This window comes from Porites lutea, chromosome 13 (assembly GCF_958299795.1).
Source record: "Porites lutea chromosome 13, jaPorLute2.1, whole genome shotgun sequence".
In the NCBI taxonomy this organism is placed as follows: Eukaryota; Metazoa; Cnidaria; class Anthozoa; order Scleractinia; family Poritidae; genus Porites; species Porites lutea.
In genome coordinates, this window is record NC_133213.1 from 1,951,173 (window position 1) to 2,055,032 (window position 103,860).

The window sequence follows — 103,860 nt, forward strand, 5'->3', positions numbered from 1 at the left end:
ATTAGGGAAATAATCAAAACATCTACAAAGAAATATTTTGAAACTATTAAATAAACTAGTAATAACGTGTATTTCGGCAGCTACCCGGCAATCGTGATCAGTTTCAAACCTCTAGCTAAAACACCTGCTTATTTATTAAATTTGAAGTCGTGTAGATGAATAACACAAATTAATTTTCTATAGCTATGCTACTTTAATTCACACTTTTATCCGAATTAGTTGAACAAGCTTGGATAATTTCCACAAAGATCCTTGTTATTGACTTTAATCATATCAGTATTCCCCATGCCCTAAAAAATATTAGCAAAGCCGTTGCAAAATAGCATCATTAAAGCGTTCCTTTAATTAAACAGAACAATTTATCACTAACAGTTACTTTACTGTAGCACTTAATGCATGTACCTGCCAGTACGCAAGCAATTCAATTTGGAATTTCTTCGCGCTTTTTGCCTAATCCCGCTTTCTTTCTGAAGCCGTTCTCAAGGTAAATTTTCATTGCCAATCCATTGCATGTGACCATACAGTCACACTGCATACTTTCTTTTAAAAAATTGTCTTGCCATGTAATTATAACAGCAATTGCGCGAACTGAATGTCAATTGTTTTTGTGAGTAACACCTTTCTGTTTATCGCTGTTTCGTTTGAGACATAAAAGCATCGGCTAATCAAGGTCGGTTCGATTTATCTCTTTTATTTTTTTTTTCCATTTTCCTTTAATATTTTATGCGCAAAGCCGAAAGGCGGGCTATAAAAGAGCTGCTAAAAAGCCCACGTCTTTATTGAGGCAATATCTCATTGCCTGTCAAAAACACGGCCAGAAGATGGTTTCTCAGAAGATTCCACAAATTGTCTTTATTCTCTGGGTTCTGATATTGGTTATGCAGAGCCAGTTCACTGCAGCAGGGCTGAGCTATTCTAACAAACAACAGGGTAGGAATTTCCATGTCTTTTTGCCTTGAAAAAAGTGCGCATTAAGTATCCTTTAATCCGGACTATTGTACTGCATGAACAGGGGTGCCATTTTCGCTGTTTTATCCGATACGCTGTTGATTCAATACCAAAATCTTTTTCAGAAAGTTATTCCTAACAAAATTCTAATTGTTTGAAAACAGAAAAAAGGCGCGGACTCGTTGACCGCAAAATAATTTGCTCGCGAGCGAGGCAGTTTTAACGAAGAAAAAAACGCACTTCGAGGGAAAATAAAAACAACTTTAAATTATTGAACAATTAAGAAAAATCTTTGTCGTGTTTTCTGAGAGTATACAACTGAAATGACTCGACTACAAATTAAAGAAACGCTGCTTGATAAGACTGCAGTGAAGTTTTGAATTTCTTAATTCTCTGACGTCATTTTTCATTCCATTTCATGGCAAATTTCTTCATTTTTTTGTCTTGTTAGATAACAGAAAACGTTCCAGTTACAATGGGTATTTTTCCTTCCGCGAGTGCTTTAGCGATTATGAATGTGACTATGGCAGGGAATGTGATTCTGATGGATTCTGTATACCCGTAGTAGGTAAGCGCAGTTTGACGCTTTGAGGCCTGTCTTTTAGCACGCAGGTGCGAGAACAAGAGAACAAGCCCCAAGCGCGATAAAAAAAAGGAAAGCAAACACCCTATTCCCTTACCATTGGGGGCAATAAACCCTCCTCGGTTTTTATTTTCATACCCGCGCTCCACGATTTCTAAAGAGAAGAAATAGAGGGTCTGTAAACAGGCTACCGAAATACAGCTATTTTTTGCTGCCCGATTTGCGTAACTTGTTCGATAGTCAAAATTCGCGCGAAAATCGATCTCAAAATAACGGATCCATTAAAACGCCGTTGCATGGGCACAACAGAGTTGCTCACTCCGGGTTATAGTCTCCTGCTCGTACCTAGTTGTGTATTCAAAGAGGACAGACGGCAAATTGTTGTTGTTCGAAATATCTAAAAGTCGTAACTGTTCATCAGTAGGATGCCTAAAATCTGTGCAATTCCACAATTGGTTTCGGCTCCATGAAATCCTTAATCAATTGTAGAACATTTTAGGAGGAGCCACCCACAAATGTGAGCACAGTTACTGAAAAGGTGAGTGAGTGAGAAAACAGCTAAGAAAAATGTTATGTGTCAATCACACGTCAATTAGGGCCTGTTTACATGGAGGTGGAGGACCCCAGGTAGGTGAGGTAACCCGCTTAGGTGGGATAACCCGACTGTCCATATAATCTCTCATTTTAATGTGATCACGTTTACATGTTAGGTGGGGTGACCCGCCACATGTTACCTGGGGTCCCCACCTTCATGCAAACAGGCCCTTAGATAAGTAAATAAAGCATGGATGGCGGGAAAGCTTTGGAATGAAGCACGCAAGGCAACTTGGAAGGAGCAAAGAGACAGGGTTGTCCCCTGAATCTTTTTATTATGCTCTAGCTGCTAGCCTGCTTTGCAGACGTAATTTAACCCCGCCTAGTAACGTCTGCTAAGCAGCGTCGATATTCTCGTTCTGGGCCCACAACGGACTCAACGAATTACCGGAAATGCGTTTAAATTTCCCTTCAACTTGATTGACAAATTGACAATAGCATTTTTAACAGGCCAATCATGGTGCGTACTCAAATCCTGGTACACAGGTGGGGGCCCAGAACTGTGATTTCGGCGCTGTTTCAGCGCAGAGGGGCTTAACCAGAAGTTAATTTCCGTGTGTGGCGAAGGCTATCAGGCTTCTTGTCCGTTCCCTGTCACCGAATTTGGTTAATAAATGTGGTTTTCTGGACAAAGAAACCTTTTGTAGGCAAGGCAACTTTTTCTTTTTGTAACTGAAAATTTGTTTCTGAAGAAATCAATAACTTTTTCTTGCGTGCGTTGCCCCATATTTAGTAATTGGTTTCTTTGCCGGTTGCGTGGCTATACTGGAAAATGGCTGGCAAACTTTTACCCACACCACTTGATGAGGACTCAAACTCTTTTGATCTGTTCAGTAAAACCTTATAACTCTAGTATATGAATATCGTAGGAACTGTGTTAAGAATACTCTCACACAGATTTCACTTTTGTGTGCCACGTCTCCCCGAAAACTGGTCTTCAATTAACATGAGATTCTCCCCACAACAGCTTCTTTGATGCACTATATACAATGCTACATGTACAGTTATGTGATTAAACTTTTTAAACTCGCACTGAGTAAAATCGTTTTCCTTTTTCGTTTCACTTACAGGTTCAGAGGGATGATGAAGCTCCTAAGGATCTGTGTTCCACTGTGACCATGCCTGATCCATGTTACTCTCTCAGTTTGTTTTATAATGGAACGGCAAATTGATAATGTGACCCATGCATTTTTTTTCATGGCTTTTCATTCCAAGGAACCTTCTTTTCGTTTAAGCTATTTTGTTTATTATCGACCGAGTTGATCATATTGGACCTCAAATATCACGGTGATTCTGAACGGACCGTTTATTGAAGACGCATTCATCAGTCGTCAAATGCCTGTCATTTAGAAAAATCTTCTTGTGTCAAATATCTAGGTGTGTATATTGATTGTCACCTTAACTGGCATGACCATATTGACTACATAGGTAGCAAATTAAAATAAGCAAAAATCTAGCAGTTGAGGCTCATAATTCATATCCGTTATGCCTTTTCTGATCAAATAGCTTTACCTTTATTTCGAACCGGAACTTAAGGAGATTTTGTCCTAGTCGGTTATTGGGAGATTTTTTTTGGAATGGTATTCCGCAACCGGTCAGAGTTAAACCAACTACAAAAACGTTTAAAAAGCCAGTTTTGCATTGGTATCTCGCTCAGTACTAGTGAAACATCTATTTTTTTCATTTATTGATATATTTCCACTTTTTCCTATGTCGTTTTTTAACTTAAATCACTATTTATTAAGTTATTTTAGGGGTGCAATATTAGTTGACCTAGATGTGTTCTTCTCCTTTCCATTCTTAATTCTTTCTTCTTTTTGTGGCAAACTTATCTAAATGTAATGATCTTAAATGCACTTTATCACGTTTTGCAAACTTTCTAAGACTCGAGCCCTAACGTTTGCCACGGTCTGTGATTTATCTACATTGTAGCACTATATTTATGATGAAATGGAAAAAATAAAATGAAAAGAAATGAAATTCATCAGCCGGCCATCTCTTAGCCACTAGATTAAATTGGTCAGAGGACATTTTGCGTCAGTTATTAAGAAATAAGGTAACACGATCTTGAACCCTGTTTTTATGTGTTTTACTCAAGTTCATGTGCTTTACTTAAATAAAAATTTACACATAAAGTAAGTTTCGCCTGCTTTGCATTAAATTAATTTTATTGTCTACATTTTTTCTAGTGAATTAATTTCCTTCACTGTTGTCTCTTAAAAGAGATTCTTCTACCTCATCCGGGTCTGGAGTAATGTAAACGCAACGCCTTTTGCGCGTTGAACATGTCAACCCTACTCGACAAGGGCAAATCTTGGAACCAGGCTGTGGAAAGAATAATAAAGAAATTGACAAGTATTTAGTTTACGCATTACAAGGGAATATAGCTCTGCGCGCTCCCTGATTGCCTATTTCTTATTTAAAGGCATTTATTAGTAGCCCCAAAGCAATCGCTGCCCGTTATTTGATCGAAGCCTCATTATTTTTACGACGGCAATTCCTTCACGTCTAACCCGGCCGCTCTTTCCAGAAACGCCTGGTTTAATACAAGAAGTCATGAAACGTCCTAACCCTTTCACTGCCGGAGTACTTGGTGGAGTTTTGTAAGGTGACTCTAACTTTTGAGTCTGCGGACGAAATCCTATGATGTGACCATTCAAATGAAAGCTCTCTGCCTGTACTTTCACATGATACTATTTATTTCTCAAAATTTTAGAGCATGAAATTTGGAAATTTGGTCAAAATTTGCCTTTGGCCATGTTTGGCAGTGAAAGGGTTCAGGCAAATTGTAGTTTTAATTCTCGACCATGTATGTAAATCAAGAGACTATAAAGGGGACAGAGAGGGCATCCCCCATATACACCCTATTCCATAGGTAATTCGTCTCGAGTTATTTTTAGAATCGGGATAAAGTTACCTCGCGCGAGGCGTGGATGTTTCGTGAAGGTTTCGCATGACCAAACGCCGTGCAAAACATGTCGGGCGAGAGGCAATGAAAGCGTAAAAAGATCGAGAGCATTCCTGAATATTGAAGCGAAATGAGTCGGCGCTCACCTGGGAAAAAGGAATCGCTGGACTCCTTGACAACCCGTGAAATCAGTTTAACTCGAAGTTGTCGTAACCTCAGTGCTTTAATAAAATGAGAAATTTCGCCGGTCTATTGAAATCGGTCCTTTGTACAATTTAGGGAGTTTAAGATCTAACGACGCGGACGACAACTAGAACGTCAAAAAAACAATAGGTTTAATTAGTTAAACAACAACTTCGCACGTGCAACACACTTTTTTGTTCATTTCTTTCCCGTTTTTGCACGACTACGACGTGAAAATGCCTAATTTCGCGTTTTATGGAGGACGTAAATAAGCAACGACGAAATTTTATTTCTCTTTCTATGCTTGAATATGGTCCCTTGAAATTCAGCTTTAGGAGGGTTCGCCTACAATTGACAAAGTAAGTGGGTAGGAATAATCGCTATAAAGACTGAAAAAAATAAACATCAAACCAGAAATTGCTCTCTTCAAACTGTAAATTATAAATGATCCTGAGAGAATATTCAGGGTGTTAAGAATTTCCCTGCTCTACTGTTAGCTCTATACAAGAGAGGAAACGCGATTCTTTTTTAATTTCGGTTTCGCTGACACAGCTTTCGCAAAAATCTCGCTGTAGTCGTTTTTGTCGACAAAAGGAATAGCAAAATCGCTCTCCGCGTCTTCCCCCATTTTGTTCTGCGTCATTTCGTGAAGGACACGTGGCTCTCAGCGTGGGTCATCCACGCGGAACACATTCGCGCTATGTGATTGGCTGTTGTCTAATCCCCCTTGAGATCTGTGGTGTTAAAAATAACTCGAGACAAATTACCTATGGAATAGGGTATATATGGGGGATGCCCTCTCTATCCCCTTTATAGTCTCTTGATGTAAATGGCTCAAAGGAAATACAAGAGAGTATAAGTCATTTTTACTTGTATGCGGGGATTGCAGACTTCATACAGCTGTGGTTGATGAACGCAGGCTCCCAATGTATCTGGGTCCACTCCTGCGCAGCACTCCTTTGGACTGCAATCACTATGATTCCAGCATTTTCCAAATTTCTGAAAAAATGCAATAATTTACAAATTGAATTGAGTAATTTTAGCTGCAAAAACTGCAATTTCCCCATTTTTTTTTTGGCATTTTTTGGAGAAATTGCAGAAATCGCAGTTATGACTGGGCACCCTTCCACCTTCTTTAGTCTTTACCACGTAAACTTAGTAATATTAGGAAAAACTGCGATTTCTCCAGTTTTTCGTAATTTTTGCTACTGCTTGCAGACTTGGATATATCTCAAAAAGGGGAACTATAGTAATGAAGATAATGTATTGCCGCAAAGATTTCTCTTCGATGACCTCAACTACAGTCTTAGACAAATTTATACCCTCTCCCCACCCCCTTTCCCCTCCAAACCAAGGACGGGAAAATGGCGCGTTTTGGCTTTTGCTCGGCTTCATCTTTGATTTGGGGAGAGGGGATGGAAGTTTGCCGTTCCATTTTATTCTGTCCAAGATTGTAGCCCCCTCAGCAGCAGGCATCACTGTCTTGTTTTTGAGAACAGTTGGGAGAACGGGGCAGAGAACGAGCATGATTTTTATCCCCTAAAAATTTTTCATCTGTTCGGGTTTCCTAGCTGAAAGTCCGAGTTGTGATCCGAAAATTATAGGGATCAAAACTTACCTTTTCAAAAATTTCAGCCAGAAAAAAGGCTCCCGAAAATTCTAGGTGACCTTTTTGGGGTGAAAATCATTAAAAAATGGGCAATTATACTACATTTTAGATGTTCGAAAATGTTAAGAGAAGCAGGCAAGCAAGAAATTTAACAACAAATGTTCCGAAAATTCGAGATCTCAAATCGTCTTCCGAACAGATATTTTCCGAAAATTGACGATGGGTGCCCCTGATTAAGGTATCCATTCTGGTCTTTCACTTTTTTCGTTCTCAGACTCTTTACAGTCAGTGTAACAGTTACGAAAGGAGATGCCAGCGGAGAATTAAGGCAAGGCCGCAGCATGGTATCTGTTATGCAAACACATCTGTTAAAGAGCAGCATTAACTGACATGGCTCCATGATTATCTTGTAAAAGTAACCAACAAAGCACAATGTATGTAAACAAATTGGTGAAAACGTTAATGTTATCTATTTTGTGAAATGCAGACAGCTGGCCTTAAAGCATATCCATCAAAACTGAATTGTTTTCTCTAAAAAGGTACAACTGTAAAATGTATTTATATTTTTCAAAATATTTCCTGGCGAATAGGATGTAATGGGTCACGTAGAAGGAAAAAAGGATTATCAAACTTAGCTAAAATAGAGATCGAAAGTTCTAGATAGTAATCGATCACTGACCTATAAGCTATGAACTAAACTCTAAAGAGGTCATTTAGCTAGCCAACGCATTCAACTACAAATTCAAATATAACCACGGAAATAAATCCGCAGCCAGATGACACCGACGTAAATTAAGTTACATCCGAACTTGCACAATTTAAAGGCAAGTACTTAAGGAAAAATTGCCAGAGACTTCTCTTCCAATTGAGTTGCTGACATGAACATTTAAAATAAAATGTAACGGATGTATCGTTCGGCGAATATGTTGCCTCTTTTGGTTGCAAATTAATGTTTTTCTCCAAAATAGTCAGGAAGCGCTAATTTAATTATTTTGTTAGACCACAAACTCAAAACAAACCTAAAAACGGCACACCGGTTGATCAAAGAGTCACTTAAAAATACACTAGAATTGCAAATTATTAAGGTATATTTTCATTTTTGAAGCAAAACCAACCATTAAATAAGAGAAAGAATTTGTTTTTCAGGGTGTTAGCAAACCGTAGTTAATGGTTTTTAGTGTTTTCAATAACACTGTCAAAATCGTCCAAACGTTTTCAAGGTTAACTTTAGAACATTTCTTTCCTACCCATTGAAACACTTTTTGGTAGTTTAATTTAAGGTATTCTAGCTTACTTCTGTTATTTTTGCTAAATCTTCTCAGACACTGCCCCTTTTTTTAGTGTGAACGCACTGGATATGTTCATAATAAAACAGGTTTACCTGCAATAGCTGGGGAAGTTCTAATGTATCCAAGGCTGGACGATCATCAGAAGCTTTCGCAAGAACACGTCGCATTCTAGCAGGATAATCAATTGAAGTTATCTAGCAAGAAAAGGGGAAAACTCACAGTCAACATGTATTTTAATCTAGGCATGAAATACAAATGGGGGAGAAAGTCATTGCTAAATTAGCTTTCACGGAAAACTAGGTGATTCCAGATGCTAGAGGTTTTTTGGAAAAAAATATATTTTAAAAAAATCGAAATTTGACAAAGGTTGTATTGCTTGCTAGAGTTTTTACCATTTATTGTAAATACTGCAGTCCTAAAAACGCCACGTGTATAGGCGGTAAATCGGTATGTCAAGCAGAAAACAATGTCACGAGTAATTCGCCTATAAAGTCCTTTACATCTGTAATAAGCAGCATCTATGATTGGTTATTAGTTGCCACTAGATACTGGCGACCAATCAGAAATACGCTGGTTTTCCAAACGATGCCAGAGAACGTTAAGTGCCCGAAGCTGGTTTCCAGGCCACCGACTGAAATTATATCAAAGTGATGAACGCGGAAAACAATTAAAATAGTCTCCTATTTTTGTTTTATAAATAGAAGAAGTAAAAACAGCTGATTTCTTCAACGCAGAGTTAAAAAATGTGAATGTAATTTTTTTTACCTAGGGATCGCGTGCATCCAAGCCAAAAAAAATTAAAATTGAAAATGTTGCTTTTGAGGAGGGGCCGGAAAAATTAGAGTTCCCGGAGAAAAAAAAAAGAGACACGGATTGTAGTTTTTTTATGTCATTAGCAATATTCTTATTGAACAGATTTATTCTTATTTAATCAGGAATCAGGGCTTCCGGTATAAATAACATTTTAGAACGAAACTCTACCCCGGACCCAAAAGAAGTTGTTCTGTACATTTTCTCTGTTTACACATATCAGATTTGTAATTCGATAGAAACTTTTTTTCTCCCCATATGTTCATTGCTTCGATGCAAAATAGGTGAAGAAAATGGAAGTGATAAGCTTGGGTCATTCTTCAGAGTGGCATTCAAATTTTATTCAATGTCATCTTAACTAAAAGTTTTGTATACTGAAAAAGAGTGTAAAATGTCCCATTCAGAAAACAATAGTCCTTGTATCACACTGCATTTGGGCTATTGTTTCCAACGTCTTTAGCTTATATGTTAAAAAGAATAAAACGTTTTATTTTTAACATGAAAGTACTGAGTGAATTAGCGTCGCTTATTTGTAATTTCCTAAAATACAACGCGGTTAGAGTTTATTGATAATCTTAGTTCCTGCACGAAACAATGAACTAGAAAAATACCGTTAGGCATGCTTTTGTTCAGTTGTGATCAATCAGAAAGCTTGATTTAAAAATATTATTTTGTGATATTGTTTAAAATTTTCAGTTATGTAAGGTCATTTTAATTTCCCGTGTTGTAAGCACCTGCACAGTACGTGTCATGTTAAAAAAAACTGTTCTATGAACACATCCCACGCAGAGCAAGCATAGGAAACGACTTTAAATGAAACAATTGTGTGAAAGTAAACTTGCGGTGCACAAAGACGTTTGCCTTAAGTTTTAAGAAAAACAGTCATTGTGAAAGCTAAGTGGTACATGAATATTTTTTACAAACTTTCACTTCCTATTCTTAAATTCTGATACCAAAGGACCTCAGTTTAACCTGCATATAGGAGATTTGACGTTCTTTTGTTGTAGAATTTCCTCATAAAGGTCTATTAGCTGGAGCTAGTTTTTAGCGAAATACGACATGAATTAGGTCAAGTAAACAGCATTGATTGACTTATTTATATAGAAAGATAATAGAGTAAAATTTACTTAGGAGAAAATTCAGAAAGATATTCATTTTCGATTAAGGTGTGATTTATATCACAAGAGCCCCGACATCGCGACGAACAATGAATTACCGCGATAACAAAGTAGATAGCTGTAGATTGAGAAACAATCTTAACTTTTCTTCTTTAATTTCTTTCTGTTCAAAATATCTTTTACTTGCCCACATCAGTTACATCCCGTAGAGAAGCAAATGTACAACCTCCAAAAATTAAAATCAAGTATCAAATTTGTTAAACTTCCTGTTTTTTCTTTCTTTTTTTTTTTCAGTTCCTGGATACACAGCTTAGAAATCTCGCGGTGGGCAAGTCTTTCTACAGTCTCTCTCAAACATACATTATCTTGTCATCGCCTTAAGGTTTCCTAAATTAAAATTTCCTCTATGAAGTTTCAATGAAATTGCAGCTGTCAAACTGGACATTTTTTGATCCGTTTAATAGTTTCCCTTAATTTGGATTTGCCCTCAGCCTTATCAAATGTCCATCCTGGCTAAACACATACTATACAATAATTTTTCTCCCTCAGACCATACAAAATTTAAGTCAGTGATGGGACTTCTGACGACAAAAAAGGTTTACTTAAAAAGTTTTACTTTGATGGTTACAATTTAAAACGCATTGATAACAGCCATGAATCGAAATAAATTTAAACCGCAATTCAAAACCACATATTCAAAAATATACCTTAATTTATCTCTCAGTGCATACGCCTTGTCTGTAGTTTCAACAAAGCACACGTTATCAGTCACTGGTAGCGCCTGTTTTGGTAATTTTTGATTTCATTTTCAATGATTACATATCAGAACACCAAAGCATTCCTAGGAACGTTTCAAATTTTTATCATATAGTTTATAAATATCGTAATTCGTTCTTGCTGTGGGCAGATCAGTCGAAGCATGAAAAGAGGCCCGATACTAAAGTTATTTTTTCCCTGCGTATTTCCTATAATAGTCTGTAGTAACAGTTGAGGCTAATTCATTGAACTCTTTTTTATATATCTCAATTCCCTCCTTACATGACGACCAGAGTGGAAGTTATATTACAGTACGATTCAACGCCCAAAAAAGCATTTGGTTATACTGGAGGACTTTGAAATGAATAAAACTATCTTTGGCATCATCGACAACTACAAGGCGTACATTGACTTAAGAAAACAAGAACGGAGAACAGAAAAAATGCATAGATTCGCAAGTGTGGAAAAAAAAAATCACTATAAAAACAAATCATCTTAACTTACCTCCGCTAAACTTACAGCCAGTAGAAACGAAAAAAGGCCTATCCCAGAGAAAATAGATTTCATTTTCACGCGAGTTTTGTGTTAGATTCTTACTGGACTTCGAAGAACAGTGCTCCTCTTCAAATGTAATCGGCTGAATTTATAATTATTTAGTCCAGACTTAATAGACGCCCCCGCAGCTCTTCACTATTAAAGCCAAACCTCTCACTGCTAGGCCGGGGCGTGTTTTTGACTGCTTGTTTTTTGCTTAACGCCGGATAGTAATATATCAAGGCAGATCAACAAACACGGGTGATTTTCGTTGAACTTGGCCGGGATCACGGGTGTACAACAAACGCAGTGAATTTTCAGCTGACGCGTGGCAGCTGGTTTCAGTGTTTGATGGGCAATTCATTTGTTTCTTGTTCAATCTGTTTATCCTGTTTTTTCTTTGTTCACAAGGGTACTCAGTCGGAAATACATGAGGCCCATTTATTAGAAGATGTTATCGATAGATTTCAAGTATCTATCTATAAATAAATGTCACCTATGTTACAAGCTGGTTGTCTTTTCATTGATGAAATAGATTTCTGAGATTAAAATAATCGTAAAACCTAAATAAATTCAGTATTTAACTACGATACAAAGGAGGTGGGATCCTAAAAAACGACAAGTAATTATAGCTTTTTCGGAGTCGAAATACAACTTTCCAACCGGCCGTAACCAGAAAAGCAAATTTTTGTCGCTAGGTGTGGACAGATTAGTGCAACCCTTCTTTTAACACGCATGAAAACGCTAAAAAAGGTACTTGAATGTACAGTTTAACGTTGATAATGCTTCTCCAACTACGTATCAAGCAACCTCCTTGCTTTGAAGTTGTTAAGTTTCTGTTTTTACCATAAAACATGGACAAGAGCCATTATGGCTCTTGACCTGGATAAAAACTGGAACTTGGAGATGGAACAGCCGCAATAATTTATTATTTTTGAAAAACCTAGTCTGTAAACACTGGAAGACGTTTTTCACAGATCTAAATAATAACTTCAGGAAATAGCATAAAATCTTTAAGTCCATAAGCTGTCGTGTTATCTTGATGCATCCCGCTGAATTCATCATCTAAAACAGTGAACAAACCAAATATGATATTTTTTGTTACTAATGGGGTTTTTCGGCCTGTGTCTTTGGTTATTCAGTTCCGTGTTGGTGTTCAGTGATATCGCACGATTCAGAGAGAAAATATCGAATGTCAACTATTGGTTTGTCTAAAGTTTTGGGAGGATGTTTTTGCACTTAATTTTGTACGCGTCGATCTGAACAGACATCTCGGCATGACCGTTTTACTAAGCTCTTTTAAGTTTTGGAGAAATTTAAAAATTAATGAGTTAAAACTGGTTTAAAATATTTTATCCTTTTAAATCTTATTCACAGTCTTTTTCATGAAATGTTACTATTAAAATCAGTTAATGGTAAATTCAAGGATGTTCTGACGCTGAATTCATTTCAGTTTTCTATACATCTATTAAACTCTCATTCAACACAATTGATTGAAAAACATAAAATATCATTATTATATCTTTTTATTTGCGACTTTTAATTTGGGTTTGGTTTCAATATTTAATTTGGGAGTTCAAATTGTAACTGATATAATTTAAAAGTTCGGTTTTTTTGCGTAAACACTTGAATCTGCAGGGCATAATTGTAGCTGTAGCAATGTCGAGATCTTTACCGTAAACCCATATCCGGGCTCAGTGCCTCAGGAGGATTATATCCGCAAATACATTTGTTATCAATTGCCTCTCGAGAACAGCAGTTTAATTCTGAAACAAGGAAAGTAAAATTCCTGATATTCTGGTCTGAAATAGAAGGAGAGAATCGCACATTTTGGCTTTTGTTTGATCTTAAATAGGGCAGGAAAAATAACATATTTAGGTCTGAAATGGGGAAGAGAAAATCACGACATATTTTGGCCTAAAAAGGCCGGAATCATGTCGCACACCTCCACACAATTTTCTCGGAGTACCGGCGCTTTATTCCGGGTTCCGAAAGTAATGGGGTAGTCAGTTTTACCCGGCACGTTTAACACCCGGTGCTGTCCGTTTTAATTTGATGAGTTTTGACTGTATTCGCACTCTAGCAAATGATTCTGAGTGAGCGTTTAACTGAGGTAGCGAGGGTTGAGTGACAAAGACTGAAAAACGACCACAAACTCATAAAATAGTCAAATCAGATCTTGTCAAAGCCTTCAGCCTAAATGAAGAATTCGAAATGTTTCCTCTGAATTAACAGCTGTATAACGATAAATGGTAAAAACAATAGTAATTACGTTTTCTTTGTAACTAAAGGCAGTAGCACGATCCGACCCCAGGCGTCAATTTAATTTCGCGATTAGCTACCTGCACACATTGCAGTTCCTCTTAAAAAAGAGAAGTAATTGCAATGAGATGAGATAAACAAATGTTCAACACGGATAAGAATTGCAGAAGTACTCCTTCAATAAAAGCAGTCGGCAGTATGTGTAGGGAGACTCGTTTCAATTTGAAAATGAAGATGAATGTCAATTCCGCCGGTGGAGGTGAGCAATAACTCAGATGTTTGCCATCCGGGTGATAATAGCAATATGACGGAAGTAGGCTAATTTTCAAACAAAAGATTTTCTTTTTCAATTGAATCTGAAAGTGTCTTTTAAACGATCGGCTTCTTTAGAGCCGTAAACGACGAGGCAATTTTAAATTTTTTTCTTTGTTCCTTTAGGAGCAGGTGTTCGATATCGTAAGAGCACTTTGTCAAAAATAATGGTACTTTTTTCAGCACTTTTCGTGCAAAATTCACGAAGAACTTTCCTCAGAAGCAAAGTAAAGTACACGCCTACAAGTCACTAGTGTTTTATCTAACTAAGGAAACTGTTTCTTTTTTTATTGACATACATTTCTCAGATTTAGATTTTCTTCTTTTCAAAAAAATACGCCTTGTAAACACGACACTCAGACGGTCGTTCGTTTTTCCAGCCTCGTTTAGGACATGACAATTTATAAGAAAAAGGAAAATCATACAGACGGAATTAATAAATTGTAGGTGATGTATACAAAAAAAGATTTATGAAGACTGTGACTTGAATTATTTTGACTCGAATTTGATTTTAAGGCCAAGGTCTTCAGTTTGGCCCCCCGGGGGGGGAACTCCCTATAATGGCCTTCAAGGGGAGGGTCCGCCCGACAGGGGTACCTTTTGGAGGCCTCAGGTATATGAAAGGGGAGTGATTTTACCAGTTGAAGCTAGTGTATGAAAGGGTAGTGAAATCTGTCATTTCGGTTTAGAGAAAGGTCCTAAAGGCCTAATACATGCATTTTATGGTTGTGAAAAAATCGAAAAAACGTTCTGGTTTTGTGATTTATCCATGTTTTAAAGACACTGCGTTTACAGCAGTTTAAAGGGATGCAAAGCTATAATCTAGGTATGTGAAAGGGCTACCATTTGTCAATAGAGGGTAGACGAAAGAGATACCTTTCCTGTCAAAAATGGTATATCAAAGAATAAGGGGTTTGACCGCGGGGTGGAGCCTCCCCGTTTTAAATTCTGTTGAGTACCCCCCTGCATTTTGCCTCTTTTGGAAAGATCTTTTTTTCGAGGCGTTGGCTCTTAAAAAGTTGGTGCACTCAGGCTAAAATGAATGAATTAGCCTGCTCTCTTTCTGAACCAGAGACAAATAGCATTCAACAGCCATTATAATTCGCAGTTTTGTACCTAATTGTGTTGAACGATATTGTCCTACTTCTACGACGATGAAATTCCGCAAAATGCACTTAAATCTTACTACGTAACAAACGCGTCAACGTGATCAACTTAGGTCATGTCAAGTTATCGCGGACACAGTCACTTGTTTCTTCAGTTGTTAAATTTCAGGGGCGTTTTTTGGCTCCTTATTTGTTTCAAGTTTTAACGTTTAGGAAAAGCCTCAACTATTACACCAACATTTCTTCTATAATTTACAGAAACTAATCCTTGTCTGGACTCTTATCACTTAAAAACTGATTGTTTTTATACCATTTTCCGCTTCCATATTGCTTAACGATGTGAAACTGATTCTTAGGTCTTTATCAGGGCGCCAGAGGTCTGCTCGATCTCAGAGGGAATATACACAGAGGGAAGTTCCTAAATTTTCATGCGTCATCTTTCAGACCAAACAGCGTTAAGCAGCGCCCAAACAACCATTTGCAACACTCTTAGCTCAAGCACCCCTATTGTAATTTAAGGATCTGTTTTAGATCTGTACGTTGAAAAAGAGCGCAGAAGGGGTTAAATTTCCACTACATTAGTTAAAAACAATTCCTTCCTCATGCATCTTTTCTATGAAGCTTATAAGTTAAGTTGCAATAGAAGTTTAAGTGTCTCGAGGGTTTGTTGTGGCTGGCCACGTAATTCCTCACAATCGTCCCATTTTGTCTTCAAATTTAACATGACATTGAAGATTCCTCTGAAAGAGGGTTCTTGAGCGTTCTGTTAAGCCATTCCAGCTTGCACATCTCAAGAGTACAGGATGCGATTCTTTTTATTACCAAATTAAAGGAGAAACAGCGATGTAATAGGAAAACTAGCAGTTATTTCCATAATTTAATTCAGCTCACAAACTCATACTAATTCAAAACAAAAACGAATGAATGTTTAAAGAATTTTTCAAATGTGTAAAAAAATAACACAATCTAGACCTTTAGGGCCAGAATCTGCCTCGTGCCCAGGCGTATCTCTCACCAGTTACTCGTGTTTCTCGCTCGTGTGCGAAAAACGAAGCGCCTGAGGAAGTGGCAGGGTTAAAATAATACAAAACCCGAGGGGGAGATGGAGGGGCAGGGTGGAAGTAGATAAGAAGGGAATATTGAGGACGGCGATTTTTCCGTGAAATACGGTATCTGTCGCTTTAACGCTCAGTTACTGACTAGTTAAAACGTGCAATAATGTTTCATATCAATCAAAAGAACTGAACTACCTACATGGAAGTATGTTTAAATTGCTTTATATACATATAAGCGATTTACTAGAACAAAACATTTCAGGAAGATATTTTGCGAAGCTATCATATATTTTGCTAGAGTATTTTCTCTTCAGAGAACTGTAACAAAATCCTCTCAGCAAAAATAACAGTCCCAAATTTATGTTTCATTCAGTATATGTACGTAGAAAACGACAATCTATTTCTTATTAAACCTCTATGGTAAAAGAAAAATACAAGTATTGTTGTTCTGGTTCCTTTTTTAGGCGAATCATTCCGCACTAGCCCCCGCCCCTGAAGAATTATGGAGCCTCCTAGGTCCTCGACTCCCAGCTGGCTTTGGGGGCTTGGCAAACTTCTGCCTAATGAGATCCCTTCGGGGGTGGACTTGGTCTTGTAGATACTCTTCATTCAACTCATGAGGGTCTGAAGTTTCAATCTAAAATCAATCAATCAATCAATCAATCAATCAATCAATCAATCAATCACTGACTCAATCATTCAAAACGTAGTATCAAGTGTAGTAAAAACACAAAGAGTCGAGAGCATCTTTAGCCTGGGTGACAAGCTTTTCTGTGCGATGCAAGCTCACTGCAAAAGCAAAAGTTTAAGCGAGAGCAAAAACGCGACGAGGAAGGGGTGGAAAAGCGGAGCCCCCCCCCCCCCCCCCCTCACGGCTCGTACCTTCCTTGCTTCAGTGGAATGAGAGATGTCTGGTTGCAAGCCCACTGAACAGGGATTCAAGCAAAAGCAGGGAAAACGAACGAAGGTGAGGATTGGAACCCAAACATGGCCCAGTCATGGCCACCGTCGTTTCACCCGTGAATCTTACTAATGAGTTGTTTTTTGGGAGTCAGTAACAAAGTTTACGTCGGTAACTCGTAACTAAATTGACAAACCTGAGGCCGACGGTGCACTCATTTTACCACCCCCCCCCCCCCCCCCCCCCGCCCCCGCTCTCTCCATCACTGCTACGTTCTACGGGTAGTAAACGCTACTTAAAGCTACACGGAAAGGAAAGAAATCAGAACATAGATTTGAGGTCCTTTTCATCGTGAAACTAGGATCGAAGAAACCTTAATATTTACCTTTCTTGCGATTTCTAGCCCAAGTCTGTCAGTAGCCACATCCAGTAACGGTCCTTTGCATGTGGAATATAACATACGATCTTTAATGGAACACTTGTATCCAGGCATTGAGTATACGAACACTGCAAGACAACACAATCATGTCGATGACGGAGCAGCTTGTGGTCAGCGGTAAGAGATGGCAGCAGGTTAAACACTTCGAATCGACTCGAATCGCTCGAAACGAATCAACTCATTTCAACTCTTCTTTCATCGGTCTTCTTCATTCTACCAACTCTTCTTTTGATATAGAGTAGTGAAATTTTTTCCTTTTTCTTGTAACAAATTTTATTTGTAGCATTTGCATTTAGTATAACTTGGTTTGTTGTAAACACTCCTCGACTTCGCAGCTGCACGGGCCGGAGTCACGCAAGCCGGCGGGCGCATTGGGTGACTCCGGCCCAAACGCACGGCTGCCAAGGAGACTATAAACGACTCGATTAGCTCTCGCTATATGCGGTTACAGTGTTCATTTTCATTTATGTATGTTTGAATTTATGAATAAAATGAATAAATGTAATGAATGAAGATCATTAATGGTGGTATTTTACTAATTTATGCCACCATTTAAATAATAGTAAAAACACCAAAAATAACGGTTCGTTCAAGTCGCTTCTTTAGAAACGAGAGGGAAAACTGGGGGCGAAATACGCTCCTTTTTCCTTTTTTTTAGTAGCAATCTCAGAAGTCTTCACGTTTCTAACGTGGTGAATTTGAAGAAGTGTACCGACAATAATTTTGCCCAACTTCTATATCTCATTTCATTCTCAAGAGACAAGTTATTAGAACACTGCTAAAACGTAGTCTCTTCGTGTGCGCTACTAATACTATTTGCTCTGTTCAACCAATTGTTGTTACTTATTATTTTTAAAGATTTACAACTTGTTTATGATATGAACTGAAAAATTTCCTCATACCTATAGATTCCAGGTAGTCTCCCTCGAAAGTATGCTTAAATAGGTAGAAAATATATCTTCCTTTGTCATCGGGAACATGCTTGGACAAATCACTTGCGGCAACATCCTCCTTTGCGTCCGCCAAAACAATTGTTTCATCTTCTATGTTAAGTTCCTTTATCATGGGAGAGAGTCCATGATTATTCTTAGAACGTGATATACCGTAAATCCTATATTAAGCCCCCCCCCCCCCCCCCCCCCCCAGGGTGGGGAGTCTTATTTATTTCAAGCCCTTTGAGGGGGGGCGGGGGGGGGCTTAAAAGAGACGGGGGGCTTCTTTAATTATTTAGAAACGCCGATGGTATCAGTTCTTCATAAAGAACTAGAATACAACGTGGAAAAGCTCAGGTACAAGAAGTTTCAGGTAAAGCAGCCGAGGACCAGAGTCAAAGCCAAACTAAACCATCCCGGATCAGTCCACACGAAGTTTTGCGGTCGTGATTGATTAATACAGTCTATCATTTATTAGTGAAGAATAATTAGGGGGAGGGAGGAGGCTTAAAAGAGAGGGGGGCTTATTCACTTTCTCCCCCTGAATAGGGGGGGGGGGGCTAATTAGAGGGAGGGGGGCTTATAAGAGAGGGGGGACTTAATAGAGGATTTACGGTAACGATGCACAGCGTATAGTCTATCATGAACTCTCGCGGGCGGAATTTTAACTCTATGAGGGTCTCATAAAAGTTAGATGTTCCAGATTCTTTTACAACTTCTAACTTGTCTGATTTCAAGTGCAAGATTCTACAGTATGTAATGGTATAAAATTTTGGAATCTTGTAATTTCAAAATTTTAGCAGTATTTAGAACTATACTTGTAACTCGCTATCTTTAGCTACTCTAAATTCGAGGTTAAATAACTGCAATGTATGTATGTGTGTACAGTGTAATAGGGTTCTTTAATCTCATCATCCCAACGAGAAATTTTTTGGGGGGCTAGTAGAAATGACTCTTGGGCTAGTACGTGCTAGCTACAGCTTGTAGTGGTTTTTCAATTTTCACTTTTTTTTCATTTTATGGGGTGCACTTTGTAAATTTATGACAGTATAATTATACTTACTAATTGAACCAGGCTTAATTTATGTTCCTTGAGATCTGCCAGTTTGGCCAGACCTTCATCAGACACGGGGAAATGAACACCAGTCATGTGACTCTGCTTGCTGTCAACACTAATGTCTGTTCGCATCTGGGAAACAAAATGTAAATCAAGTCTTCATCACAGGAAGAAAACAACGCGGGACCGAGGACTAAAACGGATGTCAGAGTTAGAAAACCCTATTTTTTCTGGGTACTTTTCGACATGGTGAATTAATAGTATTAAGAGAAAAAATATTGCTTCTGATTTACATATACAGCTGTTATGCAATACAGTTTAGGCAGTATAAAAAACATTTAACCCGTTTGAGTCCCCAATTTTTCCCTTTATATCAGTGCTTTATAAAACAAGGGTGGTCACGAGAATTAAGGACATGATCCTCACTCAACAGAGTACTTCTAAAAGTGCCTTTGGCTAACAGTGGGTAGGAGTGAATTGCTATTTGTGGAATGGAAAAAGTGCTCAAATACTATGATTATCTTTCACTAAAGCCTTAGATGGATATTAACTGCCATTTTTGCACAATCTATGATAACAATAATAAAATTATTTCACTGTAGTTTACATGACAGGGTGGGAAAATAAACACATTAAATGATATGATTGCTCTGGAACTTTAACCTTTTCTGGGCTCACAAAAAATTTGGGACAGGCAGATATTTTTACTGAGCAATGAAATGCAGGAGGTGACCCCAAAAGGGATAGCCGCTTGTAGTCCAAGGAGTAAGCTAAAATTCAAGTAAGTTTTTTCAGTCCTGCTTTTTAAACAATACATTGTAACAGCTTTAAGTAAAAATGATATCCTCTTTCTAACCTCCTGTTGTTTGACCAATTCTAATTCCAGTTCCTGATCTGTGAGTGGTGGAGGGGCGCTTTCATGATCTTTGTGCTTCTTATAACCACTTAACAAAACATCACCCTAAATATCATACAAACATGTTCACATTATTGAACAGCATGAAGTACATGTACCAGTAAAACAACTGTAGTTAGCTATACAAATTAATAGCCTGCATACAGACATCTCCTATTTCCTTATAGTTTCACTCTGGCTTCAGGCAAAGGAAATACGAGGTGACTGCTCTTGAGTGTCACAAGTTTTAAAAAAGGTCACTAAGCACAGTACATACCGGAAGAGTACCAAACATCTCATCTTTTATATGTCCTCCACCAAACTCCTTCTTAAGTGTTGCTTTTGTGCCAGCAAACAACATCTTTCGCTGAGGCTGAAGAGTACAAAACACTATAACTTGTAACAACCCTGACTATGTAAATAACTTTTACAAGTACAACATTTTTTCAACTTTAGGCTACTGCATGAACTTAATGTGACATGGTGGATGAATTTCTAGTTACTGGGGGGTGATGCACTATAATTTGTACATTGAAAAGGCGCTAAAATAAAGTTCTATACCAAAAATAAACCCTTCTATTAAGCCTCCTCTGAAAATTTAAGCCCTGCAAAAAGGGCTAAAAAATCTTTATAAGAATGCTAGCCCCAAGCCTTACAACCAGATTTTTTAGGTTCCTATATGAATGTTGAGGTTCAAATTTTTCTTTGATTTGAAGATTTTCAAGCTAATAAAAATATTGTTAGTATTTATCATTTATTACATTTCTTTGTCTGAGGTACATTATGTACATTGTACCATAATCTGCGACCATGGCAAGCAAAAATCAGACTGCTCTGAAAATGTTTTAACCAGAGGGAAATGTGAACCACAGCATATTAAAGTGGGTGCCTTGGAAAATGGGAGAGAAATGCATTAAATGTCATCCAAGGGAAAAATGAAGGACAGTGGGGTACAGCACAGTCCAATATCTTCACCAAAGTGTTATTTGGATCTAACAAACTACCCCCTGAAATATCACTTTCATACGTGTACACATAACATACCTTGGCAAAATCAGGGGAATAAGAAATAAACAACCATTCATATCCCTGGTTGTTTTTGGAATCCAATCGATAAAACAAGTAACAAGGTTCTTCCTTTTTCAAAAACGGCTGAATGGCGTCATCATAATGTGAAAACAGTCAAGGTTCAGATCAGATTTATCCAAGTTCGAACTAGCGACAGAGGGTAAGAACAGCATTATCACTCAACTAGATTTTGGTGTTCTTTTTAGCTATCAAAAGCGACCACTCAGAGTCTTATTCATACAAATTAATTAAGTCGTTAGTTGTAAAAACTGCACATTGGACGTAAAGTTTAGCTGTGTCTATAACTGGATATAAAGACACTCATTAAACATTAATTTCTCATGTTTTTTCTTTATGAATCATTAATGAATTTTTTAATCTCTTGTAAGCGACCACCCTCTATTGTTTTACCATGCAGATGCTTACAAGAGCCCATTCTTGTAAGCGACCAGCTCTAGTTATGACCACTTTTTCGATTTTCCGAGGTGGTCGCTCACGAGAGCTTTGACTGTAGTACAGTGTATAGTGTATGTGGGTCTAGCTGGCTCATGGCAGCTTTGATCTCTACTCAACTACTAAAAAAATCAATGACCGCTATCAAAGGATATCATTTTCCCAGTCTTCTACTGGTTCCTTGGTGTCAAGGCATGTCAGTTCCTCTGAAGAAGCAAAGAATAAAATGTTATCATTACATTCTCAATTTTTTCTTAAGTTATTTTTAGAAATTGATAAGGAAGTCAGTTCCTTTGCCTGTATTTCAATGTTATCTCAATTTATTGATACACTGCCATAACTTTTTTATCTAAAAGATACAGTACTTAAATCCCTATAGCAAGGCCCTGTTAGGGTAAAATTTCAACAAGTGACATGGCCTTGCAACAGCAACCAAAGACAGATGAATGACATGAAGATGGGTTGAAACCACAACAGTGACAGGGAAAATCACAAATACAAGTACAACAACGACAGTGAAATGACCTCCTCTTCAATACACGAAACAACTGCTTTTGAAATTCACACTAGGGACATCCGTATCCTCCCCCCCCCCCCCCCCGGCTCAATAACATACCTTCCTGAATATCAACTGCAATAAGTCGTATGTTTCCCTCCTTTGCTTCAGCAAACACAGCCTTAAGTTGGTCATTAGCTGAAAAAAGATAAGGTCAGTTACTAAAGTCGAGACATCTTTCTTTCTTCCAGTTAACGCGACAAGTGTCTACTTTTCATTCGACATAAAACTGCCTATGTTTCTTACCCTCCCACCCTTAAACCCACATCGCTTCTTCCGGAAAAGGCCAAATGTCACTAAAAATCAGACAATCAGAAAGCAATTATAACAACTAAATCCATTTCTCTCCGTTTTGAAAGCACACGGCAAGCTCAAACAATTTGATCAGTAAATTATCCGCCAAAGAAAGCCTGGCAACTGCCATTCATAAATATTGTACAAGCAATTAGGCATGGTCAAAAGGGAACTCAACCATAGATAGAATTCATTTCAGTTTAATATAATTTTGTGTTCATGTTTTGGAAACTTACCTTGCTACCTATCGTTGATGTTTGTTTGTTTTTCAGTGGAACAAAATCAAAACGAAGAAGTTTCTAAGGGATCTACTGAATTCCCCCTGATTTTAAGACAGAAACATCAAGTCGCCAGCAACATATTTCAGCTGATTTCCGTCAGCAGAAGGTGGCCGAATCAAAGCAAACTTCCAGAAAAATGTTTACAAGCAAAAACCTGCATTCAGCTTAGCATCGGAACATAAAACGTAAATTATAAGCTAACCTTGTATTCCAGTTTGATGAGACATTATTTCCCAGAAAAAGAATACAATAAAGTTGAACAGACCCTCCTCCAACTCAAAACAACGCACAGTACCAGAACTTCAAGGGACCGGCCATTAACGTGACGTCACGGCAAGGAGAACTGACGTAACTTCCGCTGGAATGGGAAGTGAGTTTCTTCCAAAAAAGGAAGCGCTAAAATTATTGCGTTAATTTTAAACTTCTGAAGTGAGCTACTTTTTGGTACATATATTTTTTAAATTCGAGATCAATAGAAAAGAATGTAATGCCTGTAAAAGTGTAAAGGGGATATCTTTACCAAAAAAATATTTTCAAAAAAGGATTTGCTACATGTACGTGGTTCAAGTTAATCGAGGATACAGGTCTGTTAATTTGCTCTAAAGAATTAATAGAATTTGAATCGTGGAGAAGATTTTTCTCAGTGTTTGCCCATTGCCCAGGAAACTCTGTCACACTGTCACAGACGCGTAGAAACGTATGACTTTGTCAGCGGTTTATTAGGTTAACTATCACTCTCAATAGAGAATTTGAGGGAAGAATCACAAAAGTAAGGGAGTTAAAATTTGAAAAAGAAAAATTCTTATGAAATAAAAATGTCAATTTATAAAAGCAGGTACTGAAACGTTATTCAAAGTCATCCTAAGGAGGACTTTTGCCAAAACTTTGACCTTTTTTACTGTCAAACGTGCATAATGTTCTCGCGAGAAACCTGATCAAAAGATATTTTCCTCGCAACGATGCCACAGGACACGTTGCAATGTGCAAAACTGAGTGAAGTCTGGATGTATCCTTGTCTTTTACGCTTTTGGTAGAGAATTTTCCAGGTTTTTCGTCCCCTAGAAATCCAGATCGACAAAATGAAAGCTCTAATACTTGTAGGAGGCTATGGAACAAGGCTACGTCCGCTAACTTTATCGAAACCGAAGCCTCTTGTTGAATTCTGCAACAAACCTATGGTAATGCACCAGATAGAAGCCTTGGTACAGGTAAGCTTTGAACTTTTATCGCTGATCACCAGATAATCAGCTGAATCTCGTTGAGGAGTCAGCATAATGAAGTTCTCCATATTAGCTTTTAATTTACGTAAAGAGTGTTGGAATCTTGATTCGAATTTAATGCTAACGAATACATGTTTTGTCAGCTGTTTTGTCCTTGATCTACATTAGTTCTGATGACAACTAGCATGATCTTTTATGTTCTAACCTTTCATTCCAGCTTTTCTACTATAAAACTATTTTCCAGGATTGTCTTTTACATGTACTTGTTAATAACACTTTAAGTTATTGACAGCTGTGTATGATACTTTTCTGGATCTGCTTCTTTTTGCATAAATTCAAGTCGTTTCATTCTTAACAATAGGCAATGTAAATAAACTCACAAAAATCCAAAATTCCTTTTTGTATATTCTTGGGAAATAAATAACATCACGTGGAAGTTTTGTCAGAGAGTTTTTATTTGAATGGTAACCCCACAGAATTACATCCATAGATTTAAAAGTTAGGACTACATACTAAATATTCATGTAAAGAACTGCTGGAGAGGTTTCATTTGAATTGTAACATCATAGGATTTTGTCCACAGATTTAAAGGTTAGAGTCAACAAATAATCGTGCCATACTTTAGTCTTGGAGTAAAAATGTTGCGCAAAGTTTGTTAGTCAACATGACTTTTTGTCTAAATTTATTTCTCCTTTAAGGCTGGTGTAAAACATATTATCCTTGCCGTCAGTTATCGTGCAGAGATGTTAGAAAAAGAAATGAAACAACAACAGGATAGGGTGAGTTTATGAAAATTTTAGCCCTCTTAACTCTGTTGTTGTGTTGTTATAGAAATGTGTTGGTATTGCTGACAGTAGGCAATAGGCTAGTTCTGATCAACTCCTTGATTCTCCTTTCAAGTTTCTTGTTGAATAAGAAGAGAAATCAACACAAAATCAAACTGCGTTTACACACAACAATCTTTTTTTTTTTCATGAATCCTTTGAGTGAGTAGCTCTCTAGCCATGGTTTATATTTCCTAGGCTAGCAGTGTTATTTTTAACATTGGATTTTACCAAAACGTCTTGTAATTTCCACAATTTGTATGGCTTACCAATATATTTGTTTGCTTTTCACAGTTAGGAATTACAATCACAATCTCACAAGAAAAAGAGCCTCTGGGCACAGGTAAGTTAATATGTTGCATCTCCATAAGAAAAGTACTAACTGGAAAGAAGTTTGATGCAAACTAGAAGCTACATCATGTGCTACTCTTTATGACCACTTTCTACAAGACAGAAAATTCTCAGATGTTCCTGTTTGTTCAGAAAATGGATAATACAGTCCACTGGATAAATCACTGTCCAGCGGATAAGAGTTAGGAAAACAATAATTGCATTACCCAGTGGATAAAGAATGTTTGATCAGTGAACGGCGGCATCTGTCTTTTCATCAACTTGGGCCTGGTCACCCAGCCAGTCTCTCTAATAAGCCCACCGAGTAGGGCCTACATAAGGTGACCCAATACCCCACCCCCCGCCTCTTCCCCAACCAAGATCCACCAAGGGTTTACGCAACACATGAGTACCGATAGTAGATTCTGCTACTCTTATGTTTACAGCTTGATCTTTTTTATATTTTCAGCGGGTCCTCTGGCTTTAGCAAGAGATCACTTGACAGTAGACGATGAGCCTTTCTTTGTCTTAAATAGTGATGTAGTGTGTGATTTCCCTTTCAAGCAAATGGCAGAATTCCACAAGAATCATGGAAAGGAAGGCACTATTGTTGTGAGCATACACAGTTTTGCTAATTATTGTTCCTGCATTAACACAAACTATATTTTACAGTTAGATGCTGCGCATGCCAATGGTTAAAGAATTAATGTTAATATTATTGCCAGTTTAGGGTAATGGTTTGAATTGTTACATTTTAAGTGCTCTTCAGGCTGCAGAGAAATTCAGTATTACTACTTGCCATTTGGGTAAGCTGTTGCTAGCATTTACCAGACCAAACATCCTTTTAACTATACAATCGGCGACAAATTTAGTTGCTCAAGACACTTGACCCTAAAGGGGCTTTCCGACATTTTACCGACTTCAAAAGGGGAAAATAAAGCTTTTCCCTCCATACCCTCCATGTAATGTTGTGCCGCTGTTCAAGCTACCTGTAGAAAACAACAAACACCCCAACTTTGAATGGAGGGGAGGGGGGAGGGGTGCGGATTCTTTTGTTCTCTGAAGTTACCCTATTTGAGTACAGTGCTTGGAAAAAATTTTTGATGAGCAGGGATGATGACAGTTCTTCTGTAATTTGAATGCCGACCCCCCAAAAACGTCATTTCTCAATTGGGCAAGTTAAGAACAAAATTCATAGCTCCATGGCAAAATTCACTAGCTGTTGGCTATGGGACACGCCTTTCTTTGCACGCTGGCTTTTCCGATATTAGCATCAGCACAAGTGATCTTTTAATTACAAAATTAATAGTACCCCTTTGTAAACTGTGTTTGGCGCTAAAATCAGAGCATTTTTCTCTTACGTAGCTTGGCTGTTTCTGTTGCTTTGAAACAGGTGACAAAAGTTGAGGAACCGTCCAAGTATGGTGTTGTTGTGTATGATTTAAAAACAGGACGGATTGATAAGTTTGTTGAAAAGCCTCAGGTGTATGTGTCAAACAAGATTAATGCGGGGCTCTACATTTTCAGCCCAAAGATTCTTGATAGAATTGAGGTGGGTTTACTTGTATCTTTAGTTGTACTTATTCACGCGTATCAGTCCAGGACTCAAAATAAAATGGCCAGTCGTGTTGACTGGCCAAAGATATTCTAGTTTGGTCATGTTTTTCTTCTTACTGGTCAAAATGTTATAAATAACATGATAAAAACTTGTACGTACTAGTCTAACAGGCAAACATAAAGTGAAAAAGATGCTTGTCCTCTTAAAATGTCATGAACCCTTATTTATCTGTAGGTCAAAATGACCGACAAACCAACCACTTGTCAGGGCAAATGGTCATCTTACCTAGGCATTGTCAGTTGACTGGCCGTTATTTTGAGTCCTGTATTCAATGGCAAACCTCTCTAAAGAAACTCTGAAACAATGCAACCTTCTCTAGTAAAGAGGAAACTCTTGGTCCTCAAGATACTAATGTACTACCAAATAAAGGAAACCAATATAGTGTCTACAAACACGCTGGTGTGACTTGATGGTGCCTGTATTAACACTAAGCACTCCAAACAAAATACAGTTTTTGTTATATTTCTGAATTGAAGTTCATTTCCATTGTGTCCCTCAACCAACAGTTCAAAACAATTAGATATGGAAGTCAGTTAAATATTATCCAGCTCTTTTGTATTACATAAGTTAAAAATAAATGTTGCATGAATGGGAAAAATAAAGGAAAATGAATTTTTCTCATTTTCCTTATGAACATCAAAGTATGGGATAAACATGGAGGGATTGGTGTATTTGCGATAAGGCTGGACCAATATTGAAATAATGGTGGGCAATATTATTTAGACAGTTGATATGGTGAAGTAAGTATATTATATTTTTCTTGCTGTTTGTTTTGCCACACAGCTGAGACCAACGTCCATAGAAAAGGAGATTTTTCCAAAGATGGCTCAAGATGATAATCTGTTTGCATTTGACCTTTCAGGTAGGTATACTTCAACATAGACTATGTAACTGGTCTATAAATGGAAAGGGATAGTCACATGAGTCCATCGTGTTCTTGTGAGTGTTAGTTGCCCCTTTCCGTCTTTCCCCTTCAAAGCACGTCTAAGTTTGCAGTGGAGGACAGAGGGGTGGGAGCTTGGGAAAATAGGGGAGGGGAAGGGGCGTGGGAGGTAGGGAGGAAAGGGCAGGGGGGAGTTCTGAAAGGGTGAGAAGCAGGAGAAATAGGGAGGGACTTAAACTCGACAATGCTTGATATTTAGCAATCGAAAAAGGTTGAAGGGAGGTAGGCAAGAAAAAAGGGGTACAGGAGGAGGGAGCTTTGGACCCCGCCCTGTCTCCCTGCCCCTCTAGACATGAAGACTAGATACCTTATTCATGTGGTAATAATTATGTTGTTGTTGTTCCTGTTGCAGGGTTTTGGATGGATGTTGGGCAGCCAAAAGACTTCTTAACAGGCATGGTTATGTACCTACGATATTTGAGAGAAAAACATCCAGAACTCCTCCACGAAGGACCTGGGAGTATTGGCAATGTGCTTGTGGTAAGTTGTTAGATGGCCATCTTGAATCCATAAATCCTTCTTTATCAATTTAAATACTCAGGCAGGTAAGGTTTTATTTGTATAACTATTCTAAAAATCTATCGTAATATCTTCCATTTGTAGTCAACAGTTACCAGCACTAGCCTTAAGCAAAACTAACTACAAGAGAATGACTGGACAATTGACAATGTGACTAACAATACACAACTGTTTAACTGTGAGAGTAGATGGATTGAAATGCACCAATGACATTACAAATCTTCATAGCCAATGACATCCCGGCTTAACTGACAGACGACCAATAACGTTGGGAGTTAATTGACTAATCAGGTCATTAACCAGAGTTTAATCAACTGATGGGATACAACTCACTTTGACTTTGAAGATGACTATCACACAGGTTGTCAAAACCTCAGTCATTGTCATCAACAGTCCTATTCAGGACTATGTTCACCCGCACGATCATGCTCAACCTGCATGTTCCTTTTTGCTTATCCAGGATCCTAGTGCTAAAATAGGGGAGAACTGTAGAATAGGACCTAATGTAGTCATTGGCCCAAATGCTGTCATTCAGGATGGTGAGTATTGTTAAAAGTGACCAACATCAATTTTCTCCTAACAGGGTGTGGGAGGGGTTCGCGTGATCCGTGAATTGACCGCGGTAAACAGATTGTGAATCGGGAAAACTCATGAAATACAGCCGTGATTCGTGAATTATATATTCACTGTGACGCGTGATCCTCTAACATTGTAGTCCATGAATCGAGATTTCTACCGATATTAAAACAGATGTAAGTGTCGTCATGAAGGTTCGAAGTTAAACCATGTAAAAGTAAAAAAATTGTAGAGCTTTGATTTTATAGCAATAAATTCATTGCCAGTCAACTTTGTAGTGGTCAAACAAAAAGGGGTGAATCGCCAGTTTGATCCGCACCATACTTTATGTTTCCTTCCCAACACGGGGTCATTTAAGACCAACTCTTGCCTTAATGGTAGTCCTGTTTGGACAATTCTTTGGGTAAAGCGTTTTAAATGCGTTGGCTAAAATTACCTTTTTTATTTTACATTCTGGGGACCAAAGTACATTTTGTAAAATATTCCAAATGAGTCACGGTAGTTGATGCACTTGAAGTTAATTTGCCCAGACTTGGTCTAACATTGACTCTGATCTCTGCTGGTAGCAAAAGGATTGTGAACAATTCAACAAGGGCATGAAATCAGAACACTTTGTCACATCAACTACTTTCTGTAGTAGACAGAAGTCACTATTCCTGAACATACAAATGTCTTATTAAGACCTTTTTGCTTTGTCGATTGCACCGTTTTCTTGCTGATTTTTTCATCAGGGGTATGTCTTTCACGCTGTACAATAATGCAAGAGTCAGTCATAAGATCTCATTCATGGATTCATTCTGCAATTATTGGTTGGAAGTCAGTTGTTGGACAATGGGTAGGTTATTTATTTGTGTTTCATGTACACAGCAATAAATTGAATTAATTAAAAATAGATTAATTTAAAATAAAAAGTTTTAAAATCATCATCATTCCTATCATCATCATCATCATCATCATCATCATCATCATCATCATCATTAATATTGTTACCATCATCATCTCCCTCAGCGCCATTCACCGTTGTGATTAACATTGCTATCGTCCTTACCTGATTTCACTTCTTCTTTATCTTCCGACACTCTTATGTTATACGGGACGATTTCAGTGCAACAGAGCGTTGCAACTTTCACTTGTTACGACGTTGATTTGAATTGTGACTCCATTGTTCCAACATTGTTGCCCTAAAAATCTTCGTTGCAAATTGACTCATGTAACAATAAACATCGCCTTCAGGGAATTGGCCGGGCACTACGAATATCTTGCAACCAGATCGACCTTTTGTATTACCATTGATGCTAAAGTATGTTAGGCACCAACCATCTGGTTAAGCTAATTTTACTAGCTTGGAAATATGTAAAAATTGATATTCTTGCAATCTCCACCTAAAATCCTGCTCGGAGATCTCGCTTTCTGTTAGTGAATATTTATCTTTTGTTTCCCTGGAGCACAATCGTTTCTAAAACTTTCTGCCTTTTTTGTCTAGGTTCGAATGGAAGGAGTGTCAGTTCTAGGAGAAGATGTCATAGTAAAAGATGAATTATATATCAACGGTGGAAGAATTCTTCCGCATAAATCCATATCGAACTCCTCGCCAGAGCCGCAAATTATCATGTAATATAAAACCAATTGAACACTAGGAAAATAGTCAAGTTTTTTTATAAGATTTCTGGGAAGAGATGTTCATTGGCGAGTCTAAATTGCTACTCAGGGGCTTAAAGTTCTCTACAGATTAAGTCATATACTTAGGAGCGCTCAACATGTCTTCTCGTAATGAGAATAGGGACCTTAAGCAAGGACGACGACGACGGCAGTGGAACAGTCGTTAAAAAAATGAATTTGCGTTCTTTCAAACTTAATCGCGTCTATTTGGACCTGTTCAATAGGTCAAATGCAGGCGACTTTTCCTGGAGTTGAATTCTTAAGGATTCTATTTAGGTTCAAAAAGAGGAAGGAAAATCCGTGGTCGTATGTCCACGTCCTACATAAAACGTCAAATTTGGAGGTTTCACGTCGTAGTCGTGCAGTGGACGTCAAAGAAAATGTTCTAAAAAGCGTGATGCACGTGCGTAGCTGATGTTTTGATCATGAAAACCTATTGTTTTTGTGAAGTAGTTTTGGTCGTCGTTACTTAAGTTCCCTAATATTGCAGACAAGTGGTAAACATTCCAGGGCTCGTTTTCCTCCTTCGCTTCCTGAATTAGCGCCTGCCTCGAAAATAAACTAAGTATTTTACTTTTTTTTTCCTAGATTTATCTATCAGCTTCATTTAGTGCTTTATTCGAAGGAATATTTCCTGTAGCTAGCGACTGAGAAAATGCCTGCCATTTTTATGAATATGGCCGTCCGGGTATAAAAGACATAAATGGAGCGTTTAGATACATTAAAGTGTTGTCTACCATCTGAATATGCACAATATTCTTGTTATAGCAACTCCATAAATGTTCTAATAGACCCACAACGCGTTAATAGAAATTTAGAGGTCCAACTGAGGCAGGCAGGGGCTTTTGACGGCCTGTTTACATGGAGGTGGGGGACCCCAGGTAGGTGAGGTAACATGCGGCGGTCACCTCTCCTATCATGTAAACGTGATCAAATTAAAATGAGAGATTATGTGGACAGGCGGGTTACCCACCAAAGCGGGTTACCTCAGCTACCTGGGGTCCCACACCTCCATGTAAACAGGCCCTAAAATAGATAGGACGCGTTCATTATTAACATCGCCGGTATGGGTGCAATGAGGCGTTAATTTGATTGGGGGTGTCAACTTTAGATCGTAAGCGGTAAAAGTGCACTTTGAGTCTTTGCTCGACAGATATTAATGAGGACGCATACTAACTTTAGTATGGATCTCCTTTACTCAGTTAAAGATCTAAACGTTAACGATGCTCTTCAATTTGGGGCAAAGTTACACGGCGCGACATACGCACTGTTTGCATCGATACCGGCATCTGACTGACGTTTTGCGCTCTTGTGGAAGGGGAAGGGAAGGCAAGGCAATTTTCACGCCCTATTCACCATCATTTTCTAGTGCCTTCCACGCGGGTAAGCATTATACAACGTTAGTTACATAATTTGATATACGTACTGTGTATTTTATTGAATAAGCTGGAATTTATAAATTTATTTCAAGGTTATTATGACAAAATTCAGAGGTAATAAAGAACGAAAACAGTTGTGGAACGAGAGTTTCTTTTTTACCGCATCAAACGTGGAAACGTCTGTGGCTTTTCCCTCATGTGAAAGGTCAATAGCAAAAATAAATGAACCAACGAACGAATGCGGCATTTTAGCCTTTCTCAAGATTTATATATTCCTGTAGACAATATTTGCTAATTCGAACAGTTATTTCACAGGAAAAAATCGTTGGGTGCCCCTGAAATGACGTAGCTACCACATGTTTAGGAAAATTACTTTTAACGCAGACTCATTGAATCGACACATAACTCTCAGCATTTTAATGGGCAGAAATACAACGAAGCACAATACCAGTCCATACCATGGGCTCATTCTGATTGTTTATACTGGTATATAATTGCAACTTTCGGTGGTAACAATTTCTAGGGCACTTTGAGTACTCCATAGTGTCTTTAAAATGTTTTAAAGTAATAATAATAATGATAATAAAGTGTGCGATAGTTCCTTTTCATGCCTCTGTGAAGACCATTGCCGAGCAGCTGTCGGCCTGGGGCGAACCGCCGCTTTGCACTTTTATAAGTCCTTGCAAAATAACATGGAAACCTAACTTAAAGTTACACATGCAAGTAATTAGCGAAGCAGTCATTTAAGGAAAGACAATGATTTCGCCAGTGAAGAAGAACTTTCACACGCAGGCAGGAGAATAATTAAAGTAGAAAAAAAATCTTACGATAAGAGGGCAAGAACTACAGCGACTAGGAATGGTATGTGGAGCGTTAGTCAAGCCCATTTTATATGTTTTAGTTCTTTTAAATTTCGCTTTGCTGTTTTATTACGGAGCTTGGCCTGTAGTATCCAATGAAGTCGTATCAAGAATCAATTCAGGTAAGAGCGTTCCCCTTGTGTTCACGTTTGCGTTTGTGTACATGTTTAAACTATAAGACGAACAAAATTCGAGCTGGTTAAGAACAAAACTAATAAGAACAGCCTAAAGAGACGGGAAAAAATCAAAGAAGGAAGAACAAAGAACGTTAAACGAATTAGTTTTCGAATCCCAGATTACTTTTGAAACATCTCGAAGGAAGTTGAATGTGATGCGGGTCATTAATGCAGGTCTTAAAAGGAAAAAAAAAACAACAACAAGAATAAAATCTTCGAAAATAGAAAAACTGAGAATAAGTAAAAGTCCTCGGGAGTTAAAATGGCTCGGATTCTACTAATTTGACTTCATTGGATTAATTAAATGCATGCACAATTTCCTTATAACACGTATGAAAAAATAATTATACATCATTGGCAAACATGAAAAGTAATTCTCATGTAACTTTTTAGGTAATAGCCCACGTTCGACATATTGAAATTATATCATTCATGACTCCAAGGCTTTATGGGGACAAAATTACAAATTTTTCACGACTCCATTGTCTCGCAATTCCCAGAAGAGACTTGGTTTTAGGAGGGCCAATAAACGAGGGGGCCTGGGCCGAGTGCTAATAACCGGACTAAAGATGGTGTTCCAATACGGGAACCTACAGGTCAAAATTCGTCTCCCAAAACAGGCAAATACAACCTCAAAATCAGGTAGCCATTATGACGTTAGTTGATCTGGTTGCATTGTTAGAGGATCAGTCAGCTATAAGCTGATGTAGCTGTTCTACATGGAATGTTTTCGGCTTTTTGTTGGATATAAATGATTACCCTTGCAATCTACCTAAACTAAATATATGTAGGTTGAGTTTGATCGTCCGGGTGAACGTAGTCCTGAATAGGACTGTTGTTGTTGACAGTCCCTACTTTTGAAATGACTCCTAGGTTCAAACCTTTCACATAAATATATGATTGTGTAAATAAATACAGCACATTCCGGATTTCTTTTTCTTGGTTTAGCTAGTTTTTTAGTCAGGACCCGCTACGTTCGTGGGGACGGTTATAGCTACAGTGGAATTGCCTCGATATAACAAATCTCTAATTAACGATGTCCTCGGTGTAACGAACGGTTTTCTTTACCCCGGTTAGCAGTAATAGTTAAATTTATGAAAAACAACCTCGACATAACGAAACCTAGTTATAGGGAACAAATGTTTACCAGTCTGTTGGCCCATATTGAGGTTCCACTACAGTAATACTTAACCAAAGCTAATATAACGCGCCGCCTTTCAAGGCGGAGGTAACTTTAGTAAGACGTTTACTACAGATGCCACAACGAGGCAGACGGCCAGGGGAAAGATCATGTAGAAACACTGTCTCACAGCTTTTTCTCATACATTCATGCCAGGAACCTACAGTGGATTGCAAGTGAAGATGTTGGACTCTGCCCCTTTTACTCTTCGACCGTGAAAGAATGCATCTTGTTTACCAGATCATTTTCCTCAATAAGATTTTAAGAAATCACCTCCTTTCCGAAAATATGCAATGAAATTATGCATCATCCAATGTTATCCTTAATTTATCTCATGCACGAGATCATGGAATTTTGCGTGACATCTCCTTTGGTGCTCGACAACTGAGAGCAAAAATATTGTCAAAGCCTTGGCAATAAGCCAAACCATTCACACCGTGTGTTGCGAGAACGATTATTTTCCTAAGGGAAAATTTAAATTATTTAATACTTTGTTTCACTCAGTGTGCCTTGTTTTTCCAAAAAGTTTGTTTTCTATTGCCGATTTGTTTGCCGTGCGTTATCTGTTGGTCGTAAGTAACGAAGATAAATGCTGTGTTGTGACACAGCGCGCGGCAGACATTCGCGTCGCTTTGCTTGTTTACGTTCGCACGTATTGCGCGCCTATTGCAACTTTGAATCAAAACAAGCGAATTAGGACGACGCCCAAATAAATACAGTGGAACAACTCTTTACATGATATTGACTTATATCATTTGTTTAAATATTCCCGATCAGCAGGCTATGTGTAGCCAGCTAGAAAATGTGACACGTTAATGAAGTTGTTCAGTTCAGCGGATAATTTGTTGGCCGGAAGAAAGCTTTCGTGTCAGATTTCACATAAAGAATCATATCAGCGCCTTCTTTGCCTTAGTACTCCACAGCAGCTTTTATTTCATATATACTTTTTACAAACACATTATGATTCGGCTGCCAGTTTCGAGAGAAGACGAATGGAGGGATTTAGATTGATACATCAGGCTGGTTTACTGCTTCTTAGCGCCAGCTTCCGTCGAAATATCCTCTATTCCGTTGACTGCACTTTTACAAAAAAAACATTCCTTGTTGTTCATAAGATGTCGAGATATACATGATCTAAAAACCAAAAACAGAGACAATGTCAGACGTGTAGAAGATCCTTTTTTGCTCTATTAAACTGTTACATGGCTATACATTGTTGTTTTATCACTTATACATTTCGTTAGCCTTAAACTCTCTTAGAATATTTAGAATTACTAAAAAAACGCCTCTCATTGATTTTCCGAGCATTCAATGACTTTTTTGAAGATCACCGAGTATTTCAGTGGAAAAAATGGAGCATTAAGGAGGCGCATTTTAGTGGGGAAACAAAAGCATAATGTACAAATAAAGCATATTCAAATTGAACGGACACAGAAATATAAACGAACCAATCATTTTTGTCGCACGTGATACTCACCTGCAAGATGCGTGTGAACAGGGAATGAACCTGACCGATATCTTCACTGCGCAACAGATTGGGCATAAATCATCAACATCCACAGACTCCTGCCAAAAAGGGACCGCATTTGTTGTCACATATTGCTCAAAATAAATACAAGCGAACAAATCAAAGACCAAATTCAGATTTCCACTAAGAGGAGATTGTGTTAGGGCTTGTGTGCGCTAAGGAACGCGGGCGCACAAAACGGCTGAAATTGAGCTAACTGGTCACCATTCTCCCCGAATTTTACTCACGGTAGTGACGTCACGCACCTGTTTATGTAGCAGAGATTGCGAGTCTTGCTCTTCAAGGTAGGTTACCAGGCTCTCCAGTCGCTGTACTTCATCTGCAGTTACGTCCCTGTTTATCACTTCAAAAAGAAATCATCAGCACAGTTTTAGTCTGGGCTATTTTTCAAGTTGTATTAGTTATCCACACCAAATCGTAAAACGTGTAGAAGAGAGGTCAGAAACGTTTTCTTTTTAAACGCTTTTAAAGGTGCAAAACGCTTTGTCGCCTCTTGATACACTTCATCAGAACTAATGATAGGGCAAGTTTAACACGCGAGGGCGGAAAATCCCCTCTCACGCGCATACGACGCGACACGCGAGGAAAAAGAGGCGCGCTCGATTGTTTCTCTTTCTCGCAGAGAAAAAAAGAGACCGATGGTAGTCTAGATCTGCTGCTTTCAGTTACAAAGTTCCCAAAGGTAGCAGTTTACAGCGTGTAAAAACATTTCATCACGAAACATTATTGTCCACAAACTAGTACTAAACTCTTGAAAAAACACCTACAGGATTTGAAAGAAAACTTTGGTTTGGCGCTTTCTGCTCCTGATATTCTCCCTCCAACCAAGAAACAAACCGTGTCCAGACTGTATCCTGGTTCTGCCAACAGGGATGAGGTTGCTCTCTCTTTACTGCGTAAAAAGACCACACAAAGCACTCAGTTATTCAATCTATAGCCTATATAGCTGGTGGGATTAACAGGCGTGTTCTGTAAATTTTTGGCTTGCATCGCGTGGCAGTTACAGGTTAAACACTATGAAGGCTAATCAATCTGTCAGACTGTCAGTCAATCAATCAAGAACTTTTTCGCTTAGTTTTTTCACCTCGTATAAGGTAATCTGGATTCCGGGAAATTTTCACTTGTGGAATCCTCAATTCAGAGCAATGAAACAAGAATCCCACAAACGATTGGAATCAGGAATCCCAATTCCGTTGACAAGGAATCCGAAATCCACAGCTTGAGGACTGTGTCTTGAATTACCTTACAAACGGCGAGGTTTTCATGCATGCCCTGAGGCCTACGAAAGCCAATCTCATTTTTAAATCTTTTTACCTTACATGTAATCAATAGAAGACAAATGTAATCGTCGCCACTCAGCTTAGAGAAGAGTCTTTAGTAAATTTCGATGTATTAAAAGAGAAGTAAAGTAAGAAACCTTTCACTGGTTCCGTCCATCAGCAGCGTTAATAAAATTCCAGTCACAGCGCCGAGAATGGGAAACCTATCCACTGTCTCTAGTCCTTAGAATATAGAAAGAAAAAATATCCGATAAAGAAATGAATAAACTAAATTTTCAAAACTCAGAATTAATGTGTAACAAGTATCTTCAAATCTGACCAAACATGGCTGAGTGTTCATCTTCAACGTTTTTTCGCCTAAAATAACAAATCCCAACGATTTTTCCAAAAATAATAGATATACTTTTGACGTTTATAAAGAAGTTAAAATTGACTGCTTAAATGGACCCCTTCACTTTTCAGGGTGAATGACTGAATCTTGAATGCCTCTAACTTTTGAGTCTGTGGATGAAATCTTATGGTGTGACCATTCAAATGAAATCTCTTCTGCAGTACTTCCACATTAGTGATACTATTTATTTTGTATGTAGCTCTAACTTTTGAGTCTGTGGATGAAATCGCATGGTGTGACCATTCAAATGAAACCTCTTCAGCAGTACTTTCACATGGTACTATTTATTTAGTATGTAGTTCTAACTTTTGAGTCTGTGGATGAAATCCTATCGTGTTACCATTCAAATGAAACCTCTTCAGCAGTACTTTCACATGGTACTATTTATTTAGTATGTAGCTCTAACGTTTGAGTCTGTGGATGAAATCCTTTTGTGTTACCATTCAAATGAAACCTCTGAAGCAGTACTTTCACATGGTACTATTTATTTAGTATGTGGCTCTAACTTTTGAGTCTGTGGATGAAATCTCATGGTGTTGCCATTCAAATGAAAACTCTTTAGACGTCCTTTCGCATGGAACTATTTATTTTTGAGCATTTTATAACACGCTGAAAACTATTTGTTGAACTTTGACTTTGGCTCTTTTTGAGAGTGAAAGGGATAAAATATGCAGCATCTACCTGGTAAGTGAAGCCTTGTTACGTTCTCAAACAAGTTTGAACTGGCAGTTACCCGATTAAGGACCTGAGTCAACAACTAAAGGGAAAAAAGCAGAACCAATTTAAGCTATTAGTTACGATCTTTAAAATATTCAATAATAATTGTCCGACGTACCTTCGGGAGAAGTTTCATAGAACCTCTGAAATTCATGACCATAATTTGAAGGGTTCTAACTATGATCTCCAACTACCACTACCTAAAACAAATTTTCTCAAGCGTTCATTTTCTTATCGGGGTGCAATGGCTTGGAACCAACTGTCAAATGAAACACGTGAGATGGGGGATCTTACTAGCTTTAAACTCGCCATATCTTAGGATATAACTTTTTATTATGTTTTTTATCTTATTTCTTTAACACTCATTTCTTGCTGTTATATTGTATTGTTAGTTGATCACTAGTCTTAATTTTTATAATTTGTAATTATCACACAGCATGTCTGAAAACCAGCTTGCTGAGCCATTTACCGTGTTTAAATAAAGTTGATTGATTGATTGAAGCAATAAAAGAAGAGGGGGCGAGGGGGGGGGGAGGGCGAAATAGGGCGAAATGAGATGAATGAAGATGGGACAGGGGCACAAAAAAAAAAGGAAAGTTAAGATAGTTTTGATCACCTGGAAAAGGCGAGCGATGTGCAGTTCAGCAGATTGTCGTTTCCAGTCTGTGAAAACCTCAGGAGCTACAGTAGCTACCATCTCTAGCACCTAACGAGTAGGGACGCCATAAAATAATATAATATAATATTTAGTTTTGAGTGGATAAGGGTTCTCAGAACAGCCCCAACTAAGTCCGATGTCCACTGCTATCTTACGCGAATAAAGGACTCTTAAGATAAAAACTGTGGCAACGAACAAAGAAAATCACTGGTCAATGTCCACTACGTTAATACCTTTATTCATACAGTTACTCTTTTCGTGGATTGCACAGGGAGTTTGACCGCCTATTTAAGGTGTGTTCAGTGTTGAATTCTGTGGTAGGTTTCTGAGACAAGTGACTTGTCATTAGTCAATTCCCTTTCTTTGCGTAATCAGTTTGAGACTGATCAGTTTGCTACCACATTTTGCTGGCCGTTTCCATGGGAAAACAAGAGAAAAAAGCAAAACAGAACTACGATTGTAGCTTGCCAAGAACTCACCCGCATTAAACCGACTGTTAAGTCAAAGCACACTGCGCATGTTCGTAGTTGGCGCGAGTCCAGCACACTCTCCATGCGATGAGTGGCCTGTTGGATCTAGAATAACAAAAATAAATTAACAGCAAATTAAAACACCGCAATACCCCCCTTAAAAACTTCGTTTCTGGGGAAAAAAATCGCAGATAAGCCTGATAATTTGCAAGGAACTTGTCTACACGAATTATCTGGCTCCAACGAAATTTAAGACGTTTTAGAATCATGTATCGTGGAGAGACAATTTGCAGCAGCGGAATCTTTAACAAATGGTCAAGACAAGACGTGTTAGTATCTAATCGAAACATCTTCGCGTTTACTTCGGAAGTCTTCGGACATCACGGACAACTAAGTGTTTCGAGTAACTTGCTCAATATTTTTAAACCTCCTGTATTACTCTGTTTTCTAGTACAAACAGGTTGAATGTCTCCCCACCTCTTGTAGCATTCCTATGAACTCCGAAAAAGACCAGTTGAGTTGGTTTAACAAGCCGTTGAGGAACTCGTTTGCAAGTTGGTTGTCTTTAACGCACAACTGACCAAACAGTTGCTGGCACTTGCTGGATGGATGAGGAGCTAAAAAATCAAAAATTTAAAATGTCTATATTATTTATCACTTGCAGTGATGCGTTCGACATTACAACTAAGTATTTCAGTCGTACGCTTAGTGATTTTGTTTTAAAGTATATAGGCTTAAAAGGCAAAAAAGAGCTCCGCTATTAGGCTTGGCTAAATTTATATGTCAACTAAGTATTATCTCAGTCGCCTTTTTCTATCCTCGGAACTCAAAAAGAAAGATATCAAACGACTGTATCGAAGGGAAAACAAAGCATGATTGTTTTTGGTTATTTTCGATAACATAGGCGTTAACCCAACGTTCTCAAGTTACAAAACGTTTTCACCCTGGTTGTCGGAAGCCAAAGTCATACACTTATATTTGTGGTATGTATGGAAATAAAACTGTCAGTGAACCGTTACAGGGGCGGATCCAGGATTTTTTTTTAGGAGGGGGTGCACTCGTCTCTTGCTCTACTTCAACACCAATAAACCACATAGTTTTTTTTTTTTGCAGAATACCAGTTGTATTAGAAAACCGCAGGTAATCTCAGGGGAGGGTGCGCACCCCCTGCACCCTCCCCCTAGATCCGCCCCTGCGTTATGTGACTAGGACGAAACGAGTGAGACCCGGTCATATAACACTTACGTTGAAGACTGGCCCGCAGATGACCTACAAGAAAGAAAAACACGAGTAAAATAAATGAAATAAACAAAACACTGACTGGTGCTTTTGGGCATTTAACGACTTTAAGCGCCAGGCATCAAAATATGCTGACATTCATAAACTAAAATTGTTCTAAAGAAAGTCAACCTTGCTCCGGCAGTCCTAGAGTGAGGGCGTCTGGTGAGCTTGTGTAACGAAACGCATAGCCACAGCCCTAAAACAGAGTCAAGAAAACAGCGCATCAGAAGTAAAGACAAAGGTGAATTCAAACAAAATGACGAGACAACACGCACAGGGTTAAATTCCTATTTGCCCCTATCTCAATAAAGAGAATGGTGGAATTCCGAGGAGCCAAGTACTCCTGAAAGTACTGAAGCCTTCGTCGTCGTCGTCGTCGTCGTCGTCGTCATCGTCATTACGTCATCATCGCTCGGCCCCTTTCGTTTGGTCGGGATTCTCTGAACAAGGATCTTATGCCACGCATTCCAATCCGACATCGCGTTCAAATTCAAGGCTTAAATATGCACTGAAGGCAGACTTTTGAACCACTACTCTAGAAGTGCGGACACAGCACGCCGAGTGTAGTTCAAAGCCATATATGAAATTTCTGACAGACTTGCTATAAGTCGACTGCGAACCAGAAACGGGCTTTGAGAAAGTCTAAATTTCTTACAGTGGCAGTACTTAAGAGAAAACTTTCAAGCAGAAGATTTAATTGTTTTTTTCCCCGCCCTTAATAGAATGAAATTCGCTATGCCTTTTTACATATAATTTGACCTTGCTTGCCTTGGAGAAAGAAAGGTGTCCCTAAATCACTTTTGTTTATTCACTTTTGTTTTGTTTTTTTGTTTTTAAATTACTGTTTTTATTTTTTAAAGACACTTACCTTCCAGATTCGCACCAGAATCCAAGTGGTTTGAACCCAGGATCGTTTGTCGTAAGCTGCCATTAGTGAACGAATAGATTTCTCCAACCTAAAATTCAATGCCTCAAATTAAAAATAACTAGGAAGCATATAACGGGTACTTCACTTGATATCATTTTTTTAAAAACTATTTCCAGTTAAATACCGAAACTTTAACATGTCGCAAACTTTTTAGTACTTGTTCCAGGTCTCTCTCTATCCGGCATTAGCTCGGTCATCGCCGGAGAGAGAGGACATTGGGAACGAGTTTATAACTTACAGTGCTTCGGGCATACTTTCCACTGCCGCAAGGCTGTCTGGGTAACAAACAAACGCAGCCAAAGCTTGTATAATAACATCCCGTAAATCTGTAAGTAAGAAATAATACAATTGCCTGTTTTACAAGGAGCTGTATCGATCGGTCCTGATAAATGCTCCCCCTTACTTTACGGCTGTTTAAATTCAATTCAATTCAGTTTTTATTGACACTTTTATAAAATATTTACATTGTATATAGTAAGGTAGGAATACACTAATAAAGGAGAAGAAGGAAGAAAAAAGAAAATTAATGGATTGGATAGAAGTGTACGGTGGTCTGAGGAGCTTAGCTTTCGAGCTAACCACCGCAAGCCATGATGTTCTGCAAAATACACCTGCCGAAATATAAGTCAAAGCAAACATTGTCAACAAGCCAAAATACTTACCTGGGTTTATTATTCTTTGATCGATAAAGTGCGTGCAAAGAAAGACAGCCATTTTGTTGAGAGTGTTCGTAGCATCTGGAAAAAAGTAAAAACAACATTGTTTGTTTCGGTTTGTTTCTTTTCTAACTCTTTCCAGTCGTCTATGGAGATTTTACGCGGACGGCGGTCAACAGAGGCGCAATGAGTGGAGCAGTGGAACAACAGTGGAAACTCCACCGCAGACAAACGGTCTTAGTTACCTGCGGGGGTAACAATTATCAGGGGCTGCTTAACATTTACAGTGAAACCCTGTGAATACGGACACCTTCTATGGTCCCCTCAGTGTCTGTATTAATCCTTTAAGCCCCAATATCCACATACATATGTACAAATTCTCCAAACCGATCTCCATACATTTCCTTTAAGAATTAGTTGAGAGAATTAAGTAAAAGATCAAGGCATTTTCTGTTTGGTGATCATTTTATATCACCTCCTTATCTCTTGACAATGTGTGGATATTATTAGGAGAAAATTGCTGTTGGTCACTATTGGGACTTAAAGGGTAAAGGGGTTTTGACTGTTTATCCAAATTCAGACCTGAACAGACTACAAAGAGTTGAAAACTGAATTGCATCCGGCCTCAAATCATATCTCGTATTTTCTGGAGCTTCCCAATAATGGTAAACACCCAGGATGTTAACCAATCAGAACAGCTGTCAAAGCAAGCTACCTTGACCCAGAGAGTAAGACCCTGTTTACATGGAGTGGGGGACCCCAGTCTAGTGGGGTAAGTTTCTTTTGCTTTGTGTCCCCCAGAGCGTGAAAACAAAAGAAACCAACCCCACTAGACCGGGGTCCCCCACTTTATGTAAACAGGCCCTAAGTGCTACCTACAGTAGAAACATCAGAAGTTTTTGAAACAGCGTTCCTGTCTGGTTGAAATACCCAAAATGAAGAAATATTCATAAAATTTGGGATTCCTCAGGGCTATGTTAGGTTAAAAAAACCATGAAATTACAATGTATAATTTCGACTGCTAACAGCGTTGGCGGGGTCACGTAGATCTGTAAAAGCATTCTATCGTTGTAACTATAAATATAACACCGAAACTGGTGCCAAAAATATATACATAAAATGCAGATTAGTAGGTACAAAACAAGAACAATGCTGAGTTTATCGCTTTTGACGTGCTGGTAATTGTTACTTTTCGCTGGTAACAATTTCTACACTTGAGATCGAAAAGTAAACAATTTCTTTGACAAGTGCTTTAAAAACATTAATTCAGTCCGATTGAATTTGATTGAACGTATAAATACTTTGCGATAATTCCTGGGTTTTCTATGGAGACCATCGGCGAGTAGCAGGTCAAGGACAGACAGGTTGGGCGACAGCCTGCAGCCTGCCAAAAATTCTCCAAGAAAAATCGCTTGAAACGTTAACTTGAAACACACTCAATTACACATTAACATGGAAACCTTACTTCAAGTTAAGCATGCATGCAATTAAAGAGATAAACACTTAAAAGACAATGATTTAGCTAGTGAAGGGGAGTAGCATACTGTACACTTCCACACGAAAGGAAGAAGAATACTTGAAGAAGAAAATCATCCGATAACAAGCAGGGCAAGAACTAAAGCGACTACGAATGGCAATTGAAGCGTTAGTGAGGCGAAACGTCAAACTTCTTTTATATGCTTTTGTTCTTTCAACTCTCGCTTTGCTCCTTATTTATGGAGCTTGGACCGCGATAGTGTCGACTAAAGTAGTAAGAATCAACTTAGGTAAGTGTTTCGTCCTTCGTTTTCTGTTTAAAAAAAGACAAAAAGATTTGAGTTCGAATTGGTTAAAAAGAAGAATTAGAACGGCCTAAAGAGACGGAAAGGAGGTAAAACAAGGTTAGCGAGGTTTTACGTGGTACCAGTCCATGTAAGTCGAATCTATCTGAGACACTATGTTGTTAACTCGACAGTACAAAATTGAGTATGAGGGTTTTAATGTGATGCGGGTCTTAATGCCAGCTTTTAAAACTGAAAATCGAGGAATGAAAAAAAAAAAAGAGAGAGAGAAACAGAGAGAGATAATAAATTGAAAGAATAAGTGAAAGTACTGGACATTTAAATGATTTCAATCTACTAATGTGACTATATTGGATTAATTAAACGTGTTAAAATTTCCTTATGACACATGAAAAAAATAATTATATAATTGGAAAACATGAATAATCATTTTCATTCGATGTTAGGTAAACAGTTGATTGCCACACACACACACACACAAAAGAATTATAAAAAAATCAGTAGTAACAAGTAAAGAATATAAACTCTCGAAAAACCCATGCATTTTTCAATATAGTCCGCGGATCGAAGGTCGACCTCTGGTCATTCGCTTTAATTCTTTTCTTGTAACATTTTCTAGTTGCCATTGGAATATGGGTGATTGAAAACAAGACTAAAATTTTAAATTTATAAGGCTTAAGAAAATCCAGGCATAAGATTTCCTTATGAATTTGCAGACAGCCTACGATTAGTAACCCTTATAAAAAACAACAACGAAAACAACAACAACGTAACCAAGTTGAAAAAAAGAAACAAACTCTCACCTTCAAAACGCCGAGGCTAACTGCAAAACTTTCACTATTAAAACGAGTTTTTTGCATGAGAATTCTACTCATTTTCATATCAATATTTTCGCACTTAGCTTCGCCTTGAAACAGAGGCTAATGGCCTTGCTGCGAGTGGAACTGGGTCAGTGTTGTATCGAATTGCACTGTGGGGGCGGTTTAGGGGACGCGATCGCTTCTTTCATTAGGGACTTTAAGATCCAGCGACGAGAAAGCAACGAGAACATCGCTTTAAAAGTGAATTTGCGTTCTTTCAGTCTTTATCGCGATAATTCCTACTTACTTACTTTCTCAATTGTACGCGAACCCTCCTATATTTGAATCCAAGAGGCCATATTCAAGTTCAGAAAGGGAATTCTCAAACTCATTAATAATTCATTAAGAAAATACAAAGGAAATTAATGTTTAATGAGTGTTTGGAAATCGGATGAAACACTGCTTAGTATTTGCATCTTTAATTTCTCCTTCAAAAATGATTTTGTTTGAGAAGAAATATCAAACATTCGACACAGTGTTTCATCACCAGATGAAACACCTCGAAGTTCGTCAAAAATACTCCGCTGCGCGTCGTATTTTCAACTCTCTTCTCGGTGTTTCATCTGGTGATGAAACACTGCATCTCATGTTTGATATATTACATAAAATTTCGTCGTTGCTTGTTTACGTTCTCCGTAAAACACGAAATTAGGCATTTCCACACCGTAGTCGTGCAAAACAGGGAAAGAAATGTACAAAAAGCGTGAAGCACGTACAAAGTCGTTGTTTAGCTAATTAAACCTATTGTTTTTAAGATGTTCTCGTTGCCGTCGCGTCGTTGAATCTTTAAGTCCCTAATAATTACTGTTCATTATAGCTACACGAAAATCGGTGGATTCACGCCAATTCTATCCATAACAATTGGTTTACGCTGTTTTTATCTGCTCATTTCTCATTTTGAAAATCTCACGTTTGCCGTAAACGCGATGCTTAATCAATCTATTGGCTGTTACGAGGTTCCGCAGCAAACTAGGTCAAAATTCGTCCCCTAAAAGAGTCCCACAGTGCGATTCAATACCAACTAATTCTTAAGCACAACTGCAAACAAGCTACTATAGCGTTAGCTCTGTCAAAGGCTCAGTCGGTTATGACTGAAGCTGTTCTAAAATGTGATGATAACGGCTTTTTGTTGAATGAAATAGATTACCCCTGGGTTCTAGTTACAGGAAAAAATTCCTCTCACTAAAATAGATAAATAAATGAATAAATACATCACATTTCGGCTTTTGGTTTTGAGCAACTACTTTTTCAATGACCCGCGACTTTTGGGGAGAGAGTTCTTTTTGGAATCCTAAGGTAAAAGCCCGGAATGTTTTATGAGAGACGGCAGCTAGTCAGTAATACTTAACTAAGCTAATACAAAGTACGCGCGACCCTTCAAGGCGAAGATAACGTTTTTGACACGTTAATTACAGATGCTACAGCAAGGCAGATGGCCAGGAGAAAGATCATGGAGGAATATTGTCTTACGCATTCATACGAAAAGGAACCTACAGTGAATCGTGATAGTTTAGGCTACATCGTGGTTGATGATGAACACAAGATAATCTACTGTACAATTCCCAAAGTAAGCACGACAACCTGGAAGAACGTGTTGGCAAAACTACGTGGGATCAAGCTGAAAAACGACAAGTCGGTAAGATGACCAAGTTTAGAAAAGCGTGAAAAAGGACGATAGCTTTTCAGTCTTATCGACGACATTAGGTTTTACTTGGCTCGTCTCCTTGTCTTCAAGCCAATGTCGACCCCTTCAAGTGGCCGCTCGAAGCCAGCAATTTGTGGGCACAATCCATTCGGACTTTTCCTTTTTTCTTTATTGAATTCGCCATGGTAACTCAACACGGTGATAGGGGATGAATCAGAACTAACGTCCCAATTGATATCAACCTCTTCATTACCCACCCAGCCCATGAAAGGTTGTACCACACCACCGAGGTCTACGCTGACATGATTTTCTGGAAAGGTTTTCCTAAGACTTCGAGCCAACCATTCAACAGAAAACTCAGGAAATGTTCCTAAAGCAAATCAAATGGAAAGCGCTGAATTTGCGAGGTTGTCCCTTTCAGAAACAAATTTCAGAAACCCTCATCAAAGTATGAAACGGCAGGACTTTCAGATAAGTTTAGCAACTTATTCATTATTAATTAATTCATTTATTTACTGTGTGTTTATTGAGTTTCTTGCATTTTCTAGGTCCACGAGTGGGATTTATGGAATCGCTTGTACCAATACAACGAAGAAGAAAGAGCAATACGCATTAAGACATATTTCAAGTTTCTTTTTGTTCGCGAGCCTCTAAAACGTTTGCTGTCGGCTTACAAGGACAAGTTTATAGGAGGAGACGCGAAATTGAGTAGATTAGATCGGCGATACATCATAAACAAATATCGACCGCAAGATTTGAACAAAAACGAAAATTTCGTTGGCTTTGCAGAATTTATTAAATACTTTTCCGAAGATATCCCACGAAATCAGCATTGGCGGCAATATGAAAAACTCTGCCATCCGTGTCTTGTCAGCTACAATTTCATTGGACACTTGGAGACCATGGCTGAGGACGCTCCCCTCTTATTAAAAATGGCGGGAATTGACGACCGCGTGACTTTTCCGCCAATTCACGCATCGACTAACACAGATGAAGTTCTTGACTACTATTCCCAGGTTCCTACCGAGTATATTAAGCGACTTGGCGAGCTATACCGCAGTGATTTTGAAATGTTTGAATACGAATACCTCGGAGCTGTGAAACCTCTCTTGAGACACAATGCAAGCAAGGAGGACAATTCAAATCGTTGACAGGCAGTGTAACATAATGAAAAACAATATAACAACTCTTTACACGATATTGATTTATATCCTTGTTTTGATATTCCGGATCAGTAGGCTATGAGTACTATTCCCAGCTTCCTGGTGCTTATATTAAGCACCTGGAGAGCTGTACCCCAGTGATTTTGAAATGTTTGCATTCGAATACCTCGAAGCTGTGAAACCTCTCTTGAGACAAGAGGGCAATTCAAATTGTTTGTAGAAAGTCTAACATGATTTAAAACAGTAAAACTGAACGATGCTTTACATGATGCTTATTTACAGTCCACTCTCTCTTAAAGGACGCGTCTAAAAAACGGACACCTAGAGTTGGTCCCTGCCTTTCTTTACTCTCTCAAGTTTATTTGACCCTCTTTAAGACGGACACTTAGTGGCAGTCGCAAAGGTGTCCGTCTTAGAGAGAGGTAACTGTAAAAAAAATAGTACCTGGAATGTCATTGAAGTTTGTCGTTGGATGAAAGTAGTGCCTGAGCCCGTGGAACGCATTGATAGCGGCATCCATATAGAACTCAGGCGTGAATTCAAACAGGGGTCCCTTGGTGGCACCTCGCTCCACAGACGATAAGATACACTGTAACATCCAGTGGACATCGCCTTGTTTTTCCTGCAAAAAAGCGGATGGAGGGGTCGTTGTGAAAATGAACTTGAAAGATGTTGAAGGAGGTGAAGAGTGTTTAAGTCCGCTTTGATTTAGATCTAAAACAAACCTCAGTAAAGATGAGAGTTTGCACCCAAGCCATATGTCTTGCACAATTGGTTGTTTCCTGCATGAAGACGCGTTTTGATCTTTCCAGCTCTGTTAAAATGTCTGTTCTCTAAACAAAGGTAAAAAAAAAAAGTCATTTTCGAGGCGTTCGTGGACCAGACAGTTAGAGGAAAATTGTTGTTCCTGGTAAAAGGCGTTGACTACTTTAGATGCTCACTTTGGCGCAACGAATCTCTCCGACCGAGTTGTTTTTTTTGCTTGTCCACAATCCCAGAAGTCATTGCGCCGACAGCTCGTACCCATTCCCCTGACAGGTGTGTTTTCAAAGGCCAATGAAAATAAAAGTTTCTAAGAGCCTCGTGGCTCAAGTTGCAAATACCGAAGAAGGAACAAAAACAGAAGCAATTAGGATTTTCTGTTTTGTTTTGTATTTTGCTTTCTCCCCCAAATTTTTACATATAGCTACCGGCTACGAGATTTGACAACACTTCAACCACTAGAATCTGCGGAAGAATTAAATGCTAACGTGAAGGAGAATCTACTATCAAGACTATAAGCCCCTTGCAGCTAGCTATTCAGGTGGTACACAAACGCCTTGCTGGAGAGCAACGGACACACTGCAATGGCCGATCCAGACCTTCACCTAAGAGGGGGAGGGGAGGGGGGCGGCCTCAAAAAAATTTTTTGTCGGCCCTTAGTTTCGTCTAAAAATAAGGCTCGGATGGGGGGGGGGGCCTTCCCTGGATCCGCCACTGCACTGGGATAAGACAAACAAAGGAAATTACCATTTCAAATGAAATGAGCTCTGTGTTTGGCTTGTCTCAGTGCGTCTCTTACTCTCCAACAAGGCAGTTTTGTACCACGTGAATGACTAACTGCAAAGGGACTATTTGAGGACCATTTACTTTTGAGCGAAAGAGAATGGTCAGATTTCAATACGGCTAAAACGAGATTGGCTGAAGCGACGAATTGTCCACTCTGTACACAGACCTTCGGACCTTTATTTTATTTTTCACTGCGATAGATTGTTACACGCTTTGATTCGTGTCAAGCGTGCCAATATATAAACACTGTCCCACCAATAGAGTCGTCCCCAACAATGCAGTCGAACAAGTTCAGGCAGATTTTTGATCACTGTTTGGTCTTTAACTACAACATAACAAGAAGAACTTAAGACTTGGCCATGTGACCTCGAAGAACGGGAAAACAAAACAGGGCACCCAACCGCTACATTGGTAATGGACAGATTTGAATTTTTGAATTTGGATAATGGAATCCTGTCTGCTGTACAACTACATTGCAATACCTCTGGTTCACACCGTCTGATCTTGGACATCGTTTCTTCGAGTGCTTTGATGTTTTGTTTCATGTTATCTCGCACGGCTCTTACCTGAAAGAAATAAACTTACTGTCCATAAACGCTACATTATATTGTCAGTATTATGTTTTCATTGGAGACCGTTAGATTCTAAGACTAGCACTATGAGGACGATATGTGGTGTTCGCGTGAGAGCCAGCGTCATTTTGGCGGGAAAACGTGATAGCCGTCGTCATGGGCCTTTTTTAAAATACCTTACCACTCTTCTTTGTCCCTCCAAAAATTTTCAATCAGCAATGTTTTCAGTTTCTCTTGGGGCTTACAAGCGCCTCAAGAGAAACTGAAAACAGTGCTTACGCGGCTTGAGTTAGTGTTAGCGAGGGTCCGTAACAGCGGGAGTTTATGTCAGTCAAACGTCTGTACACAGTACTTTATTTTTGCCTGGGATTTAGTTGCTGTCCGTTAAAGCTGGGTGTCCGCAAGCCGAGAGTCAACTGTATTAGGCATATTGAACTCTTCACATCATAATTTTACAAATACTGATTCTTCGTACTTTCGAAAGCTGTTTGTGTACGGCAATGTGATAAAGCATGATGACGTCATCCAGCATTTCCACCAATGACGTATCTAGGTTGCGGTCCTCGACTGTTTCATCAGTGTCTGTTCGATTAGCTGACTCTTCGATAGCATCTAAGAAACAAAAAAAGTGATAAAACTCTACCACTCGTTAAATCTCAAAGCTGATCTCTATAAAAGGGATTTGCGTTTGACCTTCTTGAAACATTAGTAATTTACACAGAAAATACCAAGGAAACTAAAGTTTAGTGATTGTTTGGAAATCAGATAAAAAACTCGATATCTTTGTATCCGTAACTGCTCCTTCTAAAAATTATTTTTAAAGAAATGGAATAATACAAAATTAGACAGTATTTCATCAAACACAATATAAACCACTTTAAAGTTCGGCAAAAAGAGCCCGCTGCGCGTCAAATTTTCAATTCTTTTCCTATCGTTTGATATTGTAATCAAACATTGTGTTCCATGTTTAATATGAAGGATTCGAAATGATTGCATGATAGCCAGTCATCCCAGTAATCCCTTGTCATCCCCAGTCATCCATAGTCATCTAAGTCATCCCTAGTCATCCCTCGTCATCCCTGGTTATTCCTAGTCATCCCTACTCATCCCCAGTCATCCCTAGTCACTCCTAGTCATCCCTAGTAATCCAGGTCATCACTAGTAATCCTAGTCAACCCTAGTCATCCCTAGTCATCTCTAGTCATCCCTAGTCATCCCTAGTCATGCCACTCATCCCTAGTCATCTCTAGTCATCCCTAGTCATCCCAGTCATCCCTAGGCATCCCTAGTCATCCCTAGTCATCCCAATCATCCCTAGTCATCCCTAATCATCCCAGTCATCCCTAGTCATCCCTAGTCATCCCAGTCATCCCTGGTCATCCCTAGTCATCCCTAGTCATCCCCAGTCACCCCAGTCATCCCTAGTCATCCCAGTCATCAACAGTCATCCCTAGTCATCCCAGTCATCCCTAGTCATCCCTAGTCATCCCTAGTCATCCCTAGTCATCCCAGTCATCCCTGGTAATCCCTAGTCATCCCTACTCATCCCTAGTCATCCCTAGTAATCCCAGTCATCCCTAGTCATCCCTAGTCATCCCTAGTCATTCCTAGTCATCCCTAGTCATCCCAGTCATCCTTAGTCATCCCTAGTCATTCCAGTCATCCCTAGTCATCCCTAGTCATTCCAGTCATCCCTAGTAATCCCTGGCCATCCCTCGTCACCCCTAGTCATCCCTGGTCATCCTTGGTCATCCCAGTCATCCCTAGTCATCCCTAGTCATCCAAGTCATCCCTAGTCATCCCTAGTCATCCCAGATCATCCCTAGTCATCCCTAGTCATCCCAGTCATCCCTAGTCATCCCTAGTCATCCAAGTCATCCCTAGTCATCCCTAGTCATCCCAGTCATCCCTAGTCATCCCTAGTCATCCCAGTCATCCCTAGTCATCCCTGGTCATCCCTGGTCATCCCTAGTCATCCCTGGTCATCCCAGTCTTCCCTAGTCATCCTTAGTCATCCCCAGTCATCCCAGTCATCCTTACTCATCCCTAGTCATCCCTAGTCATCCCAGTCATCCCTAGTCATCCCTAGCCATCCCTAGTCATCCCAGTCATCCCTAGTCATCCATGGTCATCCCTCGTCATCCCTAGTCATCCCTGGTCATCCCAGTCTTCCCTAGACATCCCTAGTCATAACCGTCATCCCTAGTCATCCCAGATCATCCCAGTCATCCCTAGTCATCCCGAGTCATTTCTACTCATCCCTAGTCATCCCAAGTCATCCCAGTCATCCCTAGTCATCCCGAGTAATCCCTGGTCATCCCTAGTCATCCCTTCTCATCCCTAGTCATCCCAGACATCCCTTCTCATCCCTAGTCATCCCAGCCATCCTTAGTCATCCCTAGTCATCCCTAGTCATCCCTAGTCATCCCAGTCATACCTAGTCATCCCTAGTCATCCCTACTCATCCCAGTCATACCTAGTCATCCCGAGTCATTTCTAGTCATCCCTAGTCATCCCAAGTCATCCCAGTCATCCCTAGTCATCCCTGGTAATCCCTAGTCATCCCAAATCATCCCTAGTCATCCAAGTCATCCCTTGTCATCCCTAGTCATCCCAGTCATCCTTAGTCATCCCTAGTCATCCCTAGTCATCCCTAGTCATCCCTAGTCATACCAGTCATCCCTAGTCATTAATGGTCATCCCCCGTCATCCCTGGTCATCCCATGCATCCCTAGTCATCCCTAGTCATCCCAGTCATCCCTAGTCATCCCTAGTCATCCCAGATCATCCCTAGTAATCCCTAGTCATCCCTAGTCATCCCAGTCATCCCTGGTCATCCCTAGTCATCCCAGTCATCCGTAGTCATCCCTAGTCATCCCTAGTCATCGCTAGTCATCCCAGTCATCCCTAGTCATCCCTGGTCATCCCTAGTCATCCCAGTCATCCCAGTCATCCCTACTCATCCCAGGTCATTCCTCGTCATCCCTAGTCATCCCAGTCATCCCTAGTCATGACAGTCGTCCCTAGTCATTCCTAGTCATCCCAGTCATCCCTAGTCATCCCTAGTCATCCCTAGTCATCCCAGTCATCCCTTGTCATCCCTAGTCATCTAAGTCATCCTTAGTCATCCCTAGTCATCCCAGTCGTCCCTAGTCATCCCTAGTCATCCCAGTCATCGCTAAACATCCCTGGTCATCCCTGGTCATCCCTAGTCATCCCTAGTCATCCCTAGTCATCCCCAGTCATCCCAGTCATCCCAAGTCATCCCAGTCATCCCTAGTCATCCCTAGTCATCCCAGTCATCCCTTCTCATCCCTAGTCATCCCAGACATCCCTTCTCATCCCTAGTCATCCCAGCCATCCTTAGTCATCCCTAGTCATCCCTAGTCATCCCTAGTCATCCCAGTCATACCTAGTCATCCCTAGTCATCCCTACTCATCCCAGTCATACCTAGTCATCCCGAGTCATTTCTAGTCATCCCTAGTCATCCCAAGTCATCCCAGTCATCCCTAGTCATCCCTGGTAATCCCTAGTCATCCCAAATCATCCCTAGTCATCCAAGTCATCCCTTGTCATCCCTAGTCATCCCAGTCATCCTTAGTCATCCCTAGTCATCCCTAGTCATCCCTAGTCATCCCAGTCATACCTAGTCATCCCTAGTCATACCAGTCATCCCTAGTCATTAATGGTCATCCCTCATCATCCCTCGTCATCCCTAGTCATCCCTGGTCATCCCATGCATCCCTAGTCATCCCTAGTCATCCCAGTCATCCCTAGTCATCCCTAGTCATCCCAGATCATCCCTAGTAATCCCTAGTCATCCCTAGTCATCCCAGTCATCCCTGGTCATCCATAGTCATCCCAGTCATCCGTAGTCATCCGTAGTCATCCCTAGTCATCGCTAGTCATCCCAGTCATCCCTAGTCATCCCTGGTCATCCCTAGTCATCCCAGTCATCCCTAGTCATCCCCGGTCATTCCTCGTCATCCCTAGTCATCCCAGTCATCCCTAGTCATGACAGTCGTCCCTAGTCATTCCTAGTCATCCCAGTCATCCCTAGTCATCCCTAGTCATCCCTAGTCATCCCAGTCATCCCTTGTCATCCCTAGTCATCTTAGTCATCCTTAGTCATCCCTAGTCATCCCAGTCGTCCCTAGTCATCCCTAGTCATCCCAGTCATCGCTAAACATCCCTGGTCATCCCTGGTCATCCCTAGTCATCCCTAGTCATCCCTAGTCATCCCTAGTCATCCCCAGTCATCCCAGTCATCCCAAGTCATCCCAGTCATCCCTAGTCATCCCTAGTCATCCCAGTCATCCCTAGTCATCCCTTGACATCCCTAGTCATCCCTAGTCATCCCAGTCATCCCTAGTCATCCCTAGTCATCCCAGTCATCCGTAGTCATCCCTAGTCATCCCAGTCATCCCTAGTCATCCCTAGTCATCCCTAGTCATCCCTAGTCATCCCTAGTAATCCCTAGTCATCCCAGTCATCCCTAGTCATCCCTAGTCATCCCAGTCATCCCCAGTCATCCCAATCATCCCTAGTCATCCCTAGTCATCCTTAGTCATCCCAGTCATCCCTAGTCATCCCTTGACATCCCTAGTCATCCCTAGTCATCCCTAGTCATCCCTAGTCATCCCCAGTCATCCCAGTCATCCCAGTCATCCCAAGTCATCCCAGTCATCCCTAGTCATCCCTAGCCATCCCAGTCATCCCTAGTCATCCCTTGACATCCCTAGTCATCCCTAGTCATCCCAGTCATCCTTAGTCATCCCTAGTCATCCCAGTCATCCGTAGTCATCCGTAGTGATCCCAGTCATCCCTAGTCATCCCTAGTCATCCCTAGTCATCCCAGTCATCCCAGTCATCCCTAGTCATCCCTAGTCATCCCAGTCATCCCTAGTCATCCCAGTCATCCCTAGTCATCCCAATCATCCCTAGTCATCCCTAGTCAACCCAGTCATCCCTAGTCGTCCCTAGTCATCCCAGTCATCCCAGTCATCCCTAGTCATCCAAGTCATCCCTAGTCATCCCAGTCATCCCTAGTCATCCCTAGTCATCCCAGTCATCCCTAGTCATCCCTAGTCATCCCAGATCATCCCTAGTCATCCCTAGTCATCCCAGTCATCCCTAGTCATCCCTAGTCATCCAAGTCATCCCTAGTCATCCCTAGTCATCCCTAGTCATCCCTAGTCATCCCAGTCATCCTTAGTCATCCCCAGTCATCTCTACTCATCCCTAGTCATCCTGAGTAATCCCTAGTCAACCCTAGTCATCCCTAGTCATTCCTAGTCATCCCAGTCATCCCTAGTCATCCCAGTCATCCCTAGTCATCCCTAGTCTTCCCTAGTCATCCCTAGTCTTCCGTAGTCATCCCAGTCATCCCAGTCATCCCAATCATCCCAGTCATCTTAGTCATTATAGTCATACCGGTCATCCCAGACAGCAACAAAGGAACAAGGGTGTAAGAATTTAATTGAATTAGCGATTTTTGGTTGGTTTGGGAAGATGCATCATATTTCCAGCTAACAGTAATCTTCGCATAATTTGGAGAAACACACACTAAACAATCCAAAATGACCCTTTACTTTGCAGTTTTCTTTGGTAGCCAAATGACGAGTCCACGTTTTGATCTTTTTAACTATCGCGTGATAAAACAAGTAAAAAATGCTTACAAAAACCACTTTTTAAAGGTAAAACAAAAATCGCCGTATCGCTTTCAGTCTTAAAACCAGCCACCTGTTCTTCATATATTGTGGTTCAATTTATTCGCTATATTTGTATAAAGCGAAGAATTAGCTTCCTATTAATGGACCTACCATTATACGCTTTCTTGAGATGTGACAAGACACCACCCAGTCTATGAAAACAAAACACAAGCGAGCTATTTAGCAATCAAAAAGGACGCGTTTTGATTGCAGTGACTGTACTGTAACTACCCGTGGCGAGCTGTTCAACACCCTGTCAGCTCTGTTCTTAGGTTAAAATGCAAACGGAGCAAACAGGTCTGTTTACATAGGCTACTTGGGAGCAATTTTCTGAGAATAGCAAATCGCCTGTGCAAACTGGCAGGGATATCACGGCGATTTGTTGCTCTGAAATTACCACCATTGCGAGCCTGCGGGAATTTGATGTGTTTTTTCGCTTCTGGGAAACTACCACCTACCTCTCTCCTAAGCTAACATTAATACTTACTTCTCACTCAGGGAAAAATGTTGGCTTAGGGGAGGGGTAGGTGTGCAGTTTCCCAGAAACGTATAATTATCCGATTCAACGATACCATTACCTGGAAAGGTCCCAATAATGAACTCTGTCATCAAGAAAGATATGATTGGGAACATAAGCATCTAAGAACCGAAAATAGTGTTTGAAAATTATAATGAATTAACCAAAGGAACTTAAAGCGAGATAATGAGTTACTCTTTAACTGATGATATTTAAAAACTATCGTACAGATAAGTACCGTGGACTCTTTCGTAACGGACCTCTCTATAAGACAAACCTCTCGGTAAAACGGACATCTACAATTGGTCCTGCCTTTCTTTACTCCTTTTATTTGACCTTCTATGAGACGGACATCACTCTTAGACAATTAGAGAGGGTCCCAAAGGTGTCCCTCTTAAACAGAGTTGAATGTAAATTAAGAATAAAGTCTTAACTTGAAAGATCACCCAAAATGCCTAAAAAATGTACTGTTCTTCATTTCAATCAATGGTCGTATTTACGCTAAAGACGGATTATCCGCCTGAGACGGGTTATCCGACGGATAATTTGCGTCAGACTGATAATGCGTCTTAATTTGAAAAATGAAACGGTCTTAATTTTGGATTGACACCACGCCTGACTTTATCAATCTGTTTTTCCTTCAATTTTGACGGATTTTGAAGATGGATTATGCGTCTCAGGTGGATAATTCGTCTCTACTGTGAAAATGGCCAATCTAACAAGTGCAAACAACATCAAGAAAGTGTTTTTAATTACTGGAAAGTATTGCTCAAAAGTTTTTGCATGGACGGTCTCATTTCAGGACTCCATCCAAACCAAAGGCAAATTAAGAGCACTTATACAGTAAGTGCCATAAACCATGAAAGGAAGCTCCGAAGTTGTTGTATGAAAGGTTAAGCCTACGTATCGTGCACTAGCCATTCGTTAAACGAAACGCTTTACCAAAGGACTAGCGCGCGAAACGTAAGCTTCTTAATCCATTTACCTCAACAAACAATGCTTTAGTTTTTACTCCTCCGCTGTACCCTGGGTAACAAAGGATTTATACTTTTTACGTGCGGCGGGATACTTTGGTGTTGGCCGCCGGCCAACCCAGCACTAGTACAGTATGAAAATGAAGAAATGATCGTCGCAGTGAACGCAATTTATGCAATTGCGTAAAGAAGGCTTCTTTACGCAATTGCATAAATTGCGTTCACTGCGACGATCATTTCTTCATTTTCATTTCATTTCCGCAGTTCATATATGATCTATTTCATATATCATTAACACTGGTACAGTATGTGACATAAACGATGAAAGGAAACTCAGCAGTTGTTGTATGAAAGCCCACAAAACGTGCGCTAGCCATTCGTGAAACGAAACGCTTTATCGAAGGACTAGCGTACGAAACGTGAGCTTCTTAATCCATTTACCTCAACAAACAAACAATGTTTTAGTTTATACTCGTCTGCTGTACCCTGGGTACGAAAGGATTTACTTTTTTTAGCATGCGGCGGGATGCTTCGGAGTTGGCCGCCGGTCAACTTAGGACTTAGAACAGTATCTGCCATGATAAACCATGAAAGGAAGCTCAGCAGTTGTTGTATGAAAGCCCACGTATCGTGCGCTAGCCATTCGTGAAACGAAACAATTTACCGAAAGACTAGCGCGCGAAACGTGAGCTTCTTAATCCATTTACCTCAACAAACAATGTGTTAGTTCTTACTCCTCCGCTGTACCCTGGGTAACAAGGGTTAAGTTTGCGTGCGGCGGAATGCTTCGCTATAGGCCGCCGGCCGACAGATCTTCGGCCGCGGGCTGGATCCACAAGTGGCCACGCTTCTCACGCGGGTCACTAGACTTGACTGAAACCGAAAAACTTGCAAGAAAAGTCTCCGGCACCCAGGGTACCTCCGCTTGAGCTGAGGTAGCACAATCTAGATACATACATAATCCATATACTTCGTTATATGTTCCCCCAAAGGCTTTTAGACATAAATAATTACATTTAACAGATTAAAATCTAAAAACTATACAATAATATCATTGACTATGATAGTTCTGGGAAGCTTTATATAAGAACGAGCTAAATTAATCATATCGTTAATCATGAGTCTAAATTACATTACTATTTCTACACTGTAACCGAATGGCGGTTGATATGTGGGATTCACAGTAACCCACTTGAATGGAAATAAAATTATGAAATGACTCATATTTTGAACTGCGGTTAAAGAAACGAAAGTGGAAAGGATCCTTGCAGTTAAATAAACAACCTAAGTGGTTGAAAAAGAACCCAGTAACCCTGGTTATGAGGTTGATTTTTACTGATTATGTATTGGAGCTTATTATTTTTACGAACATTACTTATTGCACAGGTAAGCGCTGATGTTTGTTCATACATTTGTGTGACATGACTGTATCCGTACATATATCCAGCTGAGGCCGGCAAAGCAGGAAAGAGACGATTTCATTTACAATTACAATCCTCATTCCATAACTAAATGCATAACCTCAAAACAACAACAACAAAACTTATGAACACTATAAGCACAATACAGTTATAGAGCATCGGGAGATTTTCTACACGAAGTAAAAAGATTATTTCTGCCCTCTTTCTAGGCTGTGTGTAGACGTCTCTTACTGCGCGCGTGGCAAAGGCGACAGCAGACGCCAGCACACAGGCCAGTCTGCATCCAACAAACCTTTACTTTTGATTGGGGAATCTTTCTCGCGCGCCCACTGCTCCCAATGCCAGCGGAGTGCCTGTACAAGTCTGTGATAGAAACACGTGATCACTGGCCCCGCGCATGCGCTGGACGGCTGTAACTGTGTAAATAAAGAAAAACGCTGAGATGTAATTCTTCCGACAAAAAATAAAAAATCCAGATGAAAGGTTATCGATGCGATCAGGATCTTGTGAAATAAAATCTCGCGTCAAGCGTCAAAATAAAAGTTCAACTGGACGGAACGTCAGACGCCGGTTGACATGTGCGACATTATTAAGTTTCTTTTTACAGGAAATGACGACAGTGTTTTTTTATACACTGACGGGTATTTTATCCTGCTAAAATATTCGTTATTATCTATTTATTTATTTATTTATTTATTTATTTATTTATTTAATATGCACAACAGTTTCCTGAAGACATTTATACTTAGCTGCGTGTGGCCCGTACCGTGATGGTCATCATGTTCTCTTGGAGAAATTTTCGAAATTTTTCTAAAAACAGGACCCTTGTTGGTTTGGAGTTCTGTGAAGAAAGAAAAGACTAATACGTCAGCAGAGTGTATTTGAAAGATAAACAAGGTTGGATTCTTAAGAAACTGTGGTTTTATATTCATACTGGCTCGCTCACCACACAGAATGTAAATTACATTTCACCCTCATAACGTGATCTAGGGACGCCTATTTTATCACTGTATCACCCACAGTGAATCACCACTGCCTTGTAGGGTCATAGCCGAAATGAGGCAAACCGAGGCATTTACTTTTTGAGGGGGGGTGAAGGGAAAACACTGCTAGCAAATAAATAATTAAAAAAAGAGTAGAAATTAAATACCCAAACACAAAACATCTAGGTAACCTAGAATGTTCACTTAACCATGGATCGGCCGGACATTGCCTCAGTCACAATTTTTTCTAGCTATGGTCCTGCCTTTAACCCACCATTAATGTATCCTTACAGAAACACTTCTTCATTGATTGATCGTTAAACAAATTCTCCTTATCATTACTATAAGAATTTTATGGAGAACAGGTGGAGAATATGATTCTTGATATTAGCGTTTCAAGGGTTAAACTGATTTTGTAAAGTAGAGTGGGCACTTTTAAGAGATTCAAAAGCTGCAGACAACGTGAATCGTTTGGGAATAAAAGGGGGAAAACTACAGTTTCAGCTAAAAAACAGCTTTGACCTTTTTTAACTAATTCCCAGAACAAAACCCGAAAAAAATATCTCCAATTCAACAATTTGCATGATACGGAAGATAAGCCATTACCTGTGTTGGTCGATCATCACCTGTCATTAAAATCTTGCAAATTTCAACCTGGATATTTTCGAGTACTGAAATGAAAAATAATGTATAAAGCTGTTATTTGCACCGTGAGATGTATTTCCTTTGTTAGCAAACCTTATCCGCATTTTAAATCTTTCAATGGATTTGTAGTTCTTTTGGAAATATAGGAGAAAAAATTTTGAACCCACTGATGCCACTGATCGATAAAGGATAAAACACACACGTTTGCTTTTCTGCATTTGGAATCCAAGGGTTTTATTGGGAAAGGATTCTAAAAAACCACCAGTGGAGAATCAGAGAAATTAGTCCAGTACCGACACTGAATCCAAACATTTTACACAAAGCTTTAAACATATTTATGGTCAAAGTTATAAAACCCTGTTGCAGACGCTCAGATAGTAGAGATGACACGTAAGTGAAATACACGCGAAATTATTATCACGTGATCTGGGAAAAGGGGGTGGTGGTGGGAAAGAAGACTCTCCCCAGTTTCCTCCCGATTTATTTCCGTGTTTGCGCTTTCTCAGCTCAATTATGCGGACCCGACTATCTCTGAGCCTGAAACAGCCTAAATTATACGGGCAAGAAAAACCTGTTAATATCTAGACCGTACCTTGAACTTTATTTTTTAGTTTATTGCAGGCTGCCATGTACTCTGTTCTTGATGCTTCACTTGGCTTAGAAGACTCCTAAAACAGAACAATGATTAATTTAATTTGTTCCACACAAGCAGCCTTTAACACTTCTGTTACACCTCTCCTAGGCTCGATTACCAGCCGCTGTTCAGGAAATGAGCTCTCGCTCCTCCCCGAAAAGACTTCTAGGGGAGGAACAAGGCCAGACCAAAGTAAGAGGCGGAAACTCGAGCCTGCACCTTTCCGAGATAACGAGTAGCCCCTTTTTTCTTCCTTTCTGGAGCAGAAAGCGTGAGAGTAGAAAACTGCCACGGGTGACCGGCGAAGTGCGCTCCTTACTACTGGCGTGTTACGCATTCTAACTTTGCAGCTTTGAAGAAGAAAAAAAAGACCCTCCTCTTAGTCTAACTTAAGGTCAATTTGATAAAACTTTTGCCAAGTGTCATTTACAAGTGAAGATAAATTGTTTTGAACACTGAAAAAAACTACAGGGCAAAATTGCACTTTTAAAAGATTTGTTTAATCGACTGATTTCCTCACTAGTACAATAAGGATAGGAACAAATATGCGTGACCCTTCACTTCTTGCAATTCTTAACTGGAGAGCTTGCTCCAGGTTAAAACTACCATTACATCCCCCCTCCCCCCCCCCCTTCCTCAGCTATACTCACATCCTCGCTTTCCCACCAGGTTAAAACAACTATTACATCCCCCCCTCCCCCCCCCCTTCCTCAGCTATACTCACATCCTTGCTTTCCCACCAGGTTAAAACAACTATTACATCCCCCCTCCCCCCCCTTCCTCAGCTATACTCACATCCTCGCTTTCCCACCAGGTTAAAACAACTATTACATCCCCCCCTCCCCCCCCCTTCCTCAGCTATACTCACATCCTCGCTTTCCCACCAGGTTAAAACAACTATTACATCCCCCCCTCCCCCCCCCTTCCTCAGCTATACTCACATCCTCGCTTTCCCACCAGGTTAAAACAACTATTACATCCCCCCCTCCCCCTCCCCTTCCTCAGCTATACTCACATCCTCGCTTTCCCACCAGGTTAAAACAACTATTACATCCCCCCTCCCCCCCCCCTTCCTCAGCTATACGCACATCCTCGCTTCCCCACCAGGTTAAAACAACTATTACATCCCCCCTCCCCCCCCCCCTCCTCAGCCCTATTGAATACTCACATCCTCACTTTCCCACCACACCGAGGGGAACGATGATTGAAGAATGTTATCATCTGGAGGCTTTATATGCATAAAATAACTGAATTTCTGAGGGAAAGTGTAAACAGTCAAGGAAAACAAACTGACTTAAGGCAATCAGGTTGTACTGGTAACACTACAAAGAAGAAAACAAAAAAGGAACTATGGGCTAAGATCTTAATTAGACATTTTGAGGTTGTGTGTGACTGGTTCAGTCACAAAATGGGACTGTTTTGGAGGATGAATACAATGTTCATACTCCTGTTAGCCCATAAAAGAAGCACTAGCATCCCAATACAATCTAGACTGCAAAACAGTCGGTTTTTTTCTCAAAATCAGTAAAGAAATCGGTAAAGCGTGGCATAAGCGTCTCTCCCCAGTCTCGCTCTCTGTTTTCAGACTCATTCCAGACCTTTTGTTTGACTGCTCATGCGTACTTGAATACGCAAAAATATGGACTGTTTTGCAGTCTAAATACAATCCCATAGTTGTACAGCATCCATAGGAACAATACTCATTGCAATAGAGGCTTAAATTAATCCAAAAAACTAGTCTAACTATTATTATTGAGGACTCATAGTCGTACGCATCTTAGAATCTAAAGGTCTCTGATATTGACCCAATAGTCAGCTGCCCATGCCCCGCCCTTCATAAACTCAAAAGGATATGTTTTACAAGTAATCCACATTCTCCGTGTTCTTTCATGTTTGAGTATAGCAAGAGCTAAGGAAAGGCAGTGGACCTAGAAAAAAATAAGACACTTTAAACATAAACTGGGTCTTTTCATAACAAATCCGCAGTTCAAATCATCGTCAATGTTTCATTCCACTCATGGGTTAAGATGAACTCAACAAATTAGCTTGCTCCCAATTAATGTATGGGTCTACATAGCTTAATTTGTAGAGCACTCCAGTGCTAATGCACAGGCCATGGGTTTGAATCCAGTTGAAGTCCCGAAAAATTTTTGTCAGGTTAATTTGCAATTGCTTAAATTGCAATTACCACTGTGATGATCATACCTTCATTTGAAATCCAATACAGTTATTATGGTAATATATAGGACTTGTAAGGGAATTTGCGTCATCAAGACTTTTGTATAAACCCCTAAACATTTATACAGTATAAGGAAGTCCTCTGTATAAGCGACAATATTCTTCGCCAAAGAAATACTAAAATACACTGTATATAGCAAAGAACATTGATACAACAAAACCGCAATTAATTAAGCAAACATATTTTGGCAGTCCCTTAGCCCTTTGTCATGTTGAGGTTCCACTCTAATCATATATAATTTTTGTAACATTGTAAAATATTGTAATTGAAAAAACATTGTAAAAAGCGTTAATTTAACGGTTTTTCTTTCAGTGACGGTAGCTCTTAACTTACTGTGATGAGATAAACAAGCAATCTTATCAAAGACCTGAAATCCACTGTTATTGTCTTAAACAGCCTTTCTCTCAAAAGCAGAAGTCCTAACGTAGAAGAGAATGTCCTTATCTTACCTGAGATCTGAAATCCATTGTTACTGGCTTAAACCAATAGTATTTGATAAGCGCATTCAGTAAATGACCCAAACATGGTTCGAGTTCAAAATCCTACCAAAAGAAAACACAACACAATATTGTAAAACCTGTTCAGGTAAGTAAGCTTTAAAAGTTACTTGCCCAGCAAGAAAATTTACTCGTCCCGGATAACCGGACGGAACTTTTTTGACGGGACCCCTGCTGTTCAGAAGTAAAAAGGGATAAAACATTCAGCAAGTAGATTAGCTCACCTCCATACAGACCCACATTAGATCTAACACTTTCTCAACACCAGGTTGATGCTCCAAAGGACTGGTTTCTGAGCAGGACTTAAGTAAGAAGGGCAAAAGAACTTCTTCAACAACATATCCTCCAGTCTTGAAAAACAAAACAGCAGAGAACTTTACTTAATACAGTGTCCTAAAAACTAAAGTGATTGCCGTGAGGAGACATGATTATTTATCTTCACACCATGGGTCATGTCTCTTCATAGACATAGACACAGACAACAACATAGACACTTTATTTTATATGGTGAAATATGCTTAGGCATACGGCTTGTTTACAGATATCCCACTGGTAAATTATTGCAGAAACTAAAATACAAAAATAATTTTAAAAGTTTGAATATTCATTGCTATGATTATGAAGTAACTATGATAAAATTTAAAATACCTTAACCTGAAATTATGATTTGATGACAACAAAAGTTATAAAAATTCTAACAATCTAAAACTTTAAACCATGAACCCTGTTGCCAAATTCCTTGGTTTCATGCAAAAGAGTACTCTCTCCTCATCTTGCAAGCCGTGTCTACTCAAGAGAAGAAATATCCTGTGTACCCATGCATTCCAATACTGTGACTTATTCCCGAAAAGCATAAAATTTCTTACCAGCAGAGGTCCTAGTTTTTCAAAGACATGTGCAGTGGTGAGAAGAGTCAGCGTGTCAGATCGGCCATGAAGAGATGCTGGCAACCAAGGGATTCTCTCTGGCTAAAAATTTTAAAACAATAATTTATCAGCTTTAACAGTAGCAGGCCTGGGGATGGTTACTAGCTCGAGTCATGTTTCCTTTGAGGTGGGCCATATTCCACAAAAAATTAACCACTTACGCCCTCTACTTGAGGCTTTTGAACCAAAGCCGTTAGAAGTTTGTTTGTTGCTTTCTTGTGCAAATTAAGACTTGACGAATTTAAATAAGAATGCAATTAAAAATGATATGAATCCTGGTAGTGTTGTAGTCTAATGTTGTCATCATGAAGCAGGGTGTTCATTAGGCATCGGAGATCGGAGAATTCTCTGTTTATTACACGATTCTCCAGCAAACGTTCGGTAGCCTATGACTATTTTATATTCAGATGTGGAGCCTCTTTCAAAATATTCTCCTGTAACGTTACACCTTTCTCCTGCTACTAGAATTCTTAACGACAACTCTGATGAAGGTGCCCTATTTATTTCAAACAAAGGGAGACCAGGATCAAAGTTCTCCTAGTAGTCACAAGCAAGCTTGGCACAGAAGGGATTAATGACAGGACTGAAGGTGGTCAAGAAATCTGTAAATCATCTCTAACATGAAAGACAAAGCTTACTTACAGCTGGAAGTAGCCTCTCCAAGCATGAAATAAGTTCTGTTGCTTTGGCAACATCGGATGTTGGAGGATCTTGAAGAGGTTTGTAACCTTCAACAGGAAATCTAAAGTGGTTAAGACATAAATTTAGAGAAAACTACCATATAAAAATTTTTCTCTATTTTTTCTTTACAATGTGCTGAGTGATTTCTCACACGCTGATTGGTCGAGCACTGCATATAAATCCTGTATTTTATCATTGTGTGAATTTACCAAGCATGGCAATCTTCTCGTCAAAAATAAGAACTTGTAAGGAAATTAGCATGGTTATTACTGAAAGAGTGTGCAAAAGAAGAACCTTAGAGTCCAATCCTGCCCTAGTTTTGAAAGCAATCACAAGGCAACTTCTCTATAAGAAGTCATTTAGACTATTTGCTAGGCATCCATTAAAACATACATCACATCTCAAATCAGATATACATTATAATTAAACTATTATCAGAATAAAAATTAACAACAATAAAAACTATACTTGAATGGAGATGCTCCAAAATTCATCTGACATGACTCTCCATAGGATAAGCTGGCTGCAGGAAAATAAGCAAGTCCTGGTCCATACTGAACATTATCAAAAGCAACACCCAAGAAATGTCCATTCCTATAAATAAGAAAGAAAAGAATGGATTCAAATTCCAAGAAATCAGTGGCTAAAAACTGAGAATAAAACTATTGATGATGATGATGATGATGACGAGGAGGAGGAGGAGGAGGAGAAGGATGGCGATGATTGAATGAATGAAGCTTTATTTCATCTCGGGTTTGATGAGTTTGGTTAGACCTCTAGCAAAAAAAAGCTAATAAAATAATAGAGAAAGAAAAGGAAATCCAAAAACGTATTTACAGTATAAAGCCTAAAATTATGTGACATGGCTATTTACAAAACGAAGCCCAATTACTTAACAGAACATTTATATAGAATTAGCTAGAACCTTAGCTGTCAGACTGCTTTTTTAAAAGGTGACAATGTACTTAGGGATCTTAAGGTATCAGAAATCTTGTTCCAAGTAATAGCCGCCAAGTAATAGTAATGGAGATGATGATAACAATGGAAGTGTTGGTAGTGGTGTTGAAAAAGACAATGACGATATAATGGCAACGATGCTGATGATAATGATAATTATAAGGCTGATGATAATAGGGAGTTTAAGGTCCAACGACGCAGACGGTAACGAGAATGTCAAAACACAATAGGTTTTATGAGCAAAACAACAACTTTGCACATGCACCATGCTTTTTTGTACATTTCTCTGCCTGTTTTTGCACGACTACGACGTAAACATGCCTAATTTCGCGTTTAATGGAGGACGTAAACAAGCAACGACAAAATTTTATTTCTCTTACTGTACTTGGATATGGTGCCTAGGAATTCAACTCGAGGAGGGTTCGCCTACATTTGACAAAGTGAGTGGGTAGGAATAATTTATTATTATGATTGCCGTCGCATTGTTGAATCTTAAAGTCCCTAATATTGATGCTGATGCTGCTACTAAAGATGATGATGATGATCAAGACAGTTAAGATAGGAGTAATAATGATGGTATGGCAAGATTGGGAATGAGACTTACTGAAAATAAACTAAACACTTATTAAGACAAAGATAACACAAACAATAAATATGATTTTTGTGGGTGGGAAAATCATAAAAATTCCTTTTAGAATCTGGGGACACTGACCTACTGTAAGATATTGTTCCTTCATCTAGGTCAATACAACATCCTATGACATCACCAGCCATCCACTCCTGTGAAGAAAAATAACCAGTTTTTATTGTCACCATGGACACAAGGATTCGTCACATATGAAAAAGTTTGATCCCTGCTGTCTGCATTCTTGCCCTGAAGACCTAGAGTGCTCTAGGTTTTTAGCTTCTATTACCAACTTTTCTGGTTATTTGTGTAGGTGTGTGTGGCCGAGCGGTTAACACCTTAAACTCAGGATCTTGAGGTCCGGGTTCAAGCCCCTACCATTGTTCTGTTTCCTTAGACAAGGAACTTTTCTTCACTTTGTGGGTGCCAGTGACATACTGCTGAGGGGGTAACCCTGCAATGGACTAGCATTTTATCCAGGAGGATTAGCAATAGTCCTGGGCATACCTTTTGCCAAAGTGCAAATCAAATATGTAATCAACAGCTGCCTGATCATACCTCTCCATATTTTCCAGTTGTCACATTCCATTTCCTAACACGATGGCCATCATAAGCAAAAGAGTCAGGAGTGTCACCAACACCTTCCTTTGGTAAGAAATTAAATATTGAATTCAGCATGAATAATTGCATCATGGAATATTATCAAGAGACTAAAAGGATAGAAAACTGACTTTTTGCATACCTCATTGGTGAATTTGCATAGTAAGGTTGCCCATCCCAGCTGCATGATTCCTTTAGAACCCAAAAGAATCTCATACATCCATTTTCCTTCAAAGAAAAAAGCAGCCAACTGGTTAAAAATTAGTAACAGTAACAGAACTGAGTGGAGTCCAGTTCAGTCTGTAATCATACAAGTGATTGACAAAATCGGACGACCGCGTAGCAGGAGTCCGATTTTTTTAATCACGAGTATGATTACAGACCGAATTGGACGACATGAAGTTCTGTTACCAATTAATCATAACTTTAACAAAATTTGTGACATAATAGGTTTTTTTTAAATCAAAACACAAGAAATTCCAAATTTTGCTTTGCTAGCAGTGAAAAACAAAGCCATTTAAGGGCGCGCGTGATGGCGCATACTGTCCAATTACTTAGGCATGATGCGTACTGTCCTATTAAACTGTCCAATTAAGGCTGAAATCAGGGCAGTTGATAGCCAATCAGATTTGACAATTTTGTTATGGTTATGATTAACCCCAATATATGCATACAAATTCTCCTAACCGATCTCCATACATTTTTGTACGGAATTAGTTGAGAGAATTAGAACCTTTTCCCTTTGGTGATCATTAAGTGAAAATATATTCCATAGCATATACCAGCACCTACCTTTGCAAACACAAGCATTGGCCCTTACACTGCTGAAATTGCCTTTGCTTTCAATCTAAACAGTGGTATAGTTTTGTTAAAAGTTGATCAGGGTTACAGTTTAGAGTATCCTTGTATTAACTACTGGGCTTTTCAGTAGAACATATTTACAAATAAATGTCTGCCATACCTCCATTCCATCTTTGATAGTCATTGACCCGCACAGACTAGCTCTGTCAATCCCCACATTACCTGGTCCAATTCTACCATCAGTTAATGCTCTTTCCTCAGCATCAAGCTCTTTGGGAGGAAAAGAAATCACAGATAATTTCCAGGCAGATATTATGTATGCATGACACGTATGTAGGCAGCATTTGTTTGAACTTCTACTTAGAATAAATAATGGTATGCACAAAGGGCAATCTGATCACACTTGTTTGAACCATCTATAGCTAATTATCTGATCCTGTGCATTTTGGCCTTCTATCGCATGAAACTTAAAAACAGTAGAGCATTGGAGCAAGAGCATTTTGACCTTTGATTAATCCCAGCACTTCCTAACCTTTGGTTACTACTAGGAAAATTCAAATATTTTTAGAGTAAATATTTCAAGTAAACCAGCAATGTCTCAATACCAATAAAGACAGACTTTCAAATGACTGTAGCCTGTGTACAGTACTGTTTTAAAAAAAGTTACCGGTCACATCATGTTCTCTACCCAGCATTCTCATTATCACATCTTTCACATGTTCAATTACCTAGCTTAAAATTTACCATCTTTCATTTTTGCAGCAGTCTGACATTTCAAACTACAGGATAAACAGAAGGGTCATTCCACATTCATTCACTCTTTCCATTAGGGCCTGGGCCAGAATTTCTTTATATAAAATGAGAGTTTCAGGGCTATCGCTAAGATTTCAAGTTGCTGGTTTATTCAACATTATTATTCAACAGCTACAGACTGAAGGAAGTTCTTTCAGTTCCATTTTTCTTTTAATTCCTATAAAAGTAGCTGGGGATCATGTTCATAGTTGCTGGGGGAAATCTCCGGCCTCCGGCCCTAAATGACAGCGCAGGTTTCACCCTTTAAGATACATGTACTCCAATAATAGTCATTGTTAATCACAGGGAGAAGCATACCTGGTTTTGGTTCCTCGTCATATTGGGCTAGAATCTCATCAATATGATCTTGAAGGGTGCCATACTCCAATAACCTTCTGCAAGGGTGACAAAAATCATAACCAGACCATTACAAATAATGACAAAAAATATAAATAAATAAAAACATTAAATAAATAAACATAATCATCATTATCACCATCATCATCACCATATCCTGAAGGAGCAATTCCAGAATATCCAGCTCACTAAAATTTAGTATTTTAATGTCTTACTTGAAAACCCGCTTCCACAGTCCTGCAGTCGTGTTCTATTATGCTGAATACTTAAATCTATTAAAGTAAGTAAAACAAGTGCTTCTCCCGCAGCTGCAGAAAAGTGAATATTAAGTGGGTATGTTGAAGTTCAATTTGCACTTTGGTACAATTTGTTTTTGTACCAGTACAGAATATATTAAACTGGTACAAAATATTTTGTGCTGGTCCAATTTTTAATTTCATAGTACAGTTTGTTGTTAACTTACAATATTAATTTATTTTTTGGAGGACTGCAGGGGCTTCTGCAATCTAGCCATCCTGCATTTACGTGTTTTTCTCTTTCTCTTTTCTTTTCCTTTTTTTAAGAGGAGAGAAGAGATACGAAAAAAATTTTAAAAAGACATAGAGATAATGGGGAGAGGGCGTGCTCTCAAGCTAGCCATCGCCGTCATCATATTTTTGACACATCCAAAATTGACCTTTTTTGTGCTTTAAGAATGTGCCTTTTTGACGAATGCTCCATCTTTTACTAATGGAAAAGCATTTAAAACATTTAACTAGGCCTTACTGAGGATATCACAGATTTTTGTTACCTTGGAGTCGCAATATTTTCGTCTTCCTTCGACGGAAAAACAGCAGACAGGAAATTAGCTACATCCATGCCGTGAGAAGATTGTTGATTCAAGATACTTTGAGAATATGCAGCTGCATCAAGCAACTTTAGCAACTAAATCAATACATAAATCCTTTTTCCTGTTGAAAACAACACTAAGTCCTGACGAAGAAAGAATTCGTCAACAGACATGCAAATAGTTTCATGGAATTTTGCGATGTCATGTGTAAGCCGCCATCTTAATAAAAGTATTATTTCCCAGTCCTCCCCGGCGTTGCAAAAATTTCCCATGATTCTTCATTTGGAAGGCAAATATCCAAAATGGCGGCCTTCTTGCATCAGCTGTGTTGGAGAAATGCCCTCACAAATAGAGTCTTCAGTGTATCCAAACATTTGTTTCCTTCAGTTAATCTTCATCGGTATTCTTTATTGCATGCGGGTCAAGAGAGAGTCTTGTGGACGTCGGTTAAAGCTCGTGAACTCGGAGAAGATGCACCACGTGGCTTGCCAAGCGCTCGTTCGTCTTCTTCAAATTACAATATCAACCTAAGAAAAATTTACGTTGGTAATCTCTTTAAAGGACAGACTACCAAAGAGAATCGTCAAATCGCAAAGGACGAGTTATTCAAATACTTTTCGAGTTTTGGTGAAGTTGAGCTCATGGAATTTCCTACTAAATCTCCTCGCGATCCGTCCGGTCGAGGATTTGGGTTCGTGACATTTCGCGATGTACATGTTGCTCAAAAAGTCCTGGCAGTCGAAGAACCTCATATAATTGATGGTCAGACGCTCAAGGTGGCTTCTTTAAGAAATCAAACTATGGCTATTCAAGGAAAAAGAAATCTTACTGTTCTTGTGAAAAACGTTTTAAGAAGTACAAGCAAACAAGCAATCGAAGATCACTTTTCACAGTTTGGTAGAGTGAACAAGGTGTTCTTGGCCCAGCATGATCCCGCAGATGAAAATCTAAGCAGCTACTATGTCATGTTTGCATCCTTATCAGGTGTGCAAGAAGCCTTACAACTACCTCTACAAAGAATCGGGGAGCAAAGAACTGAATCGCAAGTGATGGAATTTCCACAGTCAAGCCATATCATTGGAAAAACCAAAAAGCTGGTCCTAACATCAGTACCAGACCAGATTACCGTTGAAAATCTGAGAGATCACTTCTTAGCATTTGGGGATGTAGAGTGGGTGGAATTACTTGTCAACATCCCACTTATGTCTGGTGAAGAGGGAAAACGCAATGTGGCTTTTATTCGTTTCTCTTCTGCAGCTGTAGTAGAAGAAATAACACAGAAGAGTTATCATGTCATTAACGGATTAGATGTAAATGTTGCAAAACATAGAGACCAAGCTGTTGACCTCCCAGATAAGCTCCGGCATTTAAAACTGTCAGTGGAAGGCCTTCCATTATCAACGGGTGTAGCTCTTATAAGGCACTACCTTAAAAAAGCTTTTGACATTGTGCCAATTGGAGTATTTTTTGACAGGCGTCAAGTACTTAGAAATAACCAGACTCCTTGCATTGTCAGGTTTTCAGAGCAAAATGAGGTAGAAATGGTTCTACGAGAACCAAAGGTCACATTTGAAGGAACTACATTGCATTTCCGTCGACTTGTTTGGAGAAATTCAAGAAAAAACTCTGATATAGTGGGGAATTAAAATTAATTAAATGAACTAAAGAGATAAGCAACTAGCCTGTATTGCAGACATAATTTAACCTTGCTTACGAACATCTACAAAGCAGCATTGTGAGCCTTGTTGTGGGTCCCCCAGAGACTTAATGAATTGGTGTTTTGAATTTCCTTTCATCCTGATTGGCAAACTGACAATGGCTTTTCTAACAGGCCAGTCATGGTGTGTGCTCAAATCCTGGTAGACAGGAAGGGGCCCTGAACAAGGATTCCAGTGCTTGTTTCGCAGATGGACTTAACCAGAGTTAAGTTTTGTCTGTGATGCAGGCTAATAACTCATCCAGTTATGTGTTGATAAATCATTATTTTGATAATCTGTTGCTAGTCCTTTGGCTATCATCAGTAAAACTTCACATATTAATTATTATTTTAACCAAACAGATAGCTCTGAACAGCCTTTTCCCTCTCTCTTGGTAGCAAATGTATTTTCTTATTTACAGGCTATGAAGCAAAGTTTGAACAGAGTTGTTTTAAGATATGCTAATACAAATAAACTTGACTTTGATGTAAATGTGAGCATGGTGAACATGACTTTTTCCTCCATTGTGTTTGACAATTTTCACCAGACTCTGTTCTTTGCAGAAAAAGTGGCTTACAAACAGTAGAGGTAAACAACAATCATAATCTGTCATAAAAGCTGTTGATATCTCAAATGATACAAAGAACATTGCATTTCAGATTAAGTTCATGGTCCGCATGGACTTAACCTCCAACAGAGACAGAGAATTAATGTTTTTATGGCTTGTCTGATTTTCCTCTCCCTAAGACATCAGCTAAATGGAGCAGCCATTTGTTTAAAAAAGCCAAACATTCACTAACTGTATCACATGAAATCAATCATCAAGCTGTACAAAAGCTGGATAACACTACCACCGGATAAATCTCTGTCCAATGTTTCATGCAATATTAATGGCACATTGACAACAGCAATATTATTGGTTTCCACAATACATATACTTAGATAGTGATTAATATCTGGTATATAGCACTATTCCACATTTGAACAACCTGTGCCAGCTGCATAATAATGCATAATAATATAATAATAACATTTAATAATAATAATAATAATAATATCCTTAAGCTACATTTGTTAAAAAGGTGGATAGCATCAGATAAACTCTATCCACTGGATAGTGCAATATTGATTTCCCTTATGCTTATCCACGGGATAGTGATTGATCCAATGGATAGCGTTATCCAGCTTTTGAAAAACTGGGGCCAGAAAGTTATTCCGCGAGCAAGTCATGGCCAGAGCTGAGGGGGTGGGAAAAAATGCTTGCAGGCTACACCCTTTTTTGTATAAGAATATCAAGACTGAAATTTTGGAAAATTTAAGAATATTTTAGGAATAAACCCCAGGCTGAGATTTTGAAATGGATATTGTTTTCTGTGTTGAAGATCTCTAAACACAGTACAATTTATCATGCCTTTTTAACTGATTCCTTTCTCTAAACGGCAAAACTAGCCAACAAAACGAAAAAACCTGCACTAGCTGTAATTGATATCAGACTTTAAATTTAGTCGTCCGCCTTTTACACAGCTTTTCCCAGATGGGTCCTTGTCTTGGCTCTTACACCGGCTCAGGGCAGTTCTTCATTGGAAGGACAGCTGCGGTATGATGGCCCTGAAGAAGTTTGCTGGGAAGGCTAGACCATGATCGTCAGTGGTCATTTAATTCATTTTTTGCAGTTGGATCAAGTGGCTGTTTATCACTCTCAACCCCAGAGCTCTTCCACGCATGACGGAACTGGGTCGAGCAGATGGTGTGGCATTTGGGCATTGAAGCATCTTTTGCCGCGCGCCTGGGGGTCGAGATTGGCTGTTTATAAGGTGTTCACGAGTCTCGAGTGCTTTTCTCGCTTCCCGCGAGACCGCGGCTAAAGAGGAGTACTGGCACGACGAAAGTGCTTCCCATGATTCATTTCGTACTTAAGGATACTCTCAAGAATCCAAGATGGCGCTGTTTCTCCTACGATCAACATCCGCAAATTCTGTATTCTGCCGCACTGGCCCATCGTTTCTTCCACTTTTACGATCTCTCAACGTGCAGAATGTCTTTTCAACGTCGACAGACTTGAGTGAAGTACAATCTACTGGACATGAAGAAAAGAGAGATCTCAGAACAGTTGACACAAGTATCCGGAGACTACACGTTGGAAATCTTCTGAAGGGTAAAGATTACACTACTGAGGATACAGTTTTTAAATATTTCTCGCAGTATGGTGAGATTGAGAAACTGGAATACTTTCGCCATAAGCTTACTAATTTCCCTCGAGGGTTCGCCTTTGTGACGTTTCGCGATGCCAAAAGTGCTCAGAAAGTTCTTGCAAGAGCAGACTCCCACATTATCGATGGTCATAACGTCAAGGTAGACATTCCATTGAAAATGGCGAAGCCAGCTGAACGTCAAAAGAAAGAATTGACTGTGCTTGTGAACAAGATATCAAAGAACGTTTGCAGAAAGGAGCTTGAAGATCACTTTTCTCAATTTGGAGAAGTCAATAAAGTGATCTTAGCTCAGAAGGATCCAAAAGACCAAAATCTTTGCAGCTACTACGTGATGTTTAGGTCATTATCTGCAGTGAAGAAAGCACTTGAACAACCAACCCAAAAGATCGCAAACCAAGACATTGATGCACAAGTCATGGAGTTCCCACGTAAACCCAAGGAATTCTCAGGAAAAACTAAATGTATCTCCATAACGTCAGTTCCTGATGATTTAAATGTGGAAAACTTAAGAGATTACTTTGAAAAGTTTGGCATTGTTGAGTGTGTTGACTTCATTGTACATGGTGGCAATGCGTCTTACAGTTTTGACAAAGATGCCAATGTGGCTTTTGTTCGTTTTCCACATGAAGACATAGTTGATGGCATTTTAGAAAACAAGTTTCATATCATTAATGGATCAGAGGTCAAAGTATCAAGATATCATGATCCAAGCAATCTTGCATCAGCAAGGCTCCGTGAGCTGAAACTATCTGTTGAGGGTCTCCCATTGGCAGCGCGTCCTATTGCTGTGCAAGAGTACTTTGAAAAAACTTTTGGAGTTGTTCCAAATGGAGTATTCTTGAACCAGCATCGAGTGTTAGTTGATAAAAAGTTGATTTGTATTGTCAGATTTTCTGATAAAAGGGAGGTGGAAAGAGTTTTGAAAGAACAAAGGGGAACCTTCCATGGACATCCTTTGTATTTCCGAAGGCTTGTATGGAAGAAAGAGTCAGATGAGATGACTGCACATCAATAAAAAAAAATGCTAGTATTAAAAACCAGCTCTAAAATCTGTTGTTTGAGCCCTGTTATTATTATTATTATTATTATTATTATAATTATTATTATAATTGTTATTGTTGTTGTTTTTAATTGAAATGAGTTTTTTTTAACTGAAATGAATTTTTTTATTACTATTATTATTATTATTACTATTTAATTATTTATTTATTTTCGTAAAATTACAGGTGCTGAAAGGGAAGGGGATTACCAACTTTAAGATTAAGTGTTTTTGCGTTCCACCTACCAATTTTTCCTACCTAATCCAACAATATCAACTGTCTCCTTATTTAATGGAAATTGTTATGTCGAGACGATTATTTTCTTTACATTTATATCATACCGACGCCTGGTTAGCTCAGTTGGGAGAGCGCCGGTCTGCTGAGCGGGAGGTCACGGGTTCGAACCCCGGCCGGACCAACACTCAGGGTCTTTAAAATAACTGAGAAGAAAGTGCTGCCTTTGTAATGACATCTGCAAACGGTTAGACTTTCTAGTCTTCTCGGATAAGGACGAAAAACCGTAGGTCCCGTCTCACAGCACTTACACTTATCTGGTTCTTGTGGGACGTTAAAGAACCACACCACTGTTCGAAAAGAGTAGGGGACGTAGATCCCGGTGTTGTGGTCAACCTTCACACGTCACATCATTCACATCACGGGTTGGGTTGGTACAGTAAGCTCTTAAATGGACTGAGAGCGGCTACCAGTGGCGCCTTTGTATACTGACGTCCGAGCTTACTGTTCACATGTTAAAGTATTGTAAAGAGGGCACGTTTGTTGTCCTCTCATCCACGACTCTCTCTCTCTCTCTCGTAAATGAGTGAAACAGAACAGTTTTACCCAAACTGACAAAGTTAGAGTTGCCTAGCAAACCTGACATATAACAGCAGAACCTCAAAATAACGGACCTCTACGTAACGAAGTCCTCGGTATAACGAACGATGTTTTTTGCCCCAGTAGTAGTAAAATATATGAAAAAGAGCCTCGATTTAATGAAACCTCGTTATAGCGAACAGATTTTGCCAGTCCCTAGGCCCTTCGTTATATCGAGGTTCCATTGTAATAAGTTTCGTGTATGTGAATTAATAAAGCTTCTTCAATCTTGTCTAATCGAATAGCGGTCACATAAACAGACTGAAAAACAAATTATGGCAAATATACCTGTTCAGCTACCTTCATGAATTTTGCATAGAACTATGAAAAAGGAAGATTTAAATAACAATGAAGAAAGCATCAAAGTGTCAGGCGAAGGAAAGAAACGTAACGCTCTGAAAAGTAATAATATAATCATAACGTTTTACTTCGTGTCGTCTAAAGTAGTAACTTAAATATTTCATATAACCAGCCATTGACGAAAACACATCTTATCAATGGAACAAACCAATAATTAGCTTGTCAGCAGCCGATGAAAGTAGGATTTGATATCATTCCTGTATTATTGTTTTTTGTGACCACTAATTCCTCCCGTAGAAGAACCTCGAATTAAAAAAAAGAAACAAAAAGAGAGCGAGAGAAAATATTGTCTATAAGATATGATGCCAAGTCCTTCCGGTTAGGGATATAATATTTTCGAAGGTTTTGTTGACAAAGGATTTCGTATCAGTGATAGCGAGAGCGAAACCTGTTGCTCTATGAATACGTTAGCTCTCGTCAGTCAATTCTGAACTCAGCTGCACTCCTTGGCCCATTATTGTTTATGAATAGAGCAGATCCTTCAACGGTAAAATTTTAATGTGTGAAACACATTTAGCAGATTTACAGATAAAAATTGGTAATGTTTTTATCAGCTAAAGACCAACTCGCCTTGATTTCTTCCAATGGGAAAAAGCGTTTTAGGCGTCTGACAATGTGTCAAAAATTATAAATAATTTATGCTAATGTATTTAGCGCCTACAGAGTTCACCTGCTATTGTCGGAAACGAAGCTAAGAAAATTTGTTTGTTGCTTGGCTTCGGCGGAGAAGACGAAAGGGGAATCAGCTAACGAAACCAAAATGCCAGCAATTTCTCTTATAGGCAAGAAATTTAGCTGTGATGCCCAAATCGAGGTCTGTACTAAATATTTTCAAGGTAGCAAGTCGAAGCGAGCCTTCGCAAGGCGCCGGAGACGATATTCTAATCTATGCTTTTTCTGTGAAATACACTAAGAGATCCGTAAATATTTTGCCACATACATTTTAATTTTGAAATCTTCCTTACAGCCTGTAGACTCTGTAAAAAAGACAAAAAAAATTTCCCTTTGCTGTTGCTTGAAAGAGGAAAAAAACGAAATATGTAGGATTAGACTAGCGTTAAAGGTTCGCAAGACAGAAGATTTACTTTTTACTTTGTACATTTTCATGTTATTCATTCAAATGAAATTGGCGTCAAGTATTTCTCTCCCGTTGAGAGCTTTGTTTTGGCGGCGAAAGAGGAGGGAATTTTTTTCTTCAGTACATTGGCCCAAAAGGGACGAATATTCGTATGCAGAGCACTAAATAGTACCTGCCTTATTTCATTTAATATAAAATCTCAAACTGAATTTAGCGTCATTTCAATTCGATTTGTCTTGTAAGTTAATTGCTAAATGCTGAATTGATATGAATATTCAATACGCGGTTCACTTTTGTTCAATACTGATTTCATAAGTCGTCCGTTAAATTTCGTGCTTTTTATTTTTTATTTTTTTGACTAACACAGCTGAGTTTTCTTAGTAGTGTCATCTGAACGTTCATACAAAAAAGATAAACGTAAATCCATGTGTTTATTATTATTATTATTATTATTATTATTATCATTGTTACTATTATTATTATTATTATTATTATTATTATTATTATTATTATTATTTCTTGCTTTGTACACTGGCTGATCTCATACCGATTAACTTGCTAAGGAAGCTAGTCATAACCCATGACCAAAGGCCCCTTAGAGTTCACCTCCTTTCCCATGTAACTCCAAAACTTTCCTTAAAATCCTTGCTGTTTCTAGTAGCGTAGTTTTTTTAAAAATGAAATACTAATTCTTTTGTGCAACTTTTCCAGCCACTTATCCAAGTTATTTGTCACACTTCCCAATGATCCTACAACAATCGGTATCACCTGCACAGTTCTCATGTCCCACATCCTTGCAGTTTCTCTTTATTACGGGCGACAAGAGGAGCCCGCAATCCTAATCTCTAGGTTGTTATTGCGCATGCGTCTCATGTATTTGTTTGGACTTCCACAGACTTCCACTACGAATGAATGGAACGCACATAGCGCAATTTGATCACGCGCGTTTGGACCTATTGTCAATCGTAATCGGATCACGCGTTTTTTGGACAATTTGTCACGCGAAACTTACGTAAAGCAGCGATCGACCAAAAGCGTTTTGCTTCGATCGTTGTCGCCCGTACTTCGTAACCTTGGGTTATTACCAGTTATTATAATTATAACTAGTTATCATCATCATCATCATCATCATCATCATCATCATTATTATTATTATTATTATATCCAGGCTGGAGACGAAACTAACGGAGATGGGCTCCAGCTCAACTTACAAATTCGAGAGATGTGTAAAAAGTACCATAAACCTCACGGACCCGCCTTGGCTACGCTAAATGTAACCATCAAGAATGGTCGTCCCGCTAAGCAGTGTAAAGAGCTGTTGGGCTTTCTCAAAGACCAAGTTTTGCCGAAGACCCTGAAGCTTATCAACTTGAAAAAAATTAAAGACATGAAGGATGAAGAGAAAAACGAATTAGGTGCCAATTGGTTGAGCTGCATACGGCCTGGAAAAACAATGAAAAGGTTTGTTGCCAGTAGTTATAGAGATACGAAAGTGATTTCAAGGATCTCTCCCATCTTTTGGCTTATCTTTTTAGCTGGATTTCTTAGTCAAAGAGGGTACTTGCTAGGGCGTCATAGTACTTGCGAATATGCTAACGGAGACGGTACCAGGGTATTCGAAAGAAACCGAAAGAATTGACTATTATACATTTATTTTGCCTTGAATTAAGGGTTTTGCGTTTTAAGTATATTAGCAAATGATGTGAAATATTTAGCTCCAAATACCATGTGGCCGGGTGAAAAGTGAATACCTCTCTCTCATCCCAAGATTCTTCTCATAATTGTTTTTCCAGGAAAGAAGAAACCAGGATAAACTTATCAAGAGGACTACAAACTTCACGAGGTATATACAGTTGACTCACGACAACTCGAACCCTCTATAACTCGAACCTCCCGCTTACTCGAGCTCGAAGCAATTTTCATTTCCCTTCAGATCGTTTTCTATATAATTTACCCTCGATAACTCGAACTCCCGGTAACACGAACTTTTTTCTATTTCCCTTGAAGGTTAAAATTATCGGGAGTCGAGTGTATTACCAAATTAACAACATGAGTTTGTTAACACCCGGAGGGTACTCCTGGCAATTCTTGGTGTGGGCGTGCCACTCGATTCTCCAAATCCTGACCCTATTTCAGACCAAATAATGTAATTTTCCTCACCCGTTTTCAGACCAGCCCTCTAAAATCCATACCCGTTTTCAGACCTGGCCTTGAGGCAGAAATCATGTTATCATTACTTAGAAAAGCGCAAACAAAAAAATTCCTCAAAGCCATTTCGAATTCGCATATTCACTCTTTCTTTCTGCCTCGTTTATCTACGGAAATCTCCTAACAGTTTTTAGCAGACTGCGAGCAGTCTCTTATTTTTCTTTGTATGGACAATATACAACTATCTTCCGAAGGGGAGGCGCAAAAACCCTATACCCGATGGGGCGGCACATACCTATATAGCTTATATAACGGAGTATCCCCCTCCCCCAGGTTAACAATCACTCCATAAAAACGCACACAGTAAAGAGTAATCGGCTCCTTGTAGATGACATAAAGCGAACGTAGAAAAAAGGTATGGAACGTATTTTATACATTAACCGTTGAAACGACAAAAAGACAATGATTTTTGTTGGTGTTGTTATTGTTGTTTTGTTTTGTTTTTTCAACAGGGTACTGTTCTGATACGGAAAATAGTACACAAGAATGTCGAGAACAGTCGAATCTACTTGGTATCGAGGCTCAGTCCCAGGTTTCCAAAGCGGGCATTTTAGCCACACCTGTGCTGTCTCGTCCACAGTTCTTGCGCAAAACAAGTGCTAACGAAAAAGAAAAGAGAAAAGGTCAAGATAAAAGCATTCCTGTCAAGTGTTCTCTGACAAGAAAGGGCAAAGAAAAAGAAAAAACGAAGTCTGACACTAACGAGCAAAACCCAGATTTTGAGAGCAATTTAATCAGGCCTCTGCATACAAAGAATTGTCAAGAAAGAAGAAAGCATGGCGTAAATTTGGTATCGTGCAAAAGCGAAAAGGACGAAAGCTCTTACAGGGTAGATCCTAAATGCGTGCAAAGTAACCAACCTGAATGGTACTCTTCTAGTGACGTTTCGGCCAGTGACTCCTTTGTTGGTTTTTATCTGTCAAAAAAGTCAACAGAGGAGAACGATTCTTCCAAGGTTGGAAATAGAGAGTGTGAAACAGCAAACAGTAAAGGCAGGACCATAAAACATATTGGATCAATCGAAATGGAGTGGCAAAGTTCATCAAACTTGTCGGGATCAGATTCCTTTTCAATAGAGCCATTTGGAGCTCATGAGGCGCGTAGTCTACAAACGTTTGCTACTACGATTGTTGGAAAGATATGTGAAGTGGCATTTTCGAGATGCATCAAGGAGACGGCCAAAGATATTGCAGTAAAATTTGTCGCCGAAATAGTTCTTAAGGCTAAAAACAAACTAGTGCAAAAGGAAACGGTAAATTGGTGCTACGAAGACCTAAATGGTAACATGCGTCAAGAAGAAGTAAAAAGCCCGAGTTTTAGTAAGGTCTGGAAATATTCACGCTCATTTCCGACTGAAATCAGTTTTGAATCGCTGAAAATCAATGATTCTCTCCTATTAGACAAGGACTCTGACATGTGCTCAAGAAGCAAAGAAGACGCTGATGCAGGATCTAAGAATGATTCCCAGTTTGAGGAATTCCTGGAAAGAACGTTGTTGGACTCGCTAGAATCAAGTTACGAAGGCGGATCAATGCAGAGCGGCTCCCACTCGTCAGATGAATTGAATGAACTTAAGTCTCAAAACAAGGGTGGGGATTTTATACTAGGAAAAGGGCATGAATATCATTCCAGTGACAATGAACTTTTTCGTCACCACTCACTTGTAAACACAGAGAATAATATTCAGCGATCTAACGATGTCTCATCTGGATTTGGAATCCACATGGTAACATACGAACAAGCTCTCCAAGAACGGGATGAAAATCTTGCTTTGATTAATCAGACGCTACAGTTAGGATCGCGGGCGTTACATGGCAATTCCAAAGGCAAAGAAAATACGAACAAAACTCAAACGGACGTAAAAATGTGTCCTGATAGGACACCTTCTGAAGACTTTAATGATTTCAATCCGAAAGATTCTGAAGAAGATCCGAATGTTCCGTCTAAAATGTTCGGTTCAGTTGTGTCTAATATAGATCTAACAAAGACTGGACGCTTGATAGCAGATGAAAAGAGTTCTTTTAGTAATGAACCCTCCTTTCTTCGAAGGTTTCTTTATAAAAGGACTGTATCTGAATCTCAGGCATCAGAGAGAAAGCATTGGAGTCCCTTGGAGACCCAGGAAAGAAATTTGCGTAGCTCACATTCCTCTACTTTGTCTTGTAACACTATGACAAAACAATTTCGGTCGTCATCTTGTCCAGTGGTATCAGAGGTTAGTGACTTCACTAAAAAATTAGGCTATTCCGTGACTTCTGTTTAGGAAGTAGACACATCTTTTCACATTGCTTTTTAATTCTTTGGAGTATAAGAGCAGTATGTTTTAACTTGTAGGATGATGTATTGTTTGAGAACATGCTAAGTCACCATCGAGACGTTTACGATTCCCTATCAAGAAGGACCTGGGTAAGAGACATTCCTCGGTAACTTCTAGCACAAATGTAAGTCAATCACCACCACCACAAACAGAGCTATCATCATCATCATCATCATCATCAGCAGCAGCAGCATTATCATCATCATCAGTATTGCCATCGTCATCATCATCATCATTCGTCATCTTCATCATCATCGTCACCATCATCATCATCATCGTCATCGTCATTATCGTCATCATCATCATTACCAAAGTCATCATCCCCATCAAAATTATACACATCTTCAACAGTATCATCATCGCCCCAATCCATAGGCCTAATAGGTATTCAAGCTAAATGATGGTGTGAAAATCCCTCTAATGATAGACTTGAACACCTTCTCTAGATAATCCTTCATGTTCATGAGCTGTGGAATGGCGGAAAGCCAATAGACGCTATAAAGGCCTGCATTAATTTGACTGGGATGACAAATGTTGAACAAGAGACTTCTTTATATTCACAAGAAGCACGTGACTATGCACTGTTCCTGAACATACTTCAACAGTTACCCAGCAGTTGGTGAGATCAATTGAATTAAAATTCCCCACTCTAGAAACTCTCCTGGGGGAGAGTGGGTACAAAAGAGAAACCTCAAGTCGGTTTTGTTGGTTTTCATGTTAGAATTTTAATATATCGAACGTGGGCTACGCTTGCCCACCCAAATAATCCCAGAAATCGTTGCGCCGAATGTTTGCGCCTACTTCGTTTTATTTCTAAATGGGGAAAAGTCGTTCAAGAACGTAAATTCTTCGAAATGAAGAAAATCTCATATTTAACCTGGCTAATTTTCAATATCTTCTGTTTCAAAAATTATAGTAGGCACTTTTATGAGATATGAACGACTTGAATGACCCTTAATCACCTCTCTCGAACCTCTTCCCTAATCAACCCCTCCTGCATAGCGGTAAATCCTTCAACATATAATCTTTAATTAAATGGTATGGAGAACAAGAAAGTGTTGCGTTCCTACTATTACGGTAGAAGTTGGACCTCTTTGTAAAAATCACAGCAAGATTACTTGGAGAACCCTCTAGCCACGAGTTTTCTCCGTGCCTTTGGGAGGCATTTTAGTAAAGAAAAAATCTTTAGTTTTCGAAACCAAGGAAAAATCCTGCTGGGTGCTAGTTACATGTAGGATCGGAGATAAGATATATTCCTACAGCTTATCTATGGGAGTGATTCATACAAACTGGTACTAGGTAAGGCTCCTGGATAGAAATAACGTACTTTCCTCTGTTTTCGTCAACAGTTCAATGTGGTCTCTGGATCTTTTTGTGCTAGTCCTTCCAAAGCTTAAAGGATTCATTTCTGCCCAACATCATGCCAGGTTTAATATAATTTCGCTTTTATTCAACAAGTACTACTTGTCTATGCTTTTATCCTGTATTACGGTATTTATGGTGGATATAAATAAACGGCTAGAGCTCACTACTTCATAGAAGGCTAAACATAAACATAACACGCAAAACTCTATTTCAGAGTACAGGTAAACACTATTTGATTGGTTCAGACTTTGTAGTTAATGCATAACCAAAACTTATTTCGGGTCTACACGGCAGAAATATCGTGCCTAAATTCCTCCATAGTGTTGCGGCCGGCCATTCAGTTGACGTGCACGTAACGAAATATGAGAAAAGCAGGACAACAAACTGAAACCGTGGAAGAGAGAGAGGAGGAAAGAAAAAAAACGTGCATTTTTTTTTTCTCGAACAGGCGTTGTATTTGGCCCTTGATTTAAGTCAGATTGACTGGCACTTGCGCCACGGCAAGGTTACAAATAGGTCAAAAAGAGCCACATTAGCTGCAAGGAAGACTGAAATCTTTGATTGTAATGATGTATCCTATAAAACAAAGTGCATTCTAATTGAAAAAACTTTTTCGTTTTTTTTTCTGTTTTCCTGTCAGTCACGTTGAAATGGCGAGTGGCATTATACATGTTGTCTTAAAGAAAGTCGCAGTCATCATTCGCCGTACATCAAAAGGTGGGTACTATGACTTGTACAATCTCTGTCAGGGAGTAAGGCCAGCATACAAAGGAAATCAGGCCTGAATCTTGTTTCAGGATGCGCTCTTATAATTATTGATTCAAGCAAATGAAGCGATTTTCGTATGAACGTATAAACAGAATTACAACTGAAAACTGGCATGAAGCAATCTGATTGGTAAGGTGGGCGGAAGGTAACATTTCGGAAGCTTTTGATGGGTTGTTCCCACAAAGTAATATTCTTTGGGTGCCCGTATGATGACTTTATGTCTTCAAACTCATTACGCTCAAGCCAAAAAGTATCGAGTGAAACTACATTCACATAATACATAAAAATGTCGTCCACAAACTCAAAAGTCAGGTCGCAAGTCTTCATAACACACTCTCAGAGTGAAAGAGTTAAATCTAGCTGATTTGTTATTGTGTGTTATGTATTCACAGCAAACAAAAACAAAGATAAAGAAATGAAAGTCAAAGCCTGCACAGATCAGCTCAAGGAAATCAAGGACATGACAACTGAAGTCTTACATGTTGTTAAATCCACAAACAGAAGCAACCCTGGAGATCCTGGATCTATGATCTTGGTTCTTAAAGAGCTCCAGTTAGCACTGGAAACATTTTTTGAGTAGCTTTAGTACAAGAAAGATTGAAAGGAGTTTCTACCTTACAAAGGTGTACATCTTGCAACAGTGTCTTTGGCCTGCATGACAAGCACACTCAAATATGCTAAGAGGCATACATGTATAATGTCTGCATAAGAGTAAAAATTAAAAAGCTTTTAAACAAAATAGCTAGGGCAAGGGCAAGGAGATGAAAGCTGTAAGGCATGTAGACTTGCCCACAAGATGAGCTAAAAGTTTTTTCTCCAGCACCAAGCGAAAGGAGGAGATTTTTTTAATGTTTTCTGCCGCAAACAAGAGTTAGAGAGCGGGAGATTGACTTGTTTTAGCTTGCGAACGCAAACGTATTTCCAGTGTTCACAGGCTAGTCCTTTGCTTCGGGGCCTACTGCTGGAACTGGAAATGAGAAGCGAAGGACTTTAAGAAAGCCTATAAAGTATGTGGAAAATGATAGTGGCAAAAAGTTACTTCAGCTACAGTATTGTGCCTTGCATTGCTCACCACTAATACATAGACATCACATTTCACCTCTCGCAATTTTCACATGTATAACTTGTCCACATCTTACTAGGGTGTCTACCTCATTGGAAGACTGTTTGGTAACTGAGAATTCAGAGTGCCAGTATAGTGGTTATTGTTGATCATGTAATATCCTTAAGAAAGTGTGTTATTCTTTGACTCTCCATGAGAAAAAAAAACATTAACATTAATTTATAAATATTCAATAGGTAGAAAGAATTTTAAAAAACGATGTATTACCAACATCATAGCAACTACTTTAAAACAGGTAAAGAAGGCACAACGCTTTCATAGATCAATCTGTATAGAACAAAACAATCTTTTCAAAAAAAATAGTGTATTTCCTTGAAATATTTTTTGTAAGGTGATGTTTTGAACACCATGTCAGAAATTCACTACTAAAATAGCCTTAGCATTTATACTCACAATATTCAGATGATAAAACCAGAATTACTACTTTATCACTGATGCTTTTTAACAAAGACAGCCTTTCCCCTTTCACTGAAGTTTTAATGCTCCTTAATTTCTTGCTACAATTATGTTCTAAAAAACTGAGCAAAGGAAGATGCCATTTTGCTCTTTAAAAGTACAGTAACATCTTAAGCTTACTCATCATCAATCAACGACTTCTTCACAAAAATTTCAACATCATCTATCTTATGTTTTCCAGCTGCAAGGATCTCTTTTACAACATGGGAGTCTTTAAATGTAACCATCCCACATCCTTTTGATTCCATTGTGACTTCATTACGTAGGATAAATGCTTTCTCAATTTCTCCATAAGAAGAAAAGTGCCCTTCTAAACTTTCTTCATTGATACAACGCTTGAATTTTTTGGGAATCACAACTGTTACATGAGTTCCCATCTTCTCATTAACTTGGAGACCTTCCTTTTTCTTTAGGATCTTTAATTTTTGGATTAGCTCTTTCTCTAATCGCCACTGATTCCATTGCTGATCAGAACTGTGTGTTCTCAACACAAACATTATCTCACCATCAATGTCATGCTGATTATCCAATAAAATACTTTCCACACTTTCTTCATTTTTAAAAGTGATATGCATGTATCCTTTGATTTGCAGGTTTTTTGCATCGACATTCTCTATCTCTCCAAACTTTGAGAAGTAATCTTGTATCCTTGTTAAATCCATTTCACCTTTCCATCCTCTATGTCGCTTAACTACAATCTTTCTTTTTTGAATGCTGGAGTTTTTCTCCCTTTCGGTAGCTGGAAACACATTAACTTGTCTTCCACCCAGCATATGCCGCTTTCTTTTTACGGCCTCCTTAAATGAATCTGTGTCGTAAAACGTGACAAATCCATAGCCCTTGACAGCGTTAGTTGCCCTGTCTCGGATCCAATTTACATGCTGAATTTTTCCATAAGAGGAAAAGTAATCAAGAAGATCCTTTTCATGCAGCTCTGACAGTACTTGTCCTTCAGTTTCTTCCCTTTTTAATGTAATCATGACTCGTCTATCTACATCACTCTGCTGCATAGAGAAAGCAGGACTATAGGTCACCACAGGTGTCTCCTAGAGCAAATCCCTGTCCCAAAATTTTGTTTTTGATTAAGAAGATCTGATGTAAGGACAAAATTATAAAGCACTGCTTGGGATAGTAATAATTACTAAGAAATGAAAAATTATTAAGAAATGAGCCATTCCATTAATTGGAATTGGAGTAGGAGGCCACACAAATATTTAATTTCAATATCCGATATACGTTACAAACCTCCCCCCACGAACCTGCATGTAGACATTTTCTATTTCCTTTGTTGGACACGAAATTGCGGAAAAGGGAAACCTGAAAAACGCCATTGCTGTTTGAGGGACAGGGGATTGCTGTTGATTGGTCAAATAATCCATCCCGTATATGGGAAAGTGATCTCTTGGGAGATCAAAATAATAAGCTAGTTTCACATTCCAGCTATGGTACTGTTCAATGTGACATTGTCGAATTGAAAGCTTACAAAATTTATACTCACCTCTTCAGTTGAAAAATCTCGTCGAAGAAGCCCCTGTTTTCTACTTTTGAGATCTCCAGCATACAGACCTAACCTAAAAAAACTACGGCTTTCGGATACAAAGGAGAGATTAGACAGAAAACACCCTAAGAAAGAAGATTGATTAAGTCTTCTAGCCCACACGAAAGCCGCCATGTTGATTTTACATACTGATGCCCAGGAAAGACGCGTGCATTCATTTCGAAAGGGATTGGAAACGAATGATTTTTCTCGGTACTCGTGCCCAGGATAAAAGAGCCACGACTCTCGGTGTTTTATAGAAAATCCTTAAAAAAATTTCAAATGGAACCATTCTAAATACCTATTCCTTAACTTTCAGTTTCGCATAATTGCTTAGTCGGTAGAGCGCTTGACTACAGAGGGGAAGGTCGTGCGTTCGATTACGGGGTCGGACCAATACTCAGGGTCTTAAAATAACTGAGAAATGAAGGTACTTCCTTCACGTAAAATGCCGGTCCCGTAGGAGACGTAAAAATGGTGTCCCCAATTAGTACTTTTGGAGGCCTTATATAGGCGCCTAGTGGCGCGATGAAACTTGATGATGAATTAGTACTTTCGTGCTAAACACGTTGACACTCGAATAAAGTGCATTTTATTTTGCGGGGGAGGAGGGAGGGTACCAATGGAACCTTCCACAAGAATAGGCTAGGCTATATCGGTACATTTAATTACGCCACCAGCAATGCTAACCTCGTACCCTCTCACTTCCAAATTCGTTCCTTAAGGGTGTGGTCTGTTAGCGATATCCGTCCTACAAGGTACACGGACAGGAAAAGGGATGAGGGAAGGAGTCCCATCCTACTTTCACTTGGGTAGTCTTTTTCATAACTCCCTGGTTATACTTTCCCATCAAACTACGAGTTTTTGTAAGAAAGAAAGAGCTACCGCTTTACGTGGTTGAAAATTGTGGGCCAAATACTTAAACTAAGTCTAACTTGAGCCGCCGTTTAACGAATCTTTAAACCTCCAGATCTCTTCTTTGGTCGGTTGTTTTACGAAAATAAATGCTTTTCTAGTCTTCTCTAAATGTTTTCATAAAACTGTTCACAATAAATGATATTTAGATAAAATCGTTGGGCAAATTGAAAATGACTTAGAACGTGTTTTTGTTAACCACTGGCTAAACTACGTTTAAATATTTGGCCCTGTGTTTCTAATAATAATAATAATAATAATAATAATAATAATAATAATAATAATAATAATAATAATAATAATAATAATAAATAATATAATCATAATCGTAATCATAATCATAAAAATAATGATGATGATAATGATGATGATGATGATGATGATGATGATGATGATACCACAAAATACACATCCCATAATGTTGTAGTGATAATTTATTACTGCGAAGCAAATACACTTACAAAATGTTTTCAAATAATTTATCACTTTAAAATAGTACGCAGTAAATACATGTATAAGGCTCTATATCACGCTTTTCAAAGTTGGGGTTGCGTGTTGTAAAAAGAATGAAAAATTCCCAAATCGAGTAGCTATTTAAAAGTTAAAATGAAGATATTGAATTTAAATTCACCCATCTTGATACACTTAAAACTTTACTTTAAAACAGATGTTTGAGACTCAGGAAAAGATGCGGGCGTGTTTAAAATTCGCCAAACGTGTAGTCCCGAATGTGACCATGCTATCTTCTGTTAGAGAAAAACAAAGGCTTGTCTATAATTAAGGGGTTTTAAATTAAGGATAAAATGTAATTTCTCAATTCCGTTGGTTCTGCATACAGTGCCAGGCTCTATGATTGGCTACAAAATCTCGCGCGACTTTGTCAACCAACCGGAATCAATCCAAAGTCAATCGTTATTTACTCTTCCTCGCGTTTTCCCGCCGTTGGCTCCCTCATCATGCATATGCCCTGAGTTTTGATTGGTCATTTGACTTGTCTTCGTGGATTGCAATTGGTCAGATAAATCACTTACAATTTCGTTTTTCTATGAAAAATCACTGAAAGTTGTTCGCATTCCAGTAGCTTGTTAGTGTGTTTCAGGCGATCTCTAGATGTAAAACAAGCGTAAATCCGGAGAGAGGGTGTTGCCGTCTATTACGCTGTACAAGATGGGGCAAACTTTTGAGTCTGTGGATGAAATCCTTAAATGTGACCATTCAAATGAAAGCCTCTGAGCATGACTTTCAAATGAAAGCAACTGGGCATGACTTTTAGCTTGCTGATATTTGTTTTTCAGCATTGCTTAAAACTTGAGTTAAATACAGGAGCTGTTTAAAGGGTCAGTAATCTTCATCTCTGTTCCATGCAGGTTGTTCGTCGACAATAGTCTCCAAAGCATCTAATGCTTCTTTAGAATCCAAATGAACGCGCTTTAGCCGATCAATGAGATCTTGATCAACTTCGGCTGCAGGCTTGAAATCGCAGCCACGGTAGCCTCGGCAATCAATGCAAAATTGAATAAATCTGCAAGTCAACACCACAAACACAATATCAAAACTAAAAACGAAAAGATGTCTATAAAGAGGCGAGGACTAGAAGAGGGAAGGGGGAGGGTGAGGGTTGTTAGAAAGTGGTTTTGGGAAAGACATTTTTAGTTGGGAATGTTAACAGTTCCGGGGGCTGGTCTCTGTCCCCGCGGGGGGAGAAGGAGTCCGCAATATTTTTATCTACATATGTCTTGTAAGGGAGAGAAAATGAAGAATGGAAAAGAGAGGGAGGGGAGGGGAAAGTCTGATGAGAAACAGGGAAAAGTTTGACTTGTAACAGTGTGCTTCACAGTAGGAATTACTTCCCCCGACGTCTCTCTCTGTTCGACCAAGAGGACGGTAAAGTTAATATTTTTTTTACCTGTTCCAGTGTCGATCTTTACAAAGAACGTGAGGATTTCCCACCACAATCAGTAAAGCTTGTGCTCTTGTGATTGCAACATTAAATCGCTGTAAAGAGAGAAATAAAACTATTTTGATTACAATAAATAAGATATAAGAAGTTTACTACTGAGAAAACTAAGGCTCCGGTCTAGACGCCGATTTTTTCATGACCCGAACCTAATTCGAATTAACGCCGACCCAAATTATCGGTCATGTAGCAGCTCTCCTAACCCTAAAAGCCAATTGGTTCGATACCCTAACCGTGAAACAATGGAAAATAATGATAAACAATGATGTGTTATTGCTTTTTGCGACCAATGAGGACACACCTTACAAGCAGCTCCTACATTAATGGAAATCATTAAGAGCGCCTGAATTGATTCAGACGCCGATCTTAATTCCTGTCGAACTAAAATCACAAGGAGAAAAATACTCATTTCGGTCGAACTGATTGCAAAATACGCGATAATTTATGCATTAGGTTCGTTGGGCACATGTAAAGTTCGGCGTTTGAATAAAGCTGTTCCAAAGTCGCTCCAAAGTCGAAATTTCCGGCTGGGCTAGGCGGAAAGAACGGCTGAGCCGCACCAATGCACCTGATTCAATGTATTAGGTCCGGATAATGAAAAGTTCGGAGACTGAACCGGACCTAACTGTGACTTGCCAACAGTTGAAGCTAACGCGAGGGAGTTCCCAGTTTAAACCTGCACTGTAAGCTTATTGTAGCACATTACCATGGTAAGAATACGGATCTATTATTTCGGATAGTGCATCGAGTTCTTTTCCATCTACTAAAGTTGCCGGATTTACTGAATACGACGAACATGTAATACAACAATTAACTTCAAAAGCGTTTCAATAACAATTTCAACCATACATTCAAGTTCAGTTTTCAGCATGTCACGAAGGATACCCACAAACATCCGTTGACTGCTCGACCGGGCTAACCACTCAACTAAAGAGGGAGAGCAGGGGTGGCGTCCAAAACACAAAATTTGAGGACTACCAGAAATGTGGGATTGCTGGACATCTCTTAGACTACGAGTAGTCCCCATTTTTCCTCAGGGATAGTAGAGCGAGCAAAACGCGAACGCGCGTGAAAATCACCCCACGCGAGAAAAGGCGACACGCGGCGGGGAGAGAGAAAAATACTCGTATTCTTATGAAAACATTGCCTAGTCCCTGTACGGCGTTTTCCCAGGCCCTCTCGGTCAATTCACTTCGGAACCACGTGACCCAAAACGCTTTGGCCGCGCGGAATAACGAGACCTAGGTTCTAGGCAAATGTGAACAAACCTTCGGATTTTTCAGGAATCCCAGTTTGAAATGTGCGTCAAGTTGTAGAAACTCTTGGCTGCTCCGGACAGTGGAGATGATTATTACTCTTCTTTCCTGACCTTGAAATTCCTCAACTGAGCCAACTTTCACATCCGTAATGTTAGCCTTGTTGAGCAGAATTCTTATTTTCTGAACCTGAAATTCATGAAAGTAATTGATTGATTAACACTGACCTTACGAAACACACAGTTTTTCACCCAGGCTGGGCACATAAGCATACACTGAACAACCCAGTGCCTCAGCTCGAATAATATTCCCTCCACGCACCTGTTTCCTGTAGGGCGAAATAACTCCAATCTCAGAAGGCTGCACCTTGATTCCTCTTGCATCTTTCAAGTCCTTGACATACTGTACAACCATAGCTGCTTCTTCGGGGTTAAAGAACGACGGGCTTTTCTCCTCGCGCATATCGCGACCTTTTACGCCTTCAAAAATGATGGGGAATTCCTTGTTCGGAAGGCGGCTCCAGTTGCATAAAGATTCTCTCTTTAGTTTGTCGGCGCAAGCTTCTAGTTCATCGTCATAGAACATCTCATTAGGAAGCTAAAAGAATGAAAATATCAACATCAAGAACCAAGAAATGATGATGTTAAGCTCAGATAGACTTGACATTGAAGCTAAGTAAAACTGAGTTAAGTTTTCAAAGCATCCCCACATCCTCTTTGGATATGGTGGTAAACACGCACTGTAAAATTGTGATTCCTATCATAAATTCAGTAACACCTGTAAAAGTAAAGAAGGCTGGTGTGGGCAGCCGAAATATTGTTATGAAAAAACAATACACGTTTTTCTGATGAGCTTTGCAGTAGTCTTTGGAATTCTCGTTTTTGGTTCTTAATACTTGGCTGATTAGATCTCGTTTCTAGAGATCCTACGTTTATAACCAGCAGGATCTTCTTCCACGCTTTTTGCAGTTATTTCAATTACGCCATAACCTGTATTCCATTATAGTTAAAACAGCTTGAATTATATAGCAGCATAAACTGAGCGCGCAATCGTAATAAAGCAGAATTTTCGTCTATCCGAATGAATCGAAAAAGGAGACGAGTTAAGATTGCAGTTTGTTGGAGAAGAGTAGGGTAGGAAAGGTTGGGGTAGAAAACTGAAAGGCCGCAAAGGGGACCTTATTTTGATTAAGGCTACCGTAAAATTCCGAAAATAAGCCCCTCCATGTATAAGCCCCTCCAAATATAAGCCCCCCAAGCCGGTAACGCAAAAAACCCTCCGTTAAATCGCCCCTCCAAATATAAGCCCCCGGGCCTTGTATTTGGAAAATTGCCCTCAAATACAAAGTAAAAAAGCAAAAACTTTAAATTTACTTCCAACTTTAAGGCTAGCCCTATCGATTTTGAAACGCAAATTGCCCTCCGTAGATAAGCCCCTCCGAATATAAGCCCCTCCAAAAACAAGCCCCTTAAAAATGGCCTTTGAAAAATATAAGCCCTGAGGCTTATTTTCGGAATTTTACGGTATGTTGGTGGGTTACAACTTGGGGGTGTGGCAGTGCCGGGGGGGGGCGGGGTGGATTGGAAGGAAGAAGGGTGGGGGGTCTAAAGTCTTTAGATTAGTTACGATACGTTTCTTGGCTTTTCATAGTAGTAAACTGCTTACGTGACCCCTTTTAACACAGTCACCTCACCTCCAAAATACACGGATGCGATCTGTAGTTCTTCAGAAGCTTGGTAATAATCAAAGGATTGTAATCTCCAAGCTCATCCTCCTCATCTTGGGGTATTCGTCCATAGAAGGGTACTTTAGTCATCATCCACTCCAAAAGAGATATACCAAGGCCATACTAATCACAAACAATTAACAGTTATTCGCAAAATGAAGATAGATAGTTGAGGATATTCGCGCGTGTCACAGCTCATGACGTTACATTTTTTCAAAACCGTTAACAAGCAGTGCGTGAAAAGGGCAAAAAGGCAACCTTGGTGGCCGCTAGCATTTCTCATTTTCTCATCGCCGCTATAAAATTTCCATGTTTTTCTTCCAATGAAATTCGTCTCTTTTGTTTTTATCTTTCTCTGTTATCCACGTCAGTGTAGACATTGAAATTTAATCGAAGAAAGACTCGGCTTTGTTGTTGTCTTCTCTCTGCGAGTTACCGCCAAAACGAGAGGGTGCTTCAAATGCGAAATTTCACCCCGACTTACGTGAAGGGGTGGACGTACGTACGGACGTAGACACGGACGATTCTGTCAGAACCAAAACTTCTTGGATTCATAGATAACCAAATATTCTTACCCACGGTGCTGCGTTGGGCAAGAGCTCCGCTATAAGGGTCCTTTTAGGCTATCTCTGCTCTAAACGACGATAGTTTTTCATGCCGACATGAAAAGAGTAGCACAGAAACCTTTTCAACCTGTGACAATCAACTTTCCAAGTTTGGCGCGGCGCAATTTCGCTACGTTACCGAATCTGCGTCGAAATCACCGTTCTCGTGCGTGAGCCAAAGCCATATCCGATATGCTTTTCATATTGGCGCAAGAGCTGTGCGGTAAAGTGTAGACAAAGCTTTACGCAGACGAGCATGCTCTTTTTAATTCACTAAGACGGTTATACCTTAGTCTGCTACACAGCCGTTTTTAGTGTCGTCACGCACAGTGGGGAAGTGGGGAGGAGCGTTGCGTGACGACTCTAAAAATGGCTGTGTAGCTGACTAGTTATACCTCGGATATATGGCTATACATGGCTGTACCTTGATTGCGACTGGTGATCGCAACACTGGACCAAGTTGCTGGGGATCTCCTGCCAGAACTAACTGTCCCCCTCCTGGAGTCTCAGTGCTGAACATGCCTGCCAGGGGGACCAAGCATTCAGGTTGTAGGGAGTGGCCAGCCTCATCAATGAACATATGGGTAAAGTGTTGCTCAGGAATCTCTCCTGATACCAGTCTGAAAAAACATACATAATACTCCGCTAGACTACTGATGTGTTCTGGCGTAAAACAATATTCGGCTCTTAAAACTATACCCTTTGTGCAAATAGCGCAGGTTTTTCAAAGTTAATAACGTTCCTTCATGTTGATGATAATCGCAAAATTGCTTCCGACACTCTATCGGAACCTCCTCTAATATAAAATAGATTTAGCCAAGGCTTACAGGCAAAGCTCCCGCTAATAAATTTATAATTTACTTCAAGCAATAAACTTGTAACCATTGCAAAGAAATCCATTTGGAGTTGAGCCTACGATCAGTTAAAATCTAGCGGATAACTTAAAAAAAACACGTAACCTTGATGGGTTGAAAACTGAACCCACAATACGGTCATGTGATACTGGTCAGCAACCACCCTGTTTTGACAGCTGTCAGTTGACCACAACATGGATATCACAGTCGCAACACTGGTGTGAACGGACGGGCGGACGCACGGCCACGTGACTACCAAAATTGATAACCAAACTTTCTTAGCTTTAGGGCTCCGCTCGCGCACACATGGCACTCTGCTATAAGACGGAAGGGTCACTTAACATTGACTATCCTCAGGTAAAAACTCAGCTCTTAAAATGAAAGCTGTACAATGAAACATTAAGGATAGATCTGCATGATTTGACGAGTAAATAGTGCTCTGTAGAATAAAGTGCTCTGTATATAATCATGCAGTACTAATCAATAAAATAAATCAGATTTTAAAGTCACCTTCCAGCAGTGATTAGCGTGCACACGACAAAACGCTTGTCCATGATTTCTTGTTTTGAAGGAAAGTAGAAGTCGCCACCACGGGTGATACTGGAAACATCCTAGAACAAAATTAAAAGTTATAGTCGCCTTACAAAACTCCATCAAGCACTCTGGCAGTGAACGGGTTCAAAAGGTTTGGTTTTCAGTGTCAGTTGTAAAGGCATGTTGATAAAATAATGTGATGTGTGACCATTCATCAATGAAACCTCTTCAGAAGTACTATTCCAAGGTACTTTTCATTATTTAGTTCTAACTTTTGATTACGTGGATGAAATCTATTCAAATGACCCCTCTTCAGTAGTCAACTTTCAACCGGTGCTATTTAATCAGTATGAAGTTCAAATTTTCGAATGGGTAGATGAAATTAAACTTTTTCAGCAATCTAACATTCAGCGTCAAACAATTTCTGCATGTTCAAATTTGCCATAGAGTTGAATGAAACAAGCACAAACATACAGGGCAACCAAGAAAAGGCATGAAAAAGCAAAAGTGGATTAGGTTAAACTAGAATGCAGTCCAGTAAACTGCAGTCCAAACTCGATTTTGACCTAATAGCGTAAAAATACCTTAATGTCTCTTGGAAGGGATAAAATTGATCTTCCAAAAGCATTGAGCCTAATCATCTGCGACTTTGGAATGACTGTATGTTCCATGACTCGCTGTAAAATTAAATCTGCGGCACTGTTGGATGGAGCACAAGCAAGAACACGGCTCTCGGGAAACAGCTTCAATACCTTGATAAAACAAACACACAAAAACAAGTTGAGAAAAGATGTCATTGTTCTTGTAGTACAAACTCGTTTCCAGGGTCTTCTTTTTAAGGGACCAGTAGGAGAGAGGCCTGTTTACAAGGTTATTACCTGCAAAGCAAGGCTGTGCTCTAAGAAAAATTGGAGGGAGCCCAGTGTCATGAGTATGTGAAATTCCAGGTGCCTGCATATGATTTCTAAGAAAGACTTAGATTTTTTTTCTTCCCAGCTGGAAGGAAGGGTTAGGCAGCAGGGACCACAAGGTACTGCTAGAGCACAGCCTTGCTGTAAGGATTTTGCCTCTATCCCATCCTAATTGGCTAACCCTTTTTCTATACAGATGGGCTTAGCAAAAAAAGCTACTCAGTTATGTAGTTTACACGATATTTTACCTGCTTAATGGCCTCTACTATAGTAACTGTCTTCCCAGTCCCAGGTGGACCAAACACCAGGTAAGGAACTGGTCTTGATGTTCCAGCAACAATATTTTTCACTGCCTGTTCTTGTTCTTTGTTGTCGTGAAGTTTTTTATTATAAAATCTGAAAGCAAAGTTCTTGAATTACTGCCTTAGGCAAAAATCCACAGAGTTATAAAAAGACTGCATGGCAGCCTTACTAAGCAAAGATCCTTTACATGATTCTATAATTTAAGTGTGTAATCCGCAAAACACTCATGCACATTTTTTTCTGTCTGTCACTGCTACATTAAGTGATTCTTCACTGATTTCCAGGAAACAGGGGAAATATAAACAGGAAATAATGCTTTTGAGTTACAAACAAATCATTACGATTCACAGGTTTTCGCATTATGAGGCAAAGTTTCCCCTTCGGGAAATAGATTGTGAACGATTCTTGACAAACACATCTGCCCTGATAACTTTTCTCTTACCTCAGATCTTGGGCTTCTTCATCTAAGAGTGGATCCAAGTGGGTACCGATCTGTAGTTTTAATGAACTGAGCCTGTCCTCTTCAATCACTTTGTATCCAATTTCCAGTGCACGGTGCATTAGTTTTAAAGGTGTGCGGTTAAATGTGAATCTTACATTCAATTTCATTCCTTTGATGTACTTCTTATGGAAACTGCCCAGGAGAAAACAAAAGTAGTGCTTTTATTCGGCTAAATTTAATTCAGGCAAGGTTAACCCTTTAAGTCCCAATAGTGACTAACATCAATTTTCTCGTAACATTTTCATACATTATCAAGGGTATCGGTTAAGGGAATTGTTAAAATGATCACCAAGGAGGACATGCCTTGATCTTTTATCAAATTCTCTTGACTAATCCTTCAAGGAAATGATGGCGATCACATGGGAGAATTTACATGTGGATATTGGGACTGAAAGGGTTCAACACCAAACAATACTGGCCAGCCATTTCGATTGATAATCATATCTGGGACAGGTCTTTCGGAATTTGCAGCTGGCTCGACCCATGACCAGTAATTTTACTGTACTTTTGCTGAGGTCAATCCTTTCTCTCAAGTTGCCTTCTCATGCAGTTATTTTTATTTGCAAAACTCTCCCTTGAGGTTCTGAGTGTGGAGATGCCTGGTGGTTGCCAGACACAGGGTTGTCATAGTTACATTCACTGCCTCTTCATGGCTCCCTTACTTCCTCACACCCTTCGATTGACAATGAGTTTAATTGTGAGGTGAAGCAACAGGGTTGGTTCTTAATTACATACCCTTTTAAGTAGGCTTAAAACACTTATAAGTTTTTCTTATACCTTGGTGAAAAACGAAGGCGAACTTCACTGAGTCCAACAACGTGAACAAATCCCTGGTACTCTTCCTTTTCAAGTTGCCCTGTCCTGTCTTTCATTCTCACCAGGATTTGATCACCTCTGATTACTGATGGGCGGTTTTCAGCCAAACCAGGAACCTGAAATCAGAAAAGAGTTTGAAGGTAAGCTGTTTGAGCCCTTATTCCTGGAAGAGTGTACAAAACTAAGCAAATGCCTTCCAAATCTCTGTCACATATGATCCAGTGAAAAATAGATTGTCAGAGTTGCAAACAGAAGCCAAACTGATCCAATCAAAAGGATTGTGATTGGTTTATTCTTCCATTTTAACTTCTAACTCCAACATTCTGGTTTACACTAGATTGTAAATGATGGAGTCATAAGAAGCTAAGAGTGGCAAGAAAAATAAATGTTCTGATTCTTATGACCCTGACTGATTCTTAACATACATAAAATAAACGCTTTTGCTTTTGACTCCAATTTTCAGTTGTCAATAGGTCACTAAGAGCTCTTATGCTGAGTCTGATGAAAACCAGTCTGCCTGTGAAAGATTTGACTTCTGATTGATTAAAAATCAAAGCATCACAAAATTTTCTATGGCCAACAATAAACAATTCAACATTTTACAAACCATTCTGTCCTCAACGTTATCAAGTTACCTTTAAGACAAGAAATTCGCCTTCTGGTGCGAGAGTTACATCTTCCAAGTCATAATGACGAATATCAACCTCCATCTGCAGCTCCTCAATGTGAAGAAGTGCAGCAAATTTTTTTGAATATTCTTGCGTTGGTAAAGCTGTGTCTGACTCCAGAAGTGCTGTTAACTCCTCACCAGGTTTGCCTTGATTTAAGCCCAAGCGTAATTGGAGAGGAATGTGGTAGTGTTTGAGTGGAACTATGTACTGCAGCTTATTGTCAGGCCTATAGAATAAAGATGCACATCAGTGTACTTTTAGCAGTTAATTGAAGGATAGCTGGAAAAAGATCTTAGTGAAAGCTGGTGAATTGCTAGATCTTTTTTCTAAATTGCCTTTTTAATGAAACAGGTTATGCCCACTAAGGTTTTAAATTTATGAGTTCAGTTTTTGTAATATAATTAGTTCACTTACAAGGTGTAGTTCCATCGATCAATACTAAACCCATATTTTTGGCCAAAACTGGCAACCCATTCCTATGACTCAAATATAAAAATACTGATAACAATGTTATAATATATTACTGGATAATATCATGGTTCAATTTTATCCTTGGTTCAAATTTTTTCCTTTTTTGGGGGGCAGAGTAAAGTATGAAGAAACAAAGGAAAATAAAATTGGAACCAAGGATAAATTGAACCACAACTTATATACATTTGCTTCTTTGTATTAACAATTTAAAATCAGTGATAAAGGTCAACACATTTAAATTGTTTTTAATGCAAAGATGTGTAAGATTTGTTGCCCAATAAACCTTGCCTGCGTGCAGACGTCTCCTATTTCCTTTGTTGCACGCGGAAAAGGGACGTCTGCGTAACGCCGTCGCTAATTGTGTTCCAGCGTCCCGCTGGCAGGGTATTCTATTTCGCATAAATTGTGAAATAATATCCGGTTAGAAATAAGAGTTGACAGACCAAACAAAACATCGTAAGCTCGTGATACGGGCGAAACGTGACCTTTAGAGTCTGCTTGAACAGAGGTTTTTCTTCTTTTCTCTCTCGCGCGAAGATTACTAGCAATACACAGTGCATGTAGCATTCTAACCTTTGACTGAGTAAATCTCATTTTTGCCGCGCTAAGTCTTCCATTTAGAGGTCATGAAGCAGGTTTGTTACATGCATACTGAGTAATCATTTCCTGTCGTTTATGGGTGTTCCCGATAGGATTTGATTTCAGATGCAGTTGTAAAGTGTTTAAATTTTCTTGACCTCTGTTTGTTACGGCTAAATAAAGATTTTAGTTTCTTTGGCTGGCTTTCTCCGAAATGCCTGCCTGGTGCGAAGTCCACGCCGCTTTTGTAGTTTTCTCAGACACTGTTTACAAATATGATGTGATAAGTCATGCACAGTAAATTGTAAAGAAATAATTTCCTCGTACACGTTAAATTTTCCGCATCCCCGCACAAGATTTCGATCGCTCTGTTTTTCGATCGACGAAAAACACAGCACACAATCGCACATGTTTTGATTTGTTTTGGTTAGAAAACCCCGCTTACATAAATCATTTAAATCACCGCATACATTATCAGACCACATTCGATAACAACCAATCAGCGTTAAGTCAAACAATGCGCACTGTGTGTCAGCCTATCACAGCGTGTTCCCAAGATCTTGGGAACCCAGCAGGACGCTGGAACACGATTAGCGACGGCGTTACGCAGACGTCCCTTTTCCGCGTGCAACAAAGGAAATAGGAGATGTCTGCACGCAGGCAAAATAAACCTTTCATTATCATCATTATTATTTGACATTAAGTCAACAGTAACTTGTAAGTGTGGTCAATATTATAGGTATAAGTAGGTATATACATGTGGTTTACCTAGGAGGTGGCACTCCACCAATCACAAGCACATCTGGATCAACAACCCTTGCAAATGGTTTTGGATGCTGATATTTTTGTGTTGGTAGGATTCCCTCTACATCATCACTAGTTCCTTGCCCAGTTAAAAACCGCGCAATGTGGTACACTTTAGCTGTTGATTCTTCTTCAAACTCAAACACGATTGGCTGTTTGAAATCTCCAAGGCTGCTAGGTTTGAAGAGCGCTTGTATTGTGTATGCTTTTCCTGCAGGAAGTCTGATAACCTTGTGTTTTGGCCCACTCATGGTAACATTGTGCTTATCAGAAAGCATGAAGTCTCCAACAGAATCCAGGGCAGCAAATCGTTTAAGTTTAACCGTGCTTGAGCCTGCATTGTTCACCATGATTTCGGTGATTTTTGCACTTTCTGTTAAATTCATTTTTCCAAAGTCAATGTGTCCATGTTCCCTATCTAAATCAGAGCAAATTCGAATTCCATTCTTGTCTTGAATTAGAGACTCTCTGTAACACAAAATCAAACAAGTTGTCATTTGACATGTCAGAGAATTACCCTATTTAGCAATAGCTAAAAAGAAAATGGCTGAAGATAGACCTTGTCACGGTTTTCGACGCCATCTTGATGAGTAGGCAAACGTGTGAGAAATTACAGTGTTTGTATGAGAATCTAATGTCGAATAATTTCCGTAAAACGGCTGTTCTGAAAAAAATATCAATTGTAAACTAAAGCTACAAAGCAAAGGGTTGTCCTAAAAAAATTTGGAGCCGTACCTGTGCTTATATTTCTCCAGAGGCTTGCTTTAGATTTTGGATATATTTGTCCGTAATTTTCCTGGGACTTTCTTACAGACAAATGTATAGAAAACTTTAAAAAGTGGTTCTAGGTCTTCTAGTGCATGTAACATCCTCAAATGTTTTCAGGAGAATCCTTAGAAGTGAAGCTTTAGTTTACAAATCATTTTTTTTCAGAACAGCCGTTCTATGGAAATTATTCGATATTAGTTTCTCATACAATCACTGTAATTTCTCACGCGTTTGCCTACTCGTCAAGATGGCGTTGAAAACCATGACAAGGTCTATTACAGTTTACTTTGATAGCAATTTTGACAGCAATTTTGTGGTCAGTCAAATCTGTTCTTACCTGACAACACCTCATTTAGAAAGAACATACCTGAAGACACCAAACTTAATAAAATACAGTGCATACTTCTCCTATAATACAGACAACTCTGTAATGTGGATGTTATGGCTTTATTTCATCCTATTCCTATTCATCCTTTTCATCCCATTTATTTGATCTTCCTTGTTTTGGGGCATGGTATTTGTGTGATAGGTTTAAAACAAAGGAGAACAGAATTTAAATCAAGAACAAAATTGAGCCACAACAATAATAATAAATATTGTATTACTTCTATGACAATCAGACAACTGGTAATGTTCAAACCAAATGCAGACACACCAGCCACATGTCCATATAATTATTATATGGAGAGGTGGCTGTTGTGTCCGTTTGGTTTTAAACATTGACAGAGGTTTGATTGTTATGGAGTTAATACATAATTATTTGATCTTCATTATTTTTCTCATAAAAAATAAAGAAAAAAGGAAAATAATTTATTAGCTGTTTTCTCCCCCTACTTGTGATCAAGAAATATCTTCTTCAGTTCGTATGCTGAGTCATCAACTTCCTCAAAATTCTCAGTTTCTGCTTCATCAACATCTTTTTCATTCTCTCCTTTTTCTTTTAATGCATTCCTTTGCTTCCGATGAACAAAGGACTGATCCACAGCCAACACCAACCGACGGCCTTTGCGTTCAAAGTACAATAAGTTATCTGAACCATCCTTGCATTTCACGAGCTTTTTCATCCTTTTCAGTTGGAATAAAATGGTGGAAAATGGGACCGAGGGGGACGAGCGATCAAGGGTTTTCTTGAATTGTTCATAATAAACCCCTCTGAGCTCCATTTTGGTTGATGGCCTGAGACGATGTGAGGACAGGTACGTCCAGAACTGTTTGCTGACATTCTTCTTGTATTCATTGTTAGGTGAAGGCATTGTATTTGCCTCTGTTGTAAGAGTAAAAATACAGACATCATCGTCATCATCATTGTTAAGCTGCATGGATTCAAAGATCTGGTGTGTGGTTGAGAGGCGAAGGGGGGGGGGGGGGGGGGGTAAGGGTGGCCACTAGTACTGATTGCTTGTACAAGTATTTTTTTCTAAGCTAGTTTTGAAGCATCCTCGGAGACCCAGGGGCAGATAGTGGGGACGAGGGAAAGTCTAAACGGGCGGAAAAATGTGGCACGAAGAAAAGTAAAGAACGGCGAGAAGAGCCCCTGGGGACAATGTCTTACCAGGCTAGTTCCAAACGGTCGCCGTCGTTCTGGCTTCTGACTGGTGCCAGAAAACTTGTGTTTTTCCTCGTCCCCACTATCTGCCCCTGGGTCTCCGAGGATGGTTTTGAAGAGAAGGCCCCAGGATTTCACGGTAATGAAAGCAAAAAGCTTTATACATCACTGGTTTATGGCTTCCAGCACTAAGAAAAACATTCAGGGGATGGGTTCCTATGAATTTTCACAGAACCAAAAAATTGTTAGCTTTTGGTTTCCCATGATCTATGGGCGCGGAACCGAAAAAATGTTTTGAAATCCTAGGGCTTGAAGAGGGTTCAAAATTCTGTTAGGAAATCAGCGCTGCTTGATAAAACTTGCACCATACTTACCTTCTCAGTGATAGAAATAAGCTGATGTTCAAATCGGCCACGTGTGATCACAACAAAATTATAAGTAAATTTTTAGGTCACATCGTTAAAATACAATAACAGTTATACAATAATCGGTTAACATAATTTAAATTCAATAGATCTTCGTAAGAAGAATGCCTTCTTAAGTTTATCTACGATGATTTACGCCGAAAGAAACAAGAAACACCTTTTCATGGATTCTACATTTCCAAGAAATCCAAAAATCTTGTCGTGGCAGCCATATTGGAGTCCCGTAAACCGGAAATCAACCTCAAAACGAGGTTACCCGTGAGCCACACATGCGGGGGATGCTGGGGCAGAACTCGACTTGTAGAGATAAAGATTGAAAAACCTGCGCAGCGTAGTACTTAATGTAAATTTAAAAAATTGTAAAACTGACGCTGTTATTATAAGAATCTTAACCTGTAAAGACTTGCCTACAAGTCGAGCTCAAGCATTTTCACGAGCGCAAAGCGCGAGCGGTAGATGTTTTTATGTTTTCTGCGGCAAAAGAGGGCATAGCTAAACATAATAAACATAAACATAGCTTAAAATTTTCGTTTTACCACCCAGATTGAGAATTATGCTGTTACCACCTTGAAGTCGAAGGATTTTGACTGTTAGGAAGGTTCATTCTAGGCTCTCGCATTCTCGTTCCCAGAGCCACTCGGCTTTATTTGTAATGAACCGAGAACGAGGCTCCCGATCTTCCAACATGGAAACGAGGCTGAACCCAGAAAACGAAAGGCATTTTTTGCCATTTGCTCCCTTACTAAAATGGCTGAAACAAAAATGGAATTTCTTCATCTCCGGTCTTTGATGAGGCATGGCTCTTCAAAAGGCCCCCTCCAAATTTTATGTGAAAAATGCGATCATCACACTTTTCGCATAAATTGTGTGTACAATGCACTGTTCACGCGCAATTGTCATACTTAAAACCATTCCCGACTCCAGTGCTTATGCGTTTGATTCAAGCGTAGAAGAGCTCTGCGGTCGAGATTGGCTTAAGACGATGTTTTTTTGTTTGTTTGTTTGTTTTTGTTTTTGTTTTTTTTTTGTCAGAGCTCTCCCTCCTCTTCTTGGTGGACATGATAGCCGAAACATTCCCCATAGTGACACAGAGTTTCGACAAAAATGCGGCACAATTAATGATATATCGGACCACCAACCGACAAAAGTCAACCATGGCTAATTAATTCATCAAAAGTGACTTTGCGGGACTAAACGTCATTCTAAGAAAATCACCAATTTTGACCAATCATTTATGTTTAAACTATAAGTAAAATGAAAATATGTAACCTTACGGTTGCTATACTT

At 39.2% G+C, this 103,860-nt stretch overlaps 9 protein-coding genes across 9 annotated transcripts; 4 read left to right on the top strand and 5 right to left on the bottom strand.

Moving 5' to 3' along the window:
* Window positions 1-4,192: 4,192 nt before the first annotated feature.
* On the bottom strand, window positions 4,193-11,705 carry LOC140922877 (colipase-like protein 2). Its single transcript, XM_073372913.1, has 4 exons — window positions 11,303-11,705; window positions 8,207-8,308; window positions 6,087-6,215; window positions 4,193-4,450 (listed from the first exon to the last, which is right to left on the bottom strand). Exons 1-4 carry the CDS (start codon window positions 11,363-11,365, stop codon window positions 4,319-4,321), a joined length of 426 nt encoding a protein of 141 aa, XP_073229014.1. The 5' UTR covers window positions 11,366-11,705; the 3' UTR covers window positions 4,193-4,318.
* Window positions 11,706-16,215: 4,510 nt separating this feature from the next.
* On the bottom strand, window positions 16,216-23,275 carry LOC140923131 (twinfilin-1-like). The gene is made up of 10 exons (XM_073373203.1): window positions 23,146-23,275; window positions 22,429-22,506; window positions 21,966-22,018; window positions 21,336-21,461; window positions 20,569-20,664; window positions 20,253-20,357; window positions 19,403-19,528; window positions 18,310-18,463; window positions 17,354-17,475; window positions 16,216-16,704 (listed from the first exon to the last, which is right to left on the bottom strand). The coding sequence occupies exons 1-10, from the start codon at window positions 23,168-23,170 to the stop codon at window positions 16,537-16,539; spliced, it is 1,053 nt and encodes a 350-aa protein (XP_073229304.1). The 5' UTR covers window positions 23,171-23,275; the 3' UTR covers window positions 16,216-16,536.
* Window positions 23,276-23,966: 691 nt separating this feature from the next.
* On the top strand, window positions 23,967-32,153 carry LOC140923041 (mannose-1-phosphate guanylyltransferase catalytic subunit beta-like). The gene is made up of 10 exons (XM_073373099.1): window positions 23,967-24,151; window positions 24,862-24,942; window positions 25,282-25,330; window positions 25,787-25,929; window positions 26,711-26,869; window positions 27,719-27,797; window positions 28,231-28,358; window positions 28,858-28,936; window positions 29,705-29,808; window positions 30,457-32,153. The coding sequence occupies exons 1-10, from the start codon at window positions 24,023-24,025 to the stop codon at window positions 30,586-30,588; spliced, it is 1,083 nt and encodes a 360-aa protein (XP_073229200.1). The 5' UTR covers window positions 23,967-24,022; the 3' UTR covers window positions 30,589-32,153.
* A 2,974-nt stretch (window positions 32,154-35,127) lies between these two features.
* LOC140922655 (E3 ubiquitin-protein ligase RNF123-like) lies at window positions 35,128-70,088 on the bottom strand. The gene is made up of 38 exons (XM_073372644.1): window positions 69,857-70,088; window positions 69,028-69,104; window positions 68,078-68,187; window positions 67,909-67,963; window positions 67,259-67,344; window positions 67,075-67,161; window positions 66,604-66,671; window positions 65,403-65,528; window positions 64,896-64,995; window positions 64,194-64,295; window positions 63,552-63,677; window positions 63,280-63,372; window positions 62,446-62,519; window positions 61,760-61,856; window positions 60,550-60,625; window positions 59,919-59,983; window positions 59,096-59,170; window positions 58,622-58,745; window positions 55,996-56,056; window positions 55,529-55,569; window positions 50,181-50,317; window positions 49,616-49,699; window positions 48,311-48,418; window positions 48,030-48,207; window positions 42,143-42,217; window positions 41,719-41,806; window positions 41,421-41,508; window positions 40,682-40,748; window positions 40,517-40,540; window positions 39,749-39,888; window positions 39,281-39,376; window positions 38,760-38,849; window positions 38,108-38,183; window positions 37,173-37,257; window positions 36,523-36,647; window positions 36,001-36,098; window positions 35,705-35,793; window positions 35,128-35,361 (listed from the first exon to the last, which is right to left on the bottom strand). The coding sequence occupies exons 1-38, from the start codon at window positions 69,922-69,924 to the stop codon at window positions 35,253-35,255; spliced, it is 3,468 nt and encodes a 1,155-aa protein (XP_073228745.1). The 5' UTR covers window positions 69,925-70,088; the 3' UTR covers window positions 35,128-35,252.
* LOC140923137 (carbohydrate sulfotransferase 11-like) lies at window positions 46,089-47,631 on the top strand. Its single transcript, XM_073373208.1, has 2 exons — window positions 46,089-46,413; window positions 46,971-47,631. Exons 1-2 carry the CDS (start codon window positions 46,210-46,212, stop codon window positions 47,571-47,573), a joined length of 807 nt encoding a protein of 268 aa, XP_073229309.1. The 5' UTR covers window positions 46,089-46,209; the 3' UTR covers window positions 47,574-47,631.
* Window positions 70,089-70,181: 93 nt separating the features above from the next.
* LOC140923565 (uncharacterized) lies at window positions 70,182-74,849 on the top strand. Its single transcript, XM_073373639.1, has 4 exons — window positions 70,182-71,529; window positions 72,014-72,174; window positions 73,266-73,339; window positions 73,511-74,849. Exons 1-4 carry the CDS (start codon window positions 70,198-70,200, stop codon window positions 74,818-74,820), a joined length of 2,877 nt encoding a protein of 958 aa, XP_073229740.1. The 5' UTR covers window positions 70,182-70,197; the 3' UTR covers window positions 74,821-74,849.
* Window positions 74,850-76,758: 1,909 nt separating this feature from the next.
* Window positions 76,759-84,487, top strand: LOC140923044 (uncharacterized). The gene is made up of 9 exons (XM_073373102.1): window positions 76,759-76,892; window positions 78,325-78,617; window positions 78,950-78,999; window positions 79,817-81,579; window positions 81,699-81,770; window positions 82,128-82,300; window positions 83,031-83,108; window positions 83,687-83,763; window positions 84,207-84,487. The coding sequence occupies exons 1-9, from the start codon at window positions 76,839-76,841 to the stop codon at window positions 84,392-84,394; spliced, it is 2,748 nt and encodes a 915-aa protein (XP_073229203.1). The 5' UTR covers window positions 76,759-76,838; the 3' UTR covers window positions 84,395-84,487.
* Window positions 84,488-85,455: 968 nt separating this feature from the next.
* Window positions 85,456-87,078, bottom strand: LOC140922927 (uncharacterized). The gene is made up of 2 exons (XM_073372976.1): window positions 86,892-87,078; window positions 85,456-86,397 (listed from the first exon to the last, which is right to left on the bottom strand). The coding sequence occupies exons 1-2, from the start codon at window positions 87,063-87,065 to the stop codon at window positions 85,510-85,512; spliced, it is 1,062 nt and encodes a 353-aa protein (XP_073229077.1). The 5' UTR covers window positions 87,066-87,078; the 3' UTR covers window positions 85,456-85,509.
* A 1,183-nt stretch (window positions 87,079-88,261) lies between these two features.
* On the bottom strand, window positions 88,262-102,766 carry LOC140922599 (putative helicase mov-10-B.1). Its single transcript, XM_073372573.1, has 15 exons — window positions 102,523-102,766; window positions 101,437-101,866; window positions 99,799-100,302; window positions 97,945-98,206; window positions 97,271-97,425; window positions 96,434-96,625; window positions 95,937-96,084; window positions 95,362-95,529; window positions 94,754-94,854; window positions 93,814-94,009; window positions 92,752-92,907; window positions 91,380-91,655; window positions 91,071-91,247; window positions 89,752-89,840; window positions 88,262-89,367 (listed from the first exon to the last, which is right to left on the bottom strand). Exons 2-15 carry the CDS (start codon window positions 101,853-101,855, stop codon window positions 89,184-89,186), a joined length of 3,027 nt encoding a protein of 1,008 aa, XP_073228674.1. The 5' UTR covers window positions 101,856-101,866; window positions 102,523-102,766; the 3' UTR covers window positions 88,262-89,183.
* Between the last annotated feature and the right edge of the window lie 1,094 nt (window positions 102,767-103,860).

What these genes read in the sequence shown, in the direction of transcription:
- LOC140922877 (XM_073372913.1), bottom strand. Translation starts at nt 11,365, where the DNA reads ATGAAATCTATTTTCTCTGGGATAGGCCTTTTTTCGTTTCTACTGGCT. An exon ending in AACTTCCCCAGCTATTGCAG is followed by an intron (nt 6,216 to 8,206) that starts GTAAACCTGTTT and finishes GCATTTTTTCAG; the next exon opens with AAATTTGGAAAATGCTGGAA. An exon ending in TCTGCAATCCCCGCATACAA is followed by an intron (nt 4,451 to 6,086) that starts GTAAAAATGACT and finishes TTCTTTCCACAG; the next exon opens with CCTGGTTCCAAGATTTGCCC.
- LOC140923131 (XM_073373203.1), bottom strand. Translation starts at nt 23,170, where the DNA reads ATGTCTCATCAAACTGGAATACAAG. An exon ending in TAGAAGACTGGGAAAATGAT is followed by an intron (nt 21,462 to 21,965) that starts ATCCTTTGATAG and finishes CTGTTTTCACAT; the next exon opens with TATGATGACGCCATTCAGCC. An exon ending in AGATGTTTGGTACTCTTCCG is followed by an intron (nt 20,358 to 20,568) that starts GTATGTACTGTG and finishes TATGATATTTAG; the next exon opens with GGTGATGTTTTGTTAAGTGG.
- LOC140923041 (XM_073373099.1), top strand. Translation starts at nt 24,023, where the DNA reads ATGAAAGCTCTAATACTTGTAGGAGGCTATGGAACAAGGCTACGTCCG. An exon ending in AGATTCTTGATAGAATTGAG is followed by an intron (nt 26,870 to 27,718) that starts GTGGGTTTACTT and finishes TTTGCCACACAG; the next exon opens with CTGAGACCAACGTCCATAGA. An exon ending in AAATGCTGTCATTCAGGATG is followed by an intron (nt 28,937 to 29,704) that starts GTGAGTATTGTT and finishes TTTTTTCATCAG; the next exon opens with GGGTATGTCTTTCACGCTGT.
- LOC140923137 (XM_073373208.1), top strand. Translation starts at nt 46,210, where the DNA reads ATGGCCAGGAGAAAGATCATGGAGGAATATTGTCTTACGCATTCATAC. An exon ending in AGCTGAAAAACGACAAGTCG is followed by an intron (nt 46,414 to 46,970) that starts GTAAGATGACCA and finishes TGCATTTTCTAG; the next exon opens with GTCCACGAGTGGGATTTATG.
- LOC140922655 (XM_073372644.1), bottom strand. Translation starts at nt 69,924, where the DNA reads ATGGATGTAGCTAATTTCCTGTCTGCTGTTTTTCCGTCGAAGGAAGAC. An exon ending in TCTCAAGAAAGCGTATAATG is followed by an intron (nt 50,318 to 55,528) that starts GTAGGTCCATTA and finishes TTTGTTTCTTAG; the next exon opens with ATGCTATCGAAGAGTCAGCT. An exon ending in TGTTCACACGCATCTTGCAG is followed by an intron (nt 35,362 to 35,704) that starts GTGAGTATCACG and finishes TTTGGTTTTTAG; the next exon opens with ATCATGTATATCTCGACATC.
- LOC140923565 (XM_073373639.1), top strand. Translation starts at nt 70,198, where the DNA reads ATGGCGGCCTTCTTGCATCAGCTGTGTTGGAGAAATGCCCTCACAAAT. An exon ending in CAAGAAAAAACTCTGATATA is followed by an intron (nt 71,530 to 72,013) that starts GTGGGGAATTAA and finishes TCTTATTTACAG; the next exon opens with GCTATGAAGCAAAGTTTGAA. An exon ending in GAAAAAGTGGCTTACAAACA is followed by an intron (nt 72,175 to 73,265) that starts GTAGAGGTAAAC and finishes CATTTTTTGCAG; the next exon opens with TTGGATCAAGTGGCTGTTTA.
- LOC140923044 (XM_073373102.1), top strand. Translation starts at nt 76,839, where the DNA reads ATGCCAGCAATTTCTCTTATAGGCAAGAAATTTAGCTGTGATGCCCAA. An exon ending in AGGACTACAAACTTCACGAG is followed by an intron (nt 79,000 to 79,816) that starts GTATATACAGTT and finishes TTTTTTCAACAG; the next exon opens with GGTACTGTTCTGATACGGAA. An exon ending in CTTGTCCAGTGGTATCAGAG is followed by an intron (nt 81,580 to 81,698) that starts GTTAGTGACTTC and finishes TTTAACTTGTAG; the next exon opens with GATGATGTATTGTTTGAGAA.
- LOC140922927 (XM_073372976.1), bottom strand. Translation starts at nt 87,065, where the DNA reads ATGGCGGCTTTCGTGTGGGCTAGAAGACTTAATCAATCTTCTTTCTTA. An exon ending in GAGATTTTTCAACTGAAGAG is followed by an intron (nt 86,398 to 86,891) that starts GTGAGTATAAAT and finishes TTCTCTATGCAG; the next exon opens with CAGAGTGATGTAGATAGACG.
- LOC140922599 (XM_073372573.1), bottom strand. Translation starts at nt 101,855, where the DNA reads ATGCCTTCACCTAACAATGAATACAAGAAGAATGTCAGCAAACAGTTC. An exon ending in CGCATCCGTGTATTTTGGAG is followed by an intron (nt 91,656 to 92,751) that starts GTGAGGTGACTG and finishes TCATTCTTTTAG; the next exon opens with CTTCCTAATGAGATGTTCTA. An exon ending in AAAGATCGACACTGGAACAG is followed by an intron (nt 89,368 to 89,751) that starts GTAAAAAAAATA and finishes GTTGACTTGCAG; the next exon opens with ATTTATTCAATTTTGCATTG.